This window comes from Carassius auratus, chromosome 4 (genome assembly GCF_003368295.1).
Source record: "Carassius auratus strain Wakin chromosome 4, ASM336829v1, whole genome shotgun sequence".
Lineage (NCBI taxonomy): Eukaryota > Metazoa > Chordata > Actinopteri > Cypriniformes > Cyprinidae > Carassius > Carassius auratus.
The window spans coordinates 12,969,880-13,104,716 of NC_039246.1; the positions used below are offsets into that span (position 1 = coordinate 12,969,880).

The window sequence follows — 134,837 nt, forward strand, 5'->3', positions numbered from 1 at the left end:
CTTGATATCTGTCATGGAAAAGTAAACAGAAATGTGTTCAAACTATTTGCAGGATCCCTCCTGAGCCAAATAACTGACCTCGAGGTAAGGACCAAACACACACCCCTTGTTTTAACAGGTAACTTACAATAATGCACTCTGATATGTTGTTAGATTAAGTGAGTTTAAATATCATTTTATTTTACCCTTCCACAAATTAAGGCCATAAAAAGTCTTAAATCGGATCAGAAAATCTTAAATTGCATTGCTTACATTGCAAAAAAAAAAAAAAAAAAAAAAGATTATCTTACCAAGAGTTTTATTTTTGCTAATTCAATATTTACACATCTACAATGTAACTAAATTAAGATTCATTTACTTAAGAAATACGAAATTAAGACAAGAAGTTTTCTTGAAAACTAAACAAAATTAGGTGTGTTTATGCTTAAAACAAAATAATATCTATCAAAGGGGTATTTAAAAAAGCTCCTCTTTGAAACAAATTTATATTTTTAATCATAAAATTGCTTCATTTTAATAATTTTCACAGAACACAAGACTTGTTTTTATCTTGCATGTCATTTTGCTTCTGATGTAAATGTATCTTGATTTAATACGTACAATTTTTATAAATTGTAAGATGAATTTAAAAGTAATGGAGACTGATTGGAAGCTTTACTTTTTATGTTTTTAGTGTTGCAAATACAATTTATTGTGTGCTTCCTTGACATGTTGGCTTCGGTTTATTGCTTACATTTTATTTACTTTTTTTTTTTTTTTAAGTCTTACATTTATCGTCATGAACCCCTCAGATATCCGTTATGTTATTAATAATACTACAAATGATTAATAATGGGGTTACGCTGCTACGGTTACGCGCATCTCGGTGACGTATGTCCCGGTAGCGCGCACGCTCTGAACTCGCGTCGGTTCAGTGGTTCTGCTTCCACATTGACCACATACAGTCAGTCAGCGAACCGCAGGTGTGAGTTTACAGTACCGCATGTTCCCAGCTCACCACCCCGGACTTCAAACTTACCCTTTCTTTAAGTGTTTATAATATTTTCACCATGTTGTGGACGGCGAACACGATCATAAGGAAATTCTCCTCGAGCTCTGTGAGTAATCGCATGTTCTGCATTGTTGATTTGCCATAGATATGAATGAATGCATGCGTGAAAAATGTGCTGCATTGAAGACAGACATGCATAGACCTTAAAATAAGTTTCTAAATGTTGGCGACCTTAAATAACATTATAATATAGGATTTACACATGCATAGTTATTGTAAGTGTGCTGTCAGCTGATATAACCCAGTATCTTAATGCAGTGTTGTAGGTGTTTCACTTTTGTATTAATTCACTACATATGGACACTGTATGCATGTTAATTAGATATGGGGTTCTATATAGTTAAACCGGCTTGGGATTTAATGTTTGCCACGTTGCTTGGTCGCATTACTTCCAGTGGACCGATCCGTGGAGAGTTGCATCAGCAGTGGGCGAGAATATGAAGGCAGATCATATTACTAAAGTCACTATTACTAGAACACAACCTAGAACTTTAGATCACGTGTGCACTGATAGATAAACCTTTTGCTTGCATGATCTTCCTATGACAATCCATACTAAACTTCACTACATGTTTGCAGTGCAAGCAATGCTTTAGCTGGTTGTGTCTCCCAGCAGCTCTTTAATTTTAGCCCCATTGTGCAGCACACTTTCAGATTGCAGAAACATCAAATGCACACACAAAACAAAGATTAAAACTTGACGTTTAGTGAAAAAGAAAATAAAAAAAGGAATAACATTACAAAATAGAAACGAATACAATAAAATTACAATGAATACAATAGACAATGTTGTGCTCATTTTAGTCAAGATCTGTAAAGTTATTTAAAAACAAAATGTCATTCATACATATAATGATTTCTGAATTAAAGTTTTTGGATTGATTGTTTAAAAAAACATTTAAAGGCTGAAATTCTTGGTATAAATAGTTTGGCATAATATTTTATTTATTCAAACAATATTGAACATAATAACAACAACAGTAATCATAAAATGTATGATTTATATTTTTAAAACTTTCAATATCTCCATTTTTATCATGATCTGAATTAGAATTAAAATTAAAAGTCATTTGAAAGATTTTTTTTTAAAGTCTCATTAAAGGGCTGAAATTCTTGGTATAAGTAGCTTGGCATTTATTTCTTTATTTTAAATAATAAAAATAATAAACTAAGAATGCAAAACATAATAAAATATACTATTTATATTTGTAAATATTTTTCCTTTTTTATCACTATTTGAATTAAAAGTATTTTGAAAGATTGTAAAAAGAAAGAAAGGAAAAATGACTGAATTTCTTGGTATTTATTGAATATTTACTGAATTAATTTATTCAGACATGAATAAATAACAACAAAAAAAGTAATATAAATTATTTATATTTTAGAACCATATGTCCTCTTTTTAATCATTTTTGACTTACTGAGATTTATTGACATTGACCCATAATAGACTGAACACTAAATCAGCTGCTAAATATGAAGATCACAGCAATAATTGGATTCAGAGAACAAAGGGTCATATTATGTAATTGGTAACTGTATGTAACTGATTATGTTTCATATTTTAATGTCTGTGGCACTTTACAGTGAAACATATATCAAATGTTTTAACATTATAATACTGTTTCTCACAGGCTTACTACCAAAATAAGCTGAAGCTGGCTCTGATTGGCCAGAGCTTGTTTGGACAGGAAGTCTACACAAACCTTCGCAAGCAGGGCCATAAAGTTGTGGGTGTATTCACAGTTCCTGATAAGGATGGCAAGGCGGACCCCCTGGGTGAGTCTCATATGGGCGGGGGTGGGATAGAGAGGAGCGCTAACCGTTTTTTGTTACTGTAGTGGTGTCATGGGGGATGGGAAGTGTCACAGAAGTGGAAGTGAGAGATGGAGAACAGGAAAATGAGAAAGCCCCCCTTCTTTTGAACATCTCTAATCAAATTGATCAGGTTTGTGGATAACATTAAGGCCGTCATAGTTGTAATGAGCACTTAGAGGAAGTGAGGTCGCATGCCTGAGCAGCACATTGGCACATTGAGTGTTAATGTTAGCGTGAGGCGCGGGAGCAGTGTAGTGTTGGTCAGAGAAGGAGAAGTACATCCCGCATAATGACCACATTGTTTTGGTGAAAATGGTGTGAAGCCATGTGAGGTAAAAAGTCCTCCAGTGATCAGAGCATTTGGGATGTACGTGAGAACAAAGAGGAGACACTTCATTCTTACAAGAGTTTGTATGAATGAATTACCGATGGTAAAGGTCTACACTCAGTACATCAGTATACCATTGCCCTATGTTGAGTGCCCCCAAAAATTTTAAAATATTTTTTACTATTTAAAATATATTTCATTATCTAATAATATTTAATAATTAAAATAAAAAGTATTATGCATTTATAATTTAATTATAAATTGCATGCATATTGATAAGTACAAAAATAAAAAATATATATAACATACACACACACACACACACACACACACACATATATATATATATATATATATATATATATAAACGATACAATTATTAATGCATCATAATTTGTAATTATAATTATAAAAGTATAATTATAACACTTTATTATATGTGTATATTAGGGGTGGGCGATATCTCGATATTTAAAATATATCGAGATATTTTTTAAACACGATATGGATTTTGACATATCGTATATATCGATATGTTGTTTATATTTAATTCTGATTCCGCCACTTTGCTTCTTTGCCTTCTCTGTGCTGTGCTCGCCCCCGCCTCCTTGCTTTTGTCCCCACTCCCTTCGCGTGTATAGAACTAGTCTAAAAAACAAAGTCTAAAAACAAAAGGACAACTGGCTCCATTATATGGAGATACTTCGGTTTTAAGGCGTAGGACGAACAGAAGGCAGATGTCTAACGTAGGGCCCAATGATTTCCGCGATGCAGAAAACGCGGACGGAATCCAGTCATAAAAACGGTATTTACAGTTTAACGCGGAATGTCACGGAATTGGTTAAATTTTGAATGAATTATCAAAAGTAGGTCATGCACTTAAATCAAATCGCGATATAGACTAATATCTGCAAATATTAACCCAGAAAAGTCTATTTAAATATGAATCCTGCATGTTCTGCGTGTCTGTGTTAACGAATGGCGCAGAAGCGCGTCTTCATTCATTAAACACACGGAAGCGCGTGATGCTCGCGCTGATTTCAGCGTCTTTCCTCTCACTGATAAAGATGTGAACACATGAGGAACATCTCCAGAACTGCACCGAGAGTCACTTCATGAGCATCTGACCGTTTGATTTGAGTAAAACTAGCTCATATCACATCATAGACTGTAGTATCACATACACAGAACTGTAAAGGTAAACCCGTCAAAATAAAAGTATTTGACAGAAATCTATTACTATTGTACAGCAGAATGTAGATAGCCCACTACTACTATTATTAAAATGAAATGAACATATTTTTTAAGGAATAATCACACAACATTTCTTCCATGTTTTATTTTTAATAGTAAATCCCCTTTGTTTACCAAAAAATAAAGTTTGCTTAATTTTAAATAATTAAAAGATAAATTAAATAAATGTTTTATGCCTTCATTTGACAACCAGAAAAATGTAAATACACAGAATTTCTGAAGGGAAAAAATTTCACATAAGGCTATTTTAAGATTTTTTTAACTAATTAAGTTGTTTTTATGCATTTAAATAATTACACATGCTAAAACACAGAATTAGGTAACAATAAAGCATATGGTGAAGAAAAAAATAAAACGTTTCATAGGGCCCTAAACATGTAATATTTGGCATATTTGTTTTTGCAGCAGTTTTAGGGGGGTTATTTTTCCTGTAAAGATATCGAGATATATATCGTATATCGAGATATAGCAAAATATATCGAGATATATTTTTTGCTCCATATCGCCCAGCCCTAGTGTATATGTACACACACACATTTATGTTATATTTATTTATTGCATTTTATCAACATGGAATGACTCCAAAAGTTATAGTTATCTCCAAAAACTACTCGTCTTAGTCTATTTATTTTTTTTATTTTTTATTTTCGAAAATTGTTTAGAGTTGCAGGATTATTCTGTAAATTTAATAAAATATGAATATACATGTATAGTGTAAAGCTAAAGTGATAATTCACCCAAAAATAACCAAACAATTGTGCCATTTACTTCCATCGTGTGGAAAGAAAGTCTATGGAAGTCAATGGCCACCGTCAACTATTTGGTTACCAACATTTTTTTTAAATATCTTTTGTGTTCTACAGAGAAAAGAAACTCAAACTTTAAATGAAAACATAATAAACTCCATTCCTATTTGCATCTGCTGTCTATTCACAGGTTGAACTGTATAACTAGTTGAAATGGAGTTCAAAAGCACTCTGAATTGTTACTTTTTGATTCATCTCCAACAAATCATGATTACATAATATGCTGATTATCATTTTAATGACTGCACTGAGGTGGTGAACAGTTCCCAGGGTACTGGGTGTTGATAAAGTGGTAATACTCAGCCTGCCGTTTATTACTGACACATTCATAGATTCAGATATAAAAGACAAGGTTAGTTGACTTCAGTATGCATACTGATTTGATAAGTTCAGTGAAGTCTGAATATGCCAGGTGTGACCTTATATAACTTCTCGGAATCAATCTCTCTCTCTGACCTTCAGCGGTGGTGGCGGAGAAGGACGGGACGCCGGTGTTTAAGTTCCCACGGTGGCGTTTGAAGGGTAAGCCCATCCCAGAGGTGGTGGAGGCGTACAAAGCGGTGGGCGCCGAGCTGAACGTCATGCCCTTCTGCTCCCAGTTCATCCCTATGAATGTGATCGACTTCCCCAAACACGGCTCCATCATTTATCACCCCTCCATCCTGCCTAGACACAGAGGAGCCTCTGCCATTAACTGGTGAGATTTTACCAATTCTTTATTACTACACTAAACATTTTAATTTGTTGAAAATATACTCGCCCACATCAGGTTATCCAAGATGTACGTTTGTTTCTCCATTGGAAGAGATTTGGAGAAATTTAGCATTACATAAATTGCTCACAAATGGATCCTCTGCAGTGAATGGGTGCCGTCAGAATGAGAGTCCAAACAGCTGATAAAGACATCACAATAATCCATGGCACCCATTCACTACAGAAGATGCACTGGTGAGCAAGTGATGCTCTGATGAAGTAACAAACTCATCTACATCTTGGATGGCCAGAGGGTGAGTCGATTTTTAGAAAATAGTCATTTTTTGATGGACTATTCCTCTAAAATAAATGGATTTAAATATGTGTGTTCAGGACACTAATCGAAGGTGATAAGAAAGCAGGATTTAGTATATTCTGGGCTGATGATGGTTTGGACACCGGCCCCATCCTGCTTCAAAAGGAATGTCCAGTAGAGCCCAACGACACAGTGGACACACTTTATAACCGCTTTCTGTTTCCAGAGGGCATCAAGGCTATGGTGATTATGAAGAAAATTTTCAAAAACACTTTTTATGCAAACTAAATGTTAGATTTTGACTCCGATGAGGTTCATGAATCCAAGTTGACTTACAAATCTTGTTCAAACAGGTCGAAGCTGTACAGCTCATTGCAGACGGCAAAGCTCCAAAGATCCCTCAGTCTGAAGAAGGAGCCAGCTATGAGGGAATCCAAAAGAAATCCAATGCTAAGGTGAGACCATGCTAAGACAATTATGTTAATCAGTCCAGATAAAGCTTAGGGGTTTCAAAGGTAAGCAAAGAAGGTCCAGGAAATGAACATCATTTTATCTGTCTTTGCCTCTCTTTCTCCAGGTGAATATGGCTCAGCCAGCAGAGGTCATCCATAACTGGATCCGTGGTCATGATAAAGTTCCGGGTGCCTGGATTGTCATTGATGGAAAGGTGCATTTCCTAAACAATTGTCCGTTTGAATCTTGAGTCTTATGGCATGAGGCCACAAAGGGGACCATAACAAAAAGATGCATATTACAAATGACATATATAAATATATATTATATTTGACAAAATAAAATATTAGTAAAATATAATACAATAAATATTAGTAAAATATAATACAATAAATTTGTATATAAAATATAAATATTATATAAAAAATTATGTAATATTTTTAAATAATATAAAAATATTACTTAAGTTAAGCTATTGCAAATGAAAAATAATAAATTAATGATACGTTTTAAAATAAATATCTGAGTGTAAATCTTTAGAAAATCATGCTAAATATTTTACTCACATAGTATGAGTATGAGTCTTGAATAAATACAAATATTTATGTTTTTATAATTTAGTAAAAGGGCTTCTTTTTAGGGGAGACTACTTATTTGGTATCAAAAATGTTTAGTGATGTCAATCGATTAATCGTGATTAATCGCATCCGAAAATGAACATTTTTGTTTACATAATATATGTATATGTACTGTGTTTATTTATTATGTATATATAAGTACACACACATACATTACATATTTGCAAAATATTTACATGTATGTTTATATTATTATATTTTATATTATATATAAATATATTTAATATAAATATATTTTTCTTAAGAATATACATGTCTGTTTGTATTTATATATACTTACACACTAATGTAATGTAAACAAATACTTTTATTTTGGATGCGATTAATCATTTGACAGCACTAAACATTTTACTTTAGACAAACTCTAGACTCAAAACTCTAATTCTGATAGTCCTGCTATAAGATGTTAAGTGAATAATGTTTTTCTGTATTGTAATGCGTGTTCTTTTGTGTAGCCAGTAACGCTGTACAGCTCATCGATGCTGAGCGGGTCAGTTCCCGCAGGTCAGCCAATCGAAGTGGAAGGGGCGTCTCAGCCTGGACTCATTGCCAAATCTGGGCTTATACTGTTTGGGTCTGATGGAAAAGCGGTTAGCTTCTGCTCTTTTATTTACTTAGCTTCTAGGCTTTGAATGCATTAAGTCTGTGCTACAAATCCATAATAAAGCGAATTAATTACAATATGACTGTGTAGCTCCAAGTGAAGAACCTGCAGTTCGAAGATCGAAAGATGATTCCTGCATCCAAATACTTCTCTTCAGATGAGGCTGCCAGTTTGGATCTCACAGACGATGAGAAGAAAATGGCAGAGGAAATCAGGGTATGTTTATGTGCCTCAGAAATGTATTGTAGCATATATCCGAGCAATTATGTCATTTTTCAGGTTGTTTTATACTTGTCTAGGCGATCTGGAAAGGTATTCTGAGTAATGTTCCAGTTATTGATGACACAACCGATTTCTTTAAGTCTGGAGCTGCTTCCATGGATGTAGTCAGGTGGGTCTGAATTTCATTTATTTATGATTTTATTGTTTTATTTTATTAATCTTATTTATTTATATATACTATATTTATAATTTTTTTCAGTTTCTTTTTTTATTTTTAGTCATTTTTATTCTAGTAAAATTTCAACTATTTGATAAAATGTTATAATTTTGTTAGTTTCCATGCAATTCCATTTCTCATTTTTAAGTTTTATTTTTTATTGTACATTTATATTTATTCCAGCTTTGTTTCACTGACTTTTAATAGTTTTTTTATTTTTATTAACAATAATAACACTGAAACTAAAAGGCAAAAATGTCCATTGTTGCGATTTTTACACCACAATCACAATCATGATCACATTAACATGATTTACATATGATTGCTGATTTAGTATGCATCAACTTAGCAGAAGTATTTTGAGTTCATTTCACATGCAAACAGATTAGCCAGTCATAACAGAGGTCATTTACATAGGCTACATTTTCACGACAATGATGTAGTCAAAAACGGAAAAGTTTTTCCCTTGCATTTTTTTTAAGTTTCATATGTACACAACAACGTTTTCAAACTATTCCTGTTTACACACATCTGCGAAAATGGCCAAAAACAATGTATTACGTATGCCAGGCCAGTAGTTGGCGCTGTCACCTTGTTAGTAAACTACCTGTTGCTGTGTGTATACTATGCGTCTCTGCTGTTGGTTGTAATACTGGTGAATTAAATCATACTTTGCTGAAGGAGCGTTACCAAACTCTTAAACAGCTAGCGCTTTACTGTGCTGGCGGAAGTAAGAATACTCTGCTTCGCGTCAAAACTGAAGTTTTGTGACGTCATGTAAAAAGGGCCTATTGTGATTGTTTGGTTTAGATTGGTAGAGGAGGTGAAGCAGAAATGCGGAGGAGTTCAGCTTCAGAATGAAGATGTCTACATGGCCACCACCTTCCAGATCTTCGTCCAGATGTTCGTCCGCCGCCTACGAGGAGAAGACCAGGAGGAGGAGCTAGTCATCGACTACGTGACAAAAGACGTCAATAACATGACAGTGAAGATGCCACATCAGTGTTTCATCAACGGCAACTTCGAAGATGCCGAAGATGGAAAGACATACAACACGGTGAACCCAACAGACGGTTCGGTACGTCCAGTCATCCCAAACACACATGAACTCATCCCTGGCATGACTAATGGTTGTGTTGTGTTTCAGGTGATCTGTAAGGTGTCATATGCATCCGTGGCAGATGTGGACAGAGCAGTTAGTGCAGCCAAAGAGGCTTTCGACAACGGACCTTGGGGTAAGATGAACCCTCGTGACCGTGGACGGCTCCTCTACCGGTAAGATGTGTTAGAGAGTGATATTGACTTAATTAAGCCACTGGGCAAACATTTTGATGTATATATGTAAAACCAAACTCATTTGCAAAACAAATAGTAATGCAGTGCAATCATTTGACCTAGAATTGATTTCTCAGAGAACTTCCTGTTGGGCATAATTTATTTGCAACACAATGGGAATTTTTTGACTTGTTTTGTGTGTAGTTTGGCTGACCTGATGGAGGAACACCAGGAGGAGCTGGCAACTATTGAGACCATTGACTCTGGTGCCGTTTATACTCTGGCCTTGAAGACACACGTTGGCATGTCCATTCAGACGTTCAGATACTTTGCTGGCTGGTGCGACAAGATCCAGGTGTGTGTGTGTGTGTTCACTCAGGCCTTCATTTGATATTTTGATGTCACTGATGCATCATGTTCTATTCTTCGCAGGGTTCAACGATACCCATCAATCAGGCCAGACCCAATCGCAACCTCACCTTTACAAAGAAAGAGCCTCTGGGGTGAGTGATTGTAAATGTGTGTGTGAGTGTATGCAAATATGATCAGCAGACATGAGTAAGATGGTGCTTGTTTGTGTCTCAGTGTGTGTGCCATAGTGATTCCTTGGAATTACCCACTTATGATGTTGGCATGGAAGAGTGCAGCCTGTCTGGCGGCGGGAAACACACTCGTCTTGAAACCTGCTCAGGTAAAACACACAGGCTATTATTAGTTATATATATGATATATATTAAATTAATTAACATTATTATTAATTGTATAAATATGCTAAATAATAAAAAGCTAAATATACAGATTTTTTTTCCAAAAGAATAATACTGAAAAGAAACTAGACTATACTCTCAATTATTTTGATGTTCTCTATATTCTCCCTATACTATATAAAAATTGAATTAGAAAACACATTTAAAATGTATATATATATATATATATATATATATACAGTCTTGTTCAAAATAATAGCAGTACAATGTGACTAACCAGAATAATCAAGGTTTTTAGTATATTTTTTATTGCTACGTGGCAAACAAGTTACCAGTAGGTTCAGTAGATTCTCAGAAAACAAATGAGACCCAGCATTCATGATATGCACGCTCTTAAGGCTGTGCAATTGGGCAATTAGTTGAATTAGTTGAAAGGTATGTGTTCAAAAAAATAGCAGTGTGGCATTCAATCACTGAGGTCATCAATTTTGTGAAGAAACAGGTGTGAATCAGGTGGCCCCTATTTAAGGATGAAGCCAACACTTTTTGAACATGCATTTGAAAGCTGAGGAAAATGGGTCGTTCAAGACATTGTTCAGAAGAACAGCGTACTTTGATTAAAAAGTTGATTAGAGAGGGAAAAACCTATAAAGAGGTGCAAAAAATGATAGGCTGTTCAGCTAAAATGATCTCCAATGCCTTAAAATGGAGAGCAAAACCAGAGAGACGTGGAAGAAAACGGAAGACAACCATCAAAATGGATAGAAGAATAACCAGAATGGCAAAGGCTCAGCCAATGATCACCTCCAGGATGATCAAAGACAGTCTGGAGTTACCTGTAAGTACTGTGACAGTTAGAAGACGTCTGTGTGAAGCTAATCTATTTTCAAGAATCCCCCGCAAAGTCCCTCTGTTAAAAAAAAGGCATGTGCAGAAGAGGTTACAATTTGCCAAAGAACACATCAACTGGCCTAAAGCGAAATGGAGGAACATTTTGTGGACTGTCCAAGGGCCACAGGCAGTTTGTGAGACGACCCCCAAACTCTGAATTCAAGCCACAGTACACAGTGAAGACAGTGAAGCATGGAGGTGCAAGCATCATGATATGGGCATGTTTCTCCTACTATGGTGTTGGGCCTATTTATCGCATACCAGGGATCATGGATCAGTTTGCATATGTTAAAATACTTGAAGAGGTCATGTTGCCCTATGCTGAAGAGGACATGCCCTTGAAATGGTTGTTTCAACAAGACAATGACCCAAAACACACTAGTAAACGGGCAAAGTCTTGGTTCCAAACCAACAAAATTAATGTTATGGAGTGGCCAGCCCAATCTCCAGACCTTAATCCAATTGAGAACTTGTGGGGTGATATCAAAAATGCTGTTTCTGAAGCAAAACCAAGAAATGTGAATGAATTGTGGAATGTTGTTAAAGAATCATGGAGTGGAAGAACAGCTGAGAGGTGCCACAAGTTGGTTGACTCCATGCCACACAGATGTCAAGCAGTTTAAAAAAACTGTGGTCATACAACTAAATATTAGTTTAGTGATTCACAGGATTGCTAAATCCCAGAAAAAAAAAATGTTTGTACAAAATAGTTTTGAGTTTGTACAGTCAAAGGTAGACACTGCTATTTTTTTGAACACACCCCTTTCAACTAATTGCCCAATTGCACAGCCTTAAGAGCGTGCATATCATGAATGCTGGGTCTTGTTTGTTTTCTGACAATCTACTGAACCTACTGGTAACTTGTTTGCCACGTAGCAATAAAAAATATACTAAAAACCTTGATTATTCTGGTTAGTCACATTGTACTGCTATTATTTTGAACAATACTGTATATATATATATATATATAATTTTTCTAAATGTTTTATATATATATATATATATAAAACATTTAGAAAAATTATATATATATATATATATATATATATACAATACATACAAAATATGACTGATATTTCCTGAGTATAAATTAATACATATTCTATATGTATATTTTATCTGATATAATATTAATACATATATATATGTATAAAAATATACATTGATATAAATATATAAAAATACAATACTCAGTAAATATCAGTGCAGTTAGTGTGAGAACACAAACTACTGGATACAAACTAGACTATATTCTTATTTCTTTTGATATTCTCTCTATATTTTCACACTAACCACACTGAAATTTGCAGTTTATAATGTTTATATTGTTTTATATTAATGTATATTTTATCTGATATAATATAAACTAATACATATACTATTATTTTAACTAAAGTACAGCTACTATTAAATAAATAGCAACTAAATAATAAACAATATAATATATTGTAAAAAAAACAATATACAAAAAAGATGATTTATTTACCTTCCAAAAATAGATATTAACTGGGTACAAACTAGACATAAATTCCCTTGATTTTCCCAGGTAACTCCACTAACTGCGCTGAAGTTTGCGGAGTTGACAGTCAAAGCTGGCATTCCCAAAGGAGTCATCAACATTGTACCGGGATCAGGTATCAGCATTTTGACTCATATTTCGAGTTGTATTAACAAATTGATCTCATTGACACTAATGCTCTCATGATGAACATCTATAGGACAAGACATTCAAAGAAGATTGAAAAGCAGAAATGTCCAGCGTGTCTGTTTATTAAAGCACATATTTATTCCATACAAAAAAAGCTTTAAGGAATCCTGTTGTCATGTCATGTCATTTATGACTCAACTTTCTCTCAGGTGGTCTGGTGGGCCAGAGGATGTCTGATCACCCTGATATCCGTAAGCTGGGTTTCACAGGTTCTACTCCCATAGGCAAACAAATCATGAAAAGGTGAGTCCCATTCAAGTCAACACTAAAGTTATACTCAAATATGTCATGTACAATGACAGTGAATCATTCAAACGGCTTATATGGTTTGAAAGAGCCTCCAGCTGATGATATCTGTTGTTTCTGTTGCAGTTGTGCGGTCAGTAACCTGAAGAAGGTTTCTCTGGAGCTGGGAGGTAAATCTCCCCTCATCATCTTCAGCGACTGCGACATGGACAAAGCAGTGAGAATGGTGAGAGAAGAGAACTAGTGTCAAAAGTTTAAGATGCAGGATCATCGTGGTTTTGAGCTTCCTGTGTGTTTGTGTGTACGTTGCAGGGCATGAGCTCGGTCTACTTCAACAAGGGAGAAAACTGCATTGCTGCAGGCCGGCTGTTTGTTGAGGAGTCCATTCATGACGAGTACATCAGGAGAGTGGTGCGTGTTTCCTTTTGAACACTGATTGTAGTATATTAAAGCCTGCAAGCTGCTTCTGGATGATAACAAACTGGTGTCTTTTTGTGTGCTCAGGTTGAGGAAATCAAGAAGATGAAGATTGGAGATCCGTTGGATCGCTCCACAGATCACGGACCTCAGAACCACAAGGCTCACCTGGACAAGCTGGTGGAGTACTGTGAGCTCGGCGTGAAGGAGGGGGCTACGCTTGTGTACGGCGGGAGGCAGGTGGACAGACAAGGTGAGACATCTCTGATTTAAAAGGGTGTTTGGACATCAGTTTGTTTTGTTAATGTTTTGGAATGCAAATAAGACCATTTTGGTAGTGTATAATCATATATGTATAATTCCCAGTGTTATTTAAGTATAATTTATATGCTATAATAGTATTTCTTAATATTTGTAATTGGCTTTTATTTTTAGGTTTTAAGTTGTACCGATTTTGTTATGTGTTTTGGCATTTTTAGTAGTAGTATATATATATATATATATATATATTTCTCTTCTTTATATTTAGCTTTATTTTATTTCAGTTTAATCAATATTAGTACTTTAAATTATTTCATTCAGCTTTTAAGGGACCATTTCTCATTTTCATTTAAGTTCAAGTGTTGCATTTTAATTACAGTTTAAAGCTTTCCCTATCTGATCTTTTTTTTTCCTCATCTCAAGAAATATCTGCGTCCACACGAAACCACAAAACAATGTAGTATACATGCCTTGTATACATGACATTTCTTTTTTTCAGTTTTTTTGTTTAATATAATTTTTATAGTTTTAAGCATTTTATGCACTTTTGCTATTTTTCATATATATATATTTTTTTTAATATATATATTTTTTTCAGTTTTAATTTTTTTTAAGTACGTAAAAGAAAATTAGAAATGCTGCGTGAAATAAGTTTTCTAAGTTTCAATGTTTCAACTTATATTTGATTTCGGTTACCAAAAAATATTTATAGTAGTTTTAGTTAATGAAATAGTTATTCTATTTCTAATACCTGCCTATTTATGCTTACAGCCTTTTTGAATGAATCCCATAGTCTTTAATTAAATTTTCATTTTAATAGTTTGTCATTTTATGAGCTTGTCATTTTTCTTTATTCTTTTTTTAAGTACTTAAACTTATTTCAGGCAGCTTCTAATTTTCTTTTGTTTTCAAAGTGTCAATGTTTCATCTAACAATTATGTTTTATTTAAAATTTATTTCAGTTGCCAAAAATAATTTTTAGTAGTTTTAGTTCATATATTAAATTTTTTATATCTGTCTATTTATGCTCGCAGGCTTTTTTATGGAGCCCACAGTCTTCACAGATGTAGAGGACCACATGTTCATCGCCAAAGAGGAATCCTTTGGCCCTGTTATGGTGGTATCCAAATTCAAAGATGGGTAAGCTGCCTTTTTTGCACCTTAGTAGGCCAGTCAGACCTGCAAGTTGATCTAAATCCAAGGCAGGAGCTCATCTGAACAACATGTAATATGTTTTGATGCTCATCAGTGATGTAGATGGGGTTCTGAGCAGAGCCAATAACACAGAGTTCGGCCTGGCCTCCGGAGTCTTCACCCGGGACATCAACAAGGCCATGTACGTGAGCGAGAGACTGGAGGCGGGAACCGTGTTCATCAACACCTACAACAAAACCGATGTGGCGGCTCCCTTTGGAGGCTTCAAACAGTCCGGGTTTGGGAAAGATCTTGGTAAGAGTAAACAAAACACACTGTATTGTTTCTCTGTATCACTTTAAAACCAGATTCATGAACATGTGGACCATGTGTATGTGTATACAGGTGAAGAAGCCCTGCACGAGTACCTGCGGACTAAAGCTGTGACAGTGGAGTATTGAATGAAAAAGACTGCATGGCCCGTGACTGCAGCCTGAAGCGACCAGATAGGAAAAGCATTTCCTGCCATGACTACACTGATGTGCCTACATTTTTTAATCCCCCTTTTTTTCCCCGGAGCTGTTTGGAGTGGGACAGATCCTGACTCAGCAGTCTACACTGGCTAACAATGTTTTTTGACAAAATGGCAAAAGACCACAGGACACAGAATCAGCCACAAATCAGATCAAGCATTATTTTTAACTTAGGAAACGGGGATCATACTGAGGTACAGTGAATTATCAGACTGAGTCGCTTTCAGGAAGTAACCACTACAATCATCTACAATGATCTTGAGCATTTCCTAATCAAGTTTCCAGAAGCAAGTAATCTGAACATGAAACTGCTGCGTGAATCTGAAACGGAGATAGAAACCAACAAAACGTTCTGTCGCTCATCGTATCACAACTGCTTTGGATGAAATGGCTCCATTTACACAACTGCTCAAAAGTTTGACGTCAGCAAGATTTTATGTTTTTGAAAGAAGTCTCACCAAGGCTGCATTTATTTGATCAAGAATACAGTAATATTGTGAAATATCGAGTTCAATTTATATTAAAATGTAATTAATTTTTTGTGATGGAAAGCTGAATTTGCTGCTCATGAAATATTTCTTCTCATCGATTGTTGGAAAATTAGAAGTGTGTTTACCGTCACATTTCATTAATTTAATGCATTCTTGCATAAAAGTATTATTTCTATCAAAAAGACGGACCCTGAACTTTTAAATGGTGGTGTTTGTGGCCTCAGCATATTTCAGTTTTTAAGCTATTCAGCCAGTTACTCACACACACACACACAGACTTTAGTATTACATTTATAGTCTTATATTTAAAAGCCATGTTGCATCACTGCCACTTTATGAAATTTGTATTATCATATTTGTACATCCCAAGGGTTTTTATTATGCATAGCATTTTCACATCACTCACTTTTATTAGCATAACTGTATATATTTTATTAGAGGATATGACAACTTGTCTTATTTTATATATTTAATTTTGCATTCCAGACAAAGGAAAATTATATGAACACACTATTCTTTTTGAAAGGAAGTTATTTATTTTGTTCAAAAATATTGGACATGCTTGATGAGAAAATATGTAATAGCTTACTCTTGAATTCAATAACAGTGTGAAGTATTTGGACACATTCTTGTTAAAATGACTGAAAGTATCGGTTGCCAAATGTTCGCTGAAGATTCATGATGCATGAGCACTTCATGCAATGACATGCATTTGAAAAAAGATGAAATGTTATCATATTTACAAGTTAATGAGTATTGAAGTGTAATATTGCCAAACAGTCATTACACACAACAGTATTTCAACTTTATAGCAGCTACAAACAAAATGTATGGAGCGTCGGGAAACCATTTTTACAATAAAGAATGTAAACTGAAAAAAACGTTGTTTTTCTTGATTGAAACACTGGACTTTTAATATAGTTCATACCAGAATACAATCCATTTTTCAAGCATACTCGAGATGAGATGACACATAAGAGTAAATTTTAGTTTCCCCCAAAATTAAAATTTACTGAAAATGTTTTCACCCTCTGGCCGTCCAAGATATAGATAAGTTTGTTTCCTCATCAGAACAGATTTGGAGAAATTTAGCATCAAATTACTTGCTCACCAATGGATCCTCTGCAGCGAATGGGTGCCGTCAGAATGAGAGTCGAAACAGCTGATAAAAACATCACAATAATCCACATCACTCCTTTCCAGCAATCAATGTCTTGAAGTAAAAAGATGCATATTTTTAAGAAACAAATCCATCAATATTTTCATTGCATTTATTTGTGAGCAAGTGATGTAATGCTACATTTCTCCGAATCTGTTACGATGATGAATCTTGATGATGGCTTGAGTTGAGGATGAATACATTTTCAGCAATAATTTTTTTTTTTTTGGTAAACTACTCCTTTAATCACTCACTTTTTTGGATACAAATCTCTCCAAAGAACATGAAATGTCATTCTGCCAGCTCACCAGGAAATTAAATCACTGGTCTGTGCTCATTCCAAACCTGGAAGGGTTATATACTTCTATAACAGGCACAGAAATGGCCTGGCGTGAGTCCAGCGCTCTCCCAGAGCTCCAGTTGACTGTATGTGTTCTCTCACTCTTTCTTTATCACCTGGATGTTGGCCTTTTTCTTTCTGTCACCTGGAAGTTTGAGTGTCTTTGCCGTGACAGTTCGCACTTCGTCCTCTGAGCTGTCTTCCTCTGATGATGATGATGATGACGACTCATCCTCTTCACTGCTTTCTGAATCCTCCAGTTCAACCAGAGCCACATCCTGCAAGGCAGACACATCTGGTTATTATGGAAAAGGTGAAATATGATCATATTTAGACACGTTAAGATGAACTACAGCTGGTGGTGAGACCATACGGACCATCTCAATGATTTTCTCTGAATCCTCCACACTCTCAATGTCAAAGAACCCAGCAGGAGCCTCGTCCATCTGCTGTCTTAGAGACTCGTTCGCTTGGGCCATTTGGGGAAGGAAACTATGCAGTCTGTCCAAGACTAGCACACAGAAACAATACACTCTTTTTTAATAGATTATAGCTTAATTATGCATTAAAGATAATCCAACTGATGACATGAACATACTCACCACTACTCCTGGGGAGCCTTTCTGTCTGCAGTGAAGCACTTTTAGAGTTCAGCAGAAGTTTTTCATGGATTTCTGGAGATAACAAAGTTAATCATTCATTTATGATTAAGTGTTCCCAAAATTATATTTGGTTATGATGCAAATAAAAAGTAACAACAAACCACATCTGAGATATAGATTAATTTTTATATTTCTACATCATGATCTGAGAGTAGTTCTTCTCAACTGGTCAAATGTTTATTTAAACTCTGTCTGTAGTTAATTTAATCTGTAAACCTGGAATCGAGTTTTTTTTTTTTTTCTCAAAGAATGTCTCACCTTTTCCGTTGCCACAGGTCAACAAGTCTCTAGAAGAGGTTTTCTTAATATTGTTTTGTGTTTGAGCCATGGTTAGCTCCTCTCATTTACAAATGCACTTGTATCCACGTGTTTTTAACTATGGTTTTTACACAACATGATAACTTCCGTGTTGTAGGGTTGAGCCACTGTTGGCGCCCTCTAGAGTTTTGGATGTAAGTGCTGCACACATTTTTAAATAGCATGCTTTTTTTGTTTCATTATTTCCTTATCTCTTTTTTATCTCTTCTTTTTTTATTGTTAGGTTGTGTTGTGAAATTACTAAATATATATATATATATTGATATATTGATATATTGATTAAATTCAAACACATTGATGTGTTTGAATTTAAGTTTTAGTTCGCTTCAACGTGATCTCATGAGTCTTTTATTTTGAAATACTTGCTCGCTCCCGCCGCAGTGATGACGCGGCGCCACTGTCACAGTCTAGCTCCAATCCAGCGAGTAGAGAAGCAGAAGCCCGTCTCGACGGAACAAAAATATCACGGTAACTACAGTCCTTTATTATCTTTTCACCCTTCAGAGAGATTGTTTAAATAAAATAACGCGTTCGTTCCATTCGTCCAGACTTTATTTGTTTAAATGATTAACGTTAATCATTATTGTTTACCACCAGGCAGCCGGAGAATATTTAGGATGTTTTGGGGTGATTCCAATGCACAAGTCATCTATAAAGGTTTAGTATTTTTTGATGGTCATAAACCATAAAAACTTAACAAATCAGGAATTTTAAATTAGTTTGTCCAGATCAAAATCATCATCATCATCATCATCATCATCATCATCATATATTAGTAAAGTTATATTTCTAATAAAATCGGTAAAATATGTGATTAGTTACTTACAGGCATAATAATGTGTTGTTCTGAACGCATTATATGATGCATTTGTTCATTTCCTTTATGTTTTATAAGTTCTTTGAATTTTATTTTGCTATATATATATATATATATTATTTATTTTTGCAGTTGTCAGATAACTGTATTTATACGTTTCCATAAATATTAATACTGAAGGGGTTCAGAAGTTAGTTCCAAGTAAGTATTTAGTAACTGATGTTTAAGTAAATACAGTTTAGACTGTGTACTGAACACTGTGACTACCAGTTCAGCATCTAGCTCAAATAACTGCTGCAGACAGACTAAAAGAAAGCCTATAATGATAGTGTAACCTCGAATGTGACACTTTTGTTGATGAATTTCCTCTGTGCTTATCTTTATCAGGTCACTGCGTTACTGTCAAAGCTTCTTCATAGCTGTTATGGATGCCACCTGCTGTTTCTGCTGATCTGCTGCTCTTCTCAAAGTCCAGAGGACCATGAGCCCAACTGGTTTCTGTCTGCAATATGAGCCTCCGAACCATAGGGGGCGCTGTGCTCAGCTCTCTGAGCCCTAGTCTGGCAGCTCAGGCTGGGGGAGCCTGGAGCTCCATCTCATTTAGACCCATACCCTCCTTGCTTCAGACCATGGTACCTGCTGGTTACACTGCACTACAGGAGGAACGGCTAGCCATGGTGGACCTCGGCACACCCAAGCCAGAGTCCCTCAAAAACGGGTTCCACCGTGAGCCCCGCCGCCACTCGGACCGTAGCAGCCGAACGTCCATCAGCCTGTCTGATGCCGGAGATGGACGCTACACAGAGACAGAGCCCATGCTACCTGAGGGCAGGCTTTCGGGAGAAGAGGCCGATGAGGAAGAGGAGAGCGAAGAGGAAGGGCAACCGCAGGCAACTAGAAATATGCCCAAAGAGTCGCCCCTCGCCATGGCATTGCAGATACTGGTGCCCTTCCTTCTAGCTGGGTTCGGGACGGTTTCAGCCGGGGTTGTGCTGGATATAGTACAAGTGAGTTTTTGAAACTTTAAAGGCAGCATTTACTCACCTTTATGTTGTTTCCAAACCAAACCTGTTTGTTTTTCTTTATTTTTAAGTGAAGTTTGTTGAGGCCCCTTAGTGGACCCTGTACCCTCGGCTGAGAACCACTCCATAGAACGAATAGAAATCTCTCTTCTCTTTTTTTCAGCATTGGGAAGCATTTAAGAACATTACAGAGATCTTCATCCTGGTTCCGGCTCTTTTGGGTTTGAAAGGAAACCTAGAGATGACCCTCGCTTCCAGGCTTTCCACAGCGGTCAGTATCCTAACTATCTTCCAGCTGTTTTCACACATCTGGATCCTGCGTTAGCTCACATTAGGTGTGCCTGTCATTTGATTAGAAGTGACTGTCAGCTCTGATAAGAAGTGTTCCACTGATGCGAAGTTGCTTCATGGAGAGATCTTGGCCTGTTTTGGGCATCCTCTCACCTGTCGGGACCTGACGATTCATGCCAGTGCCCATCTCCACAGACCAGGCCTGCTAGTAAAAACCATATATCAGTGATAAAATATCTAGCAAGCCTGTTATTATGGTTATGACTCAAGAAGTATTCCAACCCCAATGTGTCTCTGAGTAAGAAAAACACATGGAATCTCACAACATGTAATCTTTACTGTCTAAATGCCCTGTTGTGCACAATATTTTAAAAGAAAAGCATTGTTTTATAATCTTTTACTATATTTATACTTCGTAGACCTCACTAATGTATTTTCTGAACATCAAGTGTTTAAATAATACATTAAGGTAAAATGTATAAAATATTATCTAGAAATCTAAAATATTATTTATGTGCATATGGTATACAATTATTATTTTTATTTTTATTTAGTTATTTAAATTATTGAGTTAGTTATTTTTGCGGAAACATGAATTTTGGAGGCATTTTTGCCACACAACATTAGGACCTACATTTCTGACCCTTGTAAAAAAATGTTGCAAATACTGTTTCTTGTCGTCTTTAAAAACGTATTTTCCATAGTTAAAGTCTCAGGTGGGTTTGTTTGTGTGCGTAGACTAGATTATATAATCTAGTTTAGTAACAGATTCTCTCCCACTCTCCTCTCTTCTGGGCGCTGGAGACTCGGCTGATATCTGCTGACAGAGTCATTTTATTTTTTTGTCAGCTAGTGTGTGTTTTTTTTTTTTTTTTGTCAGTCTGGGACTTTAGAGCTCAGAGGGGTTTCAGCTCATGCTGTTTAGCGTCTAGTATCCTCATGGCAAATCTGTCGTCCCCCCTCGAGGTGAAAGAATAAACAAACCCTGGCGGTGTGGACCGAGCAGAGGAGAAGGGTGAAAGTACAGGCCTTCTGTTCACCCTCATGCAGCTGGGGGGAAAAAAAGAAAAACACACACTGAGTCTATTGCCCTCAGACGGCTCTCTCCTACACGCTGCTCTTTCACATTTACATTTGTTTCCTGTGTTTTCTTAAGCACACACACTTTCACACACACACTGGCTCATCGGTTGTAGAGTCGGCCATCTTGTTATTCTGTGGGCAGAGATCTATTCCAAACCAAAAATATTATTAACTTGACATGTCGGTTTTCTTTTCAGTGTAAAATACCCAATGCCAAAATCCACCACTCAGAACAGAAGGCATTTGGTCACATACTATTGTTTTCTTGGTTTAGCTTTTAAGTCCAGAATTAAAAGATTAAAAGAAAACATTGTGTTTTATATAATATTTTAAGCCTCTTTTTAGGGACATTAAGATTTTTCTGCATTGTTAATCTCTTTTTTTTTTTTTGATGAATGTAAATTAAATTGTTAACATAAATCTTTTTTTTGCATAACAGTAATGTAAAAATTGTCACTGCACAAGATCTTAATGGTTCTAAATAAAGTTGCTTTTATTTTTGGGTGAACATATTTGAAATATTTATCATTTATCAATGTTTTGACAACCTTTTGCCTTTGCATTTCAGTTAGGAAGTGCTAGAAAATGTGCATAAGACATATGTGTCACATCTTAGTGACCACAGTCTAGGTGACTGAATGTAATAGTAATGAGAAAAAAAAAAAAAAAAAGAATTCATCAATTTTGTTGTCTTTAGGTGAATGTGGGGAAAATGGACTCACCCATAGAGAAGTGGAATCTTATTATTGGGAATCTGGCGCTGAAACAGGTAAGAGCTTTCAGTAGGGTAACATGCACAGTACAGACTCGGAAAATTCAAAATACGTTCACACATGGTTATTTTGCATCAGGGTTTTTACCTGGAAAAGGAAGAGAGATCTTACCAAGATTACGTGTTTCCATATTTACACAGACCGTGATAAAACAAAAAGAAAGTGAAGTTTCTATGTAAGTGTATATATAAGAAGTAATTAAAGATATATATATATATATATATATATATATATATACAGTACAGACCAAAAGTTTGGACACACCACCTCATTCAAAGAGTTTTCTTTATTTTCATGACTATGAAAATTGTAGATTCACACTGAAGGCATCAAAACTATGAATTAACACATGTGGAATTATATATGGAATTATACACGTAACAAAAAAGTGTGAAACAACTGAAAATATGTCATATTGTAGGTTCTTCAAAGTAGCCACCTTTTGCTTTGATTACTGCTTTGCACACTCTTGGCATTCTCTTGATGAGCTTCAAGAGGTAGTCACCTGAAATGGTCTTCAACAGTCTTGAAGGAGTTCCCCGAGAGATGCTTAGCACTTGTTGGCCCTTTTGCCTTCTGTCTGCGGTCCATCTCACCCCTAAACCATCTCGACTGGGTTCAGGTCCGGTGACTGTGGAGGTCAGGTCATCTGGCGCAGCACCCCATCACTCTCCTTCTTGGTCAAATAGCCCTTGATGCCTTCAGTGTGACTCTACAATTTTCATAGTCATGAAAATAAAGAAAACTCTTTGAATGAGAAGGTGTGTCCAAACTTTTGGTCTGTACTGTGTGTGTATATATATATATATATATATATATATATATACACATATAATTTTTTATCTATAAAATATATTTTTCAAATATATAAAAATTGTAAATATTAGAAAATAATTTAATAAATAACCAAATATATATTTATATATTTAATAAAAAAAAAAGTATATGCATTTTTGAAATAAATGAAGCCCATTGTTAACTCTGTCCGTCTCTCTTTCTCAGGTGCAGGCCACAGTAATAGGGTTCCTGGCAGCAGTAGCAGCCGTTGTATTGGGTTGGATTCCAGAGGGAAAGTTCCAGATCGGTCACGCCGTGTTGCTGTGTTCCAGTAGCGTCGCAACAGCCTTCATAGCATCTCTGCTGCAGGGTCTGTACAACAGATTAACCTCTAATACTCTTACATGTATTTACTAAAGCGTTTCTTTTCATAACAAATAATGGCCACATTGTTCAATCACATTATTAGCAACGTTTCACATTATGAATGTCCAGTTCCAAGTGAGTTAGGTGAACAATGCCTCTTCTCTTCAGGTATATTAATGGTGGGTGTGATTGTGGGCTCTAAGAAGACAGGCATCAACCCTGATAATGTAGCCACCCCCATCGCTGCCAGTTTTGGGGACCTCATCACGCTGGCCATCCTGGCATGGATCAGCCAGGGCCTCTACAACTGCCTAGGTGAGAAAGATGTGTACAAAAATAAGGGCTCTGTTCCAAACCCTAGTGAGCTGCCTAGCTAGACAGCATTTTTGGCGTCATATGCACACTCAAATTCAAAGTATGTTAGTACAAATGAGTCACATTAACAGCCTTCAAAGAAAGCCACCTTTGTAGACAGCAGACACTAGGAACTGTAACAGAGAAAGAGTGATACTTTCAGTTTTCTAGCACAAGAGGGCGCAAGAATCCATTATTTTGGATTTAGCTTCAAGAGAATTCAGTTTCCATGCATTTGCCATAAAGCTGTCTAAAGAATATTATGTGGAAAAACGTCACATATTTCAGTCTTCATCTGTCATATTAAAGTGTGATCAGTTATATATCTTAAGCGTAGCAGCACATTTCACACTCTCACACTCTGTTGCAGGTGTCAGCAGATGTGAGGTGTGTAAGTTACAGTTTATGGGGCAGTGGGGTTGATATGTTTTATGGGTAGGGTCACTCTGCTAATGAGTCTGGCTCAGGACAATGAGAGTGTTGTGACGCAGTGTATGAACTCGCTGGGTCCGCAGATCCACATTCTCATGAAATACACACACACACACACACACACACAGGGCTCAGTATGTATCTCTCGCTATTCTTTTGTATATGTGTGTGTTTAAATATATATATAGTGTGTGTGTGTATTTTTAAGATTATGAATTTTTTTTCATTAAATGGTGCTATTAGAATAATTAGAAATAAAAATTATTGTCCATTCATTCATTCCTGTTTGGTATTATATACGTTTTATTTTCTATAATGTATGTCTTGTTTTAAATTGTATTCATTTTAATGATTTATATTTTTATGATATCTATGCAGAAAAAAGAGAGTTCTTGAATATCATGAAAATATTATATAATATTAAATTATTAAATGTTAAATTATTGACTGCTCCCCATTTCACTTTGTTATTACCTTATTATTCTATTTAAAATATGTATTATGCAATTATTTCTATTTGGTGTTTATTTATATATTTTAAGGATATACAATTTTATATTCTCTCATTTATATTATTAAATGTTAATGTTACATTAATAAATCATTAAATATTTAACTAACAAAGAACACAAAAAATCATTTATAAATTAACTTCTAAATATTTTATATTATTAAATGTTAATGTTACATTAATAAATCATTAAATCTTTTTTTAATTAAATATTTAACTAACAAAAAAGAACAAAAAAAATCATTTAGAAATTAACTTTATTGTCAGTAATTGTCTGTTCTTATTCATACTGTAAAACCTATTTGAAAGGATCAAGGATCAGTTAATGATCAGTTTTTTTAAATATGGATGATCACTTTAAATTTGGTTTTTAACGTGGTTCTTTGTTTGTGGCAACATTTTCAAACATTTGGCCCTAACAAGCATAGCCAAGTAGCCAGCGTCTTTCTCACACACAAACACTATATCTAAAAAGTGTGAAAGTTACACATGGGCCATCCTGAGCAGCATTCTGGAGTCTTAATGCTGAGTTTAATGGGGCTTCTGTCCATTATGACTCAGTGTGATAAGCCCCAGACTGAGTGCCGTGCTCCTTTTTTAGTCTTTCCTTTTCTGAGAGAGGTGAAGTGAGGTGAGGGCAAGGCAAATGGCACCACCGCGCCACGCCAAAACCATATCAGCCATGCCAACCAGCCGAGAAGAGAGGCTTCTGCCATCATTAGTGCACAACACTGCCCTGTCAGGCTCTCACACTAAATATAGTCACAAAGATGTTGCCTCTATGTTTGGGATTTAAAGATTAAGGCTGTTTAATGTGTGATTTAGCAAACGGTGAGACCTCTTTTGCATCTCTGTCTGCATCAAAATCATCGTAAATATATTTAAATACATTTTCAAAATATTCCAAAACCCAACATAGTTTGAGTTCAGTGTATATGTTCTGTCTGAACGGAAGCAAAGCTGACAAAATTTTTTCCTGTCAGTCTCCTGTTATGGCTCCTGTCAATCCATCTCAGTTTTTGAAAAATGGCAGAAAATTGGTTCTAGTGCGGTCAGAGAGCAGGACGACACTCCTGTTGCCGTATCACTTCTGTCTCTTATGGGAAAATGACAATAAAAACAGCAAAATTGTGAAATATTACAACTTAAAATAAGTTTTTTATTATTGTATTATATTATAAAATGTAATTTATTCCTGTAATGGCAAAACTGAATTTTCACCAGCCATTACTCCAGTCTTCAGTGTCACATGATCCTTCAGAAATCATTTTAATATGCTGATTTGTGCTCAAGCAACATTTCTTATTATCAGTGTTAAAAAAGTTTCTTCTTAGCAACCATAATTAGATTTTCTTTTTTTTCAAGGATTCTTTGAATAGAAAGTTCAAAAGAACAGCATTTGTTTGAAATATTAATATTTTGTTACATTATAAATGACTTTACTGTCACTTTTGATCAATTTAATGCACCCTTTTAATTTCTTATTATTTTTGTGACAGAAATCTTTCAGACCGTATTTTGTATAACATTTTGGCCACATAACTGAGAACATGAAGGAACCGTGAGTGTCCCAAAAAAATACAAACAGAATCTGTGTTTACTGAGGTGTTTCTCTCTGTCTGTTGGATCAGACTCTCACCCATATGTGTCGTCTCTGGTGTGTGCCTTCTTCATGTGTCTGACTCCGCTGTGGATGGTCATCTCTTCCAAACATCCCGCCAGCCGTCAGCTGCTCTACTCGGGCTGGGAGCCCGTTATCACTGCCATGTTCATCAGCAGGTGTGATACACACATACACACACCTCACACACCTGGCCACAGATTCGCAGATTCGCCCCTTCTAACACAAAAATATTGTCCCTATTTCAGTATTGGAGGACTCATTCTGGACAAAACTGTGTCTGATCCCAACCTGGCTGGGATTGTGGTTTACACACCTGTTATCAATGGTGAGATTTGTTATTCTATACAAAAATATTCTATAGAGCTTATACTGTTTGTCTTCCTCTACGAATACAACACTTGTCAATACTGGAGAATAATTCTTGACATTTTGATCAATACTCTGCATAATAGGCCAAACTTCATCAGTATCTCCATTTTCTTATTTGTCTTATTTGTCTTTTAAAAGGTTTAAGCTTTTAAAACCTTAATTTGTAGACCTTTATTCCTAATGCACCCATCTCCACGGCACACATTGTTGCTCTCAGCTGATATTTCAGTCCCCTTTCAGACTGTTATTACCTCAAAGAAAAATCTCTGCAATAACCGCCCTCTCTCTCTCTCTCTCTCTCTCTCTCTCTCTCTCTCTCTATATATATATATATATATATATATATATATATATATATATATATTCAGATTTTAATGAGCATTTCCATACTGAGAAAAAGCCAAAGGATGGAATTAAGCTGAAATAGAGCTGGATGAGATTGAGCTGTAGGGTGAAGTCATTAATTGCCGTGGTTGAGCTTGAGTTGAATCCAGGACCATGGCACCTCCACAAAGAGCCATACGATTTTTAATTAAAGCACACTAATGAGAGACATTTACGCTGTCTGCAGCCTGTCTGTGTTCTCCCGCCCAGACCACCAAACAGCTGTTTGAATCTCTGCATGTATGTGAAAGAAGACAGAATTTATATCAGAATATCTCAAAATCAAAGATTTTATTTTCATTTCTAAGAGAGACGTGGAACTGAGTAGAGAATGAATTACAGAGGAACTCAAAACAGGAGGAAAGAGTGAGATAGGATGAGTAACAGAGGCTTCTGTGGTTTGTCTGGCCAAACAGGAAGCGAGTCAGAGAAGGTAATTTAAATGATTGCAACATACACATGCTCATGTGCCACTTTGGTAGAGGAAAATGGTTTCCATTATACACAAATAGAGCAAAGTCAGACCTCTCTTATCACCCCTAGTACGTGGATGGGTCACAGTGGTCGAATGGTTGCCAAACAAACCAATTAGTGTGGTTTATCTAGATTTTTTTTTAGTATAAAGGTTTTTGGTGGCACTGCTTTAATTAACGTGCTGTGCTTTAGCCATAAGACATGTATGATTAAACTCTCTCAGAAAAGCATCTTTAAATTCATTCCAATTAAAACTACAACATCTATCTATACATTAAGGCATAACTATGAAATTGCATCTCATGCTATTTTTTTGTCTCACTGCACTGCAAACATTGCATTTTAAAACTATATGTTGAGTTTAAAGTAGTTCTGTTTTGAACAGAACAATGTTTTACAAAAATTCCCTTTAGGACTTGTCCAATGGGAGTCAAATAAACCTGTATCCAGCCTAATAAATATACATATTAGAAATAATTCGTTTTGCACATCCCAACCCAGACAGTGTACTTACCGATAACAAATTGGGCCCATAATAGAGCCCTGCTGCACACTTAGCCAAAGTCTCATCAGATCTATGACCCAGATAAAGGCGTACATATATTTAAATCCTACTGCTTGGACAGAGGTTGCATATCATCTCCATTTCCTGTTGGCAGACATAGCTTAAACAAGCATCAGATTAATTGGACCTGGTTGCTCCAGGAAAGGTCAAACAATTCCCATACAATCCTTTCTCATGCTTCCAACCCATATTCAAAATGTCATGTTGTTGCTTGTTTGTGAGAAATTGGAGAAATTTTAGACCTGGCCAGTTAATCTAAACCGCAGACACCTTCCCACACACTCCTTCATAAAGATGGCGTCTCTCCAGCACTGCAACAGGGACGTGGCACAGTGTGGCGTAATGGTAACCTCTGCATTAAACATAAACACGGCCTTGTTGGGGCTAAGTGTGCAGAAGCCTGAGCTGTGCTAACAGATAATCATTCTCCCTCAGGTCTGTTTTTTAACGATGGGAAATGTTATTGCTATTGTGGGCATGAATGCACTACTGTATGTGAGAAATTGATTTGCTGTGCTTCATTGTAAATCAGATTTTCAATTTCCTGTTAGGCTGTGAACTGAATGTATATATTGTTTTAAATAATGTCCATTTGTCTTGACTGTCCACTCTCAGTTACTAAACATTTTGAGCTGAAAGAACCATTTCTGGCTGTTTTTTTCCTGGAGTGGCAAGTTGGGCAACAGCTTTTTAAAGCAATTCCCAAACCCCCAACAGTTGGTTGATGGATTTGAGTGTCTTACTTTTTTTTGTTATTTTCTTTTCTGTTTTATTCTTTTCAATTGAATTTTTCAATCATTCAATCAGATTCATTATTTGTGCTGTTCGGTTCTATTTTATATTCTGTTATGTTCCATTCTATTTAGTCCTTCTGCTCTATTCTGCTCTGTGCAATTGTAGTTTATGTAGTTTTATTGTGTGTTTGTTCTTTTCACTTCTCTTTTGTTTGATTTGTTTTGTTCTGTTTACAAATATCCATTGTTTTTGATTCTATTTAATTTCATTCTGTTTAGTTCTATTTCAAAAGCAGATGTTTTAGTTCAGCAAAGTGACAAGCCAGATGGTATAAAAAGAGGAGAGAAAGTGTATGTTCAGCCAGTCTCTGTGTTGTCCGTTTTGTTCTGTCCTCTGTCTCCTGTCTTTCTCTTCCTCTCACTTGCTTGTCTTACCCCAGAACTGTTGGGCGTGAGATATCGTTACTGCGGCTCTGAACACCACTCTACTTTACTCAAGAGAGAGAGAGAGCGAGAGAGAGAGAGAGAGAGGGGGGGGGGAAGGGAAGGGAAGGGAAGGGCTGAGCGTGTTGGTGTGTGAAAGAAAGAGAGAGATAAAGAGGCGGGGGACAAAAGCAGAGTTAGTACTGGTGACTCATGGCTGCCAGTGAAAAAAAATAAAGCCTGTATACTAGGGATGCACGATAATATCGGCACAACATCGGTATCGGCCGATAAAAGCTTAAAATGACCATCATCGGTATCGGCCGATATGAATATTTCTGCCGATGAGCCAAACCGATATTCTCCAAGTTAAATAATTGACCTGTTTTTCAGATGTGAATGTCTGTCTACATTAGTAAAATAATACATTTATGGTAGAATCAGTACAGAAGAGATACATGGATTTCTCTTCAGTAAAATTAAAGTTTAAATATATCAGGCGAAAAATTCGTATATATATCGATATCGGTATCGGCATCGGCCAAAATTATTTTGAAAATATCGGCATATCGAATATCGGCCAAAATCCAATATCGTGCATCCCTACTGTATACATAGATTTCAATGCAGAAGCTTCACTGACATGACAGTTATTCGCAGATTTACTTAAGTCTCAAACGTGTCTGAAGCAGGCAACTGTTTTTTTGTTTTTGTTTTTATTCAGATTTTTTCTTTGTGTACTGTTATTATAGGTATTGGAGGAAACCTGGTGGCCATCCAGTCCAGTCGGATATCCACCTACCTGCACTTACACAGCACCCCTGGAGAGGTTCCTGACGAGGCCAAGGGTTGCTACTACCCCTGCCGCACCTTCTGTGGCACAGGTAACTCCGAAAATTGCCCCAGTGTGCTTTCAATTACACCAACGTGTGCCCTAGACACATTCTAGTTCATAAAATATATCGTCTGAATAATTTGACACATTTATAAAATATTACATAAGAATCTACTATTGAAATCTAAACCTGACCACTAGAACAGCAAGGCACAAAAAGATATTATATCCAGCATGAACAATTAAACTTTCCTAATTATACAACATCCATAACAACTGACATATTTATAGACAGAATCCGAAATTTGTACACTTTTTAAGGGCACACTTTGTAAATAACATATATGCACACTTATATCATATCTGTACATTTATTTAAACATCTAAAAAAAAAAATCCTATACTTTTATTCTGTATATAGTACATTTATTTAATTCTGTTATATTGCGTTCCTACGGTGTTATTCCTATGTATGTCTGCACTAATAGTACTAATACTATTACTTGGTAACAAAGCTCATCTGATTCTTCTTTTTCTTCTGATTCTGAAATGTAATCAAACACTCTTCCCTGATACAATTATCTCTTTGGTTAACAAGCCCACTAATTTTATTAGAGACAAAATTACTGGTTGTGGTGGAAATTGTTCCATAACTGGCAGAAATGTGGTGCTGTCGTAATTTTTATGTGAAAATTAATATTTTAAATACATAAATACATACACCACAGCTCAGTATGTGTGGAGAATGTCTACTAAAGGGCTCCAAACCACTCGTGTCATTTTAAATCCTCATAACATCCTTTAAGTCCTAAAAATTTAAAGAGAGTGACTTAAACACACTTCGAAGGCAGTTTTTGTTTTGATAGCCTGTATTAAAGAGAGCGAGAACAAGTAACCAGTGTTTAGAGCAACATCCCTTACCAGGGCTTGCAAGTGTGTATACATTAGCTTTAATGGAGTGTGTGTAACGGTGGTTTGTGTATAACAATCCATTTCGGAGAAAAGCAGAGCACGCTTCTTATAAACAACAGAGGCTGCGGATGACATGTTGATGCTGAAGCTTTGATGCAGGACTCTTTCTTAGAGAAACAAGAGGACTCTGGGGACAGAGTCCAGATGCCCGAGTACATGAGGGGCACGGTGCCCACTGCAAGCTTAGCAGTGCCATCTGGAAAGATGGGCATAAATCTTCCTCCTTCAAGGGCTCTGAGTGCACAGGGAAGTCATGCTGCAGGGGCTGACAGGATGCTAATGGAGTGAGAAGTGTAGTGTTTGTGAATGAGATGTTTACTGTATGCATATTCACTTAGAATATATAGAATAAATCAAATATGAGCAGACACGCACGTGCACAGATCGCACGTGGAAGGATGTTTGTGTCTGTGGTGTTTCAGGTGTCTTAATGCTGGATGCTATCAGTGTGGACAAGATCATTCCGCTCACTCGTCCTCCATTGTTATGACAAACAGGAAAGTTAGCTTGGTAAAAGATTAAAACTTTTATTTTATTTTTTTAAATTAAAAATCGGTTTAATTAATTGAAATTTACCTGAAGTAATACAATTCTATACATTCATACATATCAAAGACTTAAACGTCTTTAAAAAAGATGAAATGTTGCCTTGTCAACTAACTAAATTTCAATTCAGGTTTATTTGTATAGCGCTTTTCACATTACAAATTGTTGCAGAGCAGCTTTACAGAAAATGTAAAGTTTTTACATTATATTTATGAGTAGGTTATTAGTGGACTATGACAGAAAAGTACAGTGAAAAAAATCATGCAGATAGTTACAAATTGCCTGAAATCAAACAGACTGTGAACCCTATTAACTGCAATGATTATATGCTGCGATTATATGTTAAATGTTTAAATTGAGTTTCTAATGTTGCTAATACTAAAATAAAAACTGAAATAAAACTAAATATAAATATTAAAAACTAATAAAAAAATGAAAAAAGCTGATAAAATGAATAAAACTTCAACTAAAATAAAAAAGAATCGCTAATTCAAAATACGAATAAATACAATAAAAGTATATAAATACAAAAATGATAAATAATTCTAATGATATATAATTAATCGAACTGTACTGTACAGTTCTGTATGAGGATCATAATTTGAAATTTATAAAATATATTTCTATAGCATTTCATTTAAAATCTTATTTTATTTTGTATTATTTACTTTATGTAGAGGCGGGGCTAAAAATGCAGTGATGTCGAAGCAGGTGTTGATCTGCAGAGGCAGTCTTTCATTGCAGTATGATATCATACTGAGATTAAATATTAATGAACCATTTTGGCAGCTCAGTTTTAATAAAAGCTAGATTTTAGATTAATGAGGACATTTTATGATTTGAAACTTACAGGACGTTTTTCTATCACAAGGTTGGACCTCTCATATGTCAAAATCTAATTTCTCAATTCAGAACCCCTTTAATATCATTCAGATTTTTCTCCCCCCTCTCTTTTTCAGGGGCCAATCACAGGTCAGCACAAGTACTGCTGTTACTGGTCATCCCTGGTCATTTGATCTTCCTGTACACCATTGATCTGATGGAAAGGGGTCATACCTCACTGACGCCCGTCTTCATGGTCGTGTATTTGGCTGCGGCTCTTTTCCAGGTGAGCTTGACAAAAATAGGGTTTTCTAGCCGAGCAATGTCAAGGCACTGACATCTTCACATTAAAGTTTACAGGCTGTGCGTTGCAGTTATTTCCATGCTGTTTAGAGAACCTGTCATCACTATATCTTTTTATTAAATCTGACACCTATTTTGAGGCTCAGCTGTAAGCACCATTTCCTGTAGCAGACGAAAATGTCAGGCTATAATCATAAAACCAGACACCCGTTTTACGATACAGGTCTGGGGATTTCATCTATTTCATCTTCAGTGTAATCGCGATGAATGTGCCGCCAGCAGCCCGCATGTAACAATGTTACAACATGCAGTTGTTTCCATCATAAACCTACAAGGCTTTTTTGAAAATCCCCAGTGCTTTTAGACGCCCCATTTCCCGTCTGAATGACGCAGCGATGACATTAGCGATAGCATGCAGGTGTTGTTTGTGTGTGTAAATGGGTGTGTATGTATCTGCGAGTGTTCGGTTATTCCAAAAGGGGGTTTTCATAAATAGTTTGGATCGCAATTAAGATCGATTACCTACAGAAAACCTCAGTTAAGTGCATTCAGAGGCTGGCGTGCGACTGTGTGGAATGTGGGGTATTTTTAGGAAGTTTGTGTGTATGTGTACATTGTACGTGAAACGCCCTTTCTAACCTAAACACACACGTCTTTGAGTTCCACAGCCGCACTGCTTGACTTCAGAAGGATTCTTCAGGAGAGAGAGACAGGAAAAATTAGTGGGCCATTAATTGGGTTTTTCTGCTGCACATAAATTTTCAAATTCTAACTCTCCTCCTTATGTTTCTCAAAACTTCTCAGTTGTATAAATTGATAGTCGTATGTTTGCACAAAGTTTCATTTTGGATACTATTTATGTAACTGTAATAAAACAAAAAACACTTAATACTATAATAATGAAAAAACTATTAAAAAAATATAAAATATAAAAAACAATACATTGAGTTTATCAAATGTATTTTTATATAATATTTTATTACATTATGTATATTTTTATCACAATATAATTTAGCCTTATATGGCTAAATTATGCTTCTCAGAACAAAACCAAAACCATTATTAGCCGGCTCCAGCTGTAGCTTGGCTTGTTGAACGTATGTCTAATGCCCTGAAAGTGGCCCCTTGACCTCTGACCTTCATGGGTCTTCAAATACAAGGCATCTATAGAATTCCAGAAGAAGAACAGAGTCTGCTTTAGATGAAGACATTCCAGGGTTAAATGATGTTCCCAGTACATAGCTGTTAAGTATTTTTGGTGACGCTGTACAGAAGCGTCTAAATTGGATATTCACATGCCTCTCCAGGGACATTTTTCTCCAATGATGCAATCTACTCTTCCAAATAATTTGAATGAGAAAAAAAACCTTTTCTAACAGTATAAGCATTTACTATCACTTTTTATAATTTGAAAATTTAATTTAATTTTAATTAAACTCCAAATGCTATTCTTTTTCATTTTTTATTCATTAAAGAAAGCTGAAAAAAGTATCACAAGTTCCCAAACAAATATTAGACCGCACAACCATTCAGAATATTATTGTTTTTACTGTATTTTGACAAGTAAATACAGCCATGATGAGCATAAGAAAAAAGACACTAAGAAAAAACTGATCCCAAACCTTCGAACAGTAGTTATCTTTTTCAAGCACTTTTTGAACAGTTTGCTAGTTTTATGATAAAATGACATACTTTCAAACAAGAATCCGCTGTAGTGAGTCTAATATCGCAAACTAAACCGTATCGGTTCACATTCCGTTTACTTTGAACCTTTTTTTCTGCTGCCACTGTGAACCTAAAAAGGACACTGTGCTAACCTTTGCTTTCAGCGGGTTTATGAGTTCGCTAAATCTGACACAACCTTCCTTAAGGGAACCTCAAATAGAGTTTAACTACTCATTATATGTACTCTGTCTCTACTGATTATAATTAGCTTTCTATAAAACAACAGGAGTGTTATACATCCCCATTTAGATAGCTAAGTAAACGTGTGTGTGTGAGTGGACGCATGAAAGCCATGCAGCGTCTCTGACTGCTTTCTCTGTACTTATGATGGAAAAGCGTGTCCGTGTGTTTGCGCAGGGTGGAACTACAAGCCCAATCTTGCCAGGCCTCAACAACTTGTGTACATTAGCAAACCATCACTTTCCACAGCTACTCAGAAGGCTTCTGGCTTTCCCTTCCTAACAGTTTAATCGTTAATTAATAGAACCCTAATAAAAAGCGAAAGGGAAAGAAAATGCGAGGCAAAAGTTCGCAAGGTTAATTATTTAAATAATGTCACAAAACTCATCTTGCCTGGCAGGCACAATTAATAGACTTTAAAATGGCCATTTATTTCCTGCTACCTAAATTGAAGTTTAAAATCTGCAGCTGAGAGCGAATCGCTTTTTAACCGTCTTGCGCTGACCTTAATATAACGGATATAAATGAACGCCGCCCGGCCGGATAACCAGAGCGTCAGACCTCCAAATAGAGTTTCACACCAACTGTCAGTCTGATTAATGGGCAGGCCTTGTTTTTTTATTTCACTTACATGAAAATCCTTCACTCATAAATGCATGGAAACGTGGGAGCGGCTGGCGAAAAGCCTTCAGGAATTGCTGCAGTCCATCTTTTTAACTTCCAGCTGAATGCAAGATGAAGATTTGAAATGTTACATCTCCATTAAGCAAACAAGCTGGCATCCACTGGGCCGCACTGATCCAAAAGAGCATTTTAATAGTCTGCGATGCTCAGCGAAGACAAACACGGGGCTAATTTGCCGGTGTTTAATGAGCTGCTCTAAATGAAAAGCCTTATGATGTTTAGATCCGACGCCGTATCGGATTTTAGTCTTAAATGGGAATGCTGCTTTTCAAAAGAATGGGATCTTGTTTCATTTCCGAGACGAGCTTTTCAAAGCAGCTCCATAAACAAAAACATTGTGTTGCTTCTAGAATAACTCCATCCGTCTCTTTTTGGTTTAAAGCTTCCTGTGTGTGTGTGTGTGTGTGTGTGAGAGATTGTGTGGGAAAGTTCATCCAAAGGTACAGCGGAAGGGACTGTGGTTTTATCCAAGAACGAAGCTTGGCTGACGCTTTTCAATATTCTCTCCATCCAAGGTGTTCTTGTTGCTTTGCATTTCGGACTGGATGGTGCACTCCATGTGGAAAAGCGGGAAGGATCCGGACAGTTTCTCTATCCCATACCTGACAGCGCTGGGCGACCTGTTGGGAACCGCCTTCCTGGCTCTCAGCTTCCACTTCTTGTGGGTCATCGGGGACCAGGACAGTGATGTGGGTGACTAAGGTCTTTCTTTGACCTTTTGACCCGCAGATCAAACAATTCCATACTTGTTGTCCTCACTTATTGCCTTGAATGGCTGCTTGTCGGGCATAAAAACAAACTTATGAAGTGCCAGATGATTTATTATCTGCCTCGAAGGATTCGAAAGCTGGCAAAGCTTCTCCATCCTTTCAAACAGGGTGATTTCTGGTGCATCTGATGTCTGGTGGTGCGAAAAGCTGCTTTAATGCTCACTTTATCAGTACTATAGCAGTGGAAGGACCAAATACAAACCCTCAAACCAAGAATATCAATGGTGATTGTACTTTATTTATGTGTCTTTGTCTTTTTTACTTATTTACCCATGTTGCTTTGTCATCTCTTTTGAGACTTGAGACCAGTTACTCATGTCTGTCCAGTCGAGTCAGACCTTATTACAAGTATAGCCGCACAGTTTTACTCAACCAGTGCCCGATCAATACATATAAACGAGAGTTAAAGTATTGCTGCTTTGTATTGCTTAACAGCATCGAATAATGAACTAATATATATCAGCTTTGAGAAAAGGGAATAGACTTTCAACCACACGTTTGAAGAGAAACTTAACGGTCTAAGTATCGACTGGAAATGTCAGATTTAGGTCCCAACTAGGTCCATATTTAATGGTAATGTATGCAACCAAACGAAATGGGGTGGATGTGCAACATAGACATATATGTATGTGTGTCTGTGTAAAGATTTTTGTACATTGTTACTACAGTAAAGTGCCATGAACAGCATTTTTCTATTGGGAGAGAAAAAAAAAGAGTTTCTACTGGCACCAATGGGGGATTCTATGTGTTTCTTCCTTGCCAAGATTTTTTGATACTCAAAATGTTTAATAAAGGTTTAATAAAAAATTTACAGTCAATATCCTTCAGTCTGATGTTTATTTTTTTCATCCTTTGGACTCGAGGTCCTAATTTAATTCTGTCGACTGTAATTACCTGTATATGGTGTCTTTTGTACTGCAGGGATGCAGCAAAACCTCTTATCGGTTTAGAAACCTCTTGTGCTTTTATGAGAAAGCTTTATGTACATTTGAGCAGAAGGTATTCGCTTGCTGTGTGAGAACAATAAAACGTGGACCATAAAGGGTTTGTATTTGATTACAAAGAGCACTGCCAAAAAATACATCAGGCACTCCATGTGCTCCTAAAATTTGCGCTTTACTCAACCTGTCAGGAGCTTTTAAAACTCATTAGCCAAGCTCCGTTTTGTCACTTGATTTGCAGTTTGGTGGCATGCTATTATTATTTATTCACACATTAGCTATTTTTAATTTTTATTACCTTTTACTAATCTCATTATTGACTATTAAATGCGACTAGATTACACACACTTTCCAGATGTCACTTATCACTCAACATTTTTGACACGTCGTCTAGTATATTATTGCCGACAGTCTAAAACAAAATGCCTCTGTGTGAGTATTTGGAAGTCTAGACAGGACATGTTAATGATGGTTGTTAAACTCTATTGACTCCAGGGTTTAATGGGGTTATATGAGTGGTGTGGTGGATTGGGGGCCCTGAAATTTGAGCCTGCACATAAACGGCCCCGAAATCGATTCAGAGGGACCGTGATCCCCCAATGCAGCCAACAGCCTCTTTACCGTGAACCCTCAGGTTCACCACCACTAACAACAAACAGGTCATCGAGCCGATTTACTGCTCTTTTGGAGCCAATCAGAGCATTGACTTTCAAAACTGACTGATTTTTGTGGGGTTTTGTTGTTTCCTGCTGGAAAATCCAAGGTTTTACATGGTCTCTAGCTGGTCTGAATGGTTTATTTGCCTGACTAGCAAATGGTGGGCCAGGTTTTGACCTGGTAGACCACCTAGGTCTAACAAAAACCAGATACGCTGTTCCAATAACCAGGTTTAGTTTCTTAAAGTGGCAGTTCACTTTAAATTAAGATTCTGGCATCATTTACTTACCCTGATTTTCTTATTTTGTAGAACTTAAAGGAGGAAATGTTGTGAGGATTGGGATCTAGCATTTTGGACAATAAAGCACCTTAAGAGTAGTCCATGCATTTAACCTTGATGACCTAGATTCTTATTCAGTTTAATTAAATATATATATATATTTTCTTTTAAGCTGATTCTTCCAGCAGGGTTTATTGATAAAGGACTATCTAAGGCATTTTAACTGTTGTATATAACATAACCTTGCTTTTTCTGACAGTGTAAGCAGCACTGAACTGTGGTAATGAAGTCAGACTTAAGTCGACACAACTCCCACTCTTCCATTACAACCTTTGCCATCCTAATCATCGAGTACATCTTAAAGATGGGATTTGGAGTCATCCCCTGGCACAAGCATGAGAGATGAAAGTTAAATACAAGCCAAAATGATGGTTTAGACTAAAGAAGTTCATCCAACAACTCCACTTCAATCAGCTGTGTGGGCCACTGGACTTGACAGCATGCTCTTTGCTCACTGTGGTCACTTTTATCTCTCCATTTGGACTGTTTATCGAACATTTTTATTTTATCCAGCGTCCTTTTTGACCTGAAATAGTTTTGAAATGTGGCATGCCAGTGCAGGGATACTTTAAAGGGATAATTTACCAAAAAATGTTACAGAAAATGTTCTTGTTTGCTCACTCATGTCGTTCCTTTCATATGCGGAGTGTCAAAGAAGATATCTTGAAAAATGTCTCTTTTGTTCATACATTGAAAGTCAATGGGATTCAGCTTGGTTTTAGACAAAAACAATTGGAAATATATATATGTATTTTCTCCAGAAGAAAACAAGTCAAAGAGGTTTAGATCGAAATGAGGCCACAATTTGTATTTTTTGGGTCAACTGTCATGATTTTAATTTAACCATGTTTTGAAAATGTTCACTTCATCCTCCTACTCTTTATAATCAGCTTTTGCTAAATTCAGCCGTGAGCGAGAGTCATTCTTAGACACCAACAGAGAGCGGTTTCTGCCATTAAGGTGTGAAATTCCTCCTCAACTGAAGCTGAAGCCAAAGGGTTGAAGGAGTTCAACTGTTGAGCAAATGGATTGCTATGGATTTATCAAGTATACAGCACTGAGGAACACTTCTCAGGGAAACGGATGGATGGAAAATCTCAGCTGTGATTAAACCACAACCAATTTCATCCTTGGGAATTAAGGAACACTTCAGTCAGAATATCTTGCGAGTTGAGTTTTAGAGCTTGGAGATTATACCAAATTATAGTCGTTTTCAGCTACACCTGCATATTAGCAGTAAACAGCATAGCGGTCCCTAAGGGAACAACGTCTAAATTCCCACAAACATCATCATTTCATAAGTTAGTTAATGACAGAGAACTGCTGCCAGCTCGACCCTGCACATGTTCGCTGAAAAAACCCAATTCCTATTGCAATGCCAAGTTTGATGTGGCTTAAGGAGCTAATTCAGAGGATGAACTTCGCTCTAGCGGTAAATGAATTGGTGTATTCTGAGCGTTGTTGAGAGGTTATGGTGGAGAGGGGATGAACATAGCAGGTGCGGTAGCATGAGAATTGCACATTCAGCAAGAAACACTCCCAAAGCTCTGGATTTTCAATGCGAAGTTATGGTTTTGGCTGCAATCTCGCTTTTGACACCAAAGTGACAACCCGCTACTGAAGCACAAAGGCTGTGCATGAATCTTTCTTCACAGTGAAGTGACACACATTTTTCTGTAACACAGATCTATTGCACCTATGTGGCACAAAAGCTTGGCACGCTTTTGCGTTTCCTCTTGCATCAAATCTCCAAAAGTCCCACTTCAATGCTTGCTGATATTTAGCTGGGCACTCATATAACCGAACACATCTGGACTCACCACAAGTCCTGGAAGGCCCTGCCAGCACCACAAGGTCAGCCATATTGTCCGAGACTCAAAAACATGGCCTTGCTAAGAGGCTAATAACTGGGTTCTTTGATACAGTAATTATGATTTTGTTAGGGAGTATCTAGTATCGCAAAACCACATATTTGAAGAATAAAGTCTAGTTTTCTTCTTACACCCTAAAAAGCAATATATTGTTGATTGATATGTAAACAGTCAGGCACTTTTCAGTTAGTTTGGCTTAGTCTAAAATAGTTGATAGCAAAAAAACTAAAGTGTCAGTCCAAAATACAAGAGTTTTATAATGTGCATTTGTTCCCGAAAGAACTGAATTTTATATATTATAAATAATAGAATATTATAATATTAGGGCCTATATAGAATTTCAGAGAAAGAAACTTAGGCAGGCTTGTGCATAGTTTATATGTCTTTGCCACATTTTCTGGTAGCACTAGAAAGGCTATATATATATATATATATATATATATATATATATAAAAGGGTATTTTATAGTCTTTGACTGCAACCACTGTATTCTGTTTCCTGAACAATGACTCTTATGAGTCTATTTTTAATGAATCATAAACACAGAGCACAACCACTGTATTCTGTTTCCTAAACAATTACTCTTAAGACTTGATTCTTTTGATGAATCATAAACACAGAGCAAAACCAGTATCGTCCTCTTATGATGAGTCATTCTTTAAAAAAAAAAAAAAAATCTAAATTACAATTGAACATTTCTTAATTTAAGTTGTACAGTACGAGTGAAATTTCAGTTATTCACATAACAACACTTTTCAATCGTATTTTATGAAAAAGTGTTCGTTGTTGCTTAGTATTCATTATATAAAAGCTTGTAAATAGCAGTAATTTGATTAATTAATTAAATGTGGTTTAGACAAAATGAACTCTTTTGGCAATGGAATTGCATTTTATTACCTCAAAGTAGTAAAAGAATCATTAATAGGTCTGTTCATGAACCAAATTTATTATAACCCATTGATAAGCGTGAACATGATTTGTTTTCATGTTTTCTTTTTCAGGTGTACTATAAAGCCGCCCCTTGTCATTACTGGCCACAAGCTCTACCAGCTGAGCTACAGTAGCCGTAAATGGTTTGAAACTACAGAGTAAGCTTACAGACAAACTTAGAAGTTGTTTATCCAAAGGTGAGGGATCACATTCAGCCTCTACTTATTCTGAATAAGGCCCATTAAACCCCCTCAGAATTTAAGGAAGATTGTAATTGAACAAATCCCCTATAAGAAGCTGAGCAGGGCCATGCAGTGCAGGATCTAAATATCTTTTTGTTTGTTGTTTTTTGATGTTATCCTATTGATCAACTTAGCATAAAATGCTGGAAACATGCCAAATGAGGAGGAACAGCTGTGTTAAAAAGATCCCTTTAACAACTTACAACATTTTCACTCGAGTTTAATGATTATGTGGAGACACAGACAGTGACAAATTGGACGCTAAGGGTTTCAGTTTCAGCTTTATTGAGAAAACAGAGGAGAGAGCGAGATAGAGAGAGAGTGAGAGCGCATTCTCCAGGGAGCGCATTGATCCGACAGTTCACTTGGTTTGTATATTTCCCATTTACAGTGCGAGGGTCCGACCCAGTGACCCGGCAGAGTCCATCCCAAATACAGAGGAGGAATAAATAAATAAATTAAACTGCGGATAGTTGGAGAATGTTTGTGAGCTCAAAAAAGCGAGCGGACACACGCTGAAAACAAATACGGAAAACTGAACCAATGTAGAGACTGATTATTAAACAGGCACATAGAGTAAGAGGTAAGCCATGTGTGGATGGTGAGCCTAGCTGTTGGTTCTACAGTGTGTAAAGTTAGCTAAAAGTGATCAAACATCCATCTGGGGAAGTGCTCAGCTGGAAACATGAATCATAAATATTTTTTTTTTGTCTTTCCAAAAATGAAAAATGCTGCATGAAACGTGAGTGAGCTGTACTACATGTGATAGATTTGACAGTTTGAAAGGTACTGTCCCTGCTAATGTGGGCGCTAATGCGTGTATTAGCGTGGCTGTCGTGTGGGCGCTAATGAGGCTGTATCGTGTTTGTTGTTACAGAACAAATGAAATAAACTGTTTCTAAACTGAGGAACCATTTAGGCGTCCTTTGTTTTCTGAGCTGATGATTCAAAAAAGAAATTGAAACTTGAGTGATTTGTTTTGCTACAGATTAATTTCCTTCTCTTTGTGAAAGATAACACATGCTAGATTTATCAAGTGCAATCTCTGGCATGTAAATCCAAGTTTTTATCCTATAACCAGCCAGTCAGTTACCATAATTATGCTACTAAATGACAACTCGGTTTAAAGAAGTAGTTTTGTAATTACTGGTTTTCCATGTTTCCTTTTTTTAAAAGCTTTTTTCATTTTTGGGGGTAGGATGAGATTTAGGAAAAGCAGCGTGAGAAAGGAATAGCTGTACTGCTTAGAGAAGTTGATAACGTGGCTTGGTTTGAAAATATTTTTTTCTTTTCCTTTGCTTTTTTTGCCACGTTTTACCCTCTGCATCACTAGGGTGCTGCCACAAGTGTGTGAGTGTGTGTGTGGTCTTCATTAAAGACCCTGCTCTGCAGGACTTAAAATCCTGCTAATCTGCACTCACTTATTCATTATTTTCCTAAAAAGCAGAGATTTGGGAGGGAGAAAGCTAAAAGAAGCCTTAAGCCAGAGTCAAGATGTGCTACAGACAAAGCGATTGAGATAAAGCACTAGGACACAACCATTTGTGGCCGTCGCGCACATAAATAAGCAATTTTCATAATTTTTGTGCACAGTCAAAGCAAATTAGGATCATAAAAGGCAACTTGCTAAATTAAAGGGTATTCATTTGAACTCAAATTGGGAAAGACGTTTAAATCATCTAATGGATGGAACAGATTTGCCTGCATTTTCTCTCTCCCTCTTTCTCTGAAACACGCACCACTGTGTGAAACTTTCCCATGAGAACAGCTCAGAAAACAAAGTCCTGCCCGTTTCCGTACACCCGTAACAAAACAACCAGCGAGGTATCCCAGCAACAGTGTTCTGCATATGAGGCAAGATGAACGAATTATGACAATTAAACCTCAGAAAGTCTCTAGCTCTAAGCTGATTTCCTTTCCTGGAAACAAAATATTAAGTCTTTTTTATCTCTATTTCACAGAGTAATTCAAATAATATCATAGCGTGCTGCTCGCAGCAACTTTTTTCCATTATAAACAAATACAAAATAAAACAAACCACCCCAAATCCTACTTTAAGAAGACCAACCGAGAGAGGAGGGGTTGTGGGAACAGTGTGCTTGAGGCCATTGACCTCTGACTTCCGGACTGCTACAGATGCTCCTTGACTGACCCAGTGGGTGGAGCCCCTGCCTGTCACTCACATTTGGACACGCCCCCTTCAAGAGGCATCATTCAATGCCTCTTTTTTTGTCTTCTTATTTTAGTGTGCACCTTTAAATGTGCACTGTAGAAATAGACACACACAAAGACGGTTGGGAGAGAAGCAAGGGAACTTCCAAAGGGAACACAAAATTAGAAGTGGGGAAGTGAAGTCAGAACAAGTCTGATTGTATCTCGAGCCTTATTATTAGTCTAGGCGCTCCTTTCTGTGAAGCTTCAATAATGGTGGCGACAGCTGGCTGAGTATATTAATAGATAAACCCTTTGAGCAGGTACAGCTCAGAATCTATCATATTGCTTTTGATGTTTGGAAACACTGACAATGTACAATTCAATGGGCAAATACATCAGACTTTCAAAGTGGTCCACATTTGCAGTTGACCGATAGCTCCTTAGTCTCGTCTCGAAATGAAGCAACCGTCCTTGCGGATATAAATACAATTTTACATTTGAGTGCTTGGTCGATTCCCCCGCCTGTGTCTTTCAGCGACGGCCCTTCTCCCATTGCTCAACCTTGTTGAACAAGCTTGGAACGTGTGCGCGGCTGCATTTGTGTGTCTACTGCAGTTTTAGGTAGCTGGGAATAGAGTAGTTGAACATTAGAAAGTCCAGTTTGTAGAGTTGGTACAGCTGGCCTTGCTGCAGAGAGCTGATGTTATTGAAAAACATGGCTGCCATTTGGTCGGTGGTACGGGTGGATTTGGCATACGTCGGGAAACGCAAGGAGTTGCCCACCCCTGCCAGTTTGAGCACGTAGTTGGCGTCCTCCTCCAGAGTCTCGTACTTGCCCACCAGGTCGTAGTGGATGTGGCAGGGGTGGCAGAGCGAGTAGACCGTCTGCCAGTGTTCGTTGAGCGGAGCTTCTCTGTGAGTGCCCGGGTCCACCAGGTATTCAGCGAACTCTTGAAACTTCACGTCAGCGCCGCTCTGGAGCGCCTCGGTTGTTGCGTTCTTGCGGTACCGCCGTACGATCTTTGTCCCGTAGCGTTTGTGAAACGAGGTGTTGTATCGAAGCGTGAATTTGTTACGGTAGGCCGACACCAACCGCTCAAAGGGCTCGCGCACGAAGAGGAACTTGAGGTAGCTCTTGAGCCGGTGGTTGATGTCGGCAATGCTGTATTGGTTGAGGGTCTTGAGGTTGGTGGGCACGTGAGCCTCGTTTGATGGGATCTCCATGGGGTCGCTGTACTTGCCCCGGCCACTCAGCACCATCATGACTCGCTTCCAGTTGGTGCAGGCCACCTTGGGGACGTAGCAGTAGATGAGCTCGTGTTCCTCGTCCACCACCAGGTGCTTAAGGTCGCTGGGGGTCAGGACGCGACGCTTGCGGCTGGACACGCTGTGGGCACGACATGTGTCTGCCACCTGATCCCTCCGTGCCTGATGTAACACCGCCGCCGCAGAGAACTCGGCCTGAGAAAGAGAAGAAGAAAAGGTAATGGTATTAATGAGAAAACCAATAATGTAGGTTGAATGGTTGAACATAGCTCTGGGGCATCCAGTTCTTCTCCTGGAGGGCCAATGTCCTGAGGAGTTTAACTCCAACCAGGTCCAATACACTTGGCTGGAATTTTCTAGTGAGTCTGAAGATCTTGATTGCTTTGGTTCAGGTGTGTTTAATTATGTTTTAAGATAAACTCTGCAGTACAGTGGCCTTCCAGGACCCGGTTTGGAAATGCCTGGCATAGCTATAGCAATGCCAAGGTCATGGGTCTGATTCTTAGGGAATGCATGAACTGATAAAATGTAGACATTCAATGCAATGTAAGTGGCTTTGAATAGCAGTGTCAGCCAAATGCATAAATGTGAAATATAAAGACTTATTTCCAATGTGCCATTTAAATCACTGTAAAGACCATACAGTAAATCAGCAGGCTGCCATAAAGGGGAAGGTTTTGCACCAGACATTATTAAAATCTTAGCTTAAATCTTCTACAGATGGGACACTTAATTGTGCTTCCTGAGATCTCCCGTCCTGCCAATCTTAGTTTTAACCCTTTAAGTTTATTTTAGATGCAACATCCTGTCATTTCAAATAATAAGTGTGTTTAATTAAAGGAAAAATATTAAAATATCCTAAATAAATAATTGACTGTTCTGTCAATATACTGAAGCCAAAGTAAATTACTAAAATATTATCTTGGGACTGAGCTGACTTTGATTTCCTACTTTTTATAACTAGACTGTCAATAAAATTACACGAGAATTTTGACACATTTTTAAAAATACAAAATTAAAGTTACATTTTAAATGAACTTTTTTTATATAAGAAAATGTGCCTCATTTTGGCCAAATTATAACAATCCCAGAATGCACTGCACTGCACGAAGGGACAAGTTAATCCAAGAAAACTGATAAAGGTGAGAGAAATATTGTAAAAAATACTTTCCAAATGAGTTTAATCTGATTAAAATTTACTGTTTTATCCAGTATTTGTGCATGATATTTGATGCTTTCTATAATCATATAAATGTTAAATTCTATTGCAGTCAATTATAAGTCTTCCAGCAAGCAGTGTTATTTTGTGGTGTTTTTCCTATTAAAGAGTGCTCTTAAAATCCTGAACTTCTTCCACTCTGTAACAAAAGCAATGAATACACACCATCTCATCTCACCGCACCACATCAAACAAACCCAAGCCTTGTGAACAGTACTGCTGAAGGCCTGAGGCAGTGAAAGTGGAATCTTGCTGAGCTGTGTTGACCCTTCCCTCAATCTGCTCAATAGGGGCCAAAGGTAAAGGTCAGTCTTTCAGGTCAGTGGCGAATGTTTGACTAACAATGCAGTATTTAGCATATATGCAGGAGATTTTCAAGTAATTCAGACATGCACTGGAATCTGTGTGAACTATTCCCATTTGAGATATCTTTAGTAGCCGAAATCAATATTTCTAGCTCTGGTTTCACTCGATTTCATCAAGTTTCTTCATGTTGGATGTAATCTAACATTTACAAAGAGAACAGCACTGTACACTTCTCCAAAATCATTATTCAAACCTACAGCCACCCACATACTCTGTCTCTCTCTCAGTGTGTGTGTGTGTGTGTGTGTGTGTGTGTGTGTGTGTGTGTGTGTGTGTGTGTGTGTCAGCCTCTTTCACTCTCTTTTATACACACCCACTCTCATCAGTTCAAGTGCTCTATTCCAGTGGAATTTTCCCAGAGTTTGTGGCCAGTATCTCCGACAGGTTCAAAGATTCCTTGAATAAAGAGCCATTGCATCACCTTTTTAGCAGATAAATTAATATGGTAACTGAAACCATGTCTTTGCAGATACAGAATGCAAGATTATGTTGTGTAAACATTTATTCTTAAAAGCACGCACAAATTTAAATTCTGTAATTTTCTCTCCCTCATGTCATTCCAAATCTTTATGACGTGCTTTCTTCTGCAAAATGTCTTTCTTCAGTCTTCTGCAGCTTTGTAAAATATATCACACAATACCTTATTTTGTACTTTTATGGTGCTTTTTGTAATTTTTAAAGCTTGTTCCCATTCATCTTTATCTGCTTTCTTTTTACGGAAAAGAGCAGCATTAACAATCAACTAAACATCTACTTTAGCATTCCACAGATGGAAGAATGTCATACAGGTTTGGAATGACATGGCGGGGGTGGGGAGGCTTTGGGGTGAGTAAATGATGACAATTTTCACTTTTGCATGAGCTATTCCTTTCAATTTAAAAAATGTATATGAGACTGGCGGCATGAAAGAATTAATTGCAATGAATAATCATAATGAAATGAACTCTCTCTTCCACTCAGTAGCTCTGTAAAATAGTTAAAACTACACACTGAGCCTCATCAGAAGCAGGAGCGTGTCTGTATTTGGCAGAGCCGTTCAAAACGCTGAGAGCTTTTCTGGGAAGCGCAGTCTCTTTATACATATATAGCTAATGATACAGTGTCCACTCCAGACACGTCAGGACTTTGGTAATAGAAAACCTTGATATAAAAGCTAGAGCGGATTTTCCCGCTATCTGCCCTGAACTCCATTATGCAGGGGTTTAGATAGGAGAAATGGGGTCGTAAGAGGTAAAAAAGGAGGTGAAGAGCGGTGAATGTGAGGCAAATTAAAGTTGGATGGCTCCTGGTTTAGCCACTTTTCTCTTTCCCTGAAAAACCTCTGCAGGTCCATTTTCTACAAACCTGTTTTCTGCTATTTTTCATGCCTTCCTCTCTCTCTGATCTGTAATGCAATCGACCATGGCATCTTCACAACAGTACATCCACAGGGCAGAGAGTGTGCTGTGTGTTGAGAGGACTAACAACAGCTACACATGTCAATGACCAAAGCTACGTTCAGTCAAGTCTGTGTTTGGGATTGAAAGTCATGTTTACCAACAGATGTGACTCTCAAATAGCCCTGTTCATACAACAGCTTACAGAAGCATCTCCAATACTGTATATATGAACACATAACTGAAGTCACGCTCCTCTTCTGTTGTCACAATAGCTATGAATAATGCCTGTGATCACAGTAATGAAATTAAATAACAGAGATTGGATTTCCATAACACTAGAAAATAGTGGTCAACCGATAAGGTTATCACAGAAGAGCAATTTGTCCATTATGACCAGCCAATAAGCTGCTATTCATTTTATTGCAATATAACTGATCAAATGAATTATTTTAAATATGTTCATTAATGTGTCAAACAAATATGAATTTTATTGCATGCAATGCCGTGCATCTAAAGTATAAATCATCCGAGCACTGTATCCTAACTGAGGCTACCGTCCACAGGTTTTGTAATCTATTCCCTCCTGTTTCTCTCCTGCGCTCACACAGATCCAACATCAATCTTCAACACACACTTTCACCTCGTTATCACAGAGCAGACAACGGTGCTAAGATGTATGGGCTTTTTCTCGGCCTATCTTTCTTTGTTTCTCTCTCCCTCCCTCAGTATCTCCCTCTCTCAGACAAAAACACACGTTCACATGGTGCTCTGTCAGTCTGTAGACGCCCTGAGCTAATTTATTCCCAGCACACCAACACGGATAGCTGCTTTCCACCGCAATTAGATAGCTGGAATGCATTCACATTACAAAAACACCAGAACGGCACACACAAACAGATGCCCACTGAAACTCTGGCGGAGGTTTGTGGGAGAGAAAAACAGACATATTTGCATTCAGTAGCAAAATGCACTAGTAAAGATTCAGCATTGTGAATTATTTGTATATGTCGAATAATGAGTCAAAGTGAATGAGTATACATCTGGTCATGTGATCTCAAAATGTTGACCCTTCCATATAAATTTAAGCAGCTTTTATTAGGCTACTAATATGATTTTAACCATTTCCCCATCAAAAGTATCCTTACGCACCTTTAATGAGATTCAAATCACACAGTAAAACACCCAGCTGGCAGTAGCCCGAGGTAATTGTAACATTTTGTCAAGTCGATACACTACAACAGGGCACTGAGAGCAGATATGCGTGAGTGTGTCTGAGCTACGCTTGTGTTTGTGTGCGGTGCATTTATTTTCACCACCTTCAGGCTTTCCTGAAATAGAAAGAATGCAAAACACCGTAAGAAGCAAACATAAACAGCACCGGGAGCTAAGCATTAATAATCACACATTCAAAGCGTCTGTCTACCCGCCAGAGAGAGCGACGGGATGTTTCTTAAATATATTGGCACTTTTGGCCCTGTGGAAGTTTAGGTAAACTCTTAAAAATACTTTCACACTCTAATTTACTTAATTTGTCTATTAATAATGTTCATCCTTGAAAATAAATGGAATGCAAGCAGAATGATGTCATTTTTGTGGTAAAAATATTTTCAATAGATAGCTATTTCAATTGATATATTATTAAATATTTAATAAATACTTTTGTTTTTAAGACTATATATATATATATATATATATATACATTATAATTATTATATATATATATATATATATATATATATATATATATATATATATATATATATATATATATATATATATATGTATTATATATTAAACAGTTGATTCTATATAAATTATTATATTATATATCATAAATGTGAACCTAATATTTTTTTTTATCAGAAAAACTCTTTTTATTTAGATCTTTTTATTTTTATAATTTTATTCATATAATGGTTGGTTGCATTTTTTGTTAGAATAATAATTTGTATTATTGCAAAAACATAGAGTATGATGGATTTTCTAAATGTGAATCTGAAAGTCTTATTGAAAGATCAAGTCAGTTCACAGAAAAATGAATCTGTGCCCATATTTTCAAAAACAAAAACAAAAAAAAGAAACAACACCCACTAATGTCTAACTGAAAGTTCACTTCTGCTTTTTAAGAGATTGATTTTCGGTCACTCAGGCTGTGATTTGACCCTGTGACCGCCACGACCTCAGAAGCTGTCAGACCAGCTCTTATATGCGTGAGATGAATTATTAAAGAAAGTCAAAGCCTTGCCTCTCTCATCCTTTCCTCCATCTGTCCTCATGCTGAGATTTATCATCCATTTATTTGAGCTCAGAGAGGGAGATTAGCACACTCAAAGGGCTGAAGTTTAACTCAGAAAATACATTTGATTTCCTTACTGGAGACCTCCACTATAAAATGAAAAGACTTTCAGCATCATTACTCCAGTCTTCAGTGTCACATTTAACAGTGTTTCTTATAGTTATCGAGGCTGAAAACTATTTTTCTTTTTGGTGGGTGGGGTCTGTGGATGACATCATGTTACATCTTTACATGATGTTTTGGATGAATAGGAATTTATAAAAAATAAAATAAAATGAATAATAATTTCCCCAAATATAAATTGCTTGAACAATATAAATGCCAAATTAATGTGTCCTTGAATACAAGTATTAAATCACAAAAAAATAAAATAAACAGTAATAAAAATCTTTCTTCTCATAACTTTTGAATGGTAGTGTATCATGGTTTCAGAATAAATATTAAGCAGCAAAAACTGTAGGCTATGCCAACATTTATAATATTCATAAATACTTCTTGACAACCAAATCAGGTTATTAGAATGATTTATGACGTATCAGTGACACTGAAGACTGAAGTAAATGAATAATTTTAATTTTATTAAAACAGAAAGCAAATTGCAATTTTACATTTATATTATACAAATTGCATTATGCAATCTATTTAAAGCAAATGTAATAAATAAATATATTATATATAAATAAATATATATTTTCTCAGATCCTTAATAGAACCTGTCACGCTGAATTTCAAGCAGAATTGGTGCTGATACACAGAAAGTTTATCCTTATCGTTCTTATCATCGTGGACCCGTCAGGCGATGAAGATGATGATGATGATGATGATGACATATGAGTCCTGCAGAGCGCTGCGTTAGTTTGTGCGCGCGCGGGTCTGTGTGTTTGCTCAGTAAACACCAAACTTCAAGCCAACTCTCAGACAGTTAATACTTCTTTTTAGCCGTCGCATACACATATTCATACACACGCGCGCTGCTGATAAAGGTGTCCTTGTGCGTCTCTCCCCCTCACACAGTCCCCGCTTCGACGCGGTGCTCTTCTTGACGGATCTCTTGTCTGTCTCTCAAAGCGAAGACTTGAGTTAGTGCTGCTGCAGTAGAATTGATCCCGTGTCAGTGAGAGGAGGAGGCGAACGCGCTTCACAAGAGACCAAATCAAATTTTCCGAACTGTAAAAGCTGAAGCAACTTTTCCATGATTTCGCTAACTGCCACACAGCAGGGATGATCTCAGTTGTTCTCATAAACACACGCGTTTACACGTCATTTTAATAAAGTAGGCTACTAAAAAGTTCTAGGCAGGTGATGATATCATAGCATGGGTCTATTGTTGCATCATCCAACATGACAATAAGCTTTACTGTGGATGTTTTTACATAATTTAAATTTTTTTTTTCATACATAAAATAAGGGATTTTAAAGGGGTCATGAACTGAGAAACCAAAATTAATTTGATCTTTTGACATCTAAGAGCCCATTTTGCTATGAAAACATTCTGTATGTTTCAAAACTCAAAACTTTCTCATTAATATAAAAACAGCTTATACTGAAGGCAGTCTGCCAAAAGGGGAGCTTTTGGAATGTTCAGCTCTATGATGTAATAGTGTGGATAAGCACCGCCTCCACACTAGAACATAAACACATGCTTCTACATCGCTGCCTGTTTAGCCACGCCCACCATTCAAACGTGCAGTGTAAATAATGAGAAGGGCGAACGCAGAGCTGTGTTCTACGCAGAAACCAAACGATAAAGATGCACCAAAGACAACAAGATGCTGTGCTAAGTTGTGGGAAAACTGTCTGTGAATTGCCGTCCTTCTGATTCTAACATTAGGAAAGATTGGATTAACTTTATTTTTAATGAAGATCCAGACTGCTTCAGTAAGAACTTGGTCCTTGGTTCACTTAATTTTACTGCAGAACACAGATAAGTTATGATTTAAACTTGTTCCCCCAAACCAGTTATCCAAATTAAATGACTTACTAGATTGCATTAGACTTATGTATTTGTATTATGAAATAAATGAAATGTGTTTTTAAGTTAGAAGCTATGCTACGTTTCATTAGATTTGGAAACACACCCTCTTTGCACTAGAAAAACCTGACTTAAGAAAACAAAATAAAACCACCCATTTCCAACTGAGCTAGCAAAAGAGACTCATAAAGAGGACAAGGAGAAGTGGCGGGGGGTGGAGTACCAGGGGGGGAAAAGGGAGAGTGAGAGATCCTGAGAAGTCAATGTCAAGCCAGTGATTTTCCACCTCTCACACCTGAAAAGCATCTTACACTGAGCTACAGAGACAAGTGGCATAGAGGAGTTCAGTTCAGTGAGTTCACAAACTAATGTCAGAGCTGTGTGCTGCTGCATGCTCAAGGAAATATGAGACATCTGATGCTTTGATTATAGCTCTCTTCTGAAGAGTTTGAGCGGAATGAAAGGCTGCCTGAACTTTCACAAGATTATCAAAGACTCTCAAACACACACACAAAGAGTTTTATAAACTCACTTTTATTTGAATGGTTTACTGATTTCAGATTAGAAAAAGTGTGTGTGTGTATTAAATATTTTAAAGATCTGGCAGACAAACCTTATAAAATGCTTTGATTTTTATTTTTATTTTATTGTATTTATTTATTTATTTATTTCGTTTATTTTACGTTTTATGTTTTGCTTTTCCAAATTAGCTTTTATTTTAAAATTGACTTTAAATGCATGATGCATGTTTATTTTTTTATTTCAGTTTAGATAGATTGTATAGAATACAGATTGTATATTCACTTTTTCTTGTAGTAATTATATTTAAGAAATATAATTATATTTAAAGAATATAAATTAATAAAAATCATATAGAAAATATAAAGAACAGAATATAAAATGAAGTCTTTAAATTTTAAAACAGCTAAATCTGGTGGACTAAGGTATTTTTTTTTTTTAATAAACAATCATTTGAAAATCACTGATCACAAAAATGATTTATTGTAATTGCTTATTATTAGTTTTCAATCATTGCTTCTATTTTTCTGCCGTTAACTGTGTTCAGTTCATATACATGCTTTTAACTCAATGGTTTTCATACGAGTATACAAAAATTGCACCGTGAATTAATTTATTGTGCACTTCAGTGAACCTGAAACTAAAGCCATAAGTCTGTACTCTATGCTCAGGCTCCATGAAGTCCTGTCCAGAATTTAGTCCCAGAGCAAAGCCACATGTCCGTAAACATCTGAATATGGAACGCCACAAATGACTCTGACAGTAAAAGAACGCAGTGAGGATTTTTAGAGCCCAGTGAAACCGATCCTGAGATGAGAGTGTGAAATATCTGTGTCAGTTGGTGGGTTTTTGAGTCAGATGCTCTTTGATTGGGTACGTCTCCGTGCTTGTCCGCTCTTGCATCTTCTCGTGTTTTCGTAATTGTCTGTGATGGTTGGGGTGTGTGCGGCCCTCAGGTGTTACCCATCATTCTCACACACACACATACAGTGATGAAATCAAGCAGCCGTGTTCTAGTGATGAAGGGCAGAAGAGCGCTTAGACACAGTGAAGTACGACAGCTGTCAGCCAACCTCTATAGACTCGCTCATTCATTCCCACGATCCCTCTCTCCCTCTCAGACTGATTCGTCAGCAACGCCTTTGATATCTTGATAAGTCATTTCTGTAACATGATCTTGCTACATGATACGATTACTCAGGTTTAATCTTAAAGGGATAGTTCACCCAAAAATGAAAAATCTGTCATTTACGTCGCATTCTCAAGTTGTTCCAAACCTATACGAGTTTATTGTTGGTGGCCTTTGACTTCCATAGTATGAGAAAAAATGGAAGTCATTGGCTACCAGCAACCATTTCATTCAGTATTTCATGTTAAAATCATGTTAAAGTTAAATTTTTTTTGTCATTATTGTTAGTTTTTGTTTGTTTTTATTTTCTAATTTTTTATTTTTGTATTGCAACTTATTTAATTTTATTTAATTTTATTTCAGTTAACAAAAATTTGTCTAATAGTTTTAGTTTTTGCTAATAATTACAACACTGATCCTCACTAATATCTCATATATATTTTGTAGCTCAGTAAAAAATAAAATCCAAAATTTCCAAAATGCATTGTGATATTAAAATTCATACAAAGTGGCAAAAATCTAATTAAATTCAGTTTTTTTTTATTATTTAAATTATTATGTATTGCATCGCCATAATTATGCTGCATTTTAAGGTACAATAATCTTGATGATCTCACAAAACATTCTGGTATAATTTAAAACAAAATGTATACAATAAATCAGTTTTCCAGAATGCAATGAAAAATGAAATTAATAAATAAATACAAATAATACAAATAACAGTGAAAAATTGCTAAAGCAATCCCAGAATGCACTGAAGCGATTTCAATTAAAGAACTCAAGAGAAACACCTGTCAATATCAAAAAAGAATTAAGATTAATTTCTATATTTTTGTTTACTAGAGTATTTTATATTCATAATCACGCTGTCTTCTAAGACAAAATAAGCTTGACAGACTCTTGACAAACTAAATCTACGAGATAAGGCATATATGCATTGCAACAAGATGGCAATTTGACAGCAATGCCAATTAAGTATCATAATGAAGTATCTGCTGTTTTTATGCTTATTATGTTAACATCAAGAGTTTCCTGTGTGCTTCACTTAAGAGGGGTGTTTGTTTCTATGTAGAGCATTTAAAATCAGTCACTTGTGTTGTTCTTTCAGAGCATATGTGTTGGTTATCCTATAACACATTGCATTGCTAAAGTCCCTAATGAGCCAAATAAAGCTAATGAAATACTTTATCTAGTCATGATTTTTATGATCATGCTTTTTTGCTGAGTTTCCACACACCGCTAGACTTAAAGCCAAGCTGCACATCTCTGGGGGTGTCCTCATTAGGGCCGAGACGGTAACATTTACTGAGCAGATGATTCTTGGACCGTCCTGCTCATTCACACAGAAAGACAGCGGAAGTGCTCGGCGGATGAATGAAAGTCTCATTACCCAGCAGGCTCGGTAAAAGCCAAACAGAGGCACATTACAGCCTGACTAAAGAGCTTTGCAGAGGGCGAACAGCCTGTAAAAGAATAAGAGCAAGAGAGAGCGAATAATCTACTATAATAGTCTCAGTGTAATAGTTTTAGTACCTGTCACAGTTTCTGGTGGAATAATAAAAGCTGTGCTGTGTTTTACTGCACACTGTATGTATATCCAGTATGATGCTTGTTGAACATTACAATATCACACTGTATAAGTATTCTAGTCTATTAAATGCACACTTCAGCTTTATCTGAGTGCCTACAGTAACCTGAATCTAGTGTTTCTATAGTCCGTATGAATGTGGCTGCTTTCACAGTAAAGCTACTTGAACTTACATGCAACTGTGTGTGAGCCGAGGGTATTGAAATTCACAAGATAAGCAACGGCCTTTCTAAATGTACCCCATAAAAGTGTCTCCGAAACTCAATGGGACTCTGTTGCCTCCATGCATATCGTAGGGCAAATCCTGCATGAGCGGTTAAAAAAAAAGCCTCATATTTGTGGAAAAAATGAATGGAATTTTACATGTGCTGCTGCATATGGAAACATAGTCTAAATATACTGTAGATGTATTCAGACTCGCTAAGAATCCACCAGGGATTGAGTTGGGTTTAAAAGCTTGAATTTACATCAGAAAATGTGTGTGTGTGTGTGTGTGTGTGTCAGGTTTTGTCTACACTGTGGGAAATGTTCCTACAACGATAGTAAAACCTGAAATTAACTACATGTGAAGAGCAGCCAATGGTTACAAAGAGTAAAATGGGTTATTAAACATTAATTTTTTTTTTTTTTGTGTGTGGTTTTAGGGTTCATGGCGTTTCTATGTCATGGCAATGAAGTTTTCAACTATAAAAGTTTACAAAAAAGGTTAGTAAGTGATGTTGTTCACATTAAAATCATTTTTGAGCTGTAAACCTGTTTAAATCATAATTTTTATAATAATTTTGTGGTTTTAGGGTTTAGATGTTCCAATGAAAAGGCAATGAAGTTGTTAAACTGTATATAGGATTACAAGTTTCACATTAAAATCGTGTTAACTTGCATATTATATTCCAGGTTCAATCCAAGTTCATCTCAAATGACAACATTTGTAGAATAAAAAATGACGGTTGCTGTAATGCATTTACAATGAAAGTGAATGAGGCCGTTTTTTGAAAGGCTTGAAGGCAGAAAAGTGACACTAATCATTTTATAAAAGCGCTGCATATAATTTACACAGAAATGTTAGTGCATGATTATTTACACTAAAACCATGTTAACACACAGATTGTTACATTATAATATTCCAGGTTTAGTACATGCCAATCTTTATTGACATTTGTAGCATAAAACAAAAAAAATTGCATTTCATGTTGGGTTTATGTTTTTCTGTTGTCATAGCAAAGTTTAAAACTGGATATAATTTTACAAAAAGTGATTTTCACACATGCATTTTGTTTACAGCATGCGTCTACATTGTTAAAACAAGAGTATTTTAACGTTTTATTGATGATTTATTGATTGACTTCCATTGTGTGTAACTCTAACCTAAATTTGACTTTTTTATTTTATTTTTTTAAAGGAGGGAGAAGAGGAAATTAATTTTTGGTCATCTAAATTGTGCCACAAATGCTATTTATTGAGCTTAACTTGTTCTGAAGCCAGAATATGCCTTTAAGGAATAGAAAAATCATTAGCTCAGTAGAAATACATTTGAAGTCGATAAAAGGAAGTGTGTGTGTGTGTGTGTAGTGCCAGACTAGACCACCAACTGCTTGTGCTGTGACATTTCAGAGCTGCCGGCTTCCTTTACGTGCAAAACGTTCTGACAGCGCTGAGCCTGATTTCTCAAGGTGAAAGAGTTTTTGAACATGAGATGAAAACAAACTATTACAGCTACACCCTCTTTCCCTGCTTTCTGGAACAGGACGTTCGCTAGGGCGACAAAGAACAGACGGGGTATGCGATCAATTACTGAAAGGTGGAGGTGGGTGGAAATGTGCAGGAAGGTGAGAGTGAGAAATAAAGACAGAGAGAGAGAGAGAGAGGTGAAATAAAAACGGATGAAATCAATCCTCACATAATGTTGGCTTTGTGGTGAAGCGGATCTGCTCGGCTAAGCTCTAGACGTGCATGTTTTACATTGGAAATTAAATGTAAGTGTAGTAGTAACATACTCAGGCATTCCAGAGAAGGTCCAGAGGTTATTCTTTCCTGCTGACCTCAATGCAGAGAGGACCAGAAACTTATAGACCCATGAAATCAAATTTGACTCTTAATTTTTTTAATGTGTATTTTTCGACTGGTATGTCACATCCATATCTCTCAGTCCTATCAATTCCAGTTAATTTCTGATTTATTCACTGGATTCAGGTTCCAGATTTAATATAAACTGCTTGTGAACACATTTTCTGAAACTAAAAAAATATAGATTTTTCAAATAGTAAATAAAAATAAAAGATTATTTGGAGCTTGTTTAACAGAAAAGACCATTTCAGTCATTCTACTTCCAGATTTCATGTTTAATGTAAAGCGTTGATTGCTGTTTCTTCATAATTAATTTTGAATTATATTAGCCAATTTCTGAGTGAGCACTGTTTCTGCACCAAATTATTTTTCAGTGTATGATCTCATCTATATTCAAATCTATTAAAAATGAAAAAAATGAAAGAAAAATATAAACAAATTACAAGAAAATACATGTATTTTAGAGTACATATTACTAAAATATATATATATATATACATATAATAGTAAAAATATGAGCCACATTTATAATTTACAGTGAAAAACTGTAAAATGGCATTCCAAGAGGTTCCTGTGTGGATTAATGCATATATTGTTGTTGTTATATTTCATCTTATTTAGTGAATGTTTATTACATTATTTTAGCATTGTCGTGGTTTATGAACACTCACTGTCACCTAATTTTTATAACATTTTCACCACTTTTTACTGTATTATTTTGTAGTATATGCAATATCTACATTCCTATAAACTGACTGTGTAGCATAAGATCCATGCAGCGTACTGATACCTGCGTGGGATTGTACAGCTCCTGCAGGGCGTTTCTAGAGCCTTTCCGGCAGCAGCCCTCCGCTGCGAACGGGTTCCGCCTCATAACTGCAACAAAAACAAAGAGAGAGACAGACGGACAGTTAGAGTAGCCAATCACAGACGGACAGGAGCAAAATCAACCAATCCTGACAAGGCAGGCTTCACTGAAGCGATGTGCAGTGCTCATGTGGCCACTTCAACACACACACACACACACACACACATTTATCTGAATGGGTGCCCTCAGTAAAAGGGCAAGTCTTTAATAATGCAAAGCCGTAAAGCCATCCAACAAATCTCCATATAAACAATACATTTATTTCCAAGTCACAGCCTCAAAACACACTCACACATCTCTAGAGTGTGTATGTTGCAATCGATGTATAATTTAAGCATGGTAATGCATGTGTAGATGCTTTGCCATGTTGTAACTGACAGCAATAGTTTTATACAGTTTGTCTCTCAGCAGCGAGTCTGCAGAGAGTGACCGGCACTGCTGAAATTACACTACATGAAAGCTAATGACCAGCATCGCTGAAATGGTGCCCTATGAAAGCAGTCTCTGTGCTAAGATTGAGACTGACGGATTTAGTACTACATAGGTTCGTTTATTCACTCTCATGTAACATTATCTTGACTTATAATGTGTATTTGTGTTATGTTAAGAGTAGTATATGTTTGCGCACACAGAAGCATTGTTTAAAAGTGTGTTAATATGCCTGTAAGTGCACAGCGTTCTCAGAGTGTCTGATGTCTTACTGTTTAATCCAGCTCGAGGTAAGGGGACCGAATGAAACCGAGACCCCTGGGAATGAGAGATGAAAGGAAAACCAGAGTGACGGAAGAACAGAAAGGATGTGTTAATGAGGGACAGAGAGACTGCTGGACAAGAAACAGACAGTTTGGATCAGGGGGTCGACAACCTGAGGGGTTGTCATTAGCGCACCAGTGATAGCGAGAGATGGCTTTATGTGATTTAATTGGCCGCTTTAGAAATGTTCAAATCCCTCACATCTGCAAGCCAGTTTTTCGCTCGCTCATAGGAGGAAGTAATCCTTCTCCATAATCCTGCGGTCTGTTTTATTTTAATATCACATGGAATCCGAACCTGACATTCAGGTTCTGAACATCCCTCACCTTTTCCATGTATGCTAGGAAGTCTGGCAAATTTTCTCCAGTAGAACAAATCAAAAAGTGTAGGAAAAAGTGTGCTTTCTATCTGACCCAGTTTATGAAGTCAAAAACAAGTTTTGTCTTGCCTAAGACTATTCATTTCAAAAGGTTTGGCAACCGCTTGTAGAGACAGTGAGTACATTAAGATTTTAGCCAACAAGTAAACAAGCTTTGTTACTGGCAAGTTCATACCTATTTTAACATGCGTTTACCATTCTGCTAATATTGGGCATTTTGAAATGAGCAGAATCACCCCAAAAATCATCCACATTTGGCCAAAGTGTTGGTTTTTCCATTGTGTCAGCTTTTAAAGCTACTTTTTTTTTTTTTCTCGGGAGAATTAAAAATAAGTTTTTTTTTGTTGTTGTTGTTTTTGTTGTTGTTGTTTGCATTGTGTCAGCTTTAAAAGCTACTAGAAATCCTGTTGATTGCCAATCAACACAACAATCTGCGATAGTTTTGGAAGAATTTGAATAAGTGCTGGTTTTTCGTTTGTGTCAGCTTTAAAAGATAACAAAGGAATGTTATTTTTGGATAATTTATGAGAATTCGAATACATATTGCATAAAGCAATTTAAAGGTGATGCAAGTTGTCCAAAAATGAAAGACAATAAAAATTATTATTTTTTTTTTTCCATTTCTGTTTGGCAAAGAAATGTAATTTATTTCTGTGATGGCAAAGTTGAATTTTCAGTGTCACATGATCCTTCTAGTTTTGTGGGAACAATAAACTTCTTTACACAGGATTATTTGATGAATAGAAAGTGAAGCAAGAGCAGCTTTTGTTTGAAACAAATATTTTGCTACATTATAAAGGTCTTTACTGTAATTAATTCAATGTGTTCTTGGAGTATAAAAGTCTTATCTTTTCCTTTTTTTACTTGACCTAAAATCCTGACCTTATCTGGCCTCATAATTCATTACACCCAGAAACAATGGACTGCAAGCAAAGTGTGTGTGTGTGTGTTTGTTTGAGTTTCAATATGGGTTCATGCACTAAAATTATCCCACCTGTGTCCAGGTGGCTGTTATTAAATTTGTGGTCCATTGGACACACACCTGCTGTAATTTCCCATATGCTGACAACACCACTGACGGTTCCACAGCACCTGCCCCTTCTCCGCTGCATGACCTTCAGCTCACCTGCGTCATCAGACAGTTGGCCATTGTTTGTGGCGAACTATGTAGCAAGCAGTGTTATGAATATTAAGCTGTAAAGATCTGAGGCTTACACATTGGTGAAATCTCTTGCCGCTGATAGATAAGGCTCTAATGGCAATAATTTATCCCAGAGATCCGGGAAACGAAAGAACCTGCAGCACAGCGATCTTGTTTAGTACTGGGGGAAATCAGAGGACTAAATGAGCAAAGCAAAAATGTTTTAGGCTCCTAAACTAATCCAGGATTTATACAGAGATTCTTAAATTGAATTTACTACCTTTTTACCACCTTTTTTACTACCATCACAATATTTTTACTACCAACACGGCTTCAAACTTCAACTGCAGCAGTGTTAAGTGTTAAGTAAAGTGACAAGTAAATACATGAAACATCTTTCCAAAATGAATTAATAACATATTTAATCACAATTTAATGAGGCAATTATAACTTAATTTCAACACTGGGAGGGAGAGATAGAGAACCAGAGAGAGCGAGAAAGAGAAAGTCAGGAGAGGTTCTGTATGTGTATGTGAGTGTGCATGTGTTAGGGCAAGTGAGTGAGCTACATTCAAGTAAGAGGGGACTCTACCATAGGACTTGGATTAATCAAGATATCACAACAGGCCTTGTTCCATAGGATTTACTCAATATGTCAAAGAGTAACAATTACATAAAAATTATGTAAGACTGGACCTTTAGAATGAACAGCTACACAATGTGTAATAATAAAGTGCAATTGTACACTATAAAACAGAATTTCATCAATAAAAAAATAACTTCAACACTGGACACAAGCCAAGCACTGTCCAACACACAGAGAGAGGGAGAGAGAGAGAGAGAGAAAACATCAAACAGAAAACACAAAGCCTCTCTTTGAAACGAATTTCGTTTTGTATTAATTTTATCTTAATTTTAATCCATGTTTCATTATTTTGTATAATCACAACACGCTCACTCATGGACCGAAACTCAGCATATAGGTAGCCTAGGCTACTTGCCTCACAGACCTAAACAAATTAGAAATATCCAGGGACGGACTGGGACTGAAAAACGGCCCTGGACTTTGACTAGGCCCGGCCCAAAGCAATCGGCGCGCGTAAACTGGACAACAACAACAATAACGCCTGGCATGAGTGTCACAAGACTTTAATTGTGGCTCATGATACTATACCATCCAAATGATAGCAATAGCACTGATGTTGACTAGATGTTGAGCTGGAGTGGGTGTCTTTCTCTGCTCTTGGTCTAAGCTCAACCTGAATAAACAAACGATGGAATGGATTAATAATTTAAAAAAAAAGGTTTTATTTCCATGCCGTCTTGAAATGAATTTATTACTTAATAATCTTAATTTATGCAGTAATTAATCTTACTGCACAGACAATAATACCACATCTAAATGAAAATACACCATTACAAATGTAACTTCTGTATTCAAAATTGGAAACCAGCTATATGAAAAGGTTTGTAAGCATTAACTGTAATGTTACCAACATTTTTAAAATTAAAAGCACAACATTTTTTTAATATTAGCTACTGCATGTGTCATTATACAGCTAAAATGTTGAAGTTTAGCCGTTTTAACTACTGTAATCATTAAAAACGTAGCAACCTGAATATCACTTCCTAACATCATCCCTAGCAAGTAACTCTCTTTCTCCTCTCATGTTCCATACTTGGATCTGGATCTGCCTGTGGAACCCGCTCATCTTTCTGTCCCTCATCATCATCACTGGAGGAATGTTGTTGCATAGTTGTCTGGCTCACTTCTTCACTGCTGCTAATATTTAACTGCGAGGTGCTGCTGCTGGAAAATATTGCTATATATTTCAGTTTGTTTGGGACATTTAGCGGCATCAGTTTTTTACCCGCGGCCGCGTTTTGCATATTGTTTGTTTGTTTGATTCTACTCTTCTATCTAACGTTAACGTCTTTGCTGTTCGTTTCTTCCTACTCTTCCACTTCTTACTTGGCGGCCACGGCCAGTGCAGCTGACATCAGAGTTAAAGGTGCATTGCTGCCACCTACAGTACTGGAGTGTTAAACAGATTAGTGGGCAAAAAACAAAAAAAAAACAGGTGAGAACGTCTCCGGTTACTATCGTAACCTCGGTTCCCTGAGAGGCGGGAACGAGACATTACGTCAGCTAAGACGTATATGGGAACTCTTCCCTTCTCCACTTTCACTGAAATCTTATTGGCTAACGCCAGCTGGGGACAGCTGGCCAATTGACGCGAAGCATGCAAATACTGGCGGGTAAGCGTGCAGTATAAAATGCATGGGCGCGAAAATTACGTCAGAATCACGACTGAACGCTAGCACAGCTGATCAAACAGCGACCACGGCGGCTAACGTAATGTCTCGTTCCCGCCTCACAGGGAACCGAGGTTACGATAGTAACCGGAGACGTTCCCTCTCGAGGCGGTAACTCAACATTACGTCAGCTAAGACGTATATGGGAACTGTATAAAATCCCGCCGTGAGAGCAGTGAAGATAAGCCCTGAACATCTCGGTTACGTATGTAACCTTGGTTCCCTGAATAGGGAACGAGATGCTGCGGTGACGTCACCACGTATGGGAACACCTCCGGTGTGACGAATGTCTGAAGCCCTATACCATCCCGCCAATCCTATTGGCCAAATGGCGCATAGCACCACCCTACGCATGCGCACGCATGATATACCTGGGTGCAGCGCGCCATTTCGCTCAGATTTCATGACTGAAGATGAAGAAGTTATCAAGGTACGGAACGGCCAGAACCGCAGCATCTCGTTCCCTATTCAGGGAACCAAGGTTACATACGTAACCGAGATGTTCCCTATCATAGGTCACTTCGATGCTGCGGTGACGTCACCACGTATGGGAACGATATACCAAAACGCCTGACGTACCTGATAACTGAGATCCGAGGAAGCATCTGCTCAAGCGGAGAGAACCCGGGAGCCAGGAGCCATCCTCACATCCAGACTGTAGGACTTGATAAAAGTGCTCGGTGAGGACCATCCTGCCGCAGCACAGATATCATCCATAGAAGATCCACTGAGAAAAGCTTGAGAAGAAGCCACAGCTCAAGTGGAATGAGCCTTAATTCCTAAGGGCGAAGCGAGTCCGCGCGCCTCATAGGCCAAAGAAATTGCCTCCACCAGCCAATGGGACATGCGCTGCTTTGTAACCGCATGGCCCTTACTTTTATGTCCAAGACAGACAAACAGCTGGTCAGATTCACGCCAAGGGGCTGTACGATCCACATAAGTCTTTAAAGCTCTCACAGGGCAAAGACTTAGATCTTCTGATCCAGCCTCAGCAGGTGAAAAAGCTTCCAGGAACACTTGCTGAAAGCGAAAGAGGTTAGATGCGACCTTAGGAACATAGTTAGGCCTGGGCCGCAGCAGCACCTTCACAGAGCCCGGTGCAAATTCCATGCATGAGGGTGAAACAGAAAGAGCCTGTAAATCCCCAACTCTCTTGAGGGAGGATAAAGCCATGAGAAGAAGTGTCTTCAGTGTCAAGAATTTATCCGATACGGTCTCCAAGGGCTCAAACGGATGCCCTGATAAACCTAGCAACACAATGGATAAACCCCATGAAGGAACTCGCACAGGGCGGAAAGGCCTCAGCCGTCGCGCACTCTGTACGAAACGAGAAACTAGTGGATGACGCCTCATAGAGGCACCGCCTATGTATTCGTGGTAAGCTGAAATGGCTGCCACGTAAACCTTAAAAGTGGCTGGTGTTACGCCATCCGAAAAACAATCCTGGAGGAACTCCAGCACTGAAGCCACTGGGCAGTAAACTGGATCCACATTATGATTGCCACACCAGGCTGTAATCAGTCTCCACTTGAAAGCATATAAGCGTCTCGTAGAAGCTGCTCTAGAATTCAATATAGTCTCAGTGGTTTCAACAGAAAGACCGGGACATACTAATGCACTCCGCTCAGTGGCCACGCCCACAGTTTCCACAGATCCGGCCTCGGGTGCCAAATCAGCCCCTGTGCTTGTGATAATAAATCCTGTCTGAGGGGAATCTCCAAGGAGAGCCCGCTAGCAGACTGATCAGATCCGCAAACCACGGCTGCGTGTGCCATCGCGGAGCCACCAGCAGCAGCTGTTCCACTCTGTCCCGCCGTATTCTGCATAATACCGCTGGGATCAAACGAATCGGAGGAAAAGCATACAGACTGGTCCTGGGCCAGCTGTGAGCTAATGCATCCACGCCCAGGGGCGATGGGGGGCATAGGGAGAACCATAGCGGGCAATGCGTAGTCATGTTTGACGCGAATAAATCCACTTTCGCTTGCTGAATATCCGCCATAAAAGATTCACCGTCTGGAGGTGTAATCTCCATTCTCCCTGTTCCAGAGCCTGTCTGGATAGCATATCTGCTCCGAAGTTCAACGTCCGGGGACATGAACAACTCGGATCGACAGAAATTTCTCTGAGACCAGAGAAGAACATGTCTCGCCAGCCTGCACAGGGGGCGAGAGCGTAATCCTTCCTAATGATTCAGGTATGAGACAAACGCTGTGTTGTCTGATCTGAGCAGCACAAGACGGCCGATCAGCAGATTCGCGAATTACTGGAGAGCCAGAAAACTGCCAGTAATTCCAACCGGTTTATATACCAACTGCGTTGTGCAGCTGTCCACACTCCATGGGCTGGTAGCCCTTGACAAACAGCTCCCCAACCGGTCAAAGACGCATCCGTCGTGACGGTCTCTGGGAAAGCTCAAATCCCCAGCCGAACCCCGGTAGGAGAAACTCGGTTGGCATCCATAGCTTTAATGACATCACACAACTCCGTGTCACCGAAATCGTCGGATGCGGAAGACAACGGGGTGAAATATTTCGTCTTTCCGCCCACTTTTCCACTGAAAAGGGCGCATGTGAAGTAACCCCAGACAAATTACGGGGAATGCCGCTGCCAATCGTCCAAGTGGTTAACAGACGGACGCCCTGGAGCCGCAACGGGGCCAGAGCTACATCCATGCATTGAGAAGTACGGGGTCTACGACTTCTATAGCCCCTTTGCTCAGCAGAGTTGACATCTCCTGTCACAACACTGCTATTACCATCAGTCTACCACCGTGGAAAGAATTCAGCGGAAAGAGGCGGGCCTCTAAAAAACGAATTGGTGTATCCGTGACAATTGTGCGTAACATCCATTGAGAAATGCCGGGCAAGCGTTCCACGCGACCCAAAACGATACTAGCAGTCTCAAATTTCCGCTTTCTGCAACGCTGTCATACACATAATGTCCGTGCACGGAAAAGCCTGCGGCATTCGTGCACAGGGGAAGTGTATGCATAAGAGCTATTGCGTCCCGTTGTGTATAATCCTGAACGTGTCCACGGCAGGAATTAGACCAACGAATTGAACATCAGGCTCTGCCGCTAACTAAAACGGCGGCTGTGCGAGCCGTCATAAACGGGTCGTCTGTGTAAGACCCTTGAATCGCCCCTCAAGATCTGAAAGCTGGATTGCGCAGTGTCTGAGGGATTATTATTTATTATTTACGCCTGGCGTCACAGCCCGATCCAATGCTGCTCGAAGCGCTGTTTGCTGCGAGACAGTCAATGTTAGAGCGTGGGGACTGCAGTGAGAGTGTTGGATGCGCATTAGCGGTCCAACAGCACTCTATAGTGGAGGGCACAGTCCCTGGCGAACATGAAGTAAAGCGCATGCGTAAACTTGCTGCGTTTCGTTGTGTATAATCCTGAAGCGTATCCACGGCAGGATTTAATTCACCAAGATAAAAATCGGGCCACGTCGCCATTGCGAGAACGTGGCGGCTGTATGAGCAGTCATAAACTGGCCATCTCTGCCAGCCTTTTGTGCCGTCCCTCAAACTCTGAAGGCTGGATTGTGCAGAGTGTCTGAGGGGGCGCTCAAATGATAGCTCAATCCAATGATGCTCGAGGTGGCTTTGCTGCGAGACAGTCAATGTTAGAGCGTGGGGACTGCAGTGAGAGGGTTGGATGTGCATTAGCAGTCCAACAGCACTCTCTAGTGGAGGGCACAGACCCTGGCAAACATAGAAGGAAAGTGCAAGCGTCAAACTCGCCGCGTTTCGTTGTGTATAATCCTGAAGCGTGTTCACGGCAGGATTTAATCCAACAAGATAACATTAGGCCACGCCGCTAGCGAGAACGCGGCAGCTGTGTGAGCCGTCATAACTGGCCATATTCGCCAGTCTCTCGTGGCGTCCCTCAGACTCTGAAGGCTGGATTGTGCAGAGTGTCTGAGGGGGCGCTCAAATGATAGCTCAATCCAATGATGCTCGAGGTGCCTTTGCTGCGAGACAGTCAATGTTAGAGCGTGGGGACTGCAGTGAAAGGGTTGGATGTGCATTAGCAGTCCAACAGCACTCTCTAGTGGAGGGCACAGACCCTGGCAAACATGAAGTAAAGCGCATGCGTCAAACTCGCTGCGTTTCGTTGTGTATAATCCTGAAGCGTGTTCACGGCAGGATTTAATCCAACAAGAAAACATTAGGCCACGCCGCTAGCGAGAACGCGGCAGCTGTGTGAGCCGTCATAAACTGGCCATATTTGCCAGCCTCTTGTGGCGTCCCTCAGACTCTGAAGGCTGAATAGTGCAGAGTGTCTGAGGGGGCGCTCAAATAACAGCTCAGTTCAGTGACGCTCGAAGTGCTTGTGCTGCGAGACAGTCAATGTTAGAGCGTGGGGACTGCAGTGAGAGGGTTGGATGTGCATTAGCAGTCCAACAGCACTCTTCAGTGGAGGGCACAGACCCCGGCAAACATAGAAGGAAATGCATGCGTCAAACTCGCTGCGTTTCGTTGTGTATAATCCTGAAGCGTGTCCACGGCAGGATTTAATCCAACAAGATAAACATAGGGCCACGCCGCTAGCGAGAACGCGGCAGCTGTGTGAGCCGTCATAAACTGGCCAAATTCGCCAGTCTTTTGTGCCGTCCCTCAAACTCTGAAGACTGAATTGTGCAGTGTCTGAGGGGCGCTCAAATAACAGCTCAGTTCAGTGACGCTCGAAGTGCTTGTGCTGCGAGACGGTAAAAGTTAGAGTGTGGGGAAAGAACGAGAGGCTTCTCGTAAAGAACCGTAATAAGAGAATAAAATTTGCCGAAATAGACACGACTAGGTCGCGGCGGAGTTTGGCGCGATCCGTTCGGATAGAGAGGTAGTCAAACGGCATCGCTATATAATAGCAGTCCGCCATGTCACTTAATCGTGGCAAAAACCCGCGCCGTTCGTGATATGCGCTGATAAGGCTGCTTCCAGGACCTCGAAACCTCTTGGTGGAGGTCCGTGAGAAGGGTAATTTATCCACCGCGCGGATAGCCACATAATAGCACACTGAGGAAGGGGAAGCGCGTTTCTCCTGTCCGCTCGGAGGGAGAGAACCGCTTATGCCGGTCAGAGCCTACTCTGAGTAGAAGCTGCGGTTAGACAACATAGTATAAAAGCAAAACTGCTCTGATTAACGCGCTCGAGTAGGGGAGAGCGAGCAAGTGGAAAACTCCAGTGCATCACTGTACTCGTAGTCAAGCCGCACATATCGCCCCTAACCAACACCTCGTGCGGGGCCTCGGCGACCGCAGAAGCGAACGGTGGGGGTTAGACGCGAGGCGACTGAAGAAATAGACTCCAGAGCGCGGATACTTTTCTTATTTTACCATAGCCGTAGGCTATCACAGAGAGAACATGAGAGAGGCTGCAAACGAATCTCTCATGAGTGCCTCCCTGTGATAAACCCATATACGGCTCTTACCTTTCGTTGACTCATCGCGTCCGCGAAAGAGGAGTTAACACTGCTCGAAGAAAATCGCTGGAGAACGCGAGATGATAGGGCACAGATGATTCGCTATTCCTGAAGGAATGAAATCTGAGCGAAATGGCGCGCTGCACCCAGGTATATCATGCGTGCGCATGCGTAGGGTGGTGCTATGCGCCATTTGGCCAATAGGATTGGCGGGATGGTATAGGGCTTCAGACATTCGTCACACCGGAGGTGTTCCCATACGTGGTGACGTCACCGCAGCATCGAAGTGACCTATGATAGGGAACGGAGTCAATCACCCTCACACAAGCAGTCCAGTTCTAGCCAATGGCCGTGTCGCTAAGAGTGCTTGCATCTGATAGGCGGAACTAGGCCAATGAGACATATGCTCCGACCCTAACAAAATATGCATAACTTCAAGCAATATATCGAAATCTGCACTAACCAGGGCAGACACAAAGCAATAAGCACTAAGCATGAGAGTTAAACAGAGTCGACGGCGTTTGCGGTGACTGCTGCATAAACCATTTAAACCATAACACAGAGTTAGCAGCCATGGTAACTACTGTATAGCTGGTTATAACAGCTTTAATGAATAAAACTTAACTCACCGAAAAACATGTGACGCTACAGAGGGTACATCCAGCTTGTAAAACCTGGCGATTGTGTTCTGGGAAGACCAGCCAGCAGCAAAACATAAATACTGGACAGACATACCTCTAGACCAGGCCCATCAGGAAGCATTTATAATGTCCTCGCAGAATGAGCTCTGATGTTGAGGGGGTAATCCTTCCCCTGGCATTTGATAGCGTCCACGATCCAGTGAGAAGTCTCTGTTTAGAAACAGCACGTCCCTTATTACATCCACCAAGCACACGAACAGCTGGTCCGACTGACGAAAGGCGGCCGAGCAATTCATATACATCCGTAAAACCCTAACAGGGTCCCGGCGCTCTGAGTATCAGCGTCGCGCGAGGCTGACGGCTCAACAGATAAGGCGGGCAGGGAAACAAAACGGTGTATTGAGTGACTTCGAAACGAAACTCGGTCTCGGCCGGAGAGTGACATTACAGTCGCCAGGCCCGAAACCAAAGCAATATCGTTCACCAAACACTCTCGAAATTCTCCAAGGCACTTCGCTGAGGCGAGAGCAAGAGGCAAGGCAGTCTTCAGGGAAGCTCCTTAACCGCAATCGAAGCGAATGGCTCGAACGGTAGTAAGAGATAGAGCCCTCAAAACTAGAGCGAAATCCCACGGCGGCACGGAGGGCGGCCATGAAGTACACAATCTACTTGCTCCCCTGAGAAAACTGAATACCAGAGCGTGCTTACCGATCGTTTACCCGTAACCGGGGAACGAAAGCGGCAATAGCGGTCACATACACCTTCAGCGTGGATGGTTTCAAACTCCCGCTATCCAACTGTGCTGTAGAAAGCGCAAAACATCCGACACGGAACAGGTCCCCGGGTCAATATAAATGTTCTCGCACCATTTTGTGAAAACTCACCACTTCTGCGCGTAGCAGCGAATGTTTGATGATGCTCGCGTCTCAGTAAGTGTGTTTAGCACTCGTCAGTGCAGAGTGTCCCGCTCATTAGGGTCCCCGCAGCGGCCACACATGAAGGTTCCACAGCTCGGGGCTGGGGTGCTATATTGTGCCATTCGCCTGAGACAGCAGGTCCTGCTTGAGGGGGATTCGCCATGGGGGAGCCATCAGTAACTCTCTCAGGTCCGCGAACCAGGGCTGATTCGGCCAGTTCGGGGCCACGAGTATAACTGATGCTTTCTCCTCCCTGATTTTGCACAACACAGGCAGAATCTTCACAGGAGGGAACGTGTAAGCCTGGCTTCCGGCCAGCGCGATGTCAGAGCATCTCCCAGCAGGGGGGAGTGAGATAGCAAACGTGTTCTCGCTCGTGGCAAACAATCCACTTCCTCCCTCCCAAATCATTAGATCTGATCTTGGGTGAAGCCAACATCTCCTTAAGGAATCCCGTTCCTCAAAAGCATGCTCACTCCACGGTTCAAAGTACCGGGGATGTGCGACGCTCCTATGGAGATTAAGTGTCGGTCCGCCCACAACAGGAAACTCGCTGCCTGTTTGAATAGAGCTCTGGAGCGCACGCCGCCCTGGCGATTTATGTACGAGACCACAGACGTGTTGTCGGTTTGAATCAGTACATGTTTCCGCTCCAATTTCGACCAGAAGGCTTGCAGGGATATTAGGACACCGCTTCCATTATTCCAAACGGTTTTGTGTCACCTTCTCTGTGACTCCGACCACAGGCCCAGACGCACTGCTCCCCGGCCTAGATCGCGTTCGCAGAGAAAAGAACTCCTGGGCTGAACATATCCGGGCTGTTCCACGGTCTCAGAGTGCTGACGCAACTGTGAATGACCGTAAGTGCTTGTGGACCGAAGACCACGCCCTCGGCGGAACTCGAGTTACAGCCAAAACTGTAGCGGCCGCAATGTAGCAGACCCAGATGGCACACTGAAGAAGCCGCCGCCATCATTCCCAGAAGCCTCTGAAATTCCCTCAGTGCAAACGACCTGCCCAGTCAGAAACAGCGCAGAGTCGATGAAATGCTCTAGAGAGAGATGGGCTCGCATCGCCATCGAGTCCAAACATATTCCCAGATATGTTACAGTCCGACTCGTAAAAACACGCTCTTCTGCATATTCACACGCAGTCCCAGCGTATCCAAACGGCGAAGCATTGTTTCCACGTGACTGATAGCACATCTCTTGAGTGGGCTAAAATCAGCCAATCGTCCAGATAATTCAACATGCGCATTCCGCTCGATCTGAGGGGAAATTTCGCTCTATCGCTCTCTCTCGAGCAGACTGAGAACTTCCTGTCGCAGAACAGGACGGTTTTGGGGCAAAGTCAGTGACGGGACCACGCCATTGAAGCGGGGAGGTCTGCGTTTGAATTGGAGAGAATATCCGTCGTGAATTATTCCCAGTATCCACGGTGAAACGCCCGGGATAGCCCTCTTACCGTCCATGAGATGACACGGCCGACGCGTTAGGTCTACAGCCACTGACGGCTTATATTAATTAGGGCCCCGCCCCCGCGAGGCTGGAAGCACTGGCGGGAGGGCGGGCGCGTCGCTAAATGGTGTGACACTCTTGCGCCATCATGAGGCCATTATAATCATGGACTGTGGTTCTGCGCTGTTAGAGACAGGGCGAGTGACACAACGTTGGATGCAAGAATTTGTATATATGCTTCTTTAGTACAATTTTAACTCACAAAAACATCAATTAAACACATATAGCAATCGTCACCCATAGTGATGTGGGGGACATGATGCATGTGTCTTTGTGGTGTTGGCACTCTCGCTCCTTCGCGAGGCCATTATAATAATAGGTTGTGGCTCTGCACTGTTCTGAGACAGGGCGAGTGACACAGAGATGAGTGTAAGAGGAAGTAAAGCTCTTTAGTTGATTGTAACATGCTATTATTGTGGAACTCACACAAACAGCATTCAAACATAGCAATCGTCGCCCGAAGAAACATGGGGGACATGATGCATCTGAACATTGAGGGTGACACCGTGTTCATGTGGTGTTGGCACTCTCGCGAGGCCAGTATAATCATGGGTTGTGGCTCTGCACTGTTCTGAGACAGGGCGAGTGACACAGTGATGAGTGTAAGAGGCAGTAAAGTTCTTTCGCTGATTGTATACCTGCTTTTATTGTGGAACTCACACAAACAGCATTCAAACAGACATAGCAATCGTCGCCCGAAGAAACATGGGGGACATGATGCATTTGAACATTGAGGGTGACACCGTGTTTATGTGGTGTTGGCACTCTCGCGAGGCCAGTAATCATAGGTTGTGGCTCTGCACTGTTCTGAGACAGGGCGAGTGACACAGAGATGAGTGTAAGAGGAAGTAAAGCTCTTTAGTTGATTGTAACATGCTTTTATTGTGGAACTCACACAAACAGCATTCAAACAGACATAGCAATCGTCGCCCGAAGAAACATGGGGGACATGATGCATCTGAACATTGAGGGTGACACCGTGTTTATGTGGTGTTGGCACTCTCGCGAGGCCAGTATAATCATGGGTTGTGGCTCTGCACTGATCTGAGACAGGGCGAGTGACACAGAGATGAGTGTAAGAGGCAGTAAAGCTCTTTCGCTGATTGTATACCTGCTTTTATTGTGGAACTCACACAAACAGCATTCAAACAGACATAGCAATCGTCGCCCGAAGGAAATGGGGGACATGATGCATATGAACATGGCGCTTGGGGGCGGGGCCTCCCGCTCACTCACTCTTTCACCGTCAGGGAGACGGCTCGTATGGCGCGCTGGCTCTCTCGCGGCGCGGGGTCCTCAACTGACCCTGACGTTACCTTCCAGGCTCTTACCACTGCTGGTTTCGGCAGAAACGAGCGTCCGGTTCAGAGCGGGGTGCCACTGTGGGTTATTTTAGCTGGTTTCAGAGCCTGGCCCGGTGCATAAGAATCTCGCTGAAGAAGACTGGGGTGAGCGACGGGGTATCACATGGCTCATACTTTGGCGCGCTTTCTGCGTCTCTGAGAATAGCTCCATGACGTCACCAAAGAGGCCAGAGGGAGCAACTGGAACGTTTAGGAGCGGCCTACGGTCCGCGTCTTTCAGGACAGCTAGGGAAGCCATAGGTGCCTGTAAAGATGACCATGAGCTCCGTGAAACAGCTGAGCAGAGCGCTTAGTAGCAATCAGCGCGAGATCAGTTGCCGCGATCCTGATGACGTCAGCGCTACTGTGCCGCCGTTTGCCTGAAACACCTTGAGTATTGCCCTGGCAAAGAGCAGAAGCTGCACTCGCTCTTTCTAGACTGTGGTCCGGACCAAAAGCAGAGGGAGACGAGCACAGGTGTGTGGTAACAGTCTCCTAGACGGGGGGGGGGGGGGGAGGGTTTCCGTCCCGTCCACGTGCGTGATATGGCCTTAGTAGCAGAGTGGGTGCGCGCCGATTGGGGTGCAGCCCACGATTTCACCACGAGCTCTTGCATGCCTAAATGCCATCTGGTAGCAGCTCGACTGGAGGAGCCACGAGTCTAGTTACCTATCACAGGCTCGTCATGTGCGTTGCAAGCGAGACTCAGCTCCGAGACGACCTTTCCGAAGACCCTGACGAGCTTCTCCTGGAGGTCTCAGGGCCCTCTTGGTCGGGGCGGTCCCACTGAGAGGCCCAAACCTTTTTCGACGTCGAAGCGACATGGAGTCGTTTTCTTCGCCACCACCGAAGAGGACGAAGTTCGCGGAAGCTATAGTCCACCACGCCGACGTCAAACTAGTCTTCGGGCGGGGGAGGGCCCACCAGCGGCTCGCTGGCGGCAGTGGGCCTCATTCCCGCCGTCCTCCGAGCCACTCTGGCTCTGAGGGCGCGCACTGGCAGCTCGGTACAGTGGGCGCAAGTGTTGTCCGTGTGAGAATCCCAAGCAGGTCACACAGAACTGTTGAAGGTCCGAATCTAGCATTAGCAGCCATCGGATGCGGAGAGGAAAAACAGGGTGAGTAGTCCTCTATTGCAACTTCCACGATGACTTAGATAAGACTTCTAGCGTGAAGAAAGAGATTCAGACGTAATTTTCGCGCCCATGCATTTTATACTGCACGCTTACCCGCCAGTATTTGCATGCTTCGCGTCAATTGGCCAGCTGTCCCCAGCTGGCGTTAGCCAATAAGATTTCAGTGAAAGTGGAGAAGGGAAGAGTTCCCATATACGTCTTAGCTGACGTAATGTTGAGTTACCGCCTCGAGAGGGAACTGCATGCTTGGCGGTTGGTGGGCCAGCCCGCCGGTGTCCTGACATTTTATCCTACCCTGTCAGATTTTCCTACCCGGGTTTACTGCGCACGCGCACATCAATATCGCGTCCTTTGTCTCATGCTAAACAACGATATTTAATGTATCTGCATTACTGTAAGGGTAGGTTTAGGGTTGGGGTAGGTGTAGACTTTAATAAAAACGCAATCTAATTGGTAGAAAATAATATTTATTATTGTTTTCCTGTAGCTGTATCCCTTCTAGCTACAACCGCGAATATAACACATAATTACTGTATTTGCAGTACTGTAAGGGTATGATTAGGGTTGTGGTAGGTGTAGATGTTAATAAACCATAACTTTACAGTCGAATTTTTCGTTGTGGAATTGTACTACCCACTGTTTTAGTGGGAGATAGGAAAATCTGACAGCGTAGGACAAATTGACAGAACACCGGCCGTTCTGGAGTACAGGTGTTCTGTCGATTTGTCCTACGCTGTCAGATTTTCCTACCTCCCACCAAAACAGTGGGTAGTGCAATTCCACAACGAAAATTCTACTGTAAAGTTATGGTTTATTAACGTCTACACCTACCACAACCCTAATCATACCCTTACAGTACTGCAAATACAGTAATTATGTGTTATATTTGCGGTTGTAGCTAAAAGGCATACAGTTACAGGAAACCAACAATAAATATTATTTTCTACCAATTAGATTGCATTTTTATTAAAGTCTACACCTACCCCAGCCCTAAACCTACCCTTACAGTAATGCAGATACATTATATCGTTGTTTAGCATGAGACAAAGGACGCGATATTGATGTGCGCGTGCGCAGTAAACCCGCGTAGGAAAATCTGACAGGGTAGGATAAAATGTCAGGACACCGGCCGTTCTGTGATTCTCCAGATCACACAGATGGCCAGTCCGCCCCTGGAAATATCCTATATCTATTATCTACAGAAAGCTTGAAATTTCTACTTTTAAACAGAACCATTCAAAACTAAATAAAAGTAGGCTATAGGCTAATCCGTAAGAAATGCATTTTTCTCCGGCGCGTTCACTACTGCGAAGATCGCGAGTCAGGGTCAACTTCATCTTTGCAGCTGACACAGAAACACTTGTTTTTTAATAAACAATTAAAATGGCATAATATTTTTTTACAGCGTTTAGGTGCCGTTTATATGAACGCGTCACCACTGCATGAGAGAGAGAAACACACACACGCAAGGTCTCTCCCCTCCCTCTGCCGTGCGCTCGCTACACGGTTTGCATGCACGCTTTTGCTCGCTCGCTCTAGATTCGCAGGAGATTTGAACTAATTTCCAGGCATTATAACATTACAAAAGGCAATTGTAATATTTTTTATTACTATTTTGGTATCATGAACATTCACCCTCCAGTGTGGCGGATAGCCTTTTGAGATTTACTCGCCAAATAGAAAATCTAACCGCACTTGGCGCTTGTTAATTTCGGACCCTGGCTGTGGACCAATAAAAACTGGACCGCGGGCCAACTGCGGACCGTAGTTTGGACACCCATGATATAGACCCAGTTAGATGGGGCTTCGAAAATTTACTACCTCGTCAGATGATGTTTACTACTTTTTACTACTTTTTACTGGCCTTAATTGGTCATAATTTAATTTACTACCTTTTACAACCCCGCATAAACCCTGTAATCAAACAAACAAAGTTTAAAGCCAGTGAACAAGGCAAAGGTGCACTGCATAATATATAGATGGTAAAAACTCTAAAATGCTGGATTGTTAACTAGCCCAGATGTACACATGACCTTGTGCTGCTCATTCCCAGCAGGCCTGTATCTCTGAGCCACGATCACACAATCACATATCTGCAGCCATCCATCAGCCGAGGATTATGGTATACCGGAGGATTAATCTGTTTCTATCTACCCGTAACATACTCTAAAACACATCAGTTCCCTTATCAGCACTCCGAGTGCACAAATCCATAAGTCAGACTGCAACTAAAATACGCTCACTCATAAAACCGTATAAACAGTAATAAAAAGGATGTTTTCAGTCAATAAAGATGACAGGGCTCCATTTGGACGAATAGAGGCCATCAGATCCTCGCCTATGCACACTAAAACAGACAGATCTTTTATTTTGAACCATTAGCAAGAAAATACTAGGGCTCTCGACTGATTATAAAAGAAATTTGATAAACACGATAAGCTGAATAATTAATAAAAGTGCTTGAAATTAATTCAGAGACTGCATTCAATTGAACAGAAAGTGGCTTTAGAAATATTCATTTAATTTTCTTAATGTAATTTTATTGTTTTCATTTTCATTTTATTAGTTTGTTCATTCTTTGGTCATGTTCTATGGTAATTCCATGTATCTATCAAATCTATTTATCGCTCTAAATTTAAATTTTACCATCTGATACTGTCACTGTACCATGGCACAGTACTTTTTTTGTAAGAGACCAGTTTATTTATTTGTAGTTGTGGATTGAGATGAGGTTTTAATCTTATCATTAGGGGGTGGTGTTGGTGCAGTGGATAAGGTCTCAATGTGTCCCTGAGCGAGACACTTAACCCCTAGTTGCTCCAGAGGCATGCGACCTCTGACATATATAGCAATTGTAAGTCGCTTTGGATAAAAGCGTCAGATTAATGTAAATGTAATTAGCTTTCTACTAAATACTTCAATATTCACAATGTGTTCGGGTGACTTTGTTAAACAACGGCTGATAAGAATTGATTGAGTGAGTGTGTAACGTGTGTTTATGCGGACTGAGAGGAAGTGTGTTTGTTTCCCACCAGACAGATTGTCCACTTCCTCTGATTAACTTTGCTGCATTTTCTCATTTCTCTTTGTGCTTTATCATTTAATCCTCTGATTATATATTTTTTTCATTTATCGAATAACAATTACTATAATGGCAAAAAAAATGAAGAATATCTTATAGAAGGAAGTTCACAATTAATTTTCTTTTACATTTTTTGTTCTGACTGAATGGTTTGAAATGCATTACTCAAGTAAGCAGAAGTGTGTGTGGGAACTTAAAACGAGACATTCTGACTCACTGCACCCAAACAACCACAGTATGATCTTTCCCATTCACCTATGACCTAATGAATAAGCTCATGTGTATGTGTGTGTACTGTGTTAAGCTCTTTTGTCAGATAGGTTTAACACTATTGTAGCTGCCTAATCCTCTTTTATAGATATAAAAGAGAGTGATAACAATTACTGGACAAGCGATATGTGTGTGTATTGAGTAAAACAGGTCTGAAGACCTTGATTTCTTTGGTTTATATGTGTTTAGTTAGGTCTTGGATCTGAACTTTGCAGAACAGTTGCCCTTCAGGAACAGGTGTGGTGCAAAAGTTGTTCTTAAAGGGACAGTCCACCCAAAAATTTGAATTCTGTCTCAATTACTCTTATGTAATTCCAAACCCATATGACCTCTTTCTGCAAAACACAACATATTTTGAAGAATGTTTTTGTCCGTAGAATGAAAGACAGAGGGGCTCAAAAGAACTGACTTTTGACGTTGATTGTATAGACCAATAAAACTGTAAACATTATCTTCAAAATGGAAAATATAGTGTTTTAATCAGTCATCTTAAACGTGAATGTTTATGTCCTTATAATGAAAGTCAATGGGGTCTTTTGTTATTAGGCCCAATAATCACTGAGGCACTTTTAATAATGGAATGACATGAGGGTGACCGTTCATTTCTAGGTAAAATACCACTTTAAGTTGTATATAATCAAAGCCAATGGGGTCCAAAATAACTTGTCATTGGCTTTTAATTGTATAGATAACAAAAATACTGCAAAATGTTTCAAAAAATCTTTTTAAATTTTTCACAGAATAAAAAAAAACATACATTTGGATGAATGTTCATTTTTTTCATGAACTATCACTTTAAAGTGTCTGTTTAGACTGTTTAAAAGTGTTTCCCTCAACTCAGATGACCGATTCTATATAAAAACCACAAAATAAAGTCTGTCTTCACCATTAGTCTGACTTTCCACTTACAACTTAAGATGTGTTCTCCTACATTTCATCAGAGGGCTGTGTGGGAGAGTATAGCAGAAGTGGTCATATCTTCTTCTGGTCCCAGGATTGTAGGTCAACAACACTGAATCAGAGCAAAACAGCTGAGAAATTGGAGTCTAATAGCCCATGTTAGTTTTTTCTGTCAAACTGGGGACTTTACATTGACTTCTATTGTCATCACACTTAGCTAATGATGTTTTTATCCCCCAAACCCTGATAGAAAACTTCCATTAAGGCATTATTTAGTCTGTTTATTAAGCTGTTTTCCTTATAGGGACTGTTTGCTTTTCCACAATGTAGGTGATTACAGGTTTTACTGTCCTTGAGGGGACATTCGCTCACACATTTTAGGAAAAAACCAACCCTGAGTCGTAAATATGACTCTTAACTGCATTATACTTCACTGGACCTCTGCTGTGAGTGTGTTTGAGCTGTTTGTGGGGCTTTTTATGAGCGTGTCAGCATCCTGTCGGCGTGATGCCGACACAGCACTCTAATTGCATACTGAATATGGGCACACACACACACACACACACACACACACACACACACACACTCACACACACAGCTGTATTCATTATCCAAACTCTTTCTTGAGACTATCGGGGACAAATCTACATTCTTCTATTTCCTGTTCTGTCCCTCTTCATCTTTGTATCAATGTCCTTGTGCACAATGAATATACACACGCTCTCTCTTTGGGTGTCATTATTCATCCGTCTCATTCTTTCCTCAGTGTCTCCATCCATCCATATTGTCCCTCAGATCACATAACATCTGAAACTAACCGACAAAGGCATCACTTTGAAGACAGACAAAGAAAAAAGGCTTCACGTCCCTCAAGTTCACAAACACCCATGCAGATGTCAACGAAAGTGCTTTCTAATTCATATATTTGCTGCGAATATTATCCTCTGCTTTTTTATCTGCATTGCAGGTGGTCGCAGGATTATCCGCATCTGTCCTGCAACTCTGGGCAAAAAAGCCTTGAGCAAACACAAAATTTTCAAATCAAAAACACATACATATGCCGTACTGGAGTCTTAAACAAGGCCCTAACTCACTGTCAGGTTGCTGTCATGTTTAAAGGTGACCTGGAACGATACACAAGATGGCAAAGATAGACTAATTGATGTCTAATGGCTGTGTTTGGCTGCCTGACACCATCGGAGCTGATTCAGCATCAGCTATTACCACAATCATACTGATTGCTCATTAAACTTTCTATAAATATGGCACTTCGGACAAAAGTTTCATTTTTACAAATTTGTGTTGCTATTTTGTTTATAGATTTTATGTCAGAAATAACATGAACATAATGAACATAACCTACAAAATTAAATACTTTTAACTTAAAAGTACTCAGCATGTACTAAATAAATTATTACTAAATAAATGTAGTAAATACTTAGTAATAAATTTTTTGAATTTAATTATTTATATATATATATATATATATATATATATATATATAACATTTTTTTTTTTTTGCTATACCTTTGGTGACAAAAAAAGATCACATTTTAATTATATATATATATATATATATATATTTACTTTTTTTTTTTTTTTTTTTTACATTTGATTATAATTTTTTTTTTTTTTATTGAAACCTTGAAATCACTCAAATAAAGCTTGTAACCCGTATTCAGACATCAATTTTTGGTAACAGCACTGAAAAAGCTGCAAAGCTCTTTTACAACAAATAAAAACTAAAACAGCTCTTCAAACATTTATGAGGTGGACAAACAGCATTTTCTGAAAGTTAGAGCTGTAGTGTATAATTTTTCCCGTATAAAAATAATTCTAGATGTGAAAATAAAATTGTGGTGATGCCAGTGACAGAGAAATGACACACGTCACCTTCTTTCAATGACCAAAGGGGCTTTATTTTGTACCCTTTTTGTGGAAAGTGCCATACATAGTAATTGAAAATGGAAAAACCCTCCTGTAAATTACACAAAAGCCGAGATGCTGGTGGTCTAATGCATCGAGTTGTTTTTGTCTTCGGACCCCCTGGTGTTTGATAACACGTCTGCAGGATGGAGAGCCATCTGCCACTCAAGAGCTCCATCCATCAAAACAAATCACAACAGACAGTCAAACAATACAGTGCGTTCCCTTACATTCCCAGACCACACACTGCTAATGGAGACGTGGTGAGAGGTTTTCCAAACACATACTGAGAAAAATGACCTTTTATAACACAAAGACAGCATAGGTGACATCTTTGACCTCTCACCTCTCAAAACCAATTTGAGGTCTTAGACTTTGATGTATAATGCTCACGAGAGTCTCGTATAGACCCTGAGGTTAAATAAGATTGTACTTTCTGACATCACTGATGATGCAATAAAGCCTAAAACCATCGGCGGGTTGTCAGGAGCATTTCCAAGCCAATGCTAAGCACTGCTCTGTGTGCCCATGTGGGTAATTAGCTAGTCTCGATGATGGAAGGAAGTGCTTGTGTCAGCTAAAGAGAAGAGAGAGTGCAAAAAAAGAAAAGAAAGTTGAAATGCTGCCTGAAGTCACTGTTCATATCCCAACTACAACCGAAGCATTCCCATAGGAACTTACACATCCTGGTTTGGAGAATAGAAAACAGACACTCGTTTATAGCTCATGCTGTTGTCATTTCAATGAGAGGAAACCATTAGAGCTCAGAAGCTTCATTTCAGGTTGCATTCTGTAGAGTGATCAAAGACTTTTGCTTCTTACACATTGGAAGACAAAGCTTTAAAGAGTTAGTGCAGGTTAGGACAGTAATGAGATGGAATAGTTGAAAATGCTGTCATCATATTAAAATATGCTGCCTCAAGATGTGAAAACTATGGCAGACGAGTAGATTTTCTGTGACTTAAAAGTCTGCATGATTGAAGAGTCTTTGATAATCATCTCGATCTCATAATGATAAAACTTTATTATTTACTTATATAAAACAGAAAATGTACTCAATAGTGAACCTCACACAATTTATTCTTTTAAAAATGCTAATTCATTCCGAATCTTACAAAAGAGGTTCTTCACGAGAATCACTGAATCATTTGCTTCAGATTCATTCAAGAACTAAAAAAGTGTCTTTTTGAGTTAATCAATTAATCATTTGCTCAATTGTTTCGTTCATAAACTAAACAAAAGACTTTCTATGAGTGCATCTTTTGCTCAAAAGATTAGTTCACAAAAACACATATACATTCAGAAACGAATCAAAAGACTCTTTATAAGGTAATCATTGAATCATTTGTCAACCAATTCATTCAAAAATGTAGATTCATTCAGAAATTAAAGAAGTGACTGTCTTAATGAATGAATCATGAGATTATTAACTCAACCGATTTAAATAAAAATTTATTCATTCCGAAATGAAACACTGTGTTTTACCCACAGACACAGTGAATCAGATATTTGGGAACAACAGCACTCTTCCTAAATAAATAGTTATAAATATTATTTAATACAAACTATGAGATAAATGAGATACTCTTTACAAGTGAATCATTTGATCAACAGATTAGTTCACAAAAGGTGCTTATTCATTCAGAAACTAAATGTGATACTCTTTATAAGTGAATCATTAAATCATTTGCTCAAGAGATTTGTTAAAAAATGCTGATTCATCCAGAAACTAAGTGAGCGACTGTCTTTATGAGTTAATGATTGAATAGTTCATGCAACTGATTCATTTAAAAATGCTGATTCATCTACAAACTGAACAAGCATCTGTCTGTATGAGTAAATCATTGAATGATTCATCGAACTGATTAATTTTAAAATGCTGATTCATCCAGAAATTAAATGAGTGACTGTCATTATGAATGAATCATTGAATACGTCACACAACTGATTCATTTAAAAATGTTGATTCATCCAGAAATTAAATGAGCGACTGTCATTGAGTGAATCATTGAATAATTCACACAACTGATTCATTTAAAAATGTTGATTCATCCAGAAATTAAATGAGCGACTGTCATTATGAGTGAATCTTTGAATAATTCAAGCAACTGATTCATTTAAAAATGCTGATTCATCCAGAAACTAAAAGACTGACTGTCTTTATGAGCATTTCAGAAATAAAACATTATTTGCTTTGTTGTGCTCAGAGATGCAGCAATTGTGGTATTTGAGAATAGCAGTACTCGTACTATGAAATATTATTATAAATATTGTTCAGTTAGTAAATAAACTGTTGTTAATTAATATTAATATATATTGACTTATGTACAGAACAAAATCTGTGTAAATGAAGAGTAACTGATGCTGAAGAAGTCAATTACATCTAAAAATGATTTCTAAAAGTGTCTGAACTCTGAGATCATTCAGGTTTATTGTGGGGAAAAGGGTGCTTTCTTATTCAAACACCTCTCTTCTTGTTTTCCAGAGAAAAAAGAATGAACTTTGCTATTGCTGAACTGTTTGCTATCACTATTCCCTCTTTCTTTTTCTGATGCATCTTCTCCTCTCTGTAACTACGTCTGATTTCAGGTCATTGTGGACAGTTTTGTTGGGAAACACAGCATCTAACCACATCTGACAACACCACCGGGTGACATCAAGCTGCAAACCTGGCAGCTGGCAGACGTTTGTTTATACTGGGGACCCTGGGAACTAAAATGATGGATACTTAAGCTCTTTGAAGCAAAAATGAGGTATCTGATAAACTCTCTCAAGTGTTTACGCACCATAAGTTTTGGAGAGTGCAGTGCATGAATATGACCCTTTAATCAATATGCCTCTCTCCAAACATATCTGTCTCTCACCAGATTTGCTTGCCTACTATGTATACCGCCCATCTCAGTGGCTTTTTCAGATTAAAAATGAAGCAGAAATGCAGTAAATCACTTTAAATGTGTGTTCAGAAAATAGCTTCAAAATGTAAATAAAGCTCTCAAAACTAGACTCAGCAATTAAAATAAAAGCATCTAACTGAGCTGTATAATGATGTGGCATGTTAGAAATATATCATGGTCCCCAAAGGAATTAAAAAGGCATGTAGCTTAAAACACTTATTTGGAAACATCAAAATTAACTTATTTAAGTCAAGAAAAATTGTTTAATATGACTGAAATAACCCTTTGATACATGTTGTCCAATTAGTTTGACAAAAATACATTTTTAATCATTCAGGATGTGATGTTGCAATAAAACCACTATGAGGTGATTTACTTTGGACTCTTTTGTAAAATTTTATATACATATGTCCTCTTTATATGCCATTATGATAGCATTAATTCAACATTTATGATGAAAGCAAATACATAATTTAGGGAATATTATATGAAATATTAATAATTGGAACATTAATTATATATTAATAACATATATTACATTCTTTACTGTACAGGTAGATGGTTGAAAACCTTGCCTTAATATATATATATATATATATATATATATATATATATATATATATATATATATATATATATACACACACACACACACATACATACATATATATATTATAATACATATAATATATTTATATATATTGTTATATTTTTAAAAGACAATGTGTAATTTCTTAGGTGTATTTTTTAAGCTTTATTTTGATAATACATTTCTAGTAACAACACCAGTTTTGCTTTATTTATTTAATATGTAAAATTTTTATAGTGTTATTAGGGTTTCTTTACAAAAGAAACATTTTTATTATTATTATTATTAATATTATTAATTCATGCATCAGAGAAGTAAGGGTAAGGTCAAGTATAAATAGCTCCTTAAATTCAATATAAAATCTGATTTATATTATTTACTACATGATTCTGGACTTATTGTGAAATAATTATTTATATACAAAAATGTCTAAAAAACATTCAATTAAATTAAACAATGTATAAATACATGTGCATAATAATAAAATATAATTCTTGGAAACCACAATGCTGATGTCACTTACAGTAGACATGCATGGGCTATTAAATAATGAGGCAAATAGCTACTTAGGCATTGTTTTATCAAACTTGTATGTAATGCCCACTTTTCATAATCTAATCACTTCCTGACAAATAAAATCAAGTTCCACTCACATTTCTTTCTTTTTTTTTTTTTTTGTGCTCATTTCACATTTTGTGCATCATTATGTCACATTATTGAAGTAAAATGGGTTACATTAAGATAAAGAACTGCACATTTTGAGTTTTGACACTCTATCTTGTAGCTATTTCCAATATGCTTAATTCATATTCATTGACAGAACTGGCTCATTGAAAATGATTAATAAAAGTCCTTATACAGAAACGATACATAAATTCAGGCAGGAACACCTATAGTTCCATATACTGTAGCATATATTGTAATTCTCTCTGTGAAGCAAGCCAGGCTCTATTTATAGCTGCTAGGTCAGAGTTTCTCCTCTCTCAAACATGCTTCCACCACAAACCTCTAATTCTGCATGACACACCCTTACAGAAGAAGAAGGAGAAGGAGAAGAAGCTGCAGGACAGAAACACAACAAAGAGCAACTGATGAAATTGAAACCAGTGTTGTCTGAGTCCGAAGCTAAACCCCATGTTAACTGAGACTGCGTCTTCAGAGCAGCAGAAGCTCTATAATCAGGCGGAACCAGCGTAGGTCTAATGTATGGTTAGATATGGAGAAGCAAACAGCCGTCGGCCAGATGCTCAGAAGACAAATGACGCGGCAACACTTCAGCCACGGCATGACTTCATTCATCACCTCTGGGCTGTTTGAAATGTCTCTTTCCATTGCAGAGTGTCAAAACATGACTCAATGTATATCATAGCCATAATACACACTGTGTCCACCGCACTGTAATGAAAGGATGTGGCATGAACACACTCGTGTGCAATCTGTGCTTGCGAGATCTCTTTTTATCACACTTTTCTGAAGTCACGTCACTTATAATCATCATTTGCAACCTATTTTATTTGTGCAAAACTGTAAACCCACCTCTGAACGGCATTGTTGTCTGCTATTCATGTGGGTCAAATGTTGTTTTCCTGTCTCAGTGGCTGGTCTCGTGCTATTAGTCAAGGTCTAACTGCGCTGATTTGACCTGAGGAACCTCATGAATGTTTTAGACTGAGAGTGGCATGAGGAAAAGATGGAAAGATACAACAACCCAAATAATGTGCTCACTGATCCTACCCCAGAGACTTACAATGGTGATCCATGCAGTCCATTACCAAAGGAGCGTACCATTACTGCTCCACACGAGGGGGCGGACTGATGGGCCTCTCACATCCACGGTCCGTCTGTTTAGAGTGTGGTTTGATTAGATCACCCACTTACACCTCTAATTAGCTTCATTAAACCAGGCAACCCCCGAATTACAAGTGCGCTTCAAGCATTTTCCAGTCTGAATCTCCTCTACATCTTGTGCTCTGCTCATCTTGACAGATATTACAGTTTTGGTTTCTTACAGTGCTATTAATTATATATGGCCATATGTGATCATTTGACATAACTGCGATTGTTATATACTTTGAATTCCAATCACGTACAGCATGAAATACCACGTCTTTTCAGTATAGGAGCACATTCATAGGAGATGTGTGTCTCCCTTTGACTTAGTTTAACCATTTATCTTTTAAACAATATTATTCCTAATAATAATAATAACCATTATTAATTATTATTATTATTGTTATTGTTGTTTACTAAAATAATAATAAACTATATTAATCACTATAATATTCCATATATAATTATAATTATTTATTACTAAGATAATAAAACACATTATTAATAAAAAACTATAATGTTCTAAATATAATAATAATTACTATAGTAAATGAGTAATACGTGTTATTATTATTTATATTACTACTATTATTAATTACTAAAATAAAAATAAAAAAACACATTAATAAAATATGTCATTTAAACTATAATATTCCATATATATATATATATATGTTTTTTTTTATTACTAAGATATTAATAGACAATATTAATAAAATAACAAAATCATTTAAACTATAATATTCCATATTCTTCTTATTCTTATTTACTAAAACACTGATAAACAATATTAATACATATAAAAGTATAATTTACAATATAATGTTCCAAATATAATAATACTATAGTAAATTAGTAATAAATTACTATAATACATTTAATAATAATAATAATAAATACTGTTGATTGAACCAAGCCAACCTAAATATTAGAGTAAATTTATAATTTTAAAAATAATAATAATAATAATAATAATAATAATAATAATAATTGTTGTAGTTGTTGTTGCTGTTGTTTGTTTACTATAATAATATCAATACTGTAAACTGAAAGTATAAACATTATATTTATAGGTAAATATTTTAGTTAATTTAAAAATATATATATATAATTCTACCCTGATGTGCAATAATTCTTTGCAAACATTTGATTATGAGCAATCCTACATTTCATATCAAGATGTAAGTGACATTAACAAAAAGACCATGAAATAATTAATCACAATCATTAGTATTAATAGAATTCATCCTCAGCAGAAATGTCATAAATGTGAAAGCCCTACTGTCCGTATATGGCAGATCTCAGCAAATAAAGGGGCCACAGAACAGTAATGGAATGGAATAGTACCCATCTGTAAGACTTCATGAAAGAAATGCAAGCATTCTCATATATGAGACAATCTTTAACACATAGATCTTGCTAAATGGCTGCTTTTATGAAGAACAGTCAGCTTTATGTGTGGAAACGCGATGCAGTCTGTGTTTTGGCTCTTTGTTTAGTGTTACTATTTGGAACATGCTCAGAAAATCAGGTCCATAAATCACCCGCTATCTCTTACCAAAAGGGCCACTGTGACTGATGCCATGGTAACATGTACAGGGAAGTGCACTGATGGGATGTGTTCATGTCATGGCCAGAAGAGAATTTACTAAAAATGTGAATTAAGCAAACAACAACGGCATTGAGATTTGTTAATAATCAGACTTTGTCCAGGCTTTGCAACTAGGCTTGGAATGAGACTCTATACAGCACTTCTATTCACTCAAACACACACGTCCACGTGATATTTAGGCAATACGATCAGTTCTCTACATAATGTCCACGTTCCTGCTTTCTCATTTCTCTTCCTTATTCTCAAAACAAAATGGTATGGGTTTAAAAGTAGCCCAAATGCGCACACACACACACACACATACACATACCACAAAATTACAGACTGGAAGAGGACTATGCAACAGTGAGATCTTAAAATAAAGGGAGATAGTGGTCAAACCAGAAGAGTCACTCTGGATGCAAATTACTGTATATAAAAGAACCATCAACAGTGTCACAACACACAAATGCTTTCACTTAAAAACACTATACAATTATGTTGTCTATCACTTTAAATGCGTAAATGTCACTTTAAACTATATGTTACATTGTTTTGCCAGTAGGTGGCAACAAATAACTTTATTAATATCGATTAAATCAATGACAGCTTCCATGACTCTCTAATAAAGAGAGTCATGGAAGCTGTCATTGATTTAATAGATTTGTTCAATCATGCAAATTCATTCAGGAATAAAATGAGTTACTGACCTTAAGGCGGGCATACACTGTGCGATTTCGGCAAGGTACCAACTGTATGAGTAGATCGCATGCGATGTAAAGCCAAAGCTCACGATTTGTATGCGCTCACTGTATGGCCCGATCGTCGAGTTGCGATTTGACTGCTCACACTATACGTGAGGAATCAACCGAATCAACATGTAGGATCCCTCAGAACCAGGATGTTTGTGGCGGTTTCTGAATAAACATGCTTTGGTGATATGCGCAATTCTGTGTGCTGAAACGTCCCAAAAGAAAAAGGCGTACGCATATCTAGACCCGCAGGTGGCTCGGAGGCTGTGGCCAATATAGTTCATCCATTTTGCAACGTAAACTGGAGGTAAGCAGGCATTTTCTTCCGTCTTTTTTGTATTTTTCTTTGCCATAACTCCACAAGTTTTCCCTCCATCACTTCAGTCCACACTGCATGCCGTGTCACCTTGGTTTCGTTTATTTTGCGGGAAACGCGGAAAATCGCTTCATAGTCCCGCTTCAATAGTGCGATACCTCACGAGAGGCGATCAAAATTTCGGACATGGCAGAAATCCATCCGACCAACCGATTGCCGGTCGGGAGAGTTTAATCGCCTCTCGTTTCCCCTTGTACACTGCACGAACACTGCACGACAAACGACGCACGAAAATGCTGAAAATTGGCCCGACCCAAAAAAGAGTCGCACGAGAATTCGGCTCAAAATCCGATGAAAATCGCACAGTGTATGCCCGGCCTTATGAGTGAGTCACTGAATCATTCATTCAACCTATTCATTTAACAGCACTGCTCCGTTAACGAGTGAAACAAGTGACTGTTTTTATGAATGAGTTGCTGAACCATTTAAGCTGCCGTTGCTAGTTATAATGTTATGTTTTCATATTTTCATATTTTCTCATATTCTAGTTTAATATGCGTTTGACTGAGTGTCTCAACCAACTACAGATAAAACAACATTGGCTCAAACAATGGCATTAGTTTGGAGATGGGATTATCAGTTTGTCCAGCCAATGGCAGATGAGGGGAGTGTTCGGGGGAAACCCATTTGAAAACAGTCATTATTTTTGTTTAGTGGTATAGAAATGACATTTGAAATGGTAAAAGTGATTAAAATGCTGGAAAACATACACGTTTACTTAAATTGTAACCTAAAATCTTGATTTTAAACAAAAAAAAGTTAATGAACATAAATACGGCTGCTAATGCATGCTTTTACCCCCATTTTATAGTATTTTAGCCTGACCCTTGCAGTCTATGTATGCATTGCCCAAGTTCTCTCCATTTCTCTCTTTCACCTCAAATCTGAACTCATGTGTCTCTTCATGCTGATGCAATTGCTCAATGCCTTGATTCCTGTCATTGAGGAAGAGGGATTCAATGAATGAATAAACGTTTTATTAAAAGCCGTACAATCTCTCTGTATCCACCCATCATCTTATTATTTAAGGGACTGAGCCCTCATGTCCACATGCTTACAAACACCTACAAAAGGAAAATCATCCACACCAACACACACATGTGAACACCTGTTTACACTTTCACACCCCATCCCCCAAAACACACATCATACACGCCACTGTTTCCATGGTGATCGTTTACACCCCGTGAAATGTGGAATTTCTTTGTCGTCGCATTTCTTCTCACTCAAGTTGGCTCTTTTCTTTGTCTCTTTCTAATGGCCTCTTTCATCCTTTCTCTGTACTTTGGCATGTTGCACTGATAAATGTGTTTTAATCAGTGGACAGGGTGAGCTATTAAGTATTGCTGGAACAAATCAACCTCATATGAACATATATAATGTGAGTGTTTAAGACAAGTGTGCTTGTTCAGCAATAGAGAATAGTGATAGATAACTTGTCTATGGCCATATTTTAAATAGACAATATTCAGGAGAAGTCAAATACAAATACACACCCCTACTGAAACCATACACACACAAGAACACACACTGGCAAACCGTTACCTTTATTACAAATCATAATTCAATTTGGCACTTTTCAAGAATGTAATTAATTTCTCGGCCTGAATGTGAAAAACTTGTACCTGAAGTGGTGGATTTCACAAAGAAATGTGCAGGTTGTATTTCAGAACAAAAAATCACCAGAAATACTTAAAAAGAAGTAATATTTTGCATTGTGGCATTATTTTCATGACAATAAAGACCCCAAAAATTCTGTACAACACATACTTTATATTATATTATATTATATTATATTATATTATATTATATTATATTATATACTTTGGCATTTAAATAGTTTATAATATTCTGTGATAATACTAATTTGGTGTAGAATATCAATGATGTTACGATCATGATGTAAAACTGTAGTTCAGCTGATTTCGTCTTTTGAATGAGTGTGTGTGTGTGTGTTTGTGTTTATTTGTCATTCTGATCCATTTATTGGGTTCATAGTTCATTCTGTCACAGACCAAAAATGTGACCTCTCCCTGTCATCTTGGGAACGGGCATAAACAATAGCCAAATGTGGTTAGGTCCCTCTTCTCCTCTTCTGTTCTCCCATTAACAGTCTAGAGCTCAAGTCTTACAGAAAGATCAATGCTTATCAGTACTCTCGCCAGCAAAACGCTCAATTCAGCACGTGCTGACACTCCACGCTGAGCATAATGACTGCAGCTAGTAAGTTGACAAAGGCCCTAATGAGACACACTCACACACACACACACAAACAAACCCACACTACTATGCCCATAAGAAGAAAAAACACAAAAGAGATCTCATTTGATTCTCCTAGAAGTCTCCTGCTGATTTCTCATCTGAGCAAAAGACTCCGAATGTTAAAAATATCAGCACACACAGTCATTTTACACCTCTATACTTACGCTGTATGTCAACAATTTTCTAATTTTATTTATCCTAAGGACTTTTAGGAACAATATCAAAACCAAATCACTTATATAAAGCATATCTGAGAACTTTATCTCTCCTAAGGCTTAAAAGGACAACATCCGAGCACCACTTCTGGGATCTGCACACACTATGACCTCCCGAATCTGTAATTATCAAATTCAAAAAAGGAGCAACACATAATCACGCAAAACAAAAAGCACCGGCTCCTAACAAAAAAAAAGCTAAGTTATTATGGGATTTAGGATATAATCAGCCATACACAAGGATCTCTTCATTCTTCCAGATGCGGGTGGCTGGCATCCAGATGTTGGACTTGGTAAATTACACTTTTGCTGTTTTCCATCATTAAGACATGGCTCCTCCCACGACAACACGCTGCAGACGGTGCAAACTGGGCTTAATGGACCTAATGGGCTGACTCATAAAACACAAACATGTGCATACCTTTTATCTCACACAGTGCTGGGAATTATTTTAACAATTAACCATCGGAGAGACAGGAAGGGCTAGAGAGAGGGAGACAGATGGGCAGAAAGCATGTGTCCGTCTGTCTGCAAGGCGTGGCTTTTGACATCAACCGAAATGAAAGAACAAGGAAGCCTTTCAGATATGCTGGGGTTTCCTACAGTTGACATTTTTTCAGAGATACGCTACAAGCTTATCAGGATACGGGGGCAGGTATGATAGCAGCAGCTGTTCTTATGCCACCCAAAAACATGAATCAGCGAGTGTGAGCCACAAATTCAATCCGTTCCAACAGATGAATATCAACCAAATTGGTCTGTTGGGCTTCGACAACACAAGCTCTGGCTCGAACACAAAGGCATGGTGCAATAATGACAGTGCAGCGAGAAGAATGTGGATCAGGGCCATTAATCAAACATGATTTCACTACATTTAAGTCACAAATATATATCTATAATGCATTTTAATATTAATATGAATATATATATTTGAATTTAATATTACACAGAATTTGGCCTTATAATGTATGCTATTTTAATGTATGTGCTTTTATTTCTATTATATATTTGCTATTATAATAATATGTATTATTAAAAATAATATATTCTATTTTTTAAATATATAAAAAAAATATTAATACAAATAAAAAAATATTATGACAGCATATCACATCTCTCTTGATAATCAATAATTATATAACAATAGCTAAATATGTACAAAAAGTACATTCATATTAAATATGATTTATATATATATATATATATATATATATATATATACTTGTTTTTTTTTTACTATTAAATAAATAATATTATGACATCATATGTCAATATGTATTCTGAAATGTTAATACTCCAGCTGCACCAGTGTCCACATCTCTCTGGGACCAGCTTGCGCATGTGGGTGTGTGCACACTGATGAGAAGAGCTTGAAAAACAACGGGCCAACCAAGATCACACAAACAGGATATCCTGCATATGCACTCTCAAAAAAGGCCCACACAAAAAAAAAACCTAAACAACAATGAGCTCAGAACTGGCAGGCAAACAGTTGCGCAATGGCAAACAGAGAGTGTGATTTGAGCTTTGGTATGTCATTTGTTTTCACGTTGGCATGACCTTTATCCTTCATAAACATCAAATGCCAGACCACCTCAACAGACTCCAAAGATGAAGAAGAAAGACTGCCGTGCGTCAGGGAAACTCGCTCACAGAAATACAAAAAGATGGCCTTATCTAAGCTCTCAGGAAGAATCTGGATTCTTTGGTCTGCTGGTCTGGGTCCTCATCCTAGCCCTGAGTAACCAAGCCTTAAGGAATGTTGAGCTCCCTGCAGACATTCCTTATCTCTTCGCTCCTAAGACAATTCATTTTGGTTCCTTTCCAGCCCATATTACCTCCTATCTCTACAGTCCTGCCCAGAGGAAAACTGAAGCATCAGAAGTTGCTCTTATCAAGAGTTCACAGTCATTCTTCATTTTAGAACCTTCTCTCAGATGTTTCTTTTAGAATACTTTAGGAGAAATAAAAATAGAGACATTAAAAGTGCTATAAAAAGTGTACAGTGTAGCTCAGATAACTTTAACATAGAGAAATGAGATGAGAAATCTCTGGCTTTTGATTTTGTATATTGACATATCAGAACCCAGACCTTTATTTTTAGACTATATCTAAGATATTAAATATTCAAGGTTCAGATGCTGATTACCACGGAAGAAAAGAGGATTTAAAATGAAACGTGAAGCTTATAATATTATAATAGCACTTAAGATTTTTTTCAATTGAAACGTTTGTATTATTTGTGCTATAGAGCTGTTTATATCTTTTTTTGTGATTTTGAAAAAACATTCTCATTATTCACAATAAAATCATGTTAGTGTGCATATTGTATAAGGTCTCATGACTGTGCTATCAAAAGAGAAAGTATTTAGTTGTTTACAAATTGTAACCAATCACCCCAACCCAGATTTTGGCATCTGCTTCTCTTTCTCTGATCATCATAAACACACTGAAGCATTACGTCAGCCAGTCATTCAACCGCTCAGGTCCATTTGAGGCGCTTTCCAGTGTGTGTGTGTGTGTGTGTGTGTGTGTCTCGTGCAGTGCCAGTGTGTTCTCGGGGTATGTTTGTAGGCTAGAGTGCAAAATCAGGTCACACAAGGGGGGAGGAAAGGAGAAAAGAGCAAGGACATGTGGCCATAGACACACAGACACACACACACACACAAACAGAAGAGGAAACTGAAACACCTGTCAGGCCAAAGGGGAGCATAAGGGAGTCTGTTATATTAGACATTGTTCATAAGCATGTGGGATGCACAGATGCGTTTAGAAACAGCTGCTCGTACCACCGTTCAAAAAATGCCTGTACATCCCAACAGACCATGGGCCGCTGTTGCACCCCAGTGATGCTTTGAAAAAACGTTGAATTGAAGGAATAGAGCACCTAAATATTAAAATTAGCTAAAAATTTACATGAGTAGGTAAATGTAGGTGAGTTTGTTTCTTCATTGGAACAGATTTGGAGATTTGCTTTAGCATTTGCTCACCAATAGATCCTCTGCAGTGAATGGGTGCCGTCAGAATGAGAGTCCAAACAGCTAATAAAGACATCATTATAATCCACAAGTTATCCACGAGACTCCAGTCAATCAGTTAATGTCTTGTGAAGCAAAAAGCTGTGTTTTTGTAAGAAACAAATCCATTAATGTGGTGGTTTATCCTTAAACCATTGGATCTTGTCTATAATCCAACAACGGTTTACCCACTGAAAACAGCCTTTTGTCCTCTCGCATTGAAATCCACCAACATATTTGTTTAGAAATATTTTGGACTGTTTTCACTTGTAAACAGTACTTGATCTCTGCATATATATCTCTCCTGTTCCATACACCAACATTTCATTGGATAGAATATTTTAGTCAGAAGTAATGGTTTGAATTTAAGAACATCTTATTGATGGAAATAATGTTGACTTCTTGTGGATTAATGCAATGCTCTCATTCTGATGAAACCCATTCACTACAGAGTGATGCAATTCTGATTTTTTCCAAATCTGTTCTTATGACGAAACAAACTCTTGCATGACTCGTGGGTTAGCAAGATTTCAGCAACTATTCATTTTTGGTGAACTATTCCTTAAAACACAAGAGGCCATGTGTCACACTGTGCACTTTAGATCTCCTCTGAAATATCCTGTGCAGATGTGGAGATGACGTCTGGATGAGTGTACATGAACTCATCAGTTTCTCTGTCTTGCTTCAGCATCCCCTCGGTGTAAGATGATGATGACCTTCACATGCCGGTGGCGCTGATGACTCACCTTTTCCAGAGACATTCCACCGTGCCGGTGGCCACAGCAGTAACTCTCTACTGCACTACTACACAGGTTTCATTGTCCTTATCTGGATCTTCCATCCGCAGCGCATGGGAATTCCCCAAAAAAACAGATGACATGCTACATGCTCTGGTCAAGATGAAACAAACCAGCAAGCAGGCATAATTATTCCTCCTACATCATCCATCAATACAATTTCCAGATGTGCCATGTGAAGTTCCAGTGGATTAAGACATAGATAGATAGATAGATAGATAGATAGAACTTTTAAATTGTAGCTATTTTGAAAAAGCCTAAATAAGTATACTACTTTAACACTGATAGATAGATAGATAGATAGATAGATAGATAGATAGATAGATAGATAGATAGTCGACTCGTGAAGGAAATTGCTCAACCAGTAAAGCACATAATACGAAAATTGCGCTAATCAGCGATGTATTTATGGAATTATGCTCGTCCACTTTCCTTAATTGTCAATTTCACAACGGAATAAGTTGCGGTTAAGAACAGAAGCAGCAGGGCGAATGTAGCCTCTGTCAACTCAACTGTGTGTCAGTTAGGCTAGTCTATTGATGTATGAATGTTTGCACAGCGTGTTTGGTATACAGTGACTCTACTGTACCGGCCACCGGAGACAATGACCGTCCCTCAGCAACACTAAACAACGGAGCCGAGCTCTACCCATTGTGTTTTAAAAGATTAAAAACACATAAAACCGGACGTCATTGTTGATAGGCTACAGACAGCTGCAGCTTTGATGTGAGTCAGTAGCCTACATCATTCACTCTCGCTGCTGCTGATCGATGCACGCGCTCCTTCAAACAGCTCAGTGATTATTAATCACATTCTTCCACACTAAATCACCATGTCACAGGGTACAAAAGGGAATGAAAGAGCATCTCAAATTGACTAAAAGCCTTTAGGAGGAAACCACCACGAAGTCCTACCTGGTTGGAACATACTTTGGAAATAGAAGATGACCAGAATAAAAGATCCTAAACAAGTGGCCAGCACCATCCGGCAGATCCTACTCATCCTCATGAGGTCTAGTAATGTCTGTTTCATGGCTGGGCACGGAGAGACGGAGGGACGGAGCCCCGTACAGCGGGTCTGTGTCTGATGCTGATGCCGCCTGCGTCCGTGTATCAAAGATCTCAGCGCAGCTCCCTTGAGTGCACTACCTTCCTGCGCACACTAGTCTACAGCGGCGAAACTCCGCCCCCTCTCGCCGCGCGCCCACACTGTAGAAATGCTTTTCATCTTATATTTGTTTCCGTTTGACTTGCCCCAATATTTTTCTGCCATTTCTGTTTACTTTTTAAGAGTTTTCAAAGTCGCAGTTATAATTTACTACATCTGCAGTTGGATTAAAAGAGGTCAAAAGGTCTATTTTAAGTTGCTTTAAAAAATAAAGCAAGCATTGCAATTAAACTGAAGGTTTTTAGTTAATGGTTTGACATTTTTGCAGTAAATCCCACTTATATCCATGAGCCAGTATATCAAACCAAGTCTGCCACTAAATTTGATGGTAAAGTGTCACATTTCCCATAGTAATCACAGTTAGTTATTGTAGCTTTTGTTCTTATTGTTAATCTGATTCAAACAAAATGGAAAGGCTTATTTATTTATTCATTTATTTATGTGTTTGTAATTGTACATGTATTTATTTAATAAAATAGCATTTTAGCTGAAACATTATTAATTTATATGTTGAATATAATATATAAACTACACACACACATACACACATGCATATCTACATGTATACTAATAATTAATAATAATATATACATATTTTGTATGCTATAGAAACTACATGCACATATAAACATAATATTATTAATACTAACCATTTATATATTGTATTTTGTACATAATAGAAACTAAGCTACGTGCATTTATAAACTAAATTATTTTTAGTATTATTATAATAACAACTAATAATAAACAAAAATTATACTTAATAGAATATAAATAAAACTGTAATAAAATGATTAAAAATAAATAAACAGGAAATTACAGGAAACTTAATAATAATAATAATAATAATAATTATTATTATTATTATTATTATTATTATTATTATTAAGTTAAGTCAAAAGGGATAAGGATTACATTTGTAATTTATAATGTATAATAAACCAAGTAATTTGAGAAGAGTTTGTGGCAATTCCAAATTGAAAATTAAGCCTTAATTCCTATGGATATAAACTGCCTCCTCAATAAGCAGTGGCTAATATAATTATGCATTCACGGTCCACAGCATTCAGTGCTGACTGAAGCAGAAATGTTTAAAATTCATGAGTGATTTTGCATTCTGGACCTGCTGATTAGAGCCACTTTCTGAGGTGTCCATTCCCAAGAGGAAGCACTCAGGGAATTAGGCCAGAATTACAAGGTCAGGTTGTTGATGTCTATTGAGAACCTATGAAGGGAAGAGAGGAGAGATTTTACTGTACAGCGAGAAATTACAGCATAAAAAGTATGCTGGGAAACTCCTGGAAAATGCAGTTATTTGTGGCTAAAGCATGTGACTGTAAGTGCAGCTTTTGTGCCAGTTTAGACAAAATAAGCAGTCAGGACAGGGGTACAATACTGTTATATTTTTATTTGACTTAAAGCCCTTACTGTACACACTTATGTGTACACAATGAGACAAAACATTATCATCCACCCACATTCAAAGTAAAGAAGAGCATTTAGTTACTTTTTCACTTCACTGTGCAACATATGTTTGCCATCACTTTGAGCATATGACACTTTTAAAGTAATGAAGTATCATCAAAGGTGCATTATTCATTCTTGAAGAAAAAAAAAGTTCAAATATGAAGGGAAAAAGGGGAGGTTTTGACAGTTGTCAATGATAAACAAATACTGCATTTGAATGTGAAATTCACCTCATTCATTTCTTTTGTCAAGCTGAGCTCCAGCACCAGTAATCTTTACCTGAGACAAGAAAAAAAGGATAGAAGGGTAAATAAGAGGAAGTTAGAGGTGTGTATAGGATTTCCACCTATTTCCATAAAATTAATTTATATGATAATTTCCCATGTAGGCCTACATTGGATACGTAATGAGTATGAATCATGTCATCTAACCAAATGAAGGGAACATGCTGAAAAGCAACGTTTTAATGATTAAGGTCAATAAATACGATTTAAAAGGAGCATAGAAATGTCGCTAAATGCAACATCTTCTAATATTCACAATATCATCCCCAGCGCGCCCCCTGGTGATCAACATACACGCCTGCACAAACTGTCTCGCGCAGCTCCATTTCCGGCGTCCAATCAAGTTGCAGCGCGAGAGCGAGCTAGGTTTGTATTTGTGGCTCCGGTCAAATGATCCGCTTCAGCGGTAATTCTCGTGTTTAACGGATAGAAAAGGCCGATACCGGCAAGCTGTTACGGGTTTCGCCGGGGCGAAGCAGCCGTTAAATACAGGAAGTCTTAAAACAATGAATGTTTGAGGATGGGTAAGAGATTATTTGAGTGGAGAAATGGAGGCTAACGTTACATCCACGCGAGGCCCCGAAGCCACATTTAATAAACAGCAAGTCTAATTATAAAAGAAGACAGTTAATTTCTGGTTAAAGTTAATTTTTTTTAAAAGTATAAATTTCCCTATGTTAGATGTGTTTAATTTGTTAGCTTGAGCTGGGACGATGCTAACCTGCTAACGTTAGCTGACTATCAAAACAAAGGCTGCCAGAAATACATACAAATAATTATATGACCAGCTATTATTAATATTAATAACATATCCAAAGCCACGTAACGTTACATATTTATTTTATAATTCGCATTTGAATAAGTGTCTTTACTAGCTGTTTAATCTAGTTTTTCTTATTAACCCGTCATTTTTTTTAATAGGATTTTTGTTGATTCTTTGACGAATTACTTTTTGTTCCTCTTTTGTAAGTGTACTTCTTGTTTCTCTTTGGATAAAAATCCCTGCTAATTTTTTTTTTATGTTTTATAAATATTGTATATATGGTTATTCAGTATTATTACTAATACTGGTTTTAATGCTCTGGAGAGTGTTCTAGTTGCTGTGGGTCATGAGTAAATATTTTTGCTCATTATAAAGCTGTAGTTGGAATAAATGTCTTAACCCCCATTGTCCTGTTTGTGTTTTCAGATGGACGGAGACGGCAGCACCACAGATACCACTCAGTTAGGAATAACTGGAGAGTATATGACAGGAGGGACGTATGTCTTGCAGACCCAGGATGGTATAGACATGATCTCACCATAATTCATTATTCTGTGTCGGAGATAATGAGAAAAGTTGTTATGAGTTAAGTAGCAGTAGTTTGTCTATTGTAATGTTTTTTTGTTTGTTTGTTTTGCAGATGATGGGGATGAAAGTTACAATGACCATGAGGATGGCAACGGCAGTAAAGACCATTTCCGAGAGCAGGACATCTACCTTCCCATCGCAAATGTTGCCCGCATTATGAAGAATGCCATCCCACAGACCGGAAAGGTAATATTAGAGATTTTAGAAATTGTTTCCAGGTATGGAGAACTCATAATAACTCTGTTTTCAATATATTTTATGAGCTATAATTGTCCTTTTGGAATGCATCTATAGAAATCTTACGTAGGAGTAACCTTGATCTCTTCCGTCTTCTCTCTTTTTAAACAGATAGCAAAGGATGCAAAAGAGTGTGTGCAGGAGTGTGTGAGCGAGTTCATAAGCTTCATCACATCTGAGGCCAGCGAGCGATGCCATCAAGAGAAACGCAAGACCATAAACGGAGAGGACATCCTGTTTGCTATGTCCACTCTGGGTTTTGACATGTACTTGGAGCCGCTTAAAAACTACCTGCAGAAGTTCAGAGAGGTATTATTCACTTACATAAGCAAAATTAATAATTTTTTTTGCACTTTTGAAATAGAATATCGTAGAATGTCATTTTTAGAAAAGCACTACCTGCATGTGTCATCATGAATATCAGTTTTAAAGCACAAATTGTGGTTAGAGGTGAAGTAACATATTCATGTTTCCAAGGCTATGAAGGGTGAGAAAGGCTTCACTCCGGTTACAGTCAGCGAAGGCCCTGGAGAAGAGCTTACAGATGACAGTTTCAGTAAGTGCAGTCTCTATTTCATTCATATAGCTTATATATTCTTGTGCCTTGTTCAGAAGATTTGATGCAGTCGAAATGTAAAGCATTATTCTCTTGCTTATTTCTAGCTATTTAAAGGTCTACATAATGAATTAATGTTGTGTTACTTTGAACTTCCAGCCGGTCAGTTGCCTGCAGGATTGATCACTGCTGATGGCCAGCAACAGAATGTGATGGTATATACCACCTCATACCAGCAGGTTAGTATGTTAAACAGATATATGACTGAAGATTCCTGATGACACTGAACCATTTACTGTTGTAAGATTTTAGTTATGCTCACTATTTAACCCATCTTTTTTTTCTATGATCCTTTAGATCCCTGGCGTTCAGCAGATACAATTCTCATGACCGTAGACTGTCCCAACTTATATCTAGTAGCCTGTCCAGTGTCCAGACAGACTTATCTCTTGCCTTGCAAAGTTTTCAGGTCAGTGCAGGAAGATCAAGAGATGCCTGGGTACCAGAACAGGAACAAAAGTGCCCGTTGTCAGGAGGATGATTTGATCTTAAGTGATGTCTTGTAATTCATTCAGTATTATACATTTAGGCCAGTTTGTTTTGAATGGTGTACTTGGCACAGGCCGAACCAAATTATGACTTTTGGGAGGGGGTTCCTTGTATTTAATATTATTTTAGAGTTTGGGATGGTGCAGTCGGAATCTAGAAGGGGAATCAAGGGAATTTTCATTTGGTCTTAATTAACCTATTGAACTGACATTGTTATGCCGATTCTTTGAATAAAAAAAAAAAGTGATCTGTATTTGTTTGAATGTTGTTTAAGTATGTCTTAAAAATCACCCAAGAATATTACAAAAGCTGATATAAATGATCAAGATCAAAATTAATTTGAACAGATGTATGCCTTGTCATAACAGTATTTCCAACTAAACTTTATTGCAATACATTTTTTTAGTAAACTTTAGTCTACACAAGAAGACGGGAGTGTACATCAAAAAATGTTCGATTTGTTACTAAAATGTTGTGGACTAAATGTGTAAAAAAAAAAAAAAAAGGCTTTCCAAGATTGTCAAAGTTTATTTAGCAATCAAGAAAGGGTTGTAGAAATGTTAAGAGCTCGGTTAAAAATAGTTAGGTTAGTGACATACTAATGTAACATTAATACATATATAGCCTATAATGTAATGTAACTGCATAAGTGATTCTATAAATGGGATATTAAATATCCCTCAGTAGACAGATTATACTTATTATACTGGTGGTGGATGAGGAGATGCCCCCTGATGCTTTAAGTGCTTAGAAAAGCGCTATATAAATTCAAGGAGTTATTATCTGTGCAAGGTAAATGTGTATTACTATCTTTACCGTAATTAATGCACTGAATGTTTAACCCAAATTGCAGAATTTATGCTAATTTATTGCAAAATGTAGGATGTCTTAGTAGTTGTTTTTGTAATGGTAACAAAAGAGAATAATTTCCTGAATTGTTCTAGAACTTATTCTATATAAAACGGCATTGCGATTTTGGACAGTATTAAGACACAGGAAAAAAAAAAGTTTACTCCAGTTATGCTATAAAAGTCTTTTTAGGAGTAAGAATTGGACAGCTTTTGAAAAATAAAAATAACGCAATCAAAAATGAGCTCAGTCGAATGAAAAAACTGAAATGAAGGGATCTCTGGTGGAGCTGTTTATGTTTCAACTACTGTCAATTATGCAGTTCCTAAAAATACAGGAGCCTATTTTAAGAAACATACATGCAGTTTAAGATATGGGGAAGCAGCTCCTTTTCCACTAAGGCATGAATACATATTGCTCACAAAAACCATATTAGGGATTTGGAGGCATTAAAAAAAGTGTTGCATGTGGCTACAACAATCCATAATAAAAATAAACGCATGATCTCAGTATAAAAAGTGTTAACATAATATGTACATTTTACAGTGATGATGACCTTTTTGGCTTATACTGATAAACCTAAAGCTTACAGTATAAACAAAACCATGACATTAAAAGGCAATCAAAATATAGAAAAACAGTGAACGGAGATCAGTCAGTCATCAGGAGAGTACAAGAGTAAAATGGAAAAAGGCATTGTGAAATAATCAAGAGAGTGAAATGCAGTCCTGAAGTATTAGAGCTTTGGCAGTCGGTGCAGCAGCTTGCGACCCATCAGGGGTGAGAGTTCATCTGCAAGTGGTGTCAGGCTCTGCTGCTGGAGGACTGGAGTCTGCCTGCCCCGCTGACGATTTCAGTTTACTCGCATCTGCAGCATGACATATGAAGCAGTTAGGACCAGACTGTATATTGCATTGATATTATATTGCAGTGTACATTAATTTTCAGAAGTTATGAATATTTTAAAAGTTTTTTTAAATGTGTGTGACATGAAATTGATCAAAAGTGACAGTAAAGGCATTTATAATGTTACAAAATATTTCTTTTTTTAAAGATACTGTTCTTTTAAACTTCCTATTCATCAAATTAACCTGATAAAATGTAAGTCGGCATTAATAATAAAGGATTCTTGAGCACTAAATCAGCATATTAGAATGATTTCTGAAGGATCATGTGACACTTACGGGTTAGAGTGATGATGCTGAAAATTCAGCTTTGCCCATCATAAGAATAATTTACATTTTAAAATGTATTATTTTAAATTATAATAATATTTCATAATATTGTTTTGTATTTTTGGTCAAATACTTGACCAATAAACATCAGCAGCATTAACAATGATATTATAAAGGTAAGTTGGCCCTTTAATATTTCTTTAATTATTGAAATTATGATAATATAATCATCTGGAATCTGAATAAATAAGCTTTCAATTGATGTTTGGTTTGGGGTTGTAAGGACATGAAAATCTGGAAGCTGAGGATACAAAAAAAAAAAAAAAAATCTAGAGGAAAATCTACTTTAAAGTTGTCCAAATGAAGTCCTTAGCAATGCACATTACTAACCAGAAATTAGGTTTAGATATTTTTACGGTAGGAAATTTACAAAATATCTTCATGGAACATGATCTTAATATCCTAATGATTTTTGGCATAAAAAAAAAAAATCGATCATTTTGACCCATACAATGCACTGAAGGCTATTGCTACAAATATACCCGTGCTACTTATGACTGGTTTTGTGCTCCAGGGTCACAGATGAGGATACACATTAATGAGTCGAAGCTTTAGAAGTTTTTGCACACCTTGCAGCCAGCGGATCTGAGTGGCCGGACCGTAGCCCTGCTCGTTCTTGGCAGCGATACGGAAGACGACAGCAGGCCGTGCCGAGCAGTCGATGTGGGCATTGCTCAGCTGGCTTTCACTGACTGTGCATGAGGTCTTGGTGCCACGGTAGATTCGGATGAAGGCCAACTCGCCAGGACGCTCCCCGCTGTTCCCTCGACTCTTCCTCACAGCCAAGTACATGGAATACTCAGTGATCTTCCCCGACGGAGAGGTGGGAGGCTCCCAGGTGATATGCACTGAATCTTTATCCTGAAATCATAACATAGCATCTAAACGTCTCTGAATGCAAAATGTTTGTCATCACTGAGAAGACTGATTGTACCTTGGTGATTTTTACAGCAGATGGCGCTCCAGGAAATCCAAGCTGGCAGGTTTTAAACTCGCTGACGGGACTGAAGTTGCCCAGGCCACGGCTGTTCAGTCCGGCCACCCGGAATCTGTATGTGACACCTGAGGCCAATTCCTGCTTCTCACGATCCTTAAAACAATGAGGACCCGGCAGCTCCCACTGTCGGGACAGAAAGTGGTGACGTAAAACTGTCAGACACTGTCGCAACTGGAAACCGTTACAATTAGGTGTGGTAGTATCAAACCAGTACCACACACTAACCTCACTGTCAGATGCGTTTCGAACAAACAGGGTCGAGGCCATGTCACCTTCCTCAGAAGGCAGGAAGTAGTGTGTAACCTCACAATACAGTGTTTTAAACACACCCACATCAAACCACACAGAGTCCTCAGACTGTAAGGGCACAGGGAGAAATGTGTCAAGTGGTTTTAGGAGCTTTATACCTATATAAATACAGGAACACACTGTAACACCCTACCTGTTGGGATGGTATCGGAGAAATGTCTCGTTCTGTGAATGATAATATAATAGTAAGAAAGGAAAACTACAGTAACAGTTGATCTATTTTCAACAGGAAGTGTGGCGCTGAGATGTACTATTCAGCTTGCCAGCCTTATTCATGTTTGATGCCATCACGGAAACACCTTCATGATCTTTGATTATGCACATTATCAGGTATATATATATATGACTGAACATGCATATTAAAGTACATTTCAGAAGCAGTGTTCACTTTTCTACCATTGTCACCTTTTGGCCGGACGTCTGTCCATTCCTCACCTAGTTCTTTTGGCCTCGAAATGCTTTCCTAAAATAAGAAAACCCTGTGAGATTAATAAAAATATCATATAGGAAACATACTACAATGCAGAAATCTGACCTGGGAAGAAGATTCTTTTTCTCTTCTGACTTTGACATCTTCATTTGGCTGGGAGTCTAGACCGAAAATGTAAATAACAATTATTTAAATTATAAATAATACACACAGGGTTCTTGAACCTTTTACAAAATTACATTTGAGCACAAAACAACTTGGAATGAGCTGTAATACCTATTTGTACAGATTTCTTTCTGTCTCCAGTGTCTGATGGTGTGGACTGTGGTTCAGTGGAAGCGGACTGAGATGTGATTGGCTGCAGCTGAAGCAAATAACATTCAGCTGCAGGTAGGGGCCGCCAGGCGACATGTAGCATATTAATTGTAGACTTCACAAGGAACACTGCACCAGGAGTGGAAGGCTTCTCTACACACAAAAAATCACATCTTGATGATTTAAATGTTCAGATGTACACTTTGTTGATTTATTGAGTGTATCACTCACCTGTTTCAAGGTACCACAGATCTTTGCAGCACACCTGGTAGTTATTGGACTTTCTGTATCCATCTCGCCCACTCCAGACATACAGACGAGTGCCGACGGTTACTGCGCAGTGTCCAGCTCGTGCTTTCGGCCAGTGTGCATTACCCTCTTCCTGTTTGTCCAACTGTACATCTGAAGCCGATCCCTGCTGGTGTTCTTCTGGTGTCAAGTCATACCATGTCAATGTGTCTACAGTAAGCAAACCATACCAAGAGAAAACACGTAATGATAATAAAGCAATTTTAAAGATTATCTAGCTGCAAGAACCATGTAATACTAATGATCATACCAAGGTTTAGCATGGAAAGAGAGTTGGTGCAGACCCACTTGACTCCATCGGCGGCGAGTGTATCCTCTGCCTCTCCAACGGGAACCCAGCCTCCAAACACGTATAACCTACAACAGGAAGATAAAATTAGACCGTGGGAGGTAAATTAATATAAAAGACATTGGAATAACTTTGAACATCTTGACTTTACTGAAAAGTGATATTGAGAGAGGAAATGGACAATGGGGCTGTTCAGTCATGACGTCAGTATCTAGGCAAACCCAAGAGGCTAATTCACCCCTAATGGATGTCTAATGGGTTTTCAGAGGAGTGGTTTTGTCAACATTACATGAGGAGCCTCTGCCATTTCTCAAATGGGAATTTTGAAACCATTGTGACAAGTTAAACTGCTAATTGCACTGCAAATTATTATCATTTTTGCTGAATGGAACCCAATACTTATTTTTTACAAATTTTGTGGTGCTGATTTCAGAAATAGTGTCTTTTTTACATTTTAAGCGTTTTTGGTTTCGACAACAATTTTGTATTATCCACAAAAGAACTGCCATGAAGACATGATTCCTGTTTTCCTCAGGTTACAATTATTTGTTCAGTTCTCAGCCGATTTTCACATCAATTTAAATGAACTGAACTGAAGCTCCCTACAGTAAATCAAAAAAGAAACAGGCAATGGCTTTACTTGTTTCCAATCACATTGGAGGTGTGCAGACTCCTGGGTAGCGGCAGCTGACCACTGATTAGAGGTAATGACCAAGTCATAGTCTCTGAAATGAATGAAAACATAAGCTAATGAACTCATATAAAAAGAAACAAGTCATTCTGATAAATATGAACAAGGCCTTACCAATGTCTAGTTGCCACAAATCATTCAGTCTGTGCCCACACATGCCCCCAAATATGTACAGCTTTGGGCCACTTCCCCCCTTGCCACAGTACATCACAGAACTATGGGATTCCCTGGCTGACGGCCCTCCACCTCTGCTTTCAGGGATGTTCCAGCCTTTAACCCCAGACTGGACCTGCAGCTCCAGCTCATAGAAGTCATCTAAATACCTACATAGAGACACAAATATCCATGTGAGTATGTATGTGTTTTTGCATTCGACACCCATAAATGCATGTAAATATGCACACCGTGGTATATTGCCATTTGGGTCTTCACTGTCATTGGCCATTCCACCAAAAAGGTAACACTTATTAGCGTGAAGAGTGAAGCTGTGGCCAATCCGTGGGCATGGAAGTGATGCGTTCCTAGGTGGGCGTGGCTTCAGTTTCTTCCACAACCATCGACTGGCCTAAAAGAAAGAACAGATATGAAATCATGGCCTTGGCCTCCCAAAGCCATGACATGAACTATTAATTCTTTCATTTAGGTATCAACCGCTCACCTGCAGTTCATAGAGGCTGTTGGTATACTGTCCAAATTCAACCATCCCTCCGAACACCAGGATCCGTGTGCCTTCACAAACAAAGCCATGAGCGGCACAACCAGGTGGGATATCGCCTCTCACTGCCGGCAGGAACCACTGCCTAGTCACTGAAATATATGGTTTACAACTTTCATTGATCAAAGATTGTGTACATCAGCATTAAATATGGATTTTAAAAAAAAATCATGGAATTTCTAATTCTTTTAATGTACATAAACTAGTCAGCTTTAATGAATATGAAAACATGATAACAGAGTTTAGTAGCATTTCTAACTATTTTCATGTATATTATTAACCAATGATTTGTTTACAGTAATCCATCAGTGCATTTATTGCTGGGTACTACATGCAATCTGAAGTCACGTCTCTATATGAGTTTTTATAAATGATGCATCCATTGTAATCCAAATGATGCAGCACTAACGTTACCTGAGTTATAAACATGCAGATTGGTCGCTATTCCCTCGTTTCCACCTCCAAACACAACTACCAGCTCTCGTATAGACACGGCCCGGTGCCCGTGCCTCGCCCTCGGAACGGGTCCAGCGTAAGACCGCACTCTTTTCCATATGGGCCCCTTATTAATCATAATAGGTTATTTCACATAGGTCTGATTTTGCACAATTGCAATCGCGTAAAGGCGGACTCCATGCAAACAATTCTTAGCGCTTTCTCGTGCGTGAAAATGTCTCTGTGATTGGCTCAACGTATGTCACGTGACCAAAAGACGACGCACTTTCGACAAATCAGCCTTTTTTTTTGCAAATACAGAAAATAAGCCCAGGGGACCGTAAAAGCCATTCATTACATTAAAATAATACGATAGATGAATATCACGAGGAAAAAAAACTTAATTTGTAAATGTGTGCTGTAGACAAAGAAGTTACTGTTAAAAAGAAATGCTTTACTTTTAAAATATTCTACTAAAACAGATAAATGTGGTGAAGTAAATTATAATTATAAATATAAATGATTTTTTATATGAAATATTGTTTTTAAAATATAGTAGTGCATTCATGGAGACAAAACTAAAAATCTAAATCTAAATTATTACATTTAAAATATTTAAATACAGTATAGTTAATACATTTAAACAGGAATGTTCTCTTTTAGTATAGCAAGTGAGTGCTGTTGAAACAAATCAATTAAAATATTCAAACTAATTAATTAAAATATTATTTGAATTCTAATAATTGTAATGAATGTGCAACATATTGTGTGAAATTTTAACATTTCTAGTATGGTAGCTATCATTGGCGATGTATTTTATATTTATAACAACCTAAAGATATAAAATACCAATTTTGTCTCGGAGGCATCAAAACGGCAGAAGATTCACCTACTGTCCATGAACTGTGTTTAAGTTGTAATATCTCATGTGAAACCTAGAGGTCAGCAAAAGTCTATAAGGATTTGGGGTTTTCAGAGGCACAGAAAATGAGGAATGATTTTACAACATACCATAAACTCTAAACGTTATGGTTCATAAGTGGTTTAGTTGGATTCACTCAAATCTATGTCTTCTACAATGAAGTAGAAGAAATCAAAAATGTTGAATGTATGTAAAGATCCCGTTCCCAAATTATTTTATCCATGACATGCAGATGTGCACATGCAAGAAGTTGAGGCCTTTTAACAAAAGTGTTTTAAATTGAAATGGCATTTGTTTGGTGGTGCAAGACAGTTGTTTCATAATGTATGAGTAAATCCATATATAAAGATATTTGAGAAATATAGGGCATTCTAAGTTATATTTGGAGTAAAATATGGTTTGACTGTCGTAATTGAAAAACCACGCCATGCTGTGTCTATAAATTACACTGAAAAAGAACAATGGGTTAATGTGGCCAGCTCTTCTCTGAGGTGATGACCGCTTACATTTCCTTCACTGATTTAGAGAAGAAGAAAAAAATTATTGAAAGATGGATAGAGAACAAGCTGTCAGCTACTCCTTACATAAAGATATCTTTTGAATGAAAAGAGAGAGCTACAGAAGTTTTTGCGAATGTCAATAAAGGAACAAAGAGGGTAAGAAAAGTGAAAAAAATTGCTATTCAATAATGTGTCACAGCAGAGCAGGCATTCATCAGAGATTAGGAGTCTGTGGCAAATAGATGTGGTAAAGAGATTGCGATGCTTATTTTCAAAATGGAAGAAAGAATGATGCCAGAGCGAGAAAGGAATGAAGCGAGGGATGCCGGAAGAGAAGAATCGCTGTAGAAGTTTAGAGTTTAAACCTCATTCTGAGAACTGAAAAGTTTCACTGTTTCTCAGTCTTCGCTACATTCCAATATTAGAGTTGGCATGATTGTGACAGAATAATTCCCATGGCAGAGCAAAAAAATGAATGATTTAATGACCAGATTGTGTCTACAATGTTTGTTGTTTAAGACTGGCCCCTTGTAGAGTCACACTTTTACTGTGTTGTGGCTGGATTGCAGCATTTTAATAAAAAAAAAAGCAGATAATTAATGAAGGGAAACCGGTTGAGTGGGAGAGGTGAAGAAGATGCAGGCAGCTGGAGAGGAAGCTTTTACGAGGGATGTACAGTATGAGAATAAGAGAGATGTGAAGTTGAGCTTGTTCTCATCATCTTTGAGATTGTCAGGAGAGCTTCCACTAGTAAAGCTGCATGATGAAAGTTGTTCTATTTTGGATTCTCCCCCATTAACCCTAAAGATAAACTTCCTTTCTTAAACAATGCACTTTCCTTCCTGGCAACCTTGCAAAATAATGTAACATATTGTTTAGGTTTGAGGCAAGCTATAGAAAAACAATGTGTTCATGTAACCTAATTGTGTTTAAAGTAACAGCATTCTTTGATATCCTTGAAACACTCATTTAGTTTTGTCTATGGAACAATGGTTTGCCATTGTAAATGAAGTATTGAACACATTTTTGTTTACTTTTATACATTTTCTGTGGTAATTAACAGCCTGTCTGAGATGCTTAAACCATATTCCTTTGAATAAAGATTCCAAATCCTTAATACAGTGGAAATTCAAGAATCAATCTGAAGAGAGAAAGTTTCATCATCTACTTGAACTGAACTTATCTAACCTTTCTTTATTCACCAGCAGGCTGACAAACCTGGTAAGAGCAGAGAACTGTTTGAAGAGATATTATTGATGAAATGCTCCATGAAATGTCCTCCTTCACTCTATAATTAAATGTGATGAACATCCACAAGGTTGATTTCATTACATTGCATAAATCATTTCTGGTTCCTCAAATAATCTTTCAGTCTGAAAAGAATATTCTAAAGAACCCTTTTCCATTATAAAGAACATTCCATGAATGTTAAAGGTTCTTTGTGGAATGATTTCCTCAGTTCAGTTTGTTTGTTCTGTGTGCGTCTCTGCACTTGTTTTAGTGGAACCTCTCTCCTGGCTTTCTGTTGTATTTTCAATGTCTTTGAAAATCCACATGGCCCTTGCCTTTATTAGATTTGCTGCCTAAAAACAAAAAACCTTTCCTGTTTGACTCATTGACAAGACAGGCTTTACCCGTCCAAAACATTTAGTTTAAAAGATGAGCCTGATATTACTAGTCAGTTGGGTTTGAATCCTATAATAAAAAGCTGATTGCTTGCCAGTGGTGTTCGGGTCTGAGGATGAAACCGGCATTAAGTGACGAGGTTTGTTTGAATCCTGGCTTAGCCAGAACTTGCCTTTTGATAAGACTGGGATTGGCAGATTGGAGCCACTGGGGTTTTCATTTCAAGCAGATAAGGGAAAGCTGTGGGAGATGAATGGAGTTTAAATGTAACCTGAACTGAGATTGAAGCAGATGTAAAGGATCACCTGTGTGGACTATAGAAGGCTTGTATTCATACATAGCCTAAATCACCTTAGGGGATGTATGAATACAACATAACAAGCAGTTGGTGAAAAAATCAATACAATAACAATTCAGAATTTGAATAACAATTGGTTTGAGTATTTTATAGCGAGTTATACAGTGCATTTAAGGGTGGAAGATTTGCTCTTGTGTTCTGGTCCCTCGTTATGCAACCAAGATTGCAGACATTGGTCAGCAGTAGAAAATGACTCCCACAGCTCATCGAAATGGTTAAAAAAAATGTACATTTATATTCCCTCCTTCATTGATCTCAGTGCCATTATTACTAATATAATATGTCGGAATCTGGAAGAGACCTGTCAGTCAAACATATATTGAGCCTGTGTATATAAGGATGATAAATCATTTAACTGGAGAAAGCGAAATTATGGATAGAGGACAACATTTTAAAGTTTAAAACAACTTAATTTGTTTATTATAAGATTTTTACTTCACAAGATGTTAGTTGATGGACTGGATTTGTGTGGATTATTGTGATGTTTTCATCAGCTGTTTTGACTCTCATTCTGGCGGCACCCATTCACTGCAGAGGATCCACTGGTGAGCAAGTAATGCTACATTTGATCAAATCTTTCGATGCCGAAATAGACTCTACATCTTGGATGGCCTGCAGGTGAGTACATTTCAATTTTTACCCAAACTGAACACACAGATTGTTTCTAACTGCGGTTTTTATTTGTTGAGATATTTTTATATATTTATAAAAAAAAATATTTGAAACAACAAAATGCCAGTTTTCATACACGTACATTTTTATATTTGCATAAACAGTCATTTTGCTTAGTTAAAGTTTGGCATGACCAATACAAGACAAAGCACAAGTTATATACCAGTGCTAAAATAACATTTGTTTAGTCAGTCATAACACTGACACAATACACTCTTTTACTCCCAGCTAGTCAAAAAGAGCTTCATGTTATCGGTGTAAACAAATAAGATGCACGTCAGCTCAAGAAATGAAGCTGAAGTTCTCACCAATACTAAAACACAAAAATGAAGTCACAGACTTTAGTTGTAAATAGAAAGTGCAATGCAACATAATGATCTGTAAAATAAATGCATCATTTATTAGAATGAACACAATTTTAGAAAACCAAAAATCTTTCACTGTAGATTACAAGACAATCAAAATCTCATTCACCATGAATATTTCAGATTTTTTGAGTAGGCAACCTACATAAGCAGAAAATGAGCAGACTCTCACTACACAACTTATCTCTTAAAACCGTATAGAAAAAGTTTTTTGCTTATACATTTATTTTCATGCTTTTTTATTAATCCCCATCTGGCTCCTAGGACTCCACTGGAACGCTCTGGCTTGATTTGCGCTAACAGTCAAGTTGCAAACACTGACTGGATTTGCGGGAATAGTCTAGCCCTAAAGATTGACTGGACTTTCGGGAGTTGCATGGGTCTTTCCAAGAGTCGAACCCATCTTTGGTTCGGACAGTAGCCAGCTTGGACAGGAGGGTGTTCCTCCGGATGCTGCTGTCCGAGTCCACTTTGTGTAACGTGTTTTGGGGTTTGTTCCAGCAGGGGAAACAGGCTAAGAAGTCATAGAGGAGGTGTCCGCTGAAGAGCATGTAGATCCATGGGTTACAGCAGCTGTTAAGACTCGCCAGCAGGGCAGAGAGGGTCACCGCTGCATTTTCAGAATCTGAAAAAGAGAAGGATTGAGTGACGTAGCTTTGGGGTTAAAGATTTGGGCTGGTAACTGATATATATATATACTGTGCTGTTGCATAATGCTTCATTATATAAAACTAATATTGCCTTTTTGGAAGTTTGTCTTCCAATCTTGAAAAATATACATACACACACACACCCACACACACACACACACTGATAGTAATGAAAAACAGTAATACAACCTCTTGAATCCTGTAATCTCAAAGGAATGCTAATGGAATTCAGAAAATAATTCTCTGAGAGACAGATAAGATCTTCCTGATAAACTGAAGTTCTGATCTGGAAAATACATTAAATGGAATCCAGTCTGATCTTTGGTTCTTTCTTGTTTTGTCTTTTTAGAAGTGGTTTCTAATTACTATAGAAATTACATTAGCGTTTTCATTAGCAAGGAGATTAAAACCATGCCTGCAATTATGTTTGGAGATGCTATTACTAGTATTGTGAATTGCCAGAATTAGGGGTTATTGGTCGAATATATTGGGTTATTATTCAGCCTAGATTAAGGCTTAAAATAAAACCGATTAAAGATTAGGTCTTGTATTGTTTTATAATTCATTTATTTATTTATTTTTCATATATATTTAGGTTTCCAAAAGTTTTCTGTAACTACAAAATCAGATTCGCGAACGGAAATAGCATTTGCGCGAGAAGGTAACCATAGCACGTGTTGCTGGACTGTTTTGTTTTGTACGGTAAATAGAACAAAAAAACACATAAATACAATTACAATTTATCAATCTATTTTTAAAAGAATTATACACGAAGACAAAAATTGTGTTTTGTTTATACTTTAAGATGTTTACCTATGGTTTTAACCGCTCTAGCGCGACTTAAGACAAACTTTCAGCGTTCGCGCCGGAAAGTATTTGCGTTTAAAACAAACTCTGAAAGTTTTTGATTATTTATTTTTTTACTAAATACTGTGCTTAAATGTATTTACACGTGCCACCCTGATCAACTTACCATCCCAGGAGAAGTTTTCATCCCAGACGGACCACATTTGCACGATGAAGAACGGAGCCCAGCACACAATATACGCCAAAACAATCACGAATGTCATCTTCACTGTTCTTAGTTTGGCTCTTGAGATGATGGTGACACTGCTGACAGAGCCCTTTCCAATCATCCCGTCCTTAGTGCTGTGCAGAGTGCCTCTCTTGGTCTTGGACTTGAAGTTCTTCCAGATACTGTGGCATATGAACCCGTAGCAGATCATGAGGATGATGACAGGGAGGAGGAAGATGCCCACGGTGATCCAGGTGATGTAGGCTCGGATGCCCCACGGCTCGACGAAGTGGCCCCAGCAGTCATACACATCCGAGCCGTTCTGGATCTCACTCAGAGAGAAGATGAAGTATTGAGGGGTGCTGAGCAACAGGCTGCAGAGCCAAGTGCACCCGATCATGATGTAGGCGCGCTTCGTGGGCTGCTGGAGAGTCTTCAGAGGGTGGCATATGGCGATGTAGCGGTCCAGTGTCATCATCACCATCATATAGGTGGACGCGAACATGCCTAGGACTTGGAGATGCTTGACAATCCGGCAAAGAAAGTCAGGTCCGTAAAACCTGAAGGTGATCTCCCAGCAGAGCTGTGGAAGAACCTGGAAGAAAGCCACCACCAGGTCCGCGAGGCTCAGGTGCTTGATGAACAAGTGCATCCGTGAGCTCTTCTTCTTGGTGTTGTGCATGGCCAGCAGCACGCACAGATTTCCCATCACCGCAACGAGGAAGGTGACGCTTAAAACCGTGATCTCCATTTTGGCCACTTCTTCGTTCCTGCCGAACGGGTCGGTGTCGTTGTTCGCCGTGGTTTGGTTCGACGCGTTGCCCATGGTTAGGTTTGGAAACGAGATGCTATTTTCATGCGTAAAATCTTGCGCGTGCTCTCAGGTACGTGGAGAGGTGCGCGCCAGGCAGAGCTTCATTGCGCACGGATTCTCGTGCGTAAAAGGCAGCAGATGGGAATTCCCTACGGAGACTTCAAGCGTGTGCACTCTTAGACTGAAGAGGACAGATGCATTTAAGTCTCCGAGACGTGGATCACATTCTGGGGGTGCATATGTGTTTCAGTTGTGGTTATCTGACGCGTAAAGGTCATGACGATCGACAGACAAGCGCTGCACTGCTTAAATCCAGCCCCCAGTGAAGAGGCTGGCAAGCTCAAGAGCCTCCCTCTCTCTTCGAATGCACGCCCCTAACCAAAAAAAACCCCTCTTGAATCCTAAAAACAACCGTACAAGTAAAAGCAAGTATTTGTTGGGCGCGCCCTCAGTGGAACCAACGGAGCGTGTTCAGTTTAATTTATAACAGACAAAAATGCTTCAATCAAATATGCAAGTCAAGTCACATTTTTAATATGTGATATTAAATATAACAATACTTGATTTTCGATTGCCTGAGCATGTATGTGTATAGCTATGTGTCAATAAAGAGCAAGGTGCGGTGAGTAAACAAACCATAAAATACAATTTAATTTTGGTGTAAAATGCTTACAATATATGCCTAATTGTACTTTTTTTGTAAAAAAATAAAATATATTTTTTTTTGATTTGTCAATGCCATCAAATTTTGTCATCGTAGTCCAAGTTATTACAGTTGCAAGGTTTTCAACAGTGATGAAGCAGGCGCTGGGTTTAATGAGCCAGATGTGGTCACTGAGAAACAGAGAGGCAAAGAAATGTTTGTACAAAGTTTAAATCTTACTTGCAAAACACTTATGGAAAGTAAGCCTCGTTACGATGTCAGTGAAGTCACAACATCTCCACTGAAAGTCTGAGTGCAGATAATGACCAGGTGCCTCATTACCAATGGTTCACATAGCTACTTAGGCTTTTGCTTAATGGAGATCATTTGCTTAAAGCACAAATGAGATAAGCGAGTCTCTGATGTAGAATCTACATTTGTAAAATTAATTATGACATGGTCTATTTGATTAAATTTATAAACATGTGGTACATTATTTAGTGTATATGTACCTATTAGCAGATACATAAAAAATTCTGTTGATTTACTTGCTAGTAAACTCCACACGTTTTACAAAAACAGAATATATTGAATTTAATTGAAAAACATGAAATTTTCAAGTATAATGATCAGTATTTTCTTCATAAAGTACTCCAATAAACTTTATTTTATTTACAATTTTGAAGATACATATAGCATTTAGCATAAAACAGGTACAGGTACAACATGTCCTGCCTAAACTTGCTGAAAAGAAGACATTTGTGAAATCCATTTCATGTTTTTTTAATCATTGTTAGATATGAAAAACATTCTGAAATATTTCTTGTCCTTTTTCTGTCCAGTTCATTGCTGTGGAGCTGTGGTGAAGAAATAGGACACAGTCAAAAGCAATGCTAAATTATTCCAGAGTGGTTTTTACTGTGAACATTTATGTAAAGAGGTGGATGGACTGAAAGGTTTTATGGCCTGGGGTAAGTGTCTTGAGAACTTGAAGAAGCATGGCGGTAATACAAAGTGTGACACTTAGTTGACAATTTTCAGCTAGGACAGGGATTGGAGTCGTGTGGGAGTAAATGCTCGTCTGTCTCAGATGCTGATTATCTTTTTCCCCCTCTCTGTGATGAGCCTTCATTATGGATCGAGGTAATCAATAATGCTGAATGACGCATCCATTGACTGCGGTCTGCAATCGGTGTGCACTGAGGGTTCACCCTTAGAAGAGGCACATTTACATTACTTCATTTGGCAGATGCTTTTAGTCAGAGTCCTACAAACGAGGAATATAAAAGAACACATCATCTTGAGGTGGAAATGGTATGAAAAGCTGTTCTAGAAAGTTCAAAGACTGTTCAGAGGAGTGTAAGATAGAATAAAGATGAAAGAAAGAAATTGTGAAGTAGGCTATACATAATTATGCAGTGTCCAAATAGTATTTGGAGACTTAATCACAATTGAACAATGTTGAATTGCAGATACAAAATCTAACATGCTGCAATAGAAAGTTTAAAGTTTAAAAAGGAGAATCAAGTAAAAATAGTGAAAAATACAGAATTAATATACAGAGCTCAAATACGAAATGATTTTGAGTCGCACTTAAAAAGGTCTGCGTTCCATTGAATTAATTACAAAATATAGCATGCTATAATAGAACATTCAAGATTGCACGGTGGAGTACAGGCTAGAATAGAAGAATAGTGAAATGTACAGAAATAATAAGCAGCATCCAAATACAATTATATTAAGTATTTGAACACTTAATATAACATTTGTCATTTAAACATTTGAGTCACACATTAAAGAACGTCTGAATTTCTTTGAATTAGATGCAAAATATCTTATTTTAAAACCATACAACCTCTATGTAAAATAATATTTTAATAAGTAAATAAAAAAAATACTTAATTTATTTAATGTCATTTGCTTTGATATTCTGTTATATACAGTTCTAAAATTTATACAGTTTTAATTGTGGCCTATAAGTGACCAAATATATATATATATATATATATATATATATATATATATATATATATATATATATATATATAGATATATATATATATATATATACACACACACACACATACATATATGTAATCAGCATTACTGATTACATATATAATAAATACTGCTCATTGCACATAACTTAAAACTATTTGGGATATATGAATATGAATCTCTAGTTAATTGCTATATTTAATTCAGTGGAAGTGTTTTCCCAAAGATTTAATTCCTGTAACCTATAACCTTGACATATTGGTGAGTTTTAAAGGTGTGTAAAGCCAGCCAGTCACAGTGGATTTTACATTTCCCAAAAATAATTCCACTAACCTAAAACTTTAATAAAGCAGTAGGTTTTTAAGTTGCATATTGAATGTGGGAAGTTAGTGCATGCTTTCAGAGGCTGAGCTATTTTTATTGTAATGTATGGTGGTGTCACTGGTGGGCTTGGACTGTGCAGGTCATTATATCTGAAACGAGCAGGTCTTTGGTTGCATACAGAAACTGCATTAGTCATTTTAACTGTTTTCACTGTGTAGGATTTTCAGTTTAAATGTAAGTTTATACCTGTTTAGGGATTCATTATTAGCAGATGAAGTGTTGGACAGGGAGGATGTAGGCATCACAACATCATGAACAAACAGATAAAAATACATTTGTCTCCTTATTAGAGAACATGAGGCAAGAACAGATCTAGAGATCATGCATCCCTCATCTCTGTCTGTATCTCTCAGCCCACATATCTTTTAACCTTGTTACAGTGGTCTACCTTGTGTCTTACTACAGAACAGCAGCTGTGAAGTTGACACAAGCCCATTTGCTGTATATTGTATTGTCAGAGAGATAAAGACGTGTATGTGAAAGAAAGGAAAGAGATCTGTGCAAGAAAGTTAATAAAAGAGGGTTTTAATTTCCGTCCCCATTCACAGATTCACTATGTTTTAATGTCCAATTTATATGCATAAAGCCTCAGGTGAGAAATACAGCTTTTACTGAAGTTTGGGATTAATGCCATAGTTTGTGTGTTTTAACAGTGTCATCTGTGATACATTTGTTTGGGTACCTCAGCCTGCAAGGATTAATGATCACAAAATATTAATCATTCATCTTTTCCTCTCAAAATAACAGTCAGTTGTGCAATCTTTGTGTGTGAGTGTGAGCATGTGTATGCATGCTTTTAATACAGTAGACGTGTAAATATATAAACGTATGCTAAATGTACGTGTTCTTATGTATATGTGATCTAAACAGCTGTTTATGAACTATATGAAATTAATTTGAACTCATATTTGTGTAATTTTTGCTTCAAAGACACCTCAAATCATGCAAATTGGAACCAACCAGTTATTTTTCTATACTATTTATTAATAATTTGAATTAGCCTTTATTTGTATTTCAGTTTTCGTTTACATTTTAGTTTAGTTTTAATAGTTTTATGTGCTTTAAAAAAATATTTAGCCATATTTATTTATTTATTTATTTATTTTAAATAAAATGTAGCTTTTAGCTATTTCAGTTTAAGCTTTTTAGTTTTTTTTAAATGTCAAACTATACGTATTTTATTCAGTCAGCTGCCAAGGCAACATTTCTAATTAATTCTTCTATTAATTTACATTTATGTTTATCAGTTAATGTTTAGACTTAATTTTTAATTCCAGCCTAATTTAAATATAAAAAAATGTATAGTTTTAATTTCAGATAACAGGACGGCAAACTTTTTTTTGATTTCATTGATTGATGGCCAATAAAACTGATAAAACGACTTCCAAACTTCAGTAATGCTACTTTACAGAAACATGGTTCCTGCACAAGTCGGTGAATTGTGTGTTCTGCTGAACATCGTAGTTTGCTAGCTTAAGATTTGTGGGTGTAAATGTTGTAGGTACATTACAGATTCTGTTATCTTATCCTTTCTGTCTCTTGCTCTTTCTCTCTCTCTGTCATTCATTTATTAAAGAAAGCGAGACCGAGATTCTGGAGCCGAAGAGCCACTTCTGAAGGATGTCTCTGGTTATTCTTCACTTGATTGATCATGCGTGGTTCTGTTCGGTCACGTCTCATCCTGTTCCAAATGTTTCATGGCATGTTAATTCCCAGTGAGTTGTGTGAGTTACCAGTTGCATGTTGTGGTATATATATATATACATGAGTTTTTTTGTCAGGTCTGTCTGTTTTGTGTCATTCTGCCCTGCAAGATCTTAGTCTTATGATGGATGCAGTGATAGTCAGAGACCCTAAAGTCATCGATCAAATATGGGATCCATCTTTAAACCTCTAATTCCTACCTTGCCAAAGATGACTGAGCACTTGAGAGAGAAAACAATGTTGTTTTCATCCTTAAAGTCTCATAGCAGCAATAATACGAAGAAAGAATTACATTTTTTAGTCCGTCAGTTTGCTTTTCTGTTTTATTTTCTCAGTTTTTATAACCGAGGCTTTGCACAGACTATCATAAAAAGGTTTTACATTGTATCCAAAAAACATTGCAAAATACTTGACTTAGCTGAACGTAAGACTGAAGATTTACCCGTTTTATTCTTTTTCAGTTCACATCAAATGAAATTGTCCACTCAGACAAAAGTTTTAGATTCAGTGTCTCAACAGAGATCACCTTCATCATCTTTTTTTATTCTGTTTCAATAGATGTTCCTTCCATTCTACCCTTTTTTTGTTTTGTTTTTGTCTGTAAAACACACTTTCATGAAGCATTTCAAGTGTGTCGGAGACTGAGAGGATCTGTGGGTTCACTGTGATTCAGAATATTTTAGAGTAATTCACCAGGGAACTAAGAGGGATAGGCCAATGAAGAGACACTCATTTTCATAGCACACATAGGCACACTCACAAATTGTTCTCTGGTTTTCCACGAATTCACAAATGTTTCTGAGGTTTTCTTGTCAGCAGTGCTTGGCTGAGTGACAGAAAGACATTTAGCAGAATTCTTCAGCAGAGGTGCTTTGTGAGACTCTTTTCGCTTGTTTAAGAAGCTGTGATTTCCTTATGGATTTAAAAGTATAGTTCTCACAAAATGGCTATAGATAGCATGCTGTATGAATTTGTTTTAGAAAAAAAAGAACTTTTTAGGAATGTATAACTGTTTTCCGTTAATACAGGTCAAGTTTGAAGTTTCACGTTTTAGAGTCCTTTTGGCCTTTTTTCAGTCTCTGGTCCGAAAAAAAAGAAGACTTTTAATATAGTGCAACAACCATTAAATGCATAGTTCACCACAAAAAAAAAAAAGTAATTTTGAAGAATGTGGGTAAAAAAAAAAAAACAGTTGATAGTCCCCACTGACTTTCATAGTATGAAAAAAATAATAGCAAAAATCATTTTAGGTGAACTATCTCTTTAACTAGTTGAAAAATACTTTTCCTTGAAATACTCCTTTAAAACTGTGTTAGCACTTTATACCCGTTTAGTTAATAATACAACTTTAAATGTATTTGTGTGTGTGTGTGTGTGTGTTGTGACTTTCTGCTATATGTGTGTGTTCTTGTACAGAAGTTCTCAACACTCCTGCTACAGTCTTTAGTATTTTGGATTGGATTGTCCATATTTCATAAATGAAAGCCAACAAACCAGTATAATTATTAAACCCAAACCCTTAACACTCTTTCACAACCCCTCCCTTCCTTTCTCCGTATCGCTGAGCTGAAGGATGTGTGTGTTTCCGATTAAGTCTGTTTACTGCCTGTTCAAATGAATGAATTAATCTGATCATAGAAATTTGTAGCTTTAACAACACTATTTATTTATTACCCCTTTTTATGACAGAATGCTTTGTGCCTGTCAGTTTTAATGGAATGAAATAGGAGTGAATTTGTTCATTGTATAATGCGTATGTAATCTTGTTGTCAATTTCCTTGTTCTCGCTCTTTCTCTCTCCCTATTGCTTTTTCTCTGAAATTACCAATCTTGTTGGAAATTGAAGGTTTGAGGCTAGAACTACTCTGAAATCAAAAACGTCCCTCGGTGTGAGTGTTGAGGAGGTACGTGTGATGTCTAAGATGGATGGAAGGCTTTTTTTCTGACTTCTTTTTTCTTACACTTTGGTGACGTATTCTAAAAAAGCAATTGGATTTTTTTTTTAAAGGCTGGATTCTCTTCGAATGTGCTTGTCTGTTAGTTGTAAGAAATCTGTATTTCTACAGTACCTTTCAGCATCTACCTGTGTGATCCGTAGATCTCAGTGGAGCTGCTGGTTTGCCCTGACATTATACACAGTGTTACGGTGAATTTATGCATGCGCTTTTGAAGCGAATCCAACTGAATATTGGATAATTCATGCAGTGAACATATTCAGATCTATACTTAAAGAAATGGGAGAAAAACCAAGTAATGAGACTGAAAATAGGGAATTATTAAGGACTTGATAATTGCACACAAGGAATAGGCTCAACATGACAAATGGGCAGATTTGGACAGAATTCCACTGTGTAACAAGAAACAAATGGTATTTTTGAATATGGGCAAAGTTGTTGTGAAGGTCCTGCTTAAGGAACCTAGCAGAGGTGTTGCAATCATCATTTGCTTGCCCTCCAAGGACTCTTGCTATTCTGTTATATAGCCAATAATTACTCTAATTAAACCTCTGAAGACATCTCACAGTCTTGTGCTAGCGTAGCAACGTATTACGTTAAAATAAAGAAAATACTGAAATCTGGAATACAGAAGTTTGTGAATCCATGCCACAGATGAAGAGAGAACAGACGGTTCACTCTAAAAATAAAAAATATACCGTTATTGATTCACCCTCATGTCCAGTTAATGAATAACGACTTCAAAAGTACATTATGTTTTAAAAAGAAATCTTTTGCAACATTCTAAATCTTTACTCTCACTTTTGATCAACTGAATGCATCCTTGCTGAATAAAAGTGATAAAAAGAAATGAGGACTCTTGAGTCTAATCAGCCTGTTTCGGCACCCAGTGGGATGAGAAAACTCTTAGTAGACTTTTTTACTCTTAAGAACTTACATGAAGTGAAAAACTTGTTTCAAACTTTCTGAACTTAAGATGAGGGATTTGATGGGATACTACAAAAAAATGCACAAGAAACACTGTTAGAGCTGGAAGTAGATAAAATATTCAGTTTGTTCTTTGTAGGAATATCTTGTCCATCTGTTGGCTGCTGGATGTTAAGCCATCATTTATTCCCCCTCATGTCATTCCAAACCTGTATAAATTTCTCTCTTATGTGAAAAACAAAAACAAAAGGAGATGTTCAGTAGAACGTTCTTGACTCTCCAGGTTTTAATATATGCATTTTTGGAATGAGATTTCAGATTTTGAAAATTTTTACAACTTATTTGACTCATGTTATTAGTGTTTCAGGGTAAAAAAGGACCTGTATTTTTTGTTGCTTTTACACTTGAAAGTATTGTGGAATAGGGAATTTTTATGTGTCATATATATTAGGGGAAATGAGTTGAAATGAATGTAATGAGAGGCTACGGTGCTTCTGGGGTCATATTTTGGCAGAACTGCTGTTCTCAAAAAGCCTGCTAGCAGGCACAAATAACAGGATTCTTTCTTAGATGCTCAAGCCATGTTTCTCAAGGCATAGTCTTTTTTTTTTTTTTTAATGTGCTGTCATTATTTACAATCATCAGTTTAGCTCATACAAGGCTTTCACACAAAACTCTTAAAGCTGGAAGCATTTTTACCCATCATTATATAAGGCACTTTTGCTGTCAAAAGATTCCAAACCCGTTGATGAGGTTTTTTCAGTGGCCACAGTGACCTATGCGTCTGAATAAGTGTGTAAATTACTGGAGGTTTGGATCGTGAATTGAATCTGAAAGGATTTCTTGTAATTGTATACTGTATAATCGGCCATACAGTGGCAACTTGATGAATACCTTTTGTTCAGAGCCTTTCACTGAGATTAATCACAGTCTATTAACACTGATTTAACCCCTCCTTTGATAAAAGCTGAAATTCAACACATTTTCTCTGTTTTATGTTCGCTTTCATTCCACCGATTCACTCAATGATATTGACTGGCTTCTGTTTAAAACCGCTTTTTCTGTTCTTTTGACATCCACCCAAGCCTGAAACATGATAAGAGCAACAAGAGAACTGACTTTTAACAAAGGAAAGTCTGTGCAGAACCTCCTCAGGGTGTCCACACATATTTTTACTGGTGAATAATTTATATAATACCAGGTTAGACACGAACAGAGACACATCAGTTGAAATTATTTGTTGTTTATTCGGACAGTCTGGCTGTGGTGTTGTCATGACAACAGCGGAATCTCTGTATTAACTTAGAACAGACTGACACCAAAGTCTGATTCTTTCTGGACTCCTTAAATAATATAAAATCTGCTTTAAATTTCCACCAATTAGCCATGTGTTTGAATGTAGTCTGCGATGAGTCATGTTCAATTCTTAATGTCCTTTCCTTTCAAGGCGGCATCTCCTGTTTTAGCTGCTGATTAATGCCTCATGAATCAACAGATGAGAAGATCATACAAACACACATGCACGTTACATTGGCAGTTTGAGCCGTTTGCGTTTGTACTTAAGCTCAAGTCTGTTCTGTATTACTTCGTCTGGTATTATTTGTCCCTTGAAGCTTGTGTTGGATGTTACCGCTCTTGGATTACCTGTTCTCCTGTGGATTTGGAATGTGTCTTCTTCATCGTGCACTCATATTCATCCAGCACGGAGCGTGACTGATGCATTCTGATTGGTTGTGTTCTGAATTCTTTTTGCTTTCAGACAAACATAACTCAACGTCTGCTCACGTCTAGAAGATGAATATTCAGCTGTAGACAGCCTGAGAGACTAAAACACAGGCATATTACCTCTAAATAACATTTTAGGCCACTTCAATACCACTTCGAGTCAATTTAGAGCCAAGTCAGATATATTCAACTGTTATCCAAAGACAGCAAAGCATCTTGATTCTTCAATATTTTTCTAATCTTAAGTGTAGGAGTGTATACTTTCTCAGCAATGTACCAGAAACTCCCTGAAAGATACACAAACAGCTTGACAAAGTTAACGCCGGACAAGAAGGAAATAATAATTGTAAATAAAAGCCGTAACATGCCCCATGAGATGTTAGCAGATAGGATAGCACAACTGTGTTTGCACCAAAACTTGGATCTTCCAAAACAGCCGTTTTGAGGACATCCCTAGCCTTTTCCATTAACAACACCAAAAGTTAAGCATTCTTGAAAATAAAGGATCTTTATTGGAATATGGTTCCATGAAGAAGAAAAAAACGTATTCTGTGTGAATGTTGACTAGAAGGTTCTTTGCAGAACCCAAAACATTTATGCTGATTGGACTGTTGTTCCAAAACAACATCATATCACAGTCCCCGTGAACGCCCGACCGTTAAGCCGAATCCTCATGTGAGGAAGATTGGGGTCAGGGATCCTGTGGTACTCTCCCACATTCCGGAATTGCAGAGCTGTTGATGTGGGAAATGCTGTGGAGGAATTGGAACAGAAGCGGAAGGAAAGAGAGATGAATGAAAGTGAGAGATGGACAGATGGGAGAATGAGAAATGTTTCAATGTGTACACCATTTGGGTTTGATTTGGGCTCTGGGGAATGAGAGTCAGCTGCCCAGGGATTGTGAGGTCTCACATTCATCATCCACTCAGTAGAGGGTTACAACAGAGGCGCAAACGTCCTGATCTCTTTGCTAAGCCGTCCTCTGGTTGTCAAAGCATGTGGTTATAATTCATACTGGTATAAAACGGCAAATGAAATCAGTGTGAAATGTGCAGCTCAGACTGTGTTTGCCCACAGCTTTCGGTCCACTGATGTTTGAGAGTCTCCAGTGTCTATAGACTTGTGGGTGTTGTTTATTAGTGGAAAATGTCAGAACTCGATTAAGATTTCTGACCTTGCACGTGCACTGGGCTCGTAGCCAAAACTGAAGAGGTGTTATTCATTATTTGTTGTTTAATTGTGTCAATCCTGATAAGATCCTCCACATAATTGTTTCTGGAATAGGACAGTGTATATTTTTCTGAGAATTCATATAATTAAAAAATAACAGAGGAATGCAGCATAGACTTGCTGCTGTGGTTTAACATGTATGATGTATGACTCTCTTACAAGAAACAGTGCACCCGCATGCATACCTAAGTCTATGGATTTATGGTTTTAATTTGTGTGTAGCATAAGGCCAAAGCATAATTCTGATTATGAAGCCAAAAGGTCAATTTGATTTATTTGCATATATGATTTAGGGGAATCATTTCATTTTTTTTCTTATCAGACTTAAAACCATGTGCACAGTTGTGCTTGAATGTCAGAATTTGTGATAAAAGTATACAGTAGTTCAGACAGGTTCATATCAAAGACATTTATAATGGTTACAAAAGACTTTCATTTCAAATATATAATCATGTTTTAAATGTAATATTCATAAAAAAGAAAAAGAAAATATATGTATTATGGTTTAAGAATAAAATAAAAGAAATAAACATAAAATTGATAATCATAAGAAAGTTCAGCATATTAGAATGATTTGACGCTGAAGACTAAAGATGCTGTCATCACAGAAATGAATTACATTTTAATAATATTTAAATAGAAAACATTTATTTTAAATTGTAATAATATTTCACAATATTACTGTTTTTACTGTGAAAATCTTTGAAATTTTGAGGGGTTTGTTTCTATTGAATTTTGATGTTCATGAAGAGAGTAAATAGGTCCTTGTGAGTGCATAAAGTGCAAAATAACACATAAATACTGTATAAAAGACAACATTATTATAGTTCTTTTAGGCTCTTTTTATTTTCTCACTATGCTATAAAATACTTGCAGTGAATGCATCTTAAATATCTGACATGGTAAACCTTCAGATTTATTAGAAAAATGCCATTAACTCAGAAATTAACTACCCAGCCAGAACTATAGCCAATAATTTATTTACTTGTTTTATTATTATTTTTTTTTACTTGAAATTTCATTCATGCATGCAGTTCAGTAATAAACACAGAACTGTTTAAAGTTTTCCTCATGCTTTTACACACACACACACACACACACACACACACACACACACACATACACATGCAAAATGTTTAGTTAGCTTAGATATGTAGAGAGCAATTATGGTTGACCATCACTGTGTATTTCCATAAATAATGAAATTCAGCAGTGCTGCAAAACAGGAGATGTGTTGAGGTTTGTTTATAACACACTGCCTCTGGTTTATATGATGGAAGTTGATCTCATGACACAGTTTAGTATTATTTACATTTACACAAACTCTCCTCCGGGTCTGTTTGTCAGTTTATTAAATGTTCTGTATATAGCCACATAACATGATCCACAATGATCTAATGCATGAAAAATACTAGAGCCAGATATCATATAGAAGACCCTGGGACTCTAACGTTGTGTTAATTTAGGCGTTAAGAAAGATTGTTGGGCTTTTGTGTGGATGGCTCCTATCAAAGCTTTACTGCTGAATCCGCTTTCTAATCTATGTTTTATTACACAGGACTTATATTCGGAGATGTTCTGAGACCAGCACTTAGCCCAGATTATCACCACTTTTCTTGTTTTCTCTTTAGACATGCTCTCACATATATTACCTGAGCCCTTCACCAACCTAAAAAATATTATATTTATTATTATTATGTATATAAGCAACTTAAAAAAAAAGCCCAAAATCTGTTTATTATATTTAAAATGTCAGTAGTCAACACAATAGTCAACAACCTCAAGCAGGCACAGAAATATTGGGGTCAGATATGTAGGTTTATTGTAGAGAGGATTGTTGTTTATTTTGAGCTTGTTTTGTTCGAGCAGGTTGCTTGTTGTTCTTGCTGATGGAGCTCTGTTAGTGTCCTTTAGCCCAGAGCTGCTCACTCGTTATTGCGTCCTATATCTGCAGTGCTGTGAAATGACTCTCAAACACCAAACATCTCGCTCACATCACAACTCATAGCTTATCGCATATATCTGTCCTATTTTCACACAAGTGTGTACAACACCCACCCACTGCCATTATAAAGCTTGAAAGAGCCACGTTTTTAAATATAACTCTAATTGGATTTGTCTGAAAGTAGAAAATCATATACATCTAGGATGGCTGGAGGGTTAGTAAATTATGGGCTAATTTACATTTTGGGGGGAACTATCCCTTTAAACCCACCTCTTGAAAACACAACAGGAATTTTTTTATTTTATTTTATTTTATTTCTAAACATTTAAAATAAATCATATAGACCCCTTCTATGCATGTTATGATGTTGTTTTTGTCCTTTTTGGAGCTTAACAATCCTCATCAGCCTACCTCTGTAAAACACAACAGGAATTATTTTATTTTATTTTATCAAATAATTTACACTCTTTATGCACGTTTATGGTGTTGTTTTGGAGCTTAACAACCCTCTTAAAAACATTCTCTACTAAACTTACTGACAGACATTTTTTTGGTGAAGTTTACTAATTTGCAAATCCGGTAAACGAATTAATCTATTTATTTTTAATAACCTAATTAATTAATTTATTATTTAGTTATGCATTAAGGATGCACTTACAGCATGGAGGCACAGGCAGGTTCTGATGGTTATTTTGAGGAGTATTGTCCTCAATGTAATCAGATGTTTCTCGACCTGCACAGAAACCCTGAAGGAAAAGATGTTTTTATGTTATGACTGCAGCTCACCAGTGATGGAAAGCTCTCAGATCATCACAGGATGGTTTGCGCCATGAGACAAACCTCACATCTATTGTGCCTTTTTAGGAATATGGGTGTACGGAGAAAAACAAGAAGAAAGAGATGAGAGGGAAGTTTTAGACTGTTTGCGTTCCCAAAATATTGGATTACTAACCAGGAATGAGGTGATTTCTGATTTATTGTTGTATTTATGTCAGGAAGAATGTTGTTACGGATGCTGCATCGCACCACAACTGAAACTTTTGCATGCAACAGAGTAATAAAAGTGACAAGGACAGATTTCTAGGATCTAAGAAGCTCTAGAGCACTTTGATCATTATGATAAATGAACCTCCTGCACTAATAAAATATTTCTCAGACTATTTACCACTGAGAAAACACTCTGTCTCTTAAAAATCTAATTCCACTGTTAGAAATATGCATAAAAACACAGCTAATTGCTTCCAGTTTCCTCATACCTGAATATTTTCATGTCTGAGAGTGTCTCACTGTCTCAAAAGGCTACATGTTAAGTTGTTTTTAAGGACAGATGTGTCCGGTTGGTTTCAGAAGCAGAACTGTATCTGTGCCGGCCCGGTATTCCAGATTTCAAGAGAGTACAAAGAGGGGTTCTGATATAAATTCAGGTCACAAAAGCTTTTGCAGCCATTAGTATTTCAAGTTAATTGTTTTAGACCCCATGGACTCATATGTCAATCTCTAACAAGCACATTGTGTTTATTTCCATTCCATATAGTCCTAATGAAGAGCAAGTGAATGTGGGCTGCTGCTGAGGACTGCAGACTGCAGGTTTGTCTGCCTTTAGTGACATCTCTCATTTTTCTTGACTTTTATTTTCTGCACACCTTGTCTCAACTATTTTCGTTATTTTTTTGTTCTCATCTCGTCTCTTCTCGTTGTCACATTTCTAGTCTTTTAATTAATTTTAATTTGTTTTATATATTTTATATATTTTGCCTCATTTATTTTCATTGGAATTGTCGCCTCATTTGGTCATGATTGGATTTTTTTGTCATTTAATCTCTTTTATTGTCACCTTATTTTCTTATGACTTTCATTATCTTTTTTTTTTTTTTTTTTTTTTTTACCCTTTTTACCTTTTAACTTTTTATCCTTTATACATTTCTTTGATTTCAACCACTACTCGTAACCTCATTTTTATTGCTTTTACTGCATATTATCACTTTATCATATTTTATTTTATTTTATACATTTATTTAGCTGTATTCATATGTCATATGGACTATATCCTTTAAACATTTTATATATTTCTTTGATTTCAAAAATTTCTCGTTATCCTTTATCACTTTATTTCATATTGTCTCAGCATATTTTATAAACTTTTAGATTTCAGTTATGTCTTTTCTCAATGTCTCATTTACATCTCGTCTCTTCCCGTTTCAATTAGCTTTTTCTTTGCACTTTGCGTCTCTTCAGTCTCCATCACAGAAGTATGAGTCCTCATCTAAGTCTCACTCTTCAGGCATCTGATTTCACAGACAGACACAGTTGCAGACAGCACTCTATCTGTCCGGTCACGGGCTCTGACATGTGACTGGTTCTTTACCTGGCATTTGTGTGTTTGTGTCTCATATAGACATTTTTATTTATCTGACAGGCCTATCCTCACACATCCAGCCTGTGGAGATTACTCCTATGCAAACAGCTCCTTATCTCTAACCTAAATGAGGGCTGAAATTCTTCTGTCAGTATTAAGATGACATGCATTTTGTGTGTGTGTTCGTGAAACGGAGAGGAAAGCAGAAAGAAACTGAGCAGGTGCTTGCTTCACAGTGCATAATTAATTTCTTGTGTTCTTACAGGCTTGAGCATCAAAGCCCATCCACTCTTTTGTTTGTGTGCTGTGGAAGTCTATGCAGCGCGAGGGGACTAACCATAAGACAAACATTACATCAACCTGTCTAAAATACCTTCCAAAGACATTTAACAAATGCTTGCCTCAGGTACGCTCAATTTTAGGCATCTTATTTATCCTTATAAGATTCTTGTTTGGACAAATTCTGAAGAAGCATCATATTATTTATGTAGAACTCTATACAAGAATGAATTGCAATTAGCTCAGCAAATCAAAAAGATGTGAATTCAATGCACTCAACTAATATATTGTGTAAATCAATAAAAACCGTAATGACTTCAAAACTAACGATAACAATTTTAGTGTAGGGACTAATTCTCACTATTAGCTAGTTGCTTATTAGCATGCCTATTATTATAGAGCAGATATTCTGCATGATCATATTCAATATCCCTAATCCTACCCAATACCTAAACGAAAAAGGCAAAAGTTGCAATTAATGGTTTGTTGGTAGCGAGGATTGGACCTTAAAATAAAGTGTAACCAAACTAACTTGTGTATTTTTTGATGATTTGCATTGTATTTTGTATTATTATTATTATTATTATTATTATTATTATTATACAAAAGGCACATATGGATAAACATATTGAATAGTTCAGTGAAGAAATAAAAGTGCAGAAATAATGCATGAGAAATGTTGATAATTGTAGTATTAATCAAAACAGAATAAAGTATTATTTTAAATAACAATAATAATGTTTAAATATAAAATATTTAATTAAATTTAATTAAAAATAGTTAAAATAATTTGTTTAAATGTTTAATGGGATACATACAATGTTTAAATAATTGGTTTAGATAAAATTTTTTAATGTTAAATATAAACGATTTTAAACCTTGCATTGATTACAAACAGTTGAATTAATTGTTATAAATTATTATAAAATGTTTAATGATGATGACAATGATAATAGAAGATTTATTAAATATATATTCTTTAACAAATATTTACTGATTCAAAACTGTGAAAATAATTAGTTTTCAGGTACATCACATTCAACAATCTTCATAGTTTTTTATTGTGTGTTATTATTTTGGGTCTCCTGGAGGAAGTTGTTTATGTTGTGAAGGAATGCAGAGGTGGTGTTGATCTGAAGGTCAGCTGGTGTCAGTGATAGATTCATCCATTAATAAGCAGCTGTGGTCACTGGCAATTTCAGAAAGAGAGGCCAGTATGTGAATGAACTTTAACCCTTGTGCTTTTTGACCCCAGCAGGTCGCAGACAATCTGAAACACTCCAGACCTTAAACAAACAAATCTTGCTGAACAGACGGCTCCCTCCAGACGCTCAAATGCAAATGAGAGGACGGAGCAGCAGTCATAAATCATCCAACAACTGCACAGTTCAGGTGAGACGATACATCATGTAAAGGGCACTAATGTTTGACTGACTGACCGGTTGTTAGACTCCATACGGTCATCTGTTGCCATGGATACCACATCACATAACAGCTTTTGAGTGTAGAAATACCCACAGGTACCATGCATAATAAAAAAATTACAGCTTAAATAATTACGTTTTATCCGTTTTATTATATAGTTATTCTTTACTAAAATATTAATAAATCACATTAATAAAAATAACAATAAACTTAAGATTAAATTAATTAATTACCAGTTTTCAATTTGATTCAGTTCGACAGCTGATTTAAATATTTCAATAATAATAAAAATATTAATACATATAAATTAGTTTAAATAAATTTTATATAAATGATTTTTAAATATTGATCTATTGATTAAAACTGTTGAAATATATGTACGTATATAGATCATATGTATATAATTTTTTTGCATAGAAACACAAGTAAGTTTTATTTAGACAGTCCTCATCCATGAGTTTAATTTGATTAACCTTTATTTGTTCCATCACATTCAACAATTTTTACTGTTTATCTTTTTATGTTTTTGTTAAACAAATATAATTGGCGTGTGAATTTTATTAATAGGCTACAACATTTTCTCTATTAAAAGCTACAGTATATTTCTTAGCAATAAGGTGCTAACTTGTTCACAAGCTTGTCTCTCTCTTTCTCTCTCTCTCTCTCTCTCTCTGTGTGTTTGTGTGTGTGTGTGTCTCGTTAATTCATTCAAATAAATTAATTTAAATAAATGTCATCTCGGTGCTACTTTATTTCACCAAAGTATTCTACCTCTAACAAGCTATAGATAAAATAACAACTGAAATATATTGTTAATTCTGGTCTTTATCTTTATTCAGTCAGATTTTGTGCTGCAAAACATCTGTAACAGCTGTTGTCCATGTTGGGAAATAATAATGTATGAATCATTTTAATTGCACAGCCGTTAAAAACCTAAGCATATACCATGTGCATAGTAAAGCGACCAATGATGATCATTTTAGAGAGGAATTAATATAAACAAAGATATCGGATACCAGTTGGGTCTAAACTCCGTAAACCGTGTAAACCGAGGGTATGGTCAAAAAATCGATGGGTTCTGTGCATTAAGACTTGCAGTGTAAATGCAGCCAAATATACTGACACATCTCCAGCTTTAGGAAGGAAGGAATAAAACCGATTTTTTTATGACATGAGCATATATTATTTTAAACTCTTTTTTTCTTTTTTCTGTTCTCCAGTCAAAACTTTTATTTCTAAAAGTCACTTTTAAATTCGGGCCGCGTTACATCACTTATTTAATGTCAAAGCGCACCAATTTTCTGTTGTAAATTGGACCTTTCTGTTGAGGAGAGATTTGAGTCTCTCTCAGTTTCTACCTGTGAGATAGAGCTGTGCTCGTTTATTTTAGCACTAAACCAAAAAACCTTGACCTCGGCCCTCAACTTTATCCCTCTTTTCCACTTTAATTTCCTGCTGAGCCGCTGTTTCACTGAAAGATTGTGTGCAAATCTTTTTACTAGAACTAAGGTTTATTTTCTCACCTTTATAAGATCTTCCACCTTTCTATGGACTAATCAGTAGAAGAAGAAAATAATATACATTTCAGTCAATACTGATCCTGTTTATGCTATTATTTCCTTTTTTTTACACTAATTATGTTTTTGCGATCATAATATTTAATCCCTTTTGCTTTATTGAGTTATCAGACTTCATGACTGAAGCTGATGCTCTAAATCTCCTCATCGTGACGAACAATCACCAGACACATCTACTGTATGTGGGTGACCTTCCTTTTTCCACATTCATTTAATGCAATTATTTAATAGTTTATTTATTTATTTCAGTGGGTTTGTTTGAGGGCTTCATCATGTCGAAAACGTCCTGGCACCCTCTGCTGGTAAATAACAATGCATTTTCAATGCACTCTATGAACTTCATTATATTTATGTCTTTTTGCCTCATGTGATGCATCATATGTAATTCATTAAGCATTCCTGTGAATTCTGTCGCCAAAGTCTTGACACAGTGATGAGAACAGCGATACGGAGCGATATGGCCCCTTCCTGCTGAGCTACATGGGATTTCTTGACCCCTGTTGTCATGGCAGCTGAGATTGAAGACGGTGGGCTTTAATTGTAGTCCGCCCGCTAGCAATGGGGATATTGTTCATGAGGTTACAATATTAATAAGCTGGAAATGGGTGAAAGAGGGGATGTGGAACTACTTCCAGTCAGGGCTGAAGATACGAGACTGACCTTTATAAAACTCCACAGTATCAGTTATCAGTTATCTATGAAAAAATGGTTTGCCATCACTAAAATAAATTATATTTTAAAGTAAAATAGAAAACTGTAGTAATAATAATTTCACAAAATTACTGTTTCAGTGCATTTTTGTGTTGTTTTGTAACCTTGAGCACATTTTAACTGTTAAAGCATAAACATTTAAAACATTTTAAAATATATATTACCAACGCTAAACTTTTAAAGTGTTTACATACATAAACAACAAATAATAAATATTTTTCTGCATTATGAATTTTATATTACATATAATTGATGTCATTTTATATTGTATTTTTAAAATATTAAACAAATATAAATAATTTATTTTGTTATTTTATTTTATATTTATTTTATGATATTTATTTTTATGATGAATCATATTCAAACTTAACGTGCTTCACTGGTTATGACACACAACATTTTTGTTTGCTGGCATTGACACCTTGGTTATGCACCAAGCTTAAATTTTTCTAAATGTTTTTTTATTGAATAATAACTTACATTTCAAAAACACAACTCATAGACCGCAGCAACATGTGATTGGCAGGTCTGCCAGTGCGTGGGTGAACCTGTCGCTTTGGAGACCAAATAAAAGCACCAAAGAAGAAATCAAATTATTGGCATCATCATTTTAAGCGCCCCTTTCTGACAGGAACAGAACATGCTGGAAAGAAAGAAGAGAACAAATTGCGGGAAAGTCAGCACTTGAGGAAACGTTTATGTCCGTTGTTTGTCTGTAATGAGAGCGGTGTAATTACTGACTCAATGCTTCAAATGTTTTTCCCATGTCCAAACATGGTATTTAGGTTAAGAGCATTTTGCTTTTACAGGAAACCTCTTGATTTATAGATAACTGATCCAATCTGCTCCATTTGTATGTCCTCATCCATGTGGAAAACAGGTCTGGAGTTCTCCAACATGGATCTGGAATGGGATCCAGAGACATACTAAAGCTTTGCTTGAAATATATGAATTTCATTGCATTAGATCATGAAATATCAAACCAAGTGGCATCTGCAAGCACTTCAGTTTGTGAAGATGAAGAGTAGTTCATCAAATGAATTATATCCAACTAACATTTGAAATTTTAATGTCGTAATTTTGACCAGATAATTTGTTGTTTTATTAAAAATCTAGAAAAAAAAGTGTTTATTTACAATAAATGCAACTTCAATCATTTAAATCTAATGCAAAGATATCCATGCATTTTAAGACTCCAAATGCACATTTTGCAGGGATTAGTGGAGTGGCCACAAGACATATAGAACCAAGCATTTTTTATAATACCCAAGAGAAACTGTTACAAATATTAGGCAGGAATGTAATATAGAGTCCATTAAAATCATCTAAAATGACCCTCAGAAGTCTAAAAATAAGTCTAAGTGCCCATAAACACATCGTTAGAGTGAGGGCGTGATCAGTGATTGGAACAGATATACAGTTCCTGGACTGCCATGGCTTACAGTACATGTGTGTGTGTGAGTGTGTAATGTCACTTGTTCCTTGTTCTGGTGATGTCAGATGACCTCTGTAATTCATAACGGAGTAGATATGCAGTAAACATCAGAATCAGAAAGAGCTTTATTGCCAAGTATGCTTGCGCATACAAGGAATTTGTTTTAGTGACAGGCTTCCAGTACACAGAGACAACAACACACAGACAAAAAAATAATAATTTTAGACGAATAAATAAGTGTATAAACAATTGTGCTATAAATGATATTGGAATAGGATTGAATAAGATGCAGGATGTAGTAGGATGGAGGGGTAACAAATAAATATAAGGATATTGCACATTTTTTTGCATAAGCATAAATGGGGAACATTTAAGTGTTCATGAGGTAGATTGCCTGGGGGAAGAAACTGTTCTTGTGCCTTACTGTTCTGGTATTTGAACAATGTTTTGAAACATTGAATCAGTGTCATATGAGAGACATTATATCCTCAGTCTCATAAACATTACTACACACACAGCTTTATCTTCCGTAACCTATGTCGTGACCTGTTGATGTGAAACGGTAATGAGATTGTTGTTATACATGTTTTTTTGGAAAGAGAGCAAGTTAATTAGGTTAAAATGTTGCAGTCCATTTTGCAATTGAAATGCTTAGGTTTCTTACAATAATTCCATTCAAATTAACAATATTTTACTTTAGTAACTGAATTATACAAGATATGTCTGGGTCATATTTCATCCCAAAATTAAAGAAGAAGAATTTCATGTCCTTTTGTGTGTTTTTTCCCTGCATTTTTAAGGCCAATCACTGTAAACACATCTATCTATCTGAAATCTATCTATACATCATTGTACTATTTGTGGTACTGATTTGTGCTGATTAAGTTTTTAATTGTGTCCTGACCGGGTGGTTTTCCTTGCAGCACTGTAATTTTTTTAGTGATAAAAAAAACTCAAAATGAAAATAAATAAATATACAAATAAATAATAAATATATATCTGACTTATTTTATCATGTAGACCAATGAGACGTGTGTGTGTGTGTGTGTGTGTGTGTGTAAATGCAAAGTGTTTCCTTTACTCACCGGCCCTTCTGTATGCTCTATGAACTGACATGAGATCAGTGTGTCACTGAATTTGTCCTGATTTTGTATTCTCTGTCTCCCCCTGCTGACGGCGCAACGCT

The 134,837-nt window shown here is 37.5% G+C and overlaps 7 protein-coding genes across 13 annotated transcripts; 3 read left to right on the forward strand and 4 right to left on the reverse strand.

Annotated features, from left to right (window-relative positions):
• The first annotated feature begins 898 nt into the window (after positions 1-898).
• Positions 899-15,676, forward strand: LOC113059007 (mitochondrial 10-formyltetrahydrofolate dehydrogenase-like). Its single transcript, XM_026227249.1, has 22 exons — positions 899-1,097; positions 2,686-2,830; positions 5,720-5,954; positions 6,344-6,509; positions 6,620-6,721; positions 6,844-6,933; positions 7,813-7,947; positions 8,052-8,177; positions 8,261-8,352; positions 9,211-9,478; positions 9,548-9,675; positions 9,880-10,030; positions 10,108-10,178; positions 10,261-10,366; positions 12,820-12,907; positions 13,131-13,224; positions 13,354-13,453; positions 13,540-13,638; positions 13,732-13,897; positions 14,940-15,045; positions 15,155-15,354; positions 15,445-15,676. Exons 1-22 carry the CDS (start codon positions 1,050-1,052, stop codon positions 15,498-15,500), a joined length of 2,772 nt encoding a protein of 923 aa, XP_026083034.1. The 5' UTR covers positions 899-1,049; the 3' UTR covers positions 15,501-15,676.
• Positions 15,677-16,580: 904 nt separating this feature from the next.
• LOC113059018 (uncharacterized protein C12orf45 homolog) lies at positions 16,581-18,631 on the reverse strand. Its single transcript, XM_026227259.1, has 4 exons — positions 18,483-18,631; positions 18,165-18,236; positions 17,940-18,073; positions 16,581-17,840 (listed from the first exon to the last, which is right to left on the reverse strand). Exons 1-4 carry the CDS (start codon positions 18,550-18,552, stop codon positions 17,661-17,663), a joined length of 456 nt encoding a protein of 151 aa, XP_026083044.1. The 5' UTR covers positions 18,553-18,631; the 3' UTR covers positions 16,581-17,660.
• A 282-nt stretch (positions 18,632-18,913) lies between these two features.
• Positions 18,914-37,200, forward strand: slc41a2b (solute carrier family 41 member 2b). Of its 2 annotated transcripts, none has more exons than XM_026227270.1 (11): positions 18,914-19,010; positions 19,747-20,366; positions 20,545-20,652; positions 22,453-22,524; positions 23,531-23,675; positions 23,840-23,986; positions 26,600-26,747; positions 26,838-26,917; positions 30,294-30,425; positions 32,854-33,002; positions 36,124-37,200. In XM_026227270.1, the coding sequence occupies exons 2-11, from the start codon at positions 19,869-19,871 to the stop codon at positions 36,307-36,309; spliced, it is 1,665 nt and encodes a 554-aa protein (XP_026083055.1). In that variant the 5' UTR covers positions 18,914-19,010; positions 19,747-19,868; the 3' UTR covers positions 36,310-37,200. The 2 variants fall into 2 exon arrangements, with proteins under 2 accessions (XP_026083055.1, XP_026083060.1); XM_026227275.1 differs by lacking the exon at positions 18,914-19,010 and adding an exon at positions 19,101-19,199.
• A 4,421-nt stretch (positions 37,201-41,621) lies between these two features.
• LOC113059045 (carbohydrate sulfotransferase 11-like) lies at positions 41,622-95,606 on the reverse strand. Of its 4 annotated transcripts, none has more exons than XM_026227292.1 (3): positions 95,180-95,606; positions 58,096-58,187; positions 41,622-44,974 (listed from the first exon to the last, which is right to left on the reverse strand). In XM_026227292.1, the coding sequence occupies exons 1-3, from the start codon at positions 95,280-95,282 to the stop codon at positions 44,120-44,122; spliced, it is 1,050 nt and encodes a 349-aa protein (XP_026083077.1). In that variant the 5' UTR covers positions 95,283-95,606; the 3' UTR covers positions 41,622-44,119. The 4 variants fall into 4 exon arrangements, with proteins under 4 accessions (XP_026083077.1, XP_026083066.1, XP_026083086.1 ...); XM_026227281.1 differs by having other exon boundaries at positions 95,165-95,602; XM_026227301.1 differs by having other exon boundaries at positions 58,102-58,187; positions 95,180-95,597.
• A 1,841-nt stretch (positions 95,607-97,447) lies between these two features.
• Positions 97,448-100,114, forward strand: LOC113059071 (nuclear transcription factor Y subunit beta-like). Of its 2 annotated transcripts, none has more exons than XM_026227316.1 (7): positions 97,448-97,534; positions 98,358-98,451; positions 98,572-98,705; positions 98,868-99,065; positions 99,234-99,312; positions 99,472-99,551; positions 99,670-100,114. In XM_026227316.1, exons 2-7 carry the CDS (start codon positions 98,358-98,360, stop codon positions 99,700-99,702), a joined length of 618 nt encoding a protein of 205 aa, XP_026083101.1. In that variant the 5' UTR covers positions 97,448-97,534; the 3' UTR covers positions 99,703-100,114. The 2 variants fall into 2 exon arrangements, with proteins under 2 accessions (XP_026083101.1, XP_026083111.1); XM_026227326.1 differs by lacking the exon at positions 97,448-97,534 and adding an exon at positions 97,571-97,692.
• Positions 100,115-100,932: 818 nt separating this feature from the next.
• Positions 100,933-106,684, reverse strand: hcfc2 (host cell factor C2). Of its 2 annotated transcripts, none has more exons than XM_026227346.1 (15): positions 106,415-106,684; positions 105,944-106,092; positions 105,690-105,850; positions 105,400-105,608; positions 105,235-105,319; positions 104,556-104,662; positions 104,228-104,455; positions 103,958-104,149; positions 103,787-103,842; positions 103,687-103,714; positions 103,385-103,416; positions 103,168-103,299; positions 102,880-103,065; positions 102,515-102,806; positions 100,933-101,578 (listed from the first exon to the last, which is right to left on the reverse strand). In XM_026227346.1, the coding sequence occupies exons 1-15, from the start codon at positions 106,572-106,574 to the stop codon at positions 101,499-101,501; spliced, it is 2,097 nt and encodes a 698-aa protein (XP_026083131.1). In that variant the 5' UTR covers positions 106,575-106,684; the 3' UTR covers positions 100,933-101,498. The 2 variants fall into 2 exon arrangements, with proteins under 2 accessions (XP_026083131.1, XP_026083122.1); XM_026227337.1 differs by having other exon boundaries at positions 103,657-103,714.
• A 4,372-nt stretch (positions 106,685-111,056) lies between these two features.
• avpr1ab (arginine vasopressin receptor 1Ab) lies at positions 111,057-113,780 on the reverse strand. The gene is made up of 2 exons (XM_026227356.1): positions 112,502-113,780; positions 111,057-111,503 (listed from the first exon to the last, which is right to left on the reverse strand). The coding sequence occupies exons 1-2, from the start codon at positions 113,367-113,369 to the stop codon at positions 111,175-111,177; spliced, it is 1,197 nt and encodes a 398-aa protein (XP_026083141.1). The 5' UTR covers positions 113,370-113,780; the 3' UTR covers positions 111,057-111,174.
• Between the last annotated feature and the right edge of the window lie 21,057 nt (positions 113,781-134,837).

Excerpts from the sequence above, each read along its gene's own strand:
- LOC113059007 (XM_026227249.1), top strand. The coding sequence starts at position 1,050 with ATGTTGTGGACGGCGAACACGATCATAAGGAAATTCTCCTCGAGCTCT. Across the intron at positions 10,179-10,260 it reads ACAAAGAAAGAGCCTCTGGG|TGTGTGTGCCATAGTGATTC; the intron begins GTGAGTGATTGT and ends TTTGTGTCTCAG. Across the intron at positions 15,355-15,444 it reads CGGGTTTGGGAAAGATCTTG|GTGAAGAAGCCCTGCACGAG; the intron begins GTAAGAGTAAAC and ends ATGTGTATACAG.
- LOC113059045 (XM_026227281.1), bottom strand. The coding sequence starts at position 95,282 with ATGAAACAGACATTACTAGACCTCATGAGGATGAGTAGGATCTGCCGG. Across the intron at positions 58,188-95,164 it reads CCAAAGTATGTTCCAACCAG|TTATGAGGCGGAACCCGTTC; the intron begins GTAGGACTTCGT and ends TTTTTGTTGCAG. Across the intron at positions 44,975-58,095 it reads ACAATCCCACGCAGGTATCA|GCCGAGTTCTCTGCGGCGGC; the intron begins GTACGCTGCATG and ends TCTCTTTCTCAG.
- LOC113059018 (XM_026227259.1), bottom strand. The coding sequence starts at position 18,552 with ATGGCTCAAACACAAAACAATATTAAGAAAACCTCTTCTAGAGACTTG. Across the intron at positions 18,074-18,164 it reads AAGGCTCCCCAGGAGTAGTG|TCTTGGACAGACTGCATAGT; the intron begins GTGAGTATGTTC and ends TCTGTGTGCTAG. Across the intron at positions 17,841-17,939 it reads CAGAGAAAATCATTGAGATG|GATGTGGCTCTGGTTGAACT; the intron begins GTCCGTATGGTC and ends TCTGCCTTGCAG.
- hcfc2 (XM_026227337.1), bottom strand. The coding sequence starts at position 106,574 with ATGATTAATAAGGGGCCCATATGGAAAAGAGTGCGGTCTTACGCTGGA. Across the intron at positions 105,609-105,689 it reads CCAAATGGCAATATACCACG|GTATTTAGATGACTTCTATG; the intron begins GTGTGCATATTT and ends GTCTCTATGTAG. Across the intron at positions 103,417-103,656 it reads GACAGACGTCCGGCCAAAAG|AACGAGACATTTCTCCGATA; the intron begins GTGACAATGGTA and ends TATCATTCACAG.
- avpr1ab (XM_026227356.1), bottom strand. The coding sequence starts at position 113,369 with ATGGGCAACGCGTCGAACCAAACCACGGCGAACAACGACACCGACCCG. Across the intron at positions 111,504-112,501 it reads TGAAAACTTCTCCTGGGATG|ATTCTGAAAATGCAGCGGTG; the intron begins GTAAGTTGATCA and ends TCTCTTTTTCAG.
- LOC113059071 (XM_026227316.1), top strand. The coding sequence starts at position 98,358 with ATGGACGGAGACGGCAGCACCACAGATACCACTCAGTTAGGAATAACT. Across the intron at positions 98,706-98,867 it reads CCATCCCACAGACCGGAAAG|ATAGCAAAGGATGCAAAAGA; the intron begins GTAATATTAGAG and ends CTTTTTAAACAG. Across the intron at positions 99,313-99,471 it reads GCTTACAGATGACAGTTTCA|CCGGTCAGTTGCCTGCAGGA; the intron begins GTAAGTGCAGTC and ends TTGAACTTCCAG.
- slc41a2b (XM_026227270.1), top strand. The coding sequence starts at position 19,869 with ATGAGCCTCCGAACCATAGGGGGCGCTGTGCTCAGCTCTCTGAGCCCT. Across the intron at positions 20,653-22,452 it reads CTTCCAGGCTTTCCACAGCG|GTGAATGTGGGGAAAATGGA; the intron begins GTCAGTATCCTA and ends TGTTGTCTTTAG. Across the intron at positions 33,003-36,123 it reads TGGCTGCGGCTCTTTTCCAG|GTGTTCTTGTTGCTTTGCAT; the intron begins GTGAGCTTGACA and ends TCTCCATCCAAG.